Here is a 139,243-nt window from a genome sequence, read left to right as displayed (position 1 = left end):
TTAGTTACCAAAAACCTTTATTCACCAAAGCCTTTTTTTAAAAAAATGAATTTCCTAAATGACTTTTGCAAGGACACTTTTTTTTTTTTTTTTGACAAAGCATTAGAGTAAAACAGCTACTATCTGCAAATAACAAATAACAAAAGACTTAAAAATGGCCAGAATTAAAGATTTTTTGAGAGGTCATTATAATGCAGTTGAAAAGCTAGCTGCTATAGTGGTCTGTATGTTAGAGTCTTCCCCCACCCCACTTGTATTTTCTTCAGTCTCTGTGGGCAGTGTTTTGATAATCTGCTGGGGTGTTTACATTTCAAAGACATGTTAAGATTTACAACTTCAAAGGACCTGGAAAGAAAGAAGTTTTCTCCTAAAGGTTTGGGGGATACTTGTTATTTAAAATTTTCCTTTGTATTAGAGATTCTGTTTCTTCATCAATTACCACAACATCCTCTTCTTTACTTTCATCACTTCTTTATAGAGATTCCACCTTTTAGTGTCCTACTCAGACCTTGTCATTAGTGCTTAGATCTTTAGTCCATGGCAGATTGCATTGCAAAATGGCATGCTAGTCTCCTACTATCATCCTGCTCTACCATTTTGTCTGCCAGCCCCAAATCTGTCATGGTGGTGGGCACTCTCATGTCCTTTTCTGATCTTAGCTCATCTTTTAACTTCCTGACATGACTTTAGCCTCCAGTTGGACATCGTGGCTGGCCAAAGTATCCACAGTAGAGGCCAGCCCACTGGGGCTACTGTGAGCTTCCTTTCTCTGACACACTGCACAAGGTGTAGTTCCTTTAACAAGCACATTAGACCCAGTGGTGTTCTTAGGCCATCCCATCTTTGTGTGGCCATCTACAAGTATCTGACATAGGGTCCTCCCTCCCCACAGACAGGTCAATGGCCCACTTGGGATTTCCCCTCCAGATGTCTTTTTCTCAAGGCCCATTCTTCGGTCTCCTGCCTAACTTACCAATTGTTGGTTCATAACCCTCCGAGAAGTTTCCAGGTATCACCTGACACTGGTCTTCATATACAGAAGACAGAGAGAAACCAAAGGAAGAGGCAGGCCACTTCATGTTGGTAGGTGGCAGTTTTAATAAGCAAAAGGAACTTACATTTGAGATTTCTCTTAGGTGGTAGCAAGGCAGATGGATCCCTGCACCCACTCACTAAACCCTACAAGTTTCTAAAGAAATGGAACTGGGCCCAGTCACATGTACCACGTAGGCGTTTTCAACACCAGATCACCATCTCACGGCTATGTCCTTGGAGTAGCATCTGGGAATGGGAAAGGCCGTTAGAATACACACCACAAGGAGAGGAGAAAAGTGCGAAACCTCTGAGGGCCTGAAGTCTGGCTCACAGGTCAACTGAAAACCACATCTTTTTGATGACATTTCACAACAATTACCTGTGCATTTACTTTTATTAATATTTCATTCCACCATGTGGCTTTAAGCTGCTGTCTGTTTCTTTCATTTCACCTTAATTGACTATATTGAGCATTTCTCTTTTTTATTGAAATGTATTTGACATAAAAAGCTGTGCACATGTAAGGTGTACAATGTGTTGATTTGAGACATTTATATACAGTAATTTAATTGCCATTGTAATGATAGCACATCTGTCTCATCATATAACTTTAATTTCTTTTTGGGATGGAAATACCGAAGATCTGGTCTTTGGCAAGCTTGGTTATTATAGGGCAATATTGTTGTTTCACTATCCTATGAATTAGATCTCCTGGACTTATTTGTCTATTGGTGTCAAATCTGTACATTTAAACAACATCTGCCCTATTCTCCCAACCTCAGCTTCTGATAACCTCCATTTACTCTGTTTTTATGAATGTGATTTTTTTTGGATTCCACATATATGTTATATTATACTCTATTTGTCTTTCTCTGTCTGCTTTACCTTACTTAGCATAATTTCCTCTAGGCCTATCCATACTATTACAAATGTCAGGGTATCGTTCTTTCTCATGGCTAAATAATATTCCATTATACCCCTATACCACATCTTCTTTCCCCATTCATTCATCGACAGGCACTTAGATGATTTCCATATCTTGGTTATTGTGAATAATGTTACAACAAACATGAGTGTACATATTTTCTTTGATATCCTGTTTTTATATCCTTTGGGTGGGTATACACCCTGAAGTGTCAATATTAAGTCATATTTTAATTCTATTTTTTATTTTTTTGAGGAGGGTCCATTCTTCTTCTATAGTGGCTGAACACATTTACCTTCCTGCAGACATGTCCAAGGATTTCCTTTTCCCCACATCTTAGCCAATGTGTGTTACCTGTTGCCTTCTTGATGATAGCCATCTTAACATGTGTGAGGTGAGGTGATTATGTACTGTAACTTTGATTTGCGTATCCCTGATGACTTGTGATGTTAAGCGTCCTTTCATGTATGTGTTAATCATTTGGATGTCTTTTTTGGATAATGTTTGTTAGGTTCCTCGGCTCATTTTTTTTCATTGAGTTGTCATAGTTATTTTTGTTGTAGTAGTTACTGTTATGGTTGTTACTGTATCATGTAAGTTCTCTGTATGTTTTGTATATTAAAACCTTACATAATATATAGTTTGCAAATATTTTCTTCCATCCTGCAGGTTGCCTTTTCATATTGGTGATTGTTCTTTTGGCTGTGTAAAAGCTTTTCATTTTGATGTAGTCCCACTTGTTGATTTTACTGATAGCTACTTACCTTCATTTTTCTAGTAAAAGCTTCACACTTTTCTTCTTTCCCTTTAATATTTTTGATGCCACAATTTACCTCTTCTTATGCTATATATTCAATTCCAAATTATAGTAGCTATAGCTATTTTGAAACCTCTATTTGCTTAACCTTTATACTATACTTAAGTGGTTTCTCCATCATCCTTACAGAATTAGAATTTTCCGAATCTGACTGTATATTTTTCACTTTACCAGTGTGTGGTACACTCCCATGTGCTTCCCTATTACTAAGTGGCATTTTTCAATTTAATTTGGGCTCCTTTCAGCATTGCTTGCAAGGTAGGTCTACTGGTGATAAATCCCCTCAGGTTTTTAGTCTATACATGTCTTTCTTTCTCCTTCATATATTCAGGATAACTGCCAGATACTGTATTCTCAGTCTGCAATTTTTCTCTTTCAGCACTTTGAATATATCATTCTAGTCTTTCCTGGCCTCCAGGCTTTCTGCTGAGAAATATGCTGGCAGTCTAGTGGGAGTTCCTTTGTGGGTTAAACTGTTTTTGCTCCTGGCTGCCTTTAGTATTTATTCTTTTCTTACCTTTGATTTTTTTATAGTTTCATTATAATGTGCCTTCCAGAATGTCATTTGGTATGGAGATAATACAGTGATCTATTATCTTCTTGAAATTCGATGTCCAAGTTTTCTAGGCTTGAGAACTTTTTACCTATTATTTCTTTAACTTAATTTTCTGTCTTCTCTCTCTCTTCTCCTCCTGGAATCCTGATTATTTGGAGATGACATTTTGATTGAATTACCTACACTACTCAGGGTTTCTTCACTCACTCATTCTTGGCTCTTCATTGTCTTATATCGGTGTGATTTCAAATGTTACATACTTTAACTCATCTTTTTCCCTTTCTTCTCTCTTCTTACTCTACCTTAGATGTTCCCTATTGTATTCTTCACTTCATCCAACTCATCGAATTCTTTACCTCCAGAATTTGTTTCTTTTTAATCATTTCTGTGCTTTGATAAAGGTCTCATTTTGTTCCTGTACCCTCTTGTGAATTTTGTTTAACTGTTTATCTGAGTTTACTTGTAGCTTGTCAAGTTTCTTCAATAGAGCTATTTTACATTTTTTATCAGCTAGATTACAGATTTGTCTTTTTTCCTGTTGTTGGGGAAATATTGATAGCTTTTGGCAATGCCATGTTTTCTTGGTTTTGACATTACTATATTGCTATATACTATACTATACTATACTATACTATACTATACTATAGCATTACTATATTGCTGTTTTCACATTTGAAGTATCTTTACTAGTTATCAACACATGAGGAACTGTTTATTGATGCTGCCTCTTTGGAGATCACAAATTTGTAATAGATAGAACTCCTCTACTCAATGGCAGAAAATATTCATACATTATACACATAATAAGGGATTAATATCCAGAATATATAGAGAAATCCTAAGACTCAAAAGAAACAAACTAATTTAAAAGCTGGACAAAGCACTTGAATAGATGCTTTCCCTAGGAAGATATACAAATGCCTAATAAGCACAATAGAAGATGCTCATTTTTAGGGAAATGTAAATCAAAACAACAGTGAGGTATCACCTCACACCCATTACAATGAACATGACTAAGATAAAATAGACAATGACAAACGTGGTTATTGGCAAGACAGTGGAGACAATGGAATCTTTGTGCCCTGTTTTTGGTAATGTAAAATGGCACAGCTTCTTTGAAAATCAATATAACATTTTCTCAAAAAATTAAACACAAAATTAACATAAAATCCGGGAATTCCACTTCTGGGTATATACCTAAAAGAACTGAAAGCAGGTTCTCAACAAGATATCTGTACGCTTATGTTTATAACAGCCTTCCTTACCATATCTGTAATGTGGAAGCAAGCCAAGGGTCCACTGACAAACAGATAAACAAAATATGTTATACAACTACACTGGAATATGGTTTACCCTTGAAAAGGTAGGAATTTTTTTACATATATTATAATGTGTATAAACCTTGCGGGCATTATGCTAAGTGCAATAAGTTAGTCACAAAAAGATAATTACTTTATGGTTCCGTTTCTATGAAGTAACTAAAATAGTTACATTCATAGAGATAAAAAGTAGAATAGCAGTTGCCAGGTGTTGGGAGGAGAAGGGAATGGGGAATTATTATTTAATGGATACAGCTTCAGTTTTGAATGATGAAAAGTGTTCTGGATTTGGATGTTGATGATGGTTGTACAATATGAATATACATAACACTACCAGACTGTTCACTTAAAATGATTTAGATGGTAAAGTTTAGATTATGTGTATTTTACCAGGCTAAAAATGTATTTTTAATATATTTTTTAAGGAAATTTAAATTTCCTTAAATCTCCTTTAAATTTTTTAAGGAAATTTATTTAAGGAAATAAAAAGCAATGGGAAGAAATTGGGGAGATTAAAAAAAATTTTTTTAAGTTTATTTTTGACAGAGAGAGAGGCAGAGAATGAGCAGGGGAGAGGCAGAGAGAGATGGAGACACAGACTCAGAAGCCGGCTCCAGGCTCTGAGTTGTCAGCACAGAGCCTGACGCAGGGCTCGAACTCACAAACTGCGAGATCATGACCTGAGCTGAAGTCAGCCGCTCAACCAACTGAGCCACCCAGGCGCCCCAAAATTGGGGAGTTTTTAAACAAAGAAGGAGTTGATTTTATTCCTGTATTTTATGAAGATTATTTTCTCAGCAGCATGGAGAACAGATTGTAAGGAAGTAACATGGAAAATATTACTGAAGTAGGACATAAATAAGAATTTCTTTTCTTTCTTTTTTCTTTTCTTTTCTTCCTTTCTTTCTTTGTAAGAGGAAAGAACACACTCAAGAGACTCATGTAATAAAATTAATAAGCTACTTGAGAGGTAAGAGACAGAGAAATAGGTGGAAAGAAACTTTTCAAGGTGGAGAAAACAGGAAAAGGAGCTGATAAAGAAGATAGAAAGTTAACGGTTTTACATGAGCTTGAAGACATATTACCCAAATGAGATTCTCCAGTAGGATACTGGATATGGCTATGTTAGTGTCAAGCTCAGAAATACTTCAGGTTGAGATGTACATTTGAGGATAATGAGCATATCAATGGTAAAGATCTGAATCTGAGAGAAATAATACACGGAGGCTCAATAAATTACCCTCAATATTCTGCAGAAGCCAACAGAGTAATCATCTGTCCAGAATACAAGTGCCTTACTAAAATATCTGTTTTATTAATGTGAATTAAATCTCTGATTAGATGTGAAATAATGACTAATATGTTCCTGGAAATGATTATTTTTCATACTATAAATCTGCAAGTGACTATAGTTGTTTTTTTTTTTTTTTTTCAACGTTTATTTATTTTTGGGACAGAGAGAGACAGAGCATGAACGGGGGAGGGGCAGAGAGAGAGGGAGACACAGAATCGGAAACAGGCTCCAGGCTCTGAGCCATCAGCCCAGAGCCCGACGTGGGGCTGGAACTCCCGGACCGCGAGATCGTGACCTGGCTGAAGTCAGACGCCTAACCGACTGTGCCACCCAGGCGCCCCGTGACTATAGTTTTTAACAAGAAAATAAATCTTCTGAGAGGGCAAGAATTATAACCTTAATTTTAAAAAATATTCTGGAAACCTCTATGGATACGCATGTTTGCAAGTAGTGTGATAATGTCATAGTATACATTCTTACAAAATATAGACTTGTAATTTTCCTACATAATCCAGATTTTAATAGCTGTAACATTCAATTACTAGAAACATCTTGTTCTATGAAAATGGTAGGAACTGGTAAAATATTAGCTGTATCTGTGATGAAGAATTTAGCCAGCTATTGTAGGATAAATTTTCTATCCTAACAAAACTTTTGATTCCTGGATTTCAGAGCCAAACTTTAGTGTTTTTTTTTTTAATTTTATTTTTGTTTTTGCAGAAACTATTACATAGTACGTGGTCAACCATTGTTCATAGAGGATGTTAATATTGGGAAATGTTTAATGTTGAATACCATGAGAAGGTAGTGATTTTCTTGATTGCATAGGAGTTAACCATTGAGTAGCAAATATTCTTAGAGTCAAATCTGTAGAAGGAAAGTAAGACACACCCCTAGCACTCTGATCAGTTTAAGCATCCATGTTTTAGAGAAGGCTATGACAGTGGGAGAGAGAATTATCTCTGAGCCTTGGGATTTAGAAAGTGGCAGTTCATATCAGCAAATACTGTGAGAGGACTCATCTCTGTAGTTAGCCAAGTTTTCATTCAGGGATAAATACCACACTGCCCACATTGAGTGGAGTTTTCCAGAGAGATCAGTGTGTCTGGAGTGTCAAGAGGAAAAACTTGATGGAACTTTGGAGGCCTAAAGTGGAATAAAATATTTTAAGGGTCTTTATGCATCTAAATGCTGTCATGTGAAAGTCAGGATAAAGGCACATTGTCATTACCCTAAAGGAGAGTTTAAACACTCTGCAGGTGAGGAACTACCTTCCAGAGGACTGATTGACTTTTGTTAGTGTAGCAGGAGCCCACACAATTGTGGTTTTCTTTTTTGTAATGCAAGTGTCTGACTTAAGCTTTGATTGCGAGGACATACATCTCAAAGAGGCATCCATTTCAAAGAAAGCTATCTCCAATAAACACATCCCTAGCCACAGGGGTAGACAAATAGGACACCTCCCCCCACTGAAGCTCCATTGATTGGTAAGGCTTGGTTGATTTCAATAACTCAGCATTTGGGACACTTGTCTTTTTTATTCTCTGTACTTTTCCCACTCTTATGTTTTAATTTACCAATAAAGACTAATGCCATGACACCCAAGACCCCCATTTATACCATAACAAAAACACAACCCCACCCTGTGTGTACTATCTTCTCTCTCTCTCCCCTCTCTCTGTCTCCCTGACCCAACAAAAATCTTGCTGACACCAAGTATAATTTCCATGTCTTTTAAGTAATAAAACTATCTTTTTTTCACTTTCCTGAACTTGTTGTTGAAGGGTGTCTTGCCATCTTACTAAAAACAACAAAGGTTGGGTCATTGGTTAGTTATAAGCTAAGACCCACACAAAACAGTTTGTGTGATCAGCAGGATTGCATGATTGCCCTAGCACTTAATCAACAGGAATGTCCTTTACCTGTGACTTGCTAACTAACCATCTAACTCAGGTGGGTAATACCACCTGGGAAAGAAGCACCACTTGCTAGAAGTTTTCTTGCTACTATGTGCTTTTCCATATTTCCTCTGTCACGTTTTGCCTGTGGTATGCAACCCAAAAGGCTATCGCTTCCATAATAATCCAATGATCCCCAGAGAAGCATGATCAGTATCATATGTTCTAACAAGATGATTAGACCACTAATTATAAAAGCCTTACTTGACTATTAAAGTGTGAAAGGGTCGTCTCTGAATCAAGGCCAAGGAAAGCTGAGGAGGTTGGACTGGATCAGATCGGATTGCAGACTTACTGTCACTTCCTGAGGAGAGGCTCTGGACTAAAGGCATGAGGAAAGGATTCCTGTAGGTGAGTGGGATGAGAGACGCCTGCCTGCAACCAATGACTTAATGGTTCTTCCCTGCACTGTATGTCCTAACCCAGAAAAGTGAAATAGCCTTGCAAGCAGAAACCAAAGGCAACACAAAATGAAAACTACAACAGAGGCCTACAGTCTCTGTGTCACCAGTTCACTCACAAGCGTCACTGCCTTCCCTGACCTGATGGGATATGATGGGTCTAAATCCTGGCATGATGTTGCTAAAAAAAATAATGGACAAATAAAAATGTCCTGAACTTTTGGGATTAGCACCTCCTTAGAGCCTTGAGAAGGTAGACTAGCCCTTTGATAAATGCAAAACCCCATGGATGCTTCCTGGACATTATTTAATACCATGCATACCAATAGGCCAAGACTCTGGCATTACACTCCAGGAGCCTAGGGGCTTTTCCCATTGTTATCATGCTGGTAGTGACAGACCCAATTCTGGAGAAGTCTTTTGGGACTCCCTGGAAAAGAAATCAGCCATCTACGAAGAGGGCTCATAGTGACATCATTGAAATTTTTTCAGTAATAACACGTAAGATTAAGGTAACACACAAAAAAATCAAGAAGTAGCAATTGAGATAAAAAAAAAAAAAAACACACACAACTATGCCTTAACTGAAATTTAAACCTTTCTTAAGTATTTTATGTAGAAAGAAGGAGAGGAGGCTATTGTGGGTTTTCTTATTTGCTTAAAAGAGCTCTGAATTTTTACTCATGGCTGCTAAAATGTGTCCACTGGCCAGTATCTCTAAAACCCCTAAAATCCATAACTTTCTTAAAGGTCCATCTGGGCTATATGCTTATTCCCTCTGAGACACCACAAATCCTGCATCCCTTGGCTTTTCCCTGAACAGGTGAGAATGAAGAAATGTACCTGATGAGGCATTCTTCCTGCAAAGGGAAAAGCTAATAGGGTTATTGAGTCCTCTGGTGAGGAGAAAGGGGGAAAAGAAAAGGCAAAGTCCCCCAGAACCACTAATGTCTGTACCAGGACCTTCTTCTCCTCACTTGGATATTTATTGCTTGGCACCGTCTCCTCACAGTGAATGAAAAACAATAAGATAAAGCCCAGGTCCTGTGGTACAAAACTGGCATAATTGAATGGGTTTACCATTTCCATAACTATAGTAACTCAAAGGACCCAATCTTCATGTCCAACCCTGAAAAGGTCCCATTTGACCATAAGTCCAGAGAATTATATTTTACAGATGCTCCCCCTAGTTACAGGATCAAAATGATGGGAGAAAAAGAAACAAAGGGAGAGGGGCCAACATGGAGGAGAAGTAGGGGGATCCATATGTCCCGTGTCTCTCAAACAAAGAAGTGTAGAAGCCAAGGGACTTTGAACACCAGAGCCTGGGAGGAAAAGAAACTGAATCTATTAGGAAGAAAATGGGAAAGCTGGAAAAAAGATAGGTGGGTAACTGAGAACTGGGGGAGATTAAAAAAGGCCACGTGGGCACGGAGGGGTGGCACCCCCTTCTGCGGAAAGGCAAAGGGAGGAGAAAGAGTGGCTGGGGAAGTGCAGGACCTATCTGGACAGGAGAAAGACCTCGGACTGAGACTGAGAGGGATCCGATCTCTAACTGCGGGGCTTTCTTTGGACTGGGGCTGGCTCCCTGTTCCGAAGTCCACCTGGAGAGGAGGGGAGCCAGCCCTGGGTGCGGTGGTAGGTCAGGGGCTCAGTCCGCAGCTGGAGAAAGTGGTTTCCTCCTGGGAGGGCTGCACAATAGTACAGAACCTGCCTGCCTCTGCCACCCTGGGCACAGTGGCTGGGCTGAGGGCGCAGTCTGCAGGGGGACAAGGCCGCTGTCTCCCTGGAGTGCTGTGGGAAAAGACAAAGCCGGCCTGTGTCCGCCACCCCGGGGGCTTGCGGTGGCGAGGGTGGCGTCTCAGTCCGCAGGAGGAGAAGTCGGTCCTCCCTGAAGTGCGGCGACACAGACAAAGCCAGCGGGACCACATATCGGCCACACTGAGAGGCGCTTCTCCAGGGCCAGAGCACGCAGAGCAGGACTTTGAATCCTAGTCAAGCACAGGATCAGGGGAGTCGGTGGAGAGAGGGAAGACCGCCCCCTCTGCACCCGCGGCACAGTGAGGACAACTCAAACTGTCCACTGGGTCTGGCTCTGTGGAAAAGAGACTGGGGGATCACCATTCCCCCCCCCCCCCCCGCCACACCACCACCAAGGCGGGGCCTCAGGGATCACTACCAGGCCCATAGTGGAGGTGGGTCCAGACCACACCAAACCACGTTCCTTTGCACTGGGTAACTGCTATCGACTGGAGCAGCACAGACCCTGCGGACAGCTCGTCCCGACAAGCTATGCAGCATTGCCTGGATTAACTCTAGGTCAATTCTGGATATACAGATATATTCCCCCACCCCACCACCCCATTTGTCCTCCTTATCTCTTCCTTCCCTTGGCTGGTCACTCTGGTTATCGGTCTGTCTAATCAGACATTTAACCCATTATCTTCATACATGTTCTACACCTCCTTCTTTACACTCCTTTCTCTCTCTCTGGAATAACCAAGCCACACAGTTTCTCTGTCTGGGTAACTGTATCCTCGTTTCGTTTTCCCCACCTCCTTCCTTATTTTCCTTTCTCTCTCTCTGGATTAAGCCTTTTAGTCTCTCTGCCTAATCAATGTTTATTTTTTCTCCCCCCTCTCCAGCATTTCTCTCGTGGTATGTGCTCATCCATTAGCACTGCCTCCACTCTCTTCTTTACTTGTAGTTGGTGTTTTTGTTTTTGTTTTTTAGTCTTTAGGTTTTTGTTTTTGTTTATTTGTTTGTTTATTTGTTTGTGTGTTTGTGTGTTTTTGTCTCCTGTTTGTCTATCTGTTTTCCTTTCCAGGGCTACTCCAAGGAACAAATCAAGACACATCTGGTGGAGGGTCCAAAAAATCACTACGAGTAGGGTAATAAAATAATCAAAGTCACAACAACAGAGAGCAAGTAACAATCCCTGAAAAAACACCTCCTGAAAGGCCAGGCCCTGGACAGTGTATGACCCTCCTTTACTATAGCAATGCTCACAGGTGCAGAGCACATAACAAGATTTGAACACTCATAAGGGATAGAAAACTAGCCAAAATGACGAAATGGAAGAATTCTCCTCAAAAGAAATTCCAGGAAGTAGCTACAGCTAACGAATTTACCAAAACTGATTTAAGCAATATAACAGAAAAAGAATTTAGAAAAATAGTCATAAAATTAATCGCTGGGCTTGATAAAAGCATAGAGGACAGCAGAGAATCTATTGCTACAGAGATCAAGGGACTAAGGAATAGTCAGGAGGCGCTGAAAACCGCTTTAAACGAGATGCAAAATAAAATGGAAATGACCATGGCTCGGATTGAAGAGGCAGAGGAGAGAATAGGTGAACTAGAAGATAAAATTGTGGGAAAAGAGGAAGCTGAGAAAAAGAGAGATAAAAAAAAATCCAGGAGTACGTGGGAAAAATTAGAGAACTAAGTGATACAATCAAACGGAACAATATACGTATCATAGGAATTCCAGAAGAAGAAGACAGAGAAAAAGAGGCTGAGGGTGTATTTGAATGAATCATAGCTGAGAACTTCCCTGATCTGGGGAAGGAAACACGCATTGAAATCCAAGAGGTACAGAAAACTCCCTTCAGACATAACTTGAATCGATCTTCTGCACGACATATCATAGTGAAACTGGAAAAAGAAGGATAAAGAGAGAATTCTGAGAGCAGCTAGGGATAAATGGGCCCTAACATACAAAGGTAGACACATAAGGGTAGTAGCAGACCTATCTACTGAAACTTGGCAGGCCAGAAAGAATGGCAGAGAGTCTTCAATGTATTGAACAGAAAAAATATGCAGCCGAGAATCCTTTAACCAGCAAGCCTGTCATTCAGAATAGAAGGAGAGATAAAGGTCTTCCCAAACAAAAACTGAAGGAATTCATCACCACTAAACCAGCCCTACAAGAGATCCTAAGGGAGATTCTGTGAGGGAAATGTTGCAAGGACCACAAAGTACCAGAGACACCACTACAAGCATGAAAACGACAGATGTCACAATGACTCTAAACCCATATCTTTCAATAATAACGCTGAATGTAAATGGACTAAATGCTCCAACCAAAAGACATAGGGTATCAGAATGGATAAAAGAAAACAAGACCCATCTATTTGCTGTCTACAAGAGACTCATTTTAGACCTTCAGATTGAAAGTGAGGGGATGGAGAACTATCTATCATGCCACTGGAAGTCAAAAGAAAGCTGGAATAGCCATACTTATATCAGACAAACTAGACTTTATATTAAAGGCTGTAACAAGAGATGAAGAAGGGCATTATATAATAACCACAGGATCTATCCATCAGGAAGAGCTAACAATTATAAATGTCTATGCACCGAATACAAGAGCCCACAAATATATAAAACAATTACTCACAAACATAAGCAACCTTATTGATAAGAATGTGATAATTGAAGGGGACTTTGATACTCCACTGACAACATTGATTAGATCATCTAGACACAGGATCAATAAAGAAACAAGGGCCCTGAATGATACATTGGATCAGATGGACTTGACAGATATACTTAGAACTCTGCATCCCAAAGCAGCAGAATATACTTTCTTCTCGAGTGCACATGGAACATTCCCCAAGATAGATCACATACTGGGTCACAAAACAGCCCTTCATAAGTATAAAAGAACTGAGATCATACCATGCACACTTTCAGACCAAAATGCTATGAAACTTGAAATCAACCACAGGAAAAAGTCTGGAAAACCTCCAAAAGCATGGAAGTTAAAGAACACCCTACTAAAGAATGAATGGGTTAACCAGGCAATTAGAGAAGAAATTAAAAAATATATGGAAACAAATGAAGATGAAAATACAACAATCCAAATGCTTTGGGATGCAGCAAAGGCAGTTCTGAGAGAAAAATACATCGCAATCCAGGCCTATCTCAAGAAACAAGGAAAATCCCAAATACAAATACTAACAGCACACCTAAAGGAAATAGAAGCAGAACAGCAAAGGCACTCCAAACCCAGCAGAAGAAGAGAAATAATACAGATCAGAGCAGATACAAACAATAGAGAATCAAAAAAAAAAAAAAACAAAAACAAAAAACAAAAACAAAACAAAACTGTAGATCAGATCAATGAAATCAACAGTTGTGTTTTTTTTTGAAAAAATAAACAAAACTGATAAACTTCCAGCCAGGCTTCTCAAAAAGAAGAGGGAGGTGACCCAAATAAAATAATGAATGAAAATGGAATTATTACAACCAATGCCTCAGAAATACAATTATCAGGGAATACTATGAAAAATTATATGCCAACAAACTGGACAACCTGGAAGAAAGGGACAAATTCCTAAGCACCCACACACTTCCAAAACTCAAACAGGAAGAAATAGAAAACTTGAATAGACCCATAACCAGTGAAGAAATTGAATCAGTCATCAAAAATCTCCCAACAAAAAAGAGTCCAGGATCAGATGGATTCCCAGGGGAATTCTACCAGGCATTTAAAGCAGAGATAATACCTATCCTTCTCAAGCTGTTCCAAAAAATAGAAAGGCAAGGAAAACTTCCAGACTCATTCTATGAAGCCAGCATTACTTTGATTCCTAAACCAGACAGAGACCTAGCAAAAAAAGACAACTACAGACCAATATCCCTGATGAATATGGATGCAAAAATTCTCAACAAGATACTAGCAAATCGAATTCAACAGCATGTAAAAGGAATTATTCACCATGATCAAGTGGGATTCATTCCTGGGCTGCAGGGCTGGTTCCATATTCACGAATCAATCAATGTGATGCATCACATTAACAAAAGAAAAGATAAGAACCATATGATCCTGTCAATCGATGTAGAAAAAGCATTTGACAAAATTCAGCATCCTTTCTTAATAAAAACCGTCGAGAAAGTCGGGATAGAAGGAACATACTTAAAGATCATAAAAGCCATTTATGAAAAGCCCACAGCTAACATCATCCTCAATGGGGAAAAACTGAGGGCTTTCCCCCTGAGATCAGGAACATGACAGGGATGTCCACTCTCACCGCTGTTGTTTAACACAGGGTTGGAAGTTCTAGCATCAGCAATCAGACAACAAAAGGAAGTCAAAGGCATCAAAATTGGCAAAGATGAAGTCAAACTTTGACTTTTTGCACATGACATGATGTTATACATGGAAAACCTAATAGACCCCATCAAAAATCTGCTAGAACTGATACATGAATTCAGTAAAGTCGCAGGATACAAAATTAATGTACAGAAATAAGTGGCATTCTTATACACTAATAATGAAGCAACAGAAAGACAAATAAAGAAATTGATCCCATTCCCAATTGCAACAAGAATCTCTTACAGGCAGCAAATGGATAAGTCTTATTTGTTTATCCATTCCATCACTCTATTTCCTTTGCTTGGAGTGTTAAGTCATTTAGTCCATTTACATTCAAAGTCATTCTTGATAGGTATGTAATTATTGCCATTTTATTACTTCTTTTATGGTTCTTTTTGTAGTTCTTTGTTCCTTTATTCTCTTGCCTTCGCCTTTATTCTCTTCTCCTTCTTCTCTTGTTGGCTTTCTTTAGTGATATACTTGGATTCCTTTCTTTATTTTTTGTATACCTATTACTGGTTTTTGATTTAAAGTTACCATTAGGTTTGTGTCTAGCAGTCTGCATATGGCAGTCTATATTAAGTTGATGGTCACTTAAACTTGAACCCTTTCTTCACTTCCCCCAGCCTTCCAGGTATATGATATCATACTTTAATCCTTTTATTTTGTGAACCCCTTAATTTCTTTTTGTGTACGTACTTCATTTTACTGCTTTTGTGCTTTCCACGTTCCTTACTCCTGCTCATGTTTTTTCCTTTCCACTCAGAGAATCCCCTTTAACATTTATTGTAAGGTTGGCTTAATGGTTATGAATTCCTTTAGCTTGTGTTTATCTGGGAAACTCTTTATGTCTCCTTCTATTCTGAATTATAGACTTCCTGGATACAGTATTCTTGGTTGCAGCTTTTTTTTATCCTTTCAGAGCTTTGATTATATGATGACTCTCCTCTGACCTGCTATGTTTCTGCTGGAAAATCAGCTGATAGCTCTGTGGGGTTTCCCTCATATGTAACTGTCTTGCTTTCTTTTACTGCTTTTAAAGTCTCTCTTTATCACTACAGTTTGCCCTTTTAATTACCATGTGTCTTGGTGTTGGAGCCTCTTTTTGTCCTAGACCTGGATTTCTGTTTCCTTCCCCAAATTTAGGCAGCTTTCAGCTTTGTTTTCTTCAATAAATTTTCCGACCCCTTTCATCTCTCTTTTCCTCCTGGGACCCCTATCATGCAAATTTCATTACACTCTATGGTGTCACGGAGTGCCATTATTTATTTTCATTTTTTAGTATTCTTGTTGCTCCTCTCGTTTTGCTTCTTTGTTTTCCATTACTCTGTGCTCCAGATCGCTTACCTGTTCTGAAAACTGAAACTGTGTCCTTATGAAGGAGAAGTCCTGTGGTCCCCTGTAGTGCAATGTCCCCTCATCACCTGACCATGGTGCTTCAGGGTGTCTCATGTGTGTGGTGCATGCATCCTGCTGTTGTGGCTGAGCTGTTTTTGCCTTCAGTCCAGTCATCTGCAATGGCTCTCTTTGCCTGCTGTGGATAGGGTTTGGGCCCTGTGTTGTTGATGGGCCAGTGGGCTTGTGTTGAGTCTGACCTGGCATTTGTCAGAACCACAGTCACTCTGAATTCCAAAGTACTCTCTCCCTGTGTTGTCCTCTGAGAAGCCTTCATTGGTGGACAGGGCCTGAAGTCAGACAAAATGTCTGCCCCCACTCCAGCAGTTGACTCCACTGCTGGGGCCACAGTGGAACATGTGTTGATGGTTATCTTGCCCTCTTCCCCAGGTGGGAGTCACTTTGGAGCTGTGTTGGACTTCGTGCAAGCTGCATGCACACTGCTATGCTTGTGGCACCACTTTGGATGGACTCCTCCTGAGGGTGTGTTGGATGGGGCAGGTCTGCAGGAAAACACAGAGTGTGGCATGCAGGGTTAGCCAGGCTTGCACAAGTACGCTGTGGGAGCAGATCTCCAGCTGCTTTGTAGAACTACCAGGGGTATCTCAGCAAGGGAATGCTGGTGTGGAGTGCTCTTTTAGCAAGCTCGGTGGAGAGTGCTTTGAATGTCACTGGTTTCCACAGGTGTTCGTGTGTTTAGCTGTGGGCGTGGGGTGGGCAGCGAGAAGGAATGGCATCCACCAGCTCTTCTGTTCCTGGGTAAGTGTTCTATCCTCTGCGCCTCCAGCACATGTCCTGAGATTACTTAATAAATCTCTTTCCCATACACCCCAGGAATTTTTCAAACTTCTTCTTCTCCTCCTCCTCCTCCTTCTCCTCCTCCTACTGCTCCTTCTCCTCCTCCTCCTCCTCCTTCTCCTTCTCCTTCTTTTTAATTTGAGATGGGGAAGACTGGAGGGGGAGAGAGAATCTTAAAATTCTCAGATCATGACCTGCGCCTAAATCAAGAGTCTGACACTCAACCGACTGAGCCACCCAAGTACCCTCAAATGCTACTTCTATGCTTTATCTCAGCAGTCTTGTTTGTTGTACTGTCTCTTCTTCAAGTACAAGGACTCAATTTTCCATCACCCTTCAGTTCTCCCAGAGCCAAGATCACTGATTTTAAAGTTTCAGGTGTTCAGCCTCACTGATTGTAAAAAACTTGTGGAGTTAAGCCTCTCTGGGTTTCACAGCCAAATGTTACAGGGATTTATCGTCCCAGTATGGGTCCCTGTGACTCAGGTGCCTGGTGTGGGATCTGTTCTTTTCCCATTTTTCTGCCTGTGGGGTCCCTCCCTCCCATAGACAAATAGCATACGATCTCACTCCTATGTGGAATTTAAGAAACAAAACAAAGGAACAAAGCAAAAAAAATTAAAAATAAAAAAGAGAGAGAGAGAGAGAGACAAACCAAGAAACAGACTCTTAACTACAGAGAATAAACTAATGGCTACCAGAGGGCAGGTGGGTGGGGCATGAGTGAAATAGGTAATGCACAATAAAGACTATACTTCTCATGATGAGCATATAGAATTGTTAAATCTCTATATTGTACACCTGAAACTAATATAGAACTGTATGTTAACTATACTGGAATTAAAATAAAAAACTCAAAACAATAAAAATATAAAAATAAGGAGAAAAGGTATATACTATATGGAATAGTGACACTTTCACGAGTAGTAGGAAATGCATTTTTTTTTTTTTTAAAGACCTAGTAGGGTTGGGTCGCCTGGGTGGCTCAGTTGGTTAAGACTCAGAGTTTGCCTCAGGTCATGATCTCACAGCTTGTGAGTTTGAGCCCTGTGCGTGGCTCTGTGCTGACAGCTCAGAGCCTGGAGCCTACTTTGGATTCTGTGTCTCTCTCTCTGCTCCTCCCCTGCTCTCTCTCTCTCTCTCTCAAATATAAATAAACATAAAAAAATTAAAATAAAAAAAAGACCAAGTAGGGTTATCCTTGCAAAACCAATCTATGGAGTGTCAAAGCTACCACCATTGTTCTGCTTTTTTAAATCTGATTATAAAAATCTATGCTTATGGCCTAAGTCCTTAACTCCGAACTTTCTCATTTCTCACCCAATCTTTTACCCAATGAATCTCACCCAATCTTTCACCCAATGAATCTCACCCAATTCATTCACTAATTCTCTTGCATCAGCCATGTTGGGGGGGGGGGGGAAGCTGTTTCTCTACGGTCTTAGGCTAATTCATTGAGGACTTGCAAATTAAACTGAAATGGTAGGTTAACAGGAGAAAAAAAGATTTATTCCTATGTAGAGAAGAACTTACAAAAAAGAGTAGCTAGCTTACTACATGATTACCGTTAGAGGCTTACATATCTTAGTAGGAGAAAGGGAGTGGGGGAAAGAGCTTCTGTGGGTAGAACAAATAGGTTTGTTTATAAAAAGACAATGGATGGGGCACCTGGGTGGCTCAGTCAGTTAAGCATCCAACTTCAGCTCAGGTCATGATCTCACAGTTCGTGAGCCTGAGCCTGGAGCCTGCTTTGGATTCTGTGTCTCCATCTCTCTCTGCCCTCCCCACTTTACGCTCTGTCTCTCTCACTCTCAAAAATAAACAAACATTTAAAAAAATAACAGGGCAGTGGAATTTTAGCAGAACACATGGGAGATAAGAAAGTTTTTTCTTTTCATCATGATAAGTGTATTCTGTAATCTCCATCACCTATTCCAAACATACCCCCTCCCACACACACTTCCCCTCTGGTAAACATTAGTTCATTCTCTATTGTTAAGGGTCTGTTCTTGGTTGGTTTGTTTCTTTCTCTTTTTTCCCTTTGTTTATTTGTTTTTCCTTAAATTCCACAGAAGTGAGATGATACGGTATTTGTCTTTCTCTGACTGACTTATTTTGGTCAGCATTGTACTCTCTATCTCTATCCATGTTGTTGCAAATGGCAGTATTTCCTTCTTTTTATGGCTAAAATATTCCATTTTACATATACCACTTCTTCTTTATCCATTCACCTGTCTGTGGATACTTGGACTGCTTCCGTATCTTAGCTCTTATAAATAACACTGCAATAAACATAGGGGTGCATGTATCCCTTTGAATTAGTGCTTTTGTATTTTTAGGGTAAATACCCAGTGGTGTGATTCCTGCATTGTAGGGTAATTCTATTTCAATTTCTTGAAGGACCTCCATATTCTTTTCCACAGTGGCTCCACCCATTTGCATTCCCATCGACAGTGCACGAGGGTTCCTTTTTCTCTGTATCCTCACAAACACTTGTTGTTTCTGGTGTTTTGGTTGAGGTAGGAAGAGTTTTGTTTCTGTGGGTGTGAGTGGTCTTTTCATACTTTTTCATGGCCATGAAACGTTCCCAGAGAGGGGATTTATGATAGATTTATTCTCAATCTTCTTCCCATGAGTGGACGCACTCAGAAAATTTATGGCCTTTCCCAGCAGTTGCTGCTTTGAGTCACATCAGAGAAGCTCTGAGAAGATTCTTCTGTTGAATCTCCTATGTCTTTAGATCACAATAATCTCCACACCCACTCTGGGGTTCTGAGTGGTTTTCTGAGTCAGCCCCTCCCCTTTCCTTTACTCCAACATCCTCACCTCAGTAACAGACTAGCCTCCTTACAAAGTCGACAAGTAAGGACCTTTAGGTGGTCACCCCAGCATAGACCTTAGATTCTCGTGTTGCCGTCTGTTTGCTCAAAAGTGGAAATTAGACATCTGAAAATAGGGAAGGTGTGGCAAGGCCAGGAGTAATTCCACTCTTATTTCTATAAGGAATGACTCCTCCAGTCTGCAAGGGAAATCCACAAAGACTAAGCACATGAGAACAGGCAAAGGCTATGGACTCGGTGCTTGGGACAGCAAGGGAGTCTGCCACGATCTCTCGTATTTGGCAGAGACTCCAAGTCAGGCAGAGGAATAGGAAAGCTTCAAGGTAGAAAAAAAGGGAAGGCTTCTAGGATGCCCCGACTTAAGTGGAGGCTGTTGTCATGGAGCAACTGTAGGTGAGGTAACTAGAGGTGGGCCATACTATGGGATGGATTAGGGGAGTATAAGTGGCTTTCTCCAGTTGATTCTAAATTGAAAGTGGGGACACAATGTATACAAGCTTCTGCCAGTCTGACTTCGAGATAGTGGCCTGGCCATTGTAGATAACAGGTTGGTTTCCTGAGCAAATAATTGCCACAGATTGCGGGTCCTATTTTGTCTTTGAATTCAAGTTCTACCACATGTAGAGAGGAGCACAGGGCCTCACTGCACTGATCCTATTTGAAAGTTCCCAGGGCCCTGGCTGCTGGTAACTTAGGGCCTTCACTTAATAGTGCCATTCAGTTGTCCTGCCTCCCTTTAGGTCTCTGCTGCTGACAATTTGCCATAGAGGCCTGGCCTGCCTCTCCTATTCCCAGTGACACCTGCCATACCTCCTAAATGTGTCATGCAATTTATTTTTCTTCCTGGCCACGTACAACTTCACATACCTTTCTTTCTTTATTCTAATTATCCATTACCCCTTCCTCACTGGATTGAAGTCTACACTTCAAACTAGAGGGTAAGCTACTATGTCTGTTTTGTTCACTGCTATTATCCCCAAGGACCACAAGAATACTCAACTGAAAGAAGGTGTAGACACATATTGGTGGAATAAATGAAATCCATGTCCATCATTCAGGCAGACTCCATGTGAGGAGAGATGAGCTTTGCACGGGGGACTCCAGGTCGAGCCCAGTCGCTCGTGTATTTGCTTCCTGTGACAACCCAAAAGCCCAGGTTCTGGGATCTTCCCTCATCAGGGGTAGCTGAGTAGGCCTGGGGCATGTCTAGTCCTGTCCCAAACAACAGATCAGAGAATTTCTTGCAACTGCCAGTCACATCCTCCTTGAGAGTTTTGTACTAGAGTTGTCTTCACCTTGTTACTTTTTCAGAAATTTGTGTGCTCTCATGGTCTTTCCTTGGGGAAACAGCCTGGCCAGCCAGCCCTTACCCTATTACCAATTCCTGGAAGCATCCAGCCATCATCCAGAACCAGGTAGAGGACACACAGGAGAGATACCAGCCTAGGAGGAAAGCATCGCAAAGTTTCACCTTTTTTGTTTTTAATTTTTCTTAATGTTTATTTATTTTTGAGAGACACAGAAGGCGAATGGGGGAGGGGCAGAGAGAGAGGGAGACACAGAACCTGATGCAGTCTCCAGGCTAAAGCTGTGTCTCCTGCCTGTGCTTGGATCCCTGTGCCTACGAGTGCGTGCCAAAGAGGGCGTGCCAGGAGCGTGCTTGCGCGCGCGCGCGCGCGCGCGCACGCGGGCTCGGTTGCTTCCAGGCTGGGGGCGGAGCGCAGAGAGCGCTGAGCTGTAAGTGCTCCGCGTACTGGCTCTGCGACCTCAAGCCGCACGGAGACCCCACCTCCCTCCACCCCGGGCCTGCTGGGAGCTAAAGCCCTCCCTGCCCTCTTGACCGTCTCACGGGGGACGTGCTGCTGACTGGCGCCTGCGACCTGGTAGCGGGACACACCCAGAGAGGACTCGGAGCCATGAGCCGCCAGCCCCGGAGGGTGGCGGCCCTGCTGCTCGGGCTGCTCCTGGAGGTAGGGGCTGAGGTGGGGGCCGCGCTACACGGGGGCACCTCTTGGATAGGCTCGTGGAACGCAACCACTGCCGGGGCTGAGCGCGGTGCGATGCCCAGATGCCCCAGAAGACCATCTGTGAGAACCCTAAAGGTCCAGGGGCTGAGAACCACAGCCTCCCTCCAGTACCTTCATAAGTCCCAGGGCTGAGTATGTAAGGATCCTGGTAACAAGGTCCCATCAGGGTTTCCGCCTGCCCCTCTCTGTCTTCCCCTTCCATTCCCACCCGACCCCGCCTGCCCTTCCCCACCTCCCCTCCCTCGTGCTCAGGGGTTCTTTTTGCTCTTCTTTCTCTGGTGGTCTGGAGGACTCAGGAGTGACCTTTATGCATTGTAGCCATTCCACCCTGCCCTTTCCCTCCAGGAGGAGGGCCCCAGATCCAGTGGGGGGTTAGGCTCCAGTGGTGGTGGGGGGGGGGGGGCGGTGGTCCAGGAGCTGCGCAGGCGCAGAGTCAGGCCCGCTGTGTGCAGTGGGTTGGAGGGTGGAGGTGCCAACACGCAGACCTGCGGTTGTGGGACATCGTCAAGGCAGGGCCAGGGACGTCGCAGCCAAGAGCAGAAGGAAACATTCCTGCCTGTGAAAATGAAGCACAGGGACCTCAGATTCCAGAGAAACATTCCAGGGAGAGTCAGGGTGGTGGGCCTGAGTTGCTGGAGGCTAGCCAGGGACTGTGTTGAAGGGGTTGAGAGTGGAAGCAGCAGGTGAACACAGGCCTCCTGCCTCCCCCCTCCACACCCGCTGCCCTGCCCCGCCCAGCCCCGCCCCGCCCCTGGTGGCAGAGTTGCACCCTCTGATGGGGAGGGGGAGATCCCACCCCGCTTTTGGCTAAAGGAGGTCCTCTATCTTGGGAGTCAATGGGACTCTGGGGTAGGAGTCTGGATTAGGGGAAGTGCAACTCCCTGTTGAGCTCTTCATTTCTGAAGGCAATTTGCATTCAATCAATGAACTCTGAGCAAATGGGCCAGGAATAAGTGGCGCTTCTGTGTTTTAGAGGGTGGTCCAGACTCTTTCCTACTTGGAGATGTGTGCTGAAGAGAACTGGGTGTTGTGGATGGAGTTCAAAGTCATCTATTTGGGCCATGTTGGGTGGGAACGTCTTCTTCGCATTCTGGCAAGGAAGGTGGATGGAAAAGCTCCTTGTTCCAGGCAGACTTGTGGGTTTTGTTCTTCATATCCGTGGGGCGTGGTGCTTCATGTTTCCGTAGAGCACCTCCTGTCTTGCATTCGTTCCGTGTTTCAAGAGTTTCAGACCTTAGGAATCACATCTCCTCCGGGACTCACCAGGCAGCAAGAGGGAGAAGTGACTCAGAGCCCACCAGGTCCCTAGAAGCCAGTGCATGTGTACTTGAGCAGGCAGTGCTCGTCTCTCAGCCTTCTTTGGAAATAAGGTCTTGAGCAAACGCTCTTTCATTGCATGGGTTCTACCTGTCAGGTTGTTGGGGTTTGTGTTTGTGCATGTGTGTAAGTGTCTGCGGTGCCATGTCCTGTATGGAGTCCTGACCGCGTTAGGGACCCAGTTCTTTCCAAAGACACTGTTTTCTTGCATTGGAATTTCTCATTTCAACAGAGTTTTCCAATCCTGTCTCAAAGGCTGAAAACATCCTGAAGGCAGCACCGTGACCTTACCGAAAGCAAAAGTCTAAGAACTGAGGCTTTCCCAAACTTACATATCAATCTGACTGGTACTTTATGTTTTCAGTAAGATGGTGTGGTATAGGCTACTTTCAGCAGCTGAGGCTCCTAAGCGTCTATTTTGTCCCCGGGGGGTAAGTTGTCTCTGTCAGGAATTAAGGAGATTATTATTATCTTTAATATCATTATTTTCATTATTACCATTATTATTATATTTTGCACAACCCATCGCATGGAATTTGATACATGAGCTAGATATCTGAGACATTTTCTTCTTAAATTAGTTGCCCTGAATTTCATCTAAAATTGGTTGTTGTCAGAGTACCTTTGATGCTTTTCAAGTCTTGAACTGCCTCCATAAACGTGCTGTCCCGGTTGCCATATATGTGAGGAGGCAGAGTCTCTTGACCTGAAGCACATCAAAGTATCCAGGGAGATCTTTGGCGGCCTCTCACAGTCCACTGCACCCTGGCCTGGTTCGTGGCCTTTGTTTCTTTGTTCTGCTTGCACTGGTTTCATGGTACTTGTGGAGCAGTGGATCCTGCACCCCCTGGGATAAGGTGGTTCTTCCATTGTGGCCCTCCCTGCAGCACTCTGTTCTGGCACTCTGTTCCTAGCCGGCACCACCCGGAATCAGGCAGGGAGGTTTTCTTTTTGCCAGCGGGAAGTCCTGAGTAGGGAGGGGGAGCTGGACACTGTCTGGGGAAGGACGGCATACCTCCCCTGCCTCACCATCCCCAGCAGTTCCCTTAGGTGCTGGCCACGAGAGGACTGCCTATGCGTTTTTTTTTTCCGTTGGTCTTATCCCACCTTGGTAGAGCGCTTAGCCTGTTCCAGGCACTGTTCTGAGCACTTTAGAGATCTATGCTGACGACACAGAGTACCTCGGCAAGGACTCTCGTCCCCATTAGTATTTCCAATGGAAGATGTGAAAGAATGTGTGCGGGGGGTCACTGCTGTGAAGCGGGAGGACTCGAGGCATGAAGCCAGGCAGTCGGGCTCCACATGAGCGTGCTGCACCGCTGGCTTTCCCACTGCTGCCTGTCGAGAGGCAGGGAAAGCATTTGCATGTAGCGTGCATGTCCTGAGAGCAGAGGTGGGCTTGGAGACGTGCGTGTCCCCTGAAGCGAGGAATCCAGCAAAATAGGCTCTAGGGACTGAGTCACACTTTCTGTGGGGAACCCTATGATTTCACATCCAGCCTGAGAGACTTTGGAGAGTGACATGTGGGGCTCTTAGTGAGTGTGGCGGCACAGCGGGGGGCATGGGTCAGTGGGACCTTCCTAGGACACCTCCCCCCCCGCCCGCCCCCCCTCCCCCCTCCCCCCCCCCCCCCGTGCTGTGCTCCCCCTGAAACCCAGGCAGGGCTGGAAGGAGGAACAGGCTATTGATGGCACCATTCCTTCCGCACGGAGGCTTCTTGGGAGCTGGTGACTGAAGTAACCTTTGCTTTGGGGTGAACTCAGAGTTCCCCCTCTGAATTGCACAAGAAGCGGCTGAGGGCCCTCATTTCACGCGGTCCACACTCCCCGTCGCCCCGTGTGCCAGTCGCCAACGTCGCAGGCGCCCAGGTCGTGAACGTGGTCCCCCAGTAGGGGAACCCCAAAGCCGTTTCTGTGTCCTCAAATGCTAACGTTCTCTGCTTGTGTCCTGCGCCCTGGCTTGTCTGAGACCCTGAGCACAGTGCCTGCAGGAAGGGTGAAGGGTGCGAAGCTGTCTCCTGGTAGGTAGCTGTGGTGAGGTCGTTCCCGGTGGCCTGCACTCAGCTGCAGGGCACCTTGGAACCCAAAGCCACGACGTTTCCAATGGGACAAAGTGTGCTACAAGTGGAACCTGGGGAGTCATCAGGCCCTAAGAGTAGGCAGGCATGACCTTTATCCGTGGGCCTTTTGATCAGAGCGCCCTCTTTGCTAGATATCGTCAGGGCAGCCTCTTTGGAAGACAGAGGACAGGTTGTGGACACTTGTATAGCATCCTTCCCGTTGGTATGTGTTGTAAGTGCTCTGGCCTTGTGGAAATGGGCGTGGATGGATGGAGTGGACTCCTGAATGGAAACTTCCCGGGGCACCTGGGTGGCTCAGTGGGCTCACCTTCCGACTTGGGCTCAGGTCATGATCTTGTGGTTCCTGATTTCTAGCCCTGCGCTGGGCTCTGTGCCGACAGCTCAGAACCTGGAGTCTGCTTTCAGATTCTGTGTGTGTCTCTCTCCCTCTCTGCCCCTCCTCCACTGGGTTTCTCTCCCTCTCTCTCTCTCTCTCTCTCTCAAAAATTAATAAACATTTAAGAAAATTAAAAAGAAAAATTAATATAACTTTCCCCAGGGTAGGTGCTAGGCATTCTGTCACATCCATTCATTCACTGGATGAGTAATGAACTCTACTGGGTTATATAATTATTATTATTATTATTTTAGGCTTTTTTATTTGTTTTGAGAGAGAGAGAGAGAGAGAGGGCATGTGTGTGCCTGTGAGCAGGGTTAGTGCAGAGAGAGAGGGAGATAGAGAATCCCAAGCAGGCTGTGCCCTGTTAGCTGTTTTTTTAATGTTCATTTTTGGGAGAGAGAGTGAGAGACAGGAAGAGAGAGAAAGCCAGTGGGGGAGGGCCAGAGATGAAGAGATAGACACACAGCATCTGAAGCAGGCTTCAGGCTCTGAGCTGTTAGCACAGAGCCTGACAGGGGGCTTGAACCCACGAACCATGAGGTCATGACCTGAGCTGAAGTCAGAGGCTGGCTTAACCAACAGAGCCATCCAGGCGCCCCAACTACTGGGTTACTTTCCTGAAGGGAGTGGCATTAGTATATTTCTAATTCTGCCCTGGATCCCAAACTGGAAACTTTTAAGTGAGGCTCCCATGTGTTTGAAAGTTGTTCCCACAAAAGGACAACCCTTCTTAGGCTTGAAACTTCCAGAGAGTGTTGGAAAGTGAATGTTGTTTTTTGAAACTAAGGAAAATAAGAGGATTACTAAGTAGTTTCCTAAAGTTCTGTGTATTTTGATATCTGGGAGTCTAGAAATTAGAACGAAGTCATGTTTAAGTGTGTTTTTGTTTTTTTGCAAAATACTTCTTGTGCCCTGGGAGGCCAACAATTGTGGCAGCCCTTGGATGCCAATTCTCTGAAATAAACCTTTTCAGCCCTCCCACTCTGTAGAGTGGCAACTGGCCACTCTGTAGAGTGGCAATCTGGGATTGAAACATGGGATTTCAATGAAAAAGAGGACTGTAGGGAGTTTGTTATCGCTGGAAGCTCCATAGGTGGCTGGGAGCTGGTGGATGGCAGTTGAACCTAGTGGTAAGGCCTTGTTCTGAAGCAGGGAAAACCTGTCTCCAGGTAAGTGAGGAGGGCCAGGGGCCTTGGGACCAGACTTGGGGCTCTAACTGGCCCTTGCTTTCTTTTGGCTCGTGCACAGCTATAAGGCCAGCTGGGGGGAAGTGACTCTAGAAGTCTATTGATTGGGCTAGTGGTCACTTGATTATCTAGCCATGGGATGACAAGTAATGTTTCTAGAATTCACGTTAATCATCTCCTGTTGATGAGGCCTCTCAAATGCCACCCTTCAGGAAGCCTATCTTGATCACCCTATGTAAAATTCCAACCCATTCTCCTCCCAGACCCCTTGCTCAGACCAATTCCCTCCTTCCTGTGTATCTGTTACTTTCAAAATCTGATGCAATTAACTTTAGAGAGGCGAAGGTTTTCTCCATTTTGTTGACTGAAATATCTCTAGCTCCTAGAATAGTACCTGCCACAGAGTAGGACTCAGTAAATATTTGAATGAGTTAATAGATCCTTGAGTAATGACCTTGGGTGAAGGAACTGAATAGGTGTAAGGTAGGAGAGCGGAAGGTCATTGATTAGCTGTGGACTCTGAAGCGTGGAGTGCTGTACTAACCTGTACTTCCTTAGCTGTAACCTATTTGGACACCTGCAGTAATGGAAACAATGCATCCACTTTTTGGGCAACTTAATTGTTAAAGTTTTCTGTTATATTGAGGAGAAATGTCTACATTATTTTTAACCTGGCTCTAGTTCTGCATTCTTGGGCTTTTCAGAAGAAATAGAATCATATTGTCAGCCCCTCAGCATTTGAACACAGCTTATTATAGTCCCCAGTGTGTTCTTCTCAAGGTTCATTTCCTTCTGTCATTTCTCCCAGGATGTGCTTTTGAGTCCTCTCATGGTCCTCACAGCTGCCCTTTGAAAAGTCTGTCAAACTGTGAAAATAGTTGGTCCTAGGAAAAGTCCACTCAAAGTAAATCCAGTGTTTTTTTAAAAAAATAACAATGTTTATTTTTGAGAGAGAGACAGAGATGGAGCATGAGCAGGGGAGGAGCAGAGAGAAGAGAGAGACAGGAATCCAAAGAAGGCTGCAGGCTCCGAGCTGTCAGCACAGAGCCTGATGCAGGGCGCGAACTCAACGGACCGTGAGATCATGACCTGAACCGAAGTCCGATACTTAACTGACTGATACAGCCAGGTGCCCCCAAAGTAAATCCACTTAAGGACCAGAATTTTGTAGTTAATAGTGGGGGAAAAACAAAGTCCAAATTATAAAAATAAGTTAGGGGCGCTTGGGTGACTCAGTCAGTTGAGCATCTGACTCTTGATTTTGGCTCAGGTCAGGATCCCAGGGTCCTGAGATCGAGCCCTGCCTCAGGCTCCACATGGAGCCTGCTTAAGATTCTCTCTGTCTTTCCCTTTTCCCCTCTCCCTTGCTTGTGCAATCTCTTTTTCTCTAAAATGAAAAAAAATTAAAATAAGTGAATTTTATCTATTCATTTTTAGAATTTTAGAATTTTTTAGAATTTTAGAATTTTAGGGGTGGGGGAAGAGATTAATTTTTGTGACAAAAATATGTGATGAATAATATTCAAGTCTTCACTTGACACTGAAAGTCAGAGGAATGATCATAGTAAATTTTTTTCTTTTTTTCTTTTTTTTCCAAAATTATTTGCTCTAGTAACCAACCCTCCATCCACAACGTACACTTCTAGCTTCTCTTGGTGTTTTTTATTCCTACCATTCTCCTTTGAGCATCTGTTGGGTCATTATTGTGGCTAAACTGCCAGATTCTTTGTCCCTTTCATAGGCTTCATTAGGTACTGCATCTTTGTGAGATCTGCGAGATCATTTTGCTGTCCATTTGTGTGGTATTTGTGTTGTACTTTCCTATGATCCTGTCATCAAAGATTGATTCCAGAGCTGCTTTAGTTAAGTGGGCTGGGTTGTTGGTGCACTGCTAAGAAAGAACGAGTTCAGTGGTAAGTATATTTTGCCATGAAGCCTTTGGCTTGCCTCCTATGTCTTCCCATTATGTCTTATTTGAACATTCAGGACACTCTGTTCTATAGGCGTGATCTGACTGGCTCTACCAGAACCCTCCTGTGGAAGTTGTCATATGCAGATAAGATAAGCCAAGAGATTCACATTGAGTTTTCAGTGACATTGAAATCTTTTTGACAAGGGCTCCTGATAACCCACAAGTCCTCACAACAGTTGCGGAGATGTATACTATAATTTATATTTTTTAAGACTGAAATTGAGGTCTATATATTTATTGTAATTCAACTCACATTAACATTCTTTATCTCATCTTGTTAAACTTGTCAACATCTGTTTGGGTGGTGTCTCAGTCCATTTGGCCTGCTCTAACAAAATCGAACACAGAAATTTCTTTCTTATGGCTCTGAAGGCTGGGAAGTCTAAGATCAAGGCCCCAGCATGGTTGAGTCCTATGAGGGCCATCTTCCTGATTCATAGCCAGACACCTTCTGGCTGTGTCCTCACTTGGTAGAAGGAGCAAGGGGTCTCTGTGGTGTCTCTTTTATAAGAGCACTAATCCCATTCATGAGGGCCTCGTGATCTCATCACCTTCCAGAGGCCCCACCCGCTAATACCATCACATCAGGCATTAGGATTCCAATCTATGGATTTTGAGGGGACATGAACATATGGATGTTAGCAGATGATGACATGACCATGTGTTATAGACTCTCCACTTTGTGTGCCTTGGCTGGGAGTCTTTGAGGAAATAACTGAAGCTCTCCTTGACTCAGTTGATTGACTTGTAAAAGGAGAAGTGCCTTAGTGTTGTGGGAGGCCATGGAAAAGTCCCCCACTTCAACCTTAACTCTTTGTGTAGGCTGGATCAACAGATTGTGAACTTGTCTCTAGGCAGGCCCTCTGGCATCTTTATTTCTTAACAGATGCACGGTGGCTCTGAGGGGATGAAGACTTGGCATTCTTTAGTCAGTGACTAACCTGGATGCTGCAGGTCCCTGAAAGTACCACATGATCTCTGCTTGTTTCCCTCCTCTCTTCCTTTGCCATTTAAACTCCCACCATACTTGTAGATGCTCAGGTGACTGATGTCTGGGAAGAGGATGCTGACTGTTCCCTCAGGTATGAGTTAAGTGCCAGACCTGGGCAAACCACATTGAGGCCCTCCTAGCTCAGGTATTTTAATGGCCTCTTTGTGGAGTGTGAACCTCTTAGACCTTAACCTAGAGGACCTTGGTGCAGAAAAGCCTAGCAGATGGAGGGGGGAATGGAAACAGGAGTTGGATATAGAGGTTAGCCTCAGGGGAGAGAATGTGGTTTGAGTTGGGAAATGAGGAGGTGGGTAGGAGGGAAGGTGCAGATATATTTTAGGTTTAGTGGAAATAGGTTGGGGCAACTGTGGCGAGATACCTTTTTTTTTCTTTGTATTGTTTTGGTTTTTATTAAAGTAAGCCATGGGGGTGAGTTGGAAAGGGTCTGAACTTGAAGCAATGGCAAAGGTCTAAGAGAGCTGTTGTGGGAAGGACCACTTGGAAGCTGTATACCTGTGCATCACTGAGCATCCATGGTTGAGATTTAGAACGAACGTTTCTTTCTTTAAACTCTTCGAAGTTTATTCATTTTTTTGAGAGAGATAGAGAGAAAGAGAGGGAATAAGTGGGGGAGGGGCAGAGAGGGGGGCATAGGATCTAAAGCAGGCCCTAGCTGATAGCACACACAAAACAATCTGACTCTTGATCTTAGCTTAGCTCTTGATCTCAGGGTGGTGAGTTTTAGCTCCATGTTGGGTTTCATGGTGGGTGTGGAGCCTATTTAAAAACAAAACAAAACAAAACAAAACAAAACAAAACAAAACAAAACAAACTACATTTAGGTATCACCACATACCTGTCAGAATGGCTCAAATTAACAGCACAGGTAACAACAGATATTGGTGAGGATGCAAAGAAAGGGAAACTCACTTACCCTGTTGGTGGGAATGCAAACTGGTACAGCCACTCTGAAAAACATTATGGCGGTTCCTCAAAAAGTTAAAAATAGACTTACCCTATGATGTACCAATTGCACTACTAGGTATTTATCCAAAGGACACAAAATACTGATTTGAAGGGATACATGCACCCCAATGTTAATAGCAGCATTATGAATAATAGCTAAATTACGGAAAGAGCCCACAAGTCCGTCGACTCACGAATGGGTAAAGAAGATACGGATGTATATCTATGTACATACACACAAACACATACACATACGCACAGACAGATACAATGGAATATTACTCAGCCATCAAGAAAAGTGAAATCTTGCCATTTGCAATGAAGTGGATGGAATTAGAATGTATTATGCTAAGCAAAATAAGTCAAAGACAAATCCCATATGATTTCACTCATGTGGAATTTAAGAAACAAAACAGATGAACATATGGAAGAAAGAGGGCAAACCATGGAACAGCCTCCGTACTTATAGAGAACAAAGTGAGGGCTGCTGGAGGGGAGTTGAATGGGAGCATGGGTTAGATGGGTGATGGGCATTAAGGAGGGCACTTGTTTTGATGAGCATTAGGTGTTATATGTAAGTGATGAATCACTGAAGTGTACTCTTGCAACTAAGATTACACTGTATGTTAACCAACTGGAATTTAAATAAAAACTTGAAAATAAAAATAAATAGACAAATAGATAAGATGCTGGTGATGATGTGATAACTAGCAGTTACTAGTTTGCTTAGTATGTGTCAAAAACTGGTTCTTAAAACTGGTACTTGTAAGTTTTATCTTTATTCTCTTTTCTTTATCTCTCTTTTCTTTATTCCCTTTTGTTTCCAGCTTTACTAAGGTACACTTGCCAAATAAGTTTCATGTGTTTAAGGTGTATGATGTGATATTTCGATATATGTATGCATTGTGACAACATTACTTCTGTCAAGCTAATTAATGTATCTGTCACCTCACATAATTATCCTTTGTGTATGTGTGGTGAGAACACTTCAGATCAACTCTCTCAGCAAGTTTCATGTCTACAATACGGTTTCATTAACTGTAGTCACCATGCTGTACCATGGCCGTCCAGACCTTATTCATCCTGCCCTGAATATTTGTACCCTTTGAATAATATTTCCTCATGTTCCTCTTCTCCCATCTTGATGACTACTATTCTATTCTCTGCTTTCATGAGTTTGATTTTTTAAGATTCCATATATAAATGGAATACTGTCATATTTTTTCACGTGTCTGGCTTATTTCAATTAGTATACTGTCTTCCAGGTTCATTCATGTTGTGAAAATGGCTGAATCCCTTTCTTTTTAAAGCAGGGATAATGTTATATTTTTTCCATATAACTTTGCAAATATACATTCATGCATTGACACTTTGGTTGTTTCCTTAGCTATTGTCAGTAATGCTGCAATGAACATGAGGGTTCAGACATCTTTCCAAAACAGTGATTTTATTTCTTTTGGATATATACCCAGAAGCTAGATCATTGGATCACATAGCAGTTCTCTTTTTTAAAGTTTTGAGGAAGCTCCCTAGCATTTTCCCTAATGGGTGTACCAATTTATATTCCCACCAAGAGTGTACAGCCGTTCTCTTTTTTTTTAAGTTTTTTGTTTTTGTTTTTTTGTCTTTTTTTTTTGTTTGTTTGTTTTTTGTTGTTGAGAGAGAGACAGAGAGAGCGAGACAGAGCGTGAGCTGGGAAGGGTCAGAGAGAGAGAGACACAGAATCCGAAGCAAGCTCCAGGCTCCGAGCTGTCAGCACAGAGCCCAACATGGGGCTCAAACCCACAGGACTGTGAGATCATGACCTGAGCCGAAGTCAGACGCCTAACCGACTGAACCATGCAGGCACCCCGCAGCTCCCTTTACTTCACATACTTGCCAACAGTTGTTATCTATTGTGTTTTTTGATACTAGCCATCCTAACAGGTTTAAGATGACATCTCATTGTGGTTTTGATTTGCCTTTCCCTGAAGATTAGTGATGTTGAGCCTTTTTTCATTTACCTGTTGGCCATTAGTATGTCTTCTTTGGAAAAATATCTATTCAGGTACTTTGCCTATGTTTCAATTGGGTTACTTGCTTCTTTGCTATTGAATTGTATGATTTCCTTGTGTATTTTACCTATTAACCTCTTATCAGATAATATGGTTTGCAACTATTTTCTGCCATCCCATAGGTTGCCTTTTCAGGTTATTGTTTCCTTTGCTGCACAGAAGTTTTGTTTTTGTTTTTGTTTTTTTTTTTAGTTAGACATAGTCCCCCTTGTTTACTTTTGCTTTTGTTGCCTGTGCTCTTCTCTTGGTGTCATATTAAAAAAAATCTTTGCTGGGGTGCCTGGGTGGCTCAGTCGGTTGAGTGGCCGACTTCAGCTCAGGTCATGATCTCACGGTCCGTGAATTCAAGCCCCGCGTCGGGCTCTTTGCTGACAGCTCGGAGCCTGGAGCCTGTTTTAGATTCTGTGTCTCCCTCTCTCTGACCCTCCCCCGTTCATGTTCTGTCTCTCTCTGTCTCAAAAATAAATAAACGTTAAAAAAAATTAAAAAAAAAAAATCTTTGCCAAGACCAGTAAAAAGAAGCTTTCCCCCTATGTTTTCTAGGAATTTTGCAGTTTCAGGTCTTCCATTTAAGTCTAACCCTGGAATTATTTTTATTTGCTTGAATTTCTTGAAGCTTGTGTCGTGAACTAACATGAATCTATCTTGCAAAATGTTCCATGTGCACTTGAGAAGAATGTCTATTCTGCTGCTGGTGGGAACTTCTATGTATGCCTGTTAGGTCCATTTGGTCTATAGTGTTGTTCACTTCTGCTGTCTCTTTATGGATACCCTCTGTGTGATCTATATATTATGGAGTGGAGTCGCCTAGTATTATTGTATGCCATATATTTTTCTCCTTCAGATATGTCAATGTTTTCTTTATACATTTACATGTTTTGATGTTGAGTGCTAGTATATTTATAACCGTTATACATTGAATTGACCCTTTTATCATTATTTGACGACCTTCTTTCTCTTTTGAGAAAGTGTAGTATAGAAAGTATAGTATAGTGTAGAAAGAAAGTATAATTTGTCTGATATAAGCATATATATATATATATATTTGAGCATAGCCAGCCCTGCTCTCTTTTGGTTACCATTTGCATGGAATATCTTTTTCCATCCCTTTACTTTGAACCTATGTGTGCCTTCAAAGCTGAAGTGAGTCTCTTGTATGAAGCATATAGTTGGGTCTTTTCTTTTTTTTTTTTTTAATATATTCAGCCACTCTGTGCTTTTTTTTTTATTTGGAGAATTTAGTCCATTCACATTTAAAGTTGTTACTGACAGGTAAGAACTTTCTCTTGCCATCTTGTTCATTGTTTTCTAAATTTTTTCATAGTTCCTTCATTCCTTTCTTCCTTTCTTGTGGTCTTCCTTTGTGATTTTTTGATTTTTTTTTTTTTTTTTTTTACATTTCCAAACCACTTTTTTTTTTTTTTTGGTATTTTATTTTATTTTATTTTTCAATATATGAAGTTTATTGTCAAATTGGTTTCCATACAACACCCAGTGCTCATCCCAAAAGGTGCCCTCCTCAATACCCATCACCCACCCTCCCCTCCCTCCCACCCCCTATCAACCCCTATCAACTCAGTTTTTAAGAGTCTCTTATGCTTTGGCTCGCTTCCACTCTAACCTCTTTTTTTTTTCCTTCCCCTCCCCCATGGGTTTCTGTTAAGTTTCTCAGGATCCACAGAAGAGTGAAACCATATGGTATCTGTGTTTCTTTGTATGGCTTATTTCACTTAGCATCACACTCTCCAGTTCCATCCATGTTGCTACAAAGGGCCGTATTTCATTCTTTCTCATTGCCACATAGTACTCCATTGTGTATATAAACCACAATTTCTTTATCCATTCATTAGTTGATGGACATTTAGGCTCTTTCCATGATTTGGCTATTGTTGAGAGTGCTGCTGTAAACATTGGGGTACAAGTGCCACTATGCATCAGTACTCCTGTATCCCTTGGGTAAATTCCTAGCAGTGCTGTTGCTGGGTCATAAGGTAGGTCTATTTTTAATTTTTTGAGGAACCTCCACACTGTTTTCCAGAGTGGCTGCAGCAGTTTGCATTCCCACCAACAGTGCAAGAAGGTTCCCGTTTCTCCACATCCTTTCCAGCATCTATAGTCTCCTGATTTGTTCATTTTGGCCACTCTGTCTGGTGTGAGGTGATATCTGAGTGTGGTTTTGATTTGTATTTCCCTGATGAGGAGCGACGTTGAGCATCTTTTCATGTGCCTGTTGGCCATCCTGATGTCTTCTTTAGAGAAGTGTCTATTCATGTTTTTTGCCCATTTCTTCACTGGGTTATTTGTTTTTCAGGTGTGGAGTTTGGTGAGCTCTTTATAGATTTTGGATACTAGCCCTTTGTCCGATATGTCATTTGCAAATATCTTTTCCCATTCTGTTGGTTGCCTTTCAGTTTTGTTGGTTGTTTCCTTTGCTGTGCAGAAGCTTTTTATCTTCATAAGGTCCCAGTAGTTCATTTTTGCTTTTAATTCCCTTGCCTTTGAGGATGTGTCAAGTAAGAAATTGCTACGGCTGAGGTCAGAGAGGTCGTTTCCTGCTTTCTCCTCTAGGGTTTTGATGGTTTCCTGTCTCACATTCAGGTCCTTTATCCATTTTGAGTTTATTTTTGTGATTGGTGTGAGAAAGTGGTCTAGTTTCAAACTTCTGCATGTTGCTGTCCAGTTCTCCCAGCACCATTTGTTAAAGAGACTGTCTTTTTTCCAGGATATTCTTTCCTGCTTTGTCAAAGATTAGTTGTCCATACGTTGTGGGTCTAGTTCTGGGGTTTCTATTTTATTCCATTGGTCTATGTGTCTGTTTTTGTGCCAATACCATGCTGTCTTGATGATTACAGCTTTGTAGTAGAGGCTAAAGTCTGGGATTGTGATGCCTCCTGCTTTGGTCTTCTTCTTCAAGATTTCTTTGGCTATGCGGGGTCTTTTCTGGTTCCAGACAAATTTTAGGATTGCTTGTTCTAGTTTCGAGAAGAATGCTGGTGCAATTTTGATTGGGATTGCAGTGAATGTGTAGATAGCTTTGGGTAGTATTGACATTTTGACAATATTAATTCTTCCAATCCATGAGCACAGAATATTTTTCCATTTCTTTATATCTTCTTCAATTTCCTTCATGAGCTCTGTAGTTTTCAGCATACAGATCTTTTGCATCTTTGGTTAGATTTATTCCTAGGTATTTTATGCTTCTTGGTGCAATTGTGAATGGGATCAGTTTCTTTATTTGTCTTTCTGTTGCTTCATTATTAGTGTATAAGAATGCAACTGATTTCTGTACATTGATTTTGTATCCTGCAACTTTGCTGAATTCATGTATCAGTTCTAGCAGACTTTTGGTGGAATCTATCGGATTTTCCATGTATAATATCATGTCATCTGCAAAAAGTGAAAGCTTAACTTCATCTTTGCCAATTTTGATGCCTTTGATTTCCTTTTGTTGTCTGATTGCTGATGCTAGAACTTCCAACCCTGTGTTAAACAACAGCGGTGAGAGTGGACATCCCTGTCGTGTTCCTGATCTCAGGGAAAAAGCTCTCCGTTTTTCCCCATTGAAGATGATGTTAGCTGTGGGCTTTTCATAAATGGCTTTTATGATCTTTAAGTATGTTCCTTCTATCCCGACTTTCTCAAGGGTTTTTATTAAGAAAGGGTGCTGAATTTTGTCAAAGGCCTTTTCTACATCGATTGACAGGATCATATGGTTCTTATCTTTTCTTTTATTAATGTGATGTATCACATTGATTGATTTGCGAATGTTGAACCAGCCCTGCATCCCAGGAATGAATCCCACTTGATCATGGTGAATAATTCTTTTTACATGCTGTTGAATTCGATTTGCTAGTATCTTATTGAGAATTTTTGCATCCGTATTCATCAGGGATATTGGCCTGTAGTTCTCTTTTTTTACTGGGTCTCTGTCTGGTTTAGGAATCAAAGTAATACTGGCTTCATAGAATGAGTCTGGAAGTTTTCCTTCCCTTTCTATTTCTTGGAATAGCTTGAGAAGGATAGGTATTATCTCTGCTTTAAACGTCTGGTAGAACTCCCCTGGGAAGCCATCTGGTCCTGGACTCTTATTTGTTGGGAGATTTTTGATGACTGATTCAATTTCTTCACTGGTTATGGGTCTGCTCAAGCTTTCTATTTCCTCCTGATTGAATTTTGGAAGCGTGTGGGTGTTTAGGAATTTGTCCCTTTCTTCCAGGTTGTCCAGTGTGTTGGCATATAATTTTTCATAGTATTCCCTGATAATTGCTTGTATCTCTGAGGGATTGGTTGTCATAATTCCATTTTCATTCATAATTTTATCTATTTGGGTCATGTCCCTTTTCTTTTTGAGAAGCCTGGCTAGAGGTTTATCAATTTTGTTTATTTTTTCAAAAAACCAACTCTTGGTTTTGTTGATCTGCTCTACAGTTTTTTTAGATTCTCTATTGTTTATTTCTGCTCTGATTTTTATTATTTCTCTTCTTCTGCTGGGTTTAGGCTGTCTTTGCTGTTCTGCTTCTATTTCCTTTAGGTGTGCTGTTAGATTTTGTATTTGGGATTTTTCTTGTTTCTTGAGATGGGCCTGGATTGCAATGTATTTTCCTCTCAGGACTGCCTTCACTGCATCCCAAAGCATTTGGATTGTTGTATTTTCATTTTCATTTGTTTCCATATATTTTTAAATTTCTTCTCTAATTGCCTGGTTGACCCATTCATTCTTTAGTAGGGTGTTCTTTAACCTCCGTGCTTTTGGAGGTTTTCCAGACTTTTTCCTGTGGTTGATTTCAAGCTTCATAGCATTGTGGTCTGAAAGTATGCATGGTATGATTTCAGTTCTTGTATACTTATGAAGGGCTGTTTTGTGACCCAGTGTGTGATCTATCTTGGAGAATGTTCCATGTGCACTCGAGAAGAAAGTATATTCTGTTGCTTTGGGATGCAGAGTTCTAAATAGATCTGTCAAGTCCATCTGATCCAATGTATCATTCAGGGCCCTTGTTTCTTTATTGACTGTGTGTCTAGATGATCTATCCATTTCTGTAAGTGGAGTGTTAAAGTCCCCTGCAATTACCACATTCTTATCAATAAGGTTGCTTATGTTTGTGAGTAATTGTTTTATATATTTGGGGGCTCCTGTATTCGGCACATAGACATTTATAATTGTTAGCTCTTCCTGATGGATAGACCCTGTGATTATTATATAATGACCTTCTTCATCTCTTGTTACAGCCTTTAATTTAAAGTCTAGTTTGTCTGATATAAGTATGGCTACTCCAGCTTTCTTTTGACTTCCAGTGGCATGATAAATAGTTCTCCATCCCCTCACTTTCAATCTGAAGGTGTCCTCAGGTCTAAAATGAGTCTCTTGTAGACAGCAGATAGATGGGTCTTGTTTTTTTATCCATTCTGATACCCTATGTCTTTTGGTTGGCGCATTTAGTCCATTTACATTCAGTGTTATTATTGAAAGATATGGGTTCAGAGTCATTTTGATGTATGTCGGTTTCATGCTTATAGCGATGTCTCTGGTACTTTGTCTCACAGGATCCCCCTTAGGATCTCTTGTAGGGCTGGTTTAGTAGTGACAAATTCCTTTAGTTTTTGTTTGTTTGGGAAGACCTTTATCTCTCTTCTATTCTAAATGAGAGACTTGCTGGATAAAGGATTCTTGGCTGCATATTTTTTCTGTTCAACACATTGAAGATCTTCTGCCTTCCTTTCTGGCCTGCCAAGTTTCAGTAGAGAGATTGGTCACGAGTCTTATAGGTCTCCCTTTATATGTTAGAGCACGTTTATCTCTAGCTGCCTTCAGAATTTTCTCTTTATCCTTGTATTTTGCCAGTTTCACTATGATATGTCGTGGAGAAGATCGATTCAAGTTACGTCTGAAGGGAGTTCTCTGTGCCTCTTGGATTTCAATGCCTTTTTCCTTCCCCAGATCCGGGAAGTTTTCAGCTATTATTTCTTCAAGTACACCTTCAGCACCTTTCCCTCTCTCTTCCTCCTCTGGAATACCAATTATGCGTATATTATTTCTCTTTAGTGCATCACGTAGTTCTCTAATTTTCCCCTCATACTCCTGGATTTTTTTATCTCTCTTTTTCTCAGCTTCTTCTTTTTCCATAATTGTATCTTCTAGTTCACCTATTCTCTCCTCTGCCTCTTCAGTCCGAGCCGTAGTTGTCTCCATTTTATTTTGCAACTCGTTGATAGCCTTTTTTAGCTCCTCCTGACTGTTCCTTAGTCCCTTGATCTCTGTAGCAAGAGATTCTCTGCTGTCCTTTATACTGTTTTCAAGCCCAGTGTGTTTTTCTGTTACTAATTAGTATTCACTCATTACAACTTGAGAAGCTCCCTTTAGTATTTCTTGCAAAACACGTCAGTGGTGGTAATCTCCTTTAGCTTCTGTTTGTTTCAGAAAGTCTTTATTTCACCTTGATTTCTGGAGGACGGCTTTGCTGGTTAATATATTCTTGATTAGCGTTTCTTTTCTTTCAGCACTTTGAATATATTATCCCACTCTTTTCGGGCTTACACAGTTTCTGCTGAGAAACCTGCTTATAGTCTTATGGAGGTTCTTTTGTATGTGACGAGTCTTTTCTCTTGCTGACTTAAGAATTTTCTTTTTGGCTTTGGCTTTTGATAATTTAATTACAATGTGTCTTGATGTAATCTTTGGGTTGATCCTGTTGGGGAAACTTTGAGCTTAAGGAGCCTGGATAGCTATATCCCTCCCAAGATCTGGGAAATTTTCAACCATTATTTCTTAAACAAACTCTCTATCCCTTTCTTTTTTACTTTTTTCCTTCTCAAGGTCCCATAATGCATATATTGATTCACTTGATAGAGTTCTATAAATCCTATAGGCTTTCTTCACTTTAATTCACTCTTTTTTCTTCTGACTGAAATATTTCAAATGACTGGTCTTTGAGTTCACAGATCCTTTCTTCTTGATCGAGTAGTGTTGGAGGTCTCTAATGAATTCTTCTTTTCATTCATTAATTATGTTATTTTCCTCTCTGTTTAAAATTTTATTTATTCATTCATTTGTTCCAAGATTTTATTTAAAGTCTAGTTAGTTAACCTATACTGTAATATTGGTTTCAGGAGTAGAATTTAATAATTTGTTACTTATATATAACACCCAGTGCTCATCCCCACAAGTGTCCTCCTTAATGCCCATCACCAATTTAGCCTATCTCCCCATCCACGTCCTCTCCAGAAGTACTCAGTTTGCTCTCTGTAGTTGAGAATCTCTTATGTTTTGCCTCCCTCCCTGTTTTTACCTTATTTTATTTTTCTTCCTTTTCCCTATATTCTTCTGTTTTGTTTCTTGAACTTCACATATGAGTGAAATCATATGGTATTTGTCTTCCTCTGACTTACTACCCTTAGCATAATACACTCTAGTTCCATCCATATCATTGCAAATGGCAAGATTTCATTCTTTTTCATGGCTGAGCAATATTCCATTGTATATATACACCACATCTTCTTCTTTTTTCTTAGTTTCTCTATTTATGAGAGAGACAAAGACACAATGTGAATGAGTTAGGGGCAGAGAGAGAGGGAGACACAGAAGCAGAAGCAGACTCCAGGCTCTGAGCTGTCAGCACAGAGCCTGACGCGGGGCTTGAATTCACGAGCTGTGAGATCATGACCTGAGCCTAAGTCGGACTCTCAACCGACTGAGCCACCCAGGCGTCCCATACATCTTCTTTATCCATTTATCAGTCCATGGATATTTGGGCTCTTTCCATAATTTGGCTATTATTGATAGTGGTGCTATAAACTTTGGGGTGCATGCACCCCTTCAAATCAGTATTTTTGTATCCTTTGGGTAAATACCCAGTAGTGTAATTGCTGGGTTGTAGGGTAGTTCTATCTTTAACTGTTTGAGGAAACTCCCACTGTTTTCCAGAGTAGCTGAAGCAGTTTGCATTACCATCTATAGTGTAAGATGGTTCTCCTTTCTTTGCAGCCTTGCCAATATCTGTTGTTTCCTGAGTTGTTCATTTTCACCATTCTGACAGGGATGAGGTGGTATCTCATTGTGGTTTTGATTAGTATTTCTCTAATGACGAGTGAGTTTGAGCATTTTTTATGTATTTGTTAGCCATTTGTAAGTCTTCTGTTGAGAAGTGTCTCTTCATGTCTTCTGTCCATTTCTTAAGTGGATTAATTTTTTTTTAATTTTTTAATGTTTATTTATTTATTTATTTTTTTTTGAGAGAGAGAGAGACAGAGAGACAGACTGTGAGTGGGGGAGGAGCCGAGAGAGACGGAGACACAGAATCTGAAGCAGCCTCCAGGCTCTGAGCTGTCAGCACAGAGCCCGATGAAGGGCTCGAAATCACAGGCAGTAAGATCATGACCTGAGCTGAAGTCGGGCACTCAACAGACTGAGCCACCTGGTTGCCCCTTAACTGGATTATTTTTTTTTTTTGTTGTGGTTTCATGTTCAATTTGATAAGTTCTTTATAGAATTTGGATACTAGCTTTTTATCCAATATGTTACTTGTAAATATCATCTCCCATTCCATTGGTTGCCTTTTAGTTTTGCTGATTATTTCCCTCAGTGTGCAGAAGATTTTTATCTTGATGAAGTCCCAGTAATTCATTTTTGTTTTTGTATCCCATACCTTCAGCAACATGTTTAGTAAGATGTTGCTCTAGCTGAGGTAAGATAGGTTGCTGCCTGTTTTCTCATGTAGGATTTTGATGGTTTCCCATCTTACAATTAAGTCTTTTATCTATCTTGAATTTGTTTTTGTGTACGTTGTAAGAAAGTGGTCCAGTTTCTTCCTTCTGCATGTAACAGTCCAGTTTTCCCAGCAGCAATTGTTGAAGAGACGATCTTATTTCCAGGGGATATTCTTTCCTGCTTTGTGGATGATTGGTTGACCATACATTTATGGGTCCATTTCTGGGTCCTTTATTCTGTTCCACTGATCTATGTGTCTGTTTTTGTGCCAGTTCCATACTGTCTTGATTAAAGCTTTGTGATACAGCTTGATGTCCAGAATTGTGATGACTCCCACTGTGCTTTTCTTTTTCAACATGACTTTGGCTATTCGGGGTCTTTTCTGGTCCCATACAAACTTTAGAATTGTTTGTTCTAGCTCTGTGATAAATGCTGGTGTTCTTGTAACAGGGATTGCATTTAATGTGCAGTTTGCTTTGTGTGATGTAGACATTTTAGTGATGTATGTTCTTCCAATCCATGAGCATGGGATGTTTTTGCATTTTTTATTTTTACTCTTCTTCAATTTCTTTCATAAGCGTTCTATAGTTGTTAGAGTATAATCTTTTACCTCTTTGGTTAGGTTTATTCCTAGGTATCTCATGGTTTTGGTGCAATTGAAAATGGGATTGATTCCTTGATTTCTCTTCCTGCTTCTCTTCCTGCTCTTCTTGCATTATTGGTGTATGAAATGCAACTTATTTCTCTACTTTTTAAGTGTTATTTGAGAGAGAGAGAGAGAGTGCAAGCAGGAAAGAGGGGCAGAGGAACAGAGAGAGAGAGAGAGAGAGAGAGAGAGAGAATCTCAAGCAGACCCCATGCTCAGCATGGGGCCTGACATGGGGCTCCTTCTCACGACCATGAGATATCACCTGAGCTTAAATCAAGCGTCAGTCGCTTAACTGACTGAGCCACCCAGGTGCCCTCTGATTTCTATTCTTTGATTTTATATGCTGTGACTTTGTTGAATTTATGTATCAAGTCTAGCAATTTTTTGGCAGAGTCATTTGGGATTTCCACATAGAGTATCTTATCTCTGTAAAGAGTAAAGGTTTGATTTCTTCCTTGCCAATTTGGATGCATTTTATTTCTTCTTGTTGTCTGATTGTTGAGGCTAAGACTTCCAGTACTGTGTTGAACAACAGTGGTGAGAGTGGACATCCCGGTAGTGTTCCTGAAAAACTGAGAGCTTTTCCCCCATTGAGGATGATACTAGTTGTTGGCCTTTTGTATCTGGTCCTTATGATATTGAGGTACGTTCCTTCTATCCCCACTTGCCTGAAGGTTTTTTGTATCAAGAAAAGATGCTTGTATTTTGTCAAATGCTTTTTCTGTATCTATTGAGATGGCCATATTGTTCTTATCCTTTCTTTTATTAATGTGTGTAGCACCTTGATTGACTTGCAGGTACCAAAGCAGCCCTGCGGTCCAGTAGTAAATCCCTCTTGATAGTGGTGAATGATTCTTCTCATGTACTGTTAGATTTGATTTGCCAGTATCTTGTTGAGAATTTTTGCATCAAAGTTTACCAGCGATACTGGCCTGTAATTCTCCTTTTTAGTGGGGTCTTTGGTTTGGGGATCAAGGTAATGTTGGCCTCATAGAATGAGTTCGGAAGATTCCCTTCCTTTTCTATTTTTTGGAACAGTTTCAGAAGATTTGGTATCACCTCTTCTTTAAATGTCTGCCAGAATTCCCCCTGGGACGCCATTCGGCCCTGGACTCTTGTTTGTTGGAATATTTTTGATTACTGATTTATTTCTTCAGTGATTATAGGTCTGTTCGAATTTTTTATTTCTTCCTGTTTCAGTTTTGGTAGTTGATATTGTTTGTAGGAATTTCTCCTGTTGTTTCAGATTGCCCAATTCGGTGGCATAGAAGTGCTCATATTATTCTCTTATAATTGTTTGCATGTTTCATTCAATGTATTCTTCTGCTAGAGAATTTCTGTTTGATATTTTTATTTTCCTTTTTGTTGAAATGTCTGTTTGTTCATGCACTTCCCCCCGATTTTGTTGAATTGTCTATTTGCATTTCCTTGTACCTCCCTGAGCTTTCTTAAGGTAATAATTTTGAATTCGTTGTCAGAAACTGCATATATTTCCATTTCTTGGGGCTTTATTCGTTTCCTCTAGTGATGTCATAGTTGCCTGATTCTTCGTGATCCATGTCACCCTGCACTGATGTCTGTGTACTTGAAGCAGTTAAGCACTTCTTCCTGTCTTTACAGGCTGGTGTTAACAGGTACAGGCCTTCTGCTGCTGTGTCCCCAGACTGATGGCACTATCTTAGGATTGCAGTCGAGCAGGGCTAAGCCTGGTTACCTGACTGTTGCCGGGTCACCGTTGGGTCCAACATTGGCAGGCCTGTTACCATGGGCATGGGTTGCTGTGGATCCTGCCTGTACCTTGGGTGGACAGGACTGCTCTGGGACTGTGGTTGAGCAGGTCTTGAGTCTGGTCACATGGCCATTTTCAGGCCTACAGTTGATGAGCCTCTTACCAGGGAGGATATGGATGGCTGTGGCTCCAGCTGTATCCCTGAGCATGCTTCCACCAGGTCCCTAGATGGGTAGCACTGCCTTCTGGACCAGGGTAGAGCAGGGTGGGAACAGGATCACAAGGCTCTACAGGATCTACAGTTGGGACTGAGGTTGGTAGACCCCCCAGTGGGGACTCATACAGACATGTGTCCTCCAGTTCCCTGAGTGTACATCATTGCCCTCAGACCCCCATAGATCAGTCCTGGAACTGAGTCTGAAGGAATCCACAGCTAGGAGTCAGGTCAACAGACCTGCTGCCAGGGGAAAACGTGTGTTTCTAGGTCCCTGGGCCAGCAGGAGTGACTCTTTACCTCCTTATAGTGGGGTTGGGGTTAGGTCTCAGGGCCACCTCTGGTGCACTGAGGTCTGAGGTCAGCAGGTATGATAAAGGGGTCACGGATGGATTGTGGCTCCCCGGGATCCTTTGGCAAATGTGGTTGTTTCAGGAGCATTGTGAAGCTGGGTTGGAGCCACATCCATAGGGACAGGGCTACTTCCAGTCTGTAGCTGGGACCATGAGCATACCACTAGGGCACTGGCCTGCCTTCACCAGGTGATATTTCATGGTCTTAGGCTTCATTGGGGTTTTGCAACTTTCTACTTGGATCCCAAAGTTCCCACAAGCAGACTTTGTCCGTGGCTGGCTGCCAGGTGATTGTGTTGGGGGATGAGCTGGGCACCTCCTATTCTACCATCTTGCTGACGTCCTGCAGGCACTGTTGTAAGCACTTGACGTTTCATCTCTACAACCTTCCTCTGAGTTCAGTGCAGCATTACATCCATGTTGCAAATAAGCCGAATGAAGCACAAGAGATTAAGAAGCTTGACCGAGATTTTCTAGCCAGAGCCAGGATTCTAACCCCATCAGACTGACATCATAGTCTGTTCTTAAATGCTGTGCTTCACCTCTGCCTCCAGTATATAAATTTATATCATGATAGAATTTTCTTCTGTTTCAGGTTCCTTGTGGCCTGGCTTGGAATAGGTTCCTGCTGGCTGCCTCATGTTCTGGGTTTTTGGTTTTTTGAAATTCAGTCTTCTTTTCCTAAGTCATGTGTCTTTATTGTAAATAGGATGTGGAAATCTAGAAGACGGTAATTTTGGTTCGTGGTATCTAGAAACAGATAAGCTTAAGAACTGAAACGTGGCTCCAAAAACAGCATGGCTGATTGGCTTGTCTTTGTGGCCTTTTGAGTCCTGTGCAAATTATCATCATCCATTTTGTTGCAGTCAGGGGCTCTGTGCCATGACCGGGGGTCCGGAGGGGTTTGGCAGACTGTGTGGGAGCTGATGACTCCACAGACACATCCTGCAGAGGTGTTTGGGGAGTGCAGTGGCTTTCTGCCTCCTACGTGAATGTCTGGTCCCTGCATAGGTAAAATGGGAGGTTCCTGGTACACAAATTCATCGTCTCATCACCATGTACAAAGAGCTAGGAAAGGAAAATCTACCAGGAAACATTTTAGAATACATATAAAAGAAAACAAAAAGTCAGTTTTGGTTCATGAGCTATTTTGAGTATTTTCCAATTTATATTTATTTGCTCTATTTTATTTTCATTAGTAGAGCTCATTGAAAAAATTCTGGTGTAAGGATTGATTATTTCCTTAGGATTAGTTCTTGAAAGGTCCTTGTAAGAAATTATGTGAATGAAGTTTGAGTTTCTTTTTAAAACTTACCATAAGGAATTCTGCTCTTAGCCAAGGGCATGCTGTTCATAGGAAAATAATTGAGCACCACAACTATAATTAATAATGAAGTATAGGGCAGGGAAACCAGGAGAAGCCTGTACCTAAATAGCATTTGGTACTTTGAAAAAGGGCCATGGGGGTGCCTGGGTGGCTGAGTCAGTTAAGCATCTGACTTCAGCTCAGGTCATGATCTCAAAGTTTGTGAGTTCAAACCCCACGTTGGGTTCTGTGCTGACAGCTCAGAGCCTGGAGTCTGCTTCAGATTCTGTGTCTCCCTCTCTCTCTCTGCCTCTGTCTCTCTTTGTCAAAAATAAATAAACATTAAAAAAATAATAATAAAAAAAAGAAAAAAAAAGAAAAAGGTCCATGTATCTAGAACAATGCACTGAAACAAAATGGACCACCACCAATTAGAGCTGGATTTTACCTGGTGCCAGAAACGTGCTGGGTGTTGTTCTCGTTGGACACCTGACCTGCATTCCCCATAGTAACCCTGTGGGTATCATTCCTGTACTTTCCAGATGTGCAAAGTGAAGTTGAGAAGGTACGTGATTTATCAGAGATCACGCATGTGGTAAACGGAGGTAGTAGGAGTTGCGTTTACCAGTTTTTATGTGTGCAGAAACTGAAACACTAACGGTTAGTGATTGCCGCAAGTCCGCATCTTAATGTCTGTGCAGTTTTAGCCTTCAGGGGCTGGGTGTTTGAGTTGGGAAGAAGGAGGGAGCAGCAGGTGTGACGGGGGGGTGTGGAGGCATCGCAGAAGCTGGGGGTGTCCACACAGTCCCTGCCTTCTTGCCCCTCCCGCCTTGCCTTCCCAGCTCCCAGGTTTTACTGCTTTCCTTCTTCCTTTTTTTTCTAGTACTTTTGCAAAGTCTGCAGACAGACTGATAGTTTTTTAAGAGACTTTTAAAAAGCACATTTCTCTGTGTAACTTTTTTTATTTTTAATTTTTTTAACGTTTTTATTTATTTTTGAGACAGAGAGAGACAGAGCATGAATGGGGCAGGGTCAGAGAGAGAGAGAGCCACAGAATCCAAAACAGGCTCTGGGCTCCTAGCTGTTAGCACAGAGCCTGACGCGGGGCTTGAACTCACAGACCGTGAGATCACGACCTGAGCTGAAGTCGGATGCTCAGCCGACTGAGCCACCCAGGTGCCCCTAAATCACTCTTTTTTTAAAATTTATTTAAAAAAAATTTTTTTTCTGTGTAACTTTAAGTTTCAGATGGATTTTTCTTTTGTCTTAGATTCATGTTTGATTTTGTTTGTTTGTTTGTTTGTTTTAAGTAGGCTCTGTGCCCAGTGTGGAGCCCAGCGCTGGGCTTGAACTCAAAACTGTGAGATCAGGACCTGAGCTGAGATCAAGAATCCGAGGCTTAAAACCTAAGAGACTGTTAAAATTAAGAACAAACAGGGTTGATGGGGGGTGGGAGGGGGGGTGGGTGGGTGATGGGTATGGAGGAGGGCGCCTGTTGGGATGAGCATTGGGTGTTGTATGGAAACCAGTTTGACAATAAATTTCATATTAAAAAAATAAAAGAATCCGAGGCTTAAATGACTGAGCCACCCAGGTGCCCCTAGAAGTATGTTTTAATGTCATGGTTTAACTTGGAAATAGCATCTCTGTAGGAAAATAACTTCGCAGCAGCTTTTCTCTTTTCCAGCACCTAGCAGAGCATCTGCTCCCCTGGGGCTCTTCCCTCTCCGTTACCTTCCCAGATGGCTCGCTTGTACCTTTGATGTGGATGTCTCCTAGGTTTGGTTGAGGACCTTCTATTCTTATTCTCTGAAAGGTCTTTGGGAGTCTCATCCACAGCTAAATTTTCCGCGGTCGTGTTTATGCTAAGTTTCCAAAATTTCTATCTCTAACCCCAGAATTCCCTGCTGAACTCCAGCCTGTATTTATCCAGTTGTCTAATTGAAATCTCTGCCATGGTAGCCGAGAGGTCTCCCAGACCCTGGTTCTGAAACAGCTCACTCTTTCTTCAGATGTCATCTGTTGTCTCCATCTCGGTGGCCATACTGTTCACCCGGGATGCTACTCCCGAAACCCGGGGCTGTTCCAGCCCCACTTTCTTTGCATCCTGTACTGTCTCCAAGTCCTATTGATTCTTCCTCCTTCTAATTTCTAGAATGCTCCTCCCCCATGCCTCTATTTTCTCTAAACCTCGGTCGAGGCTCTTCAGTCTGTGTGCCATCGTCCTCCATCTACCTGCGTAATCTCTTGAAACTGTAATCCAGCCTGTCACTTCCCTACTTGAAATCCATGAATGCAACTAAAATTCCAACTAATCTTAATCACGGTGCCTTTCAGGGCCCTGTCAGTTCTCTAGATGGTATGTGGTTGAGCTGTCCCATCCCAAGCCTTTCTGACCCCATGCAGTTGCCCTAACCAGGTGCTGTTGTCCAATAGTGAGATAGCGGGCATTGCACATTTTTATGTTTCATCTTTTGAGAATCAACTGATAACTGGGTAGGTTTTGGAACCTGTCTTATCAGCAGTAAATACGCGAGGAGGAATGCCTTTGTATGGGTAGTTCTCTCTGCCTCTCCTTTTTACCAGTGATCACATTTTTTTGGACGCTTTTCATTTTGGAAGTGGCAGAAGATAGGAGGGAAAGAGACCCAAGATGATAAATTTTGAACAGGGTGAGTAGCAGCCAGGGTTGCCAAGATGCATCCCTCCAGGACGTGCCCGTCACAGCATAGTCTTTCTGAGTGGTGTTCCCTGAGTTGTGCAGTGCACAGCCTGTGATGCTGAAGAGGACAGACCTGGTAACAACCCTGCTGTGAGGCGCAGGGTCTGGAAGGAAATGATGCCTGGCTGAGAGGCCTAGGAAGAATGTGATGAAGGTATGGGTGCACAGGAACATGTGCACAGAGGAGTGTGTGTGTGTATGTGTGTGTGTGTGTGTGTGTGCATGCGTGTGCGTGTGTGTTGAGGGTAGAAAAGGAAGCTCAGTGTTAGCAGTGAAGTCTAAGACTGAGGATGGGGCTTCTAATATGATCATATATGACTTAACATGGTGTGTCTATTGCTGGGGGCAGGGATGGTAGGGTTGAGAACAGGGGGTGGAAACTTGGGTACACTTGAGGGAAGTAATCCACTTCTGACCCCCAGTTTTTCATTGGTTTCTTTAAGAAACATATTTAAACAAAAACCAAAATTGTTAGGCTTAGATCTATAAATATTATAGCCTTCACCAAGTACAAAAAGATTGAGATGGAGGGAGGTGGGTGGGGGATGGGCTAAATGGGTGATGGGCATTAAGGAGGGCACTTGTTATGATGAGCCCTGGGTTTTATATGCAAGTGATGAATTATTAAATCTACTTCCTGGGGCGCCTGGGTGGCGCAGTCGGTTAGGCGTCCGACTTCAGCCAGGTCACGATCTCGCGGTCCATGAGTTCGAGCCCTGCGTCGGGCTGTGGGCTGATGGCTCGGAGCCTGGAGCCTGTTTCTGATTCTGTGTCTCCCTCTCTCTCTGCCCCTCCCCCGTTCATGCTCTGTCTTTCTCTGTCCCAAAAATAAATAAACGTTGAAAAAAAAAATTAAAAAAAAAAAATCTACTTCCAGAACCAATGTTACACCATATGTTAACTAACTAGAATTTAAATAAAAATTTGGAAAAAATATTATTTCTTTTTGTAGTAGATGAATTGGAGCTTACAACCTGTAGTTGTAACCTAGTAATCCTGGCTTAGGGTCTGTATCATAGGTAAATGTCCTCTGTGTCCCTTGCTAGTCTTTTGTTTTCCTCATTTCAGAAGGAGCCCCCTTACAGAGGTTTGTGTTTGTGCAGATTCCATTAGCACACCCTGGCTCCTCCTCCCAGGTGGTGCAAAAGTAGAAATGAAAATACGTCCTCATTAAATTCTGCAACATAGTGGAACTAATTGTTAGGAATTACATTTAAAACTGTCCCCCAGGGGCACCTGGGTGGCTCAGTCGTTTGAGTGTCCAACTTTGGTTCAGGTCATGATCTCCAGGTTTGTGGGTTCGAGCCCCGTGTCGGGCTCTGTGCTGACAGCTCAGAGCTTGGAGCCTGCTTTGGATTCTGTGGCTCCTTCTCTCTCTGCCCCCCCCCCCCCATGCTCATGCTCTGTCTCTCTGTGTCTCTCAATAATAAATAAACATTAAATAAATAATTTGTAAAACTGTCCCCCAAACCCCTCCTTGGAAAAAAAAAATTCTTGAATCCAAAATGTAAAAACTAGGCAGTATAACAGATGAACTTTAGGTCTTTTCTAACAGTGCCTCCTGTTCAGGTGACACAAATATTAGGAATGAGGTTATGAGATGTAATTAACTCTGTGCCTATACTGTGACTCCCTGAATCCTTCCAAGTTGACTTTAGGAAGATTGGCAGTGGAAACGATGTTGTCAAGCATTTGTCATTTTGCTGTAGCTACAACAAATAAAATAGGAGGACACTAACTAGGAGGAAATTTTCAGAAGGGTGTGCTTACTGTAAACGTTGGTTTCTGCTGTTTCGTATCCTAATTTCACTTTGATTCGGTGAAAACTTGCATTGACTTGAGAAGTGATCCCACTGCAGGAAGCATGGCAGATAGTTGTCACAGCTCCTGTAAACTCCTACTAATCTCCCTGGTAACCACAGCCTGGAGTGCCTCGCTGACAAGAGGTCCGAAGGAATGCTGGGACGAAGCAAGGCCTGTGTGCTCTCTGTTGGTAATTTGCCAGTCAGGCCAGAGTGCCATGTTTTCCGACTAGAACCTGCCCACTTGCTTCTGCTTCTGCTCTTTCCTCCTCTGGGAATACCCTTTCTGTCTTGCGGTTCACGTTCCAAATACAGCCTTCTCCAAGAAGCTTGTCCTGATGCTCAAGCCAAAGCAGTCTCTGATTTTCCAAATTCATAGTTGAAACATTGCTTTATGCATTATGAAAGTCAAAACAGTGCATTCTGGTTGTGAAATAATTGGAAAACAGAAAAATACACAAGGAAACAGGAGCAAGGTTCTCCTTATTCACCTTTCTTAGAGAGCAGCTGTTAGCATCACATAATGTGTTCCATCTGGCCATTTTCTCTGCATTTTTTATACAGTAGTTGCAACATGTATGCCGTCCTGCATTGTCCTCTCCTGAGCACTGCCCTTCCATTAACAAATACTCATACACATTTTAGTGGCTATATAATCTTTATTATATGGCTATTGATGGAGTCATCAGTTCTCATGTTGAATGTTTAGCTTGTTGCCTGTTTTCCTATTTTTAAAAGATTTTTAAAAATATTTATATTTGAGATAGAGAAAGAAAGACAGTATGCTTGAGCAGGGGAGGCACAGAGGGAGAGGGAGACACAGAATCTGAGCTGTCAGCATGGAGCCTGACACGGGGTTTGAACTCACAGGCTGGGAGATCATGACCTGAGTCAAAGTCGGGCGCTCAACTGACTGAGCCACCCAGGTGCCCCTGTTTTTCTATTTTTTAAGAATCCTAAAATAAGATTCTTTGTGCATTTGGGATTTTTTTGAAGGATACATTTCTAGAAATGGAATAACCAGACCAGAGTTTATTGACAGATTTAAAGACATCGGATTTGTCTTGCTAGACTGATTTTCAGAAAGTTTTTTTTTTTTTTTTTTTTTTTTAAGCAAACTCATACTTCTTCTAGCAGTGTATGTGACCATAGGGTCAAATGTATCTTTGCTTATTTGACCAAAAAAAAAATTACCTTTTCCCTATGTTATGAGATAAGAGTTTTAAAATATTAGCACTTCCTGGCATTCATTGAGTATTGGCAGATTTTCTCTCTCAGAGAGAGGCTGGCAGGTCCACCCCCGTGCTCGTGCTTGGTAGATTAGCTGTCTCGGCTGATGCTGGACCTTCAGTTCTGGTGACGGACTTCTGCAGTGCAGGAAATGAAGTTCCTTAAGGAGTTACTGGGTTGCCTTACAAATGAAATGCTGTGCCCTCTCCCAAGCATCAGAATTCCCTGGTAATACCTGCTACTCATTTGTCAGGCTGCTTGACCCTGACCATGTGGCTCTCAGGCACCTGTGCTCTTGGGAGTTGCCTGGTCTTCATGTAGATTGTCCAGGGACTATATTCCTGGTCAGGGCAGTCAGTCCCTGTAGTGACCATGATGGGAATGGGCTAGGAATAGGCCCTTCCTCATTTGAGAGCAGCATTTTTTTTTTTTTTTCAGAAAGGAGTGGCATAGAGGATTTTTAATGTATAGGCCTTTTTAAAGTTCATTGATTTATTTTGAGAGAGACCAAGTGGAGGAAGGGACAGAGAGAAGGAGAGAGAGAATCCCGAGCCAATTCTGTGCCATCTGTGCAGAGCCTGATGCAGGGCTTGAACTCACAAACTGTGAAATCATGACCTGAACCATGATCAAGACTTGGACGCTCAACTGTGCCACCCAGGAGCCTCTAAGATTTTTTTTAAAAGAGGGATTTTGTATAGAAAACTTCCACATTCTCTTGTCTGGGAAGAAGGTGAAGGGAAAGTGTCTTTCATAGAGTTGGATCCCTGTCTGTTTAGAAGGTAGTGTCTGGGGTAAAGGAAGTAGATAAAACAATACTCAACAGCAGCCACTTCCTTCTTTTGCTTTTGCTCCCAGGGTGAGTTGATTCTGCACAAAGTGTCAGCAAGCATGGACCTCACCTAATAGTCACCCTGGGGTGAAGATGGAGAACATACCAGCAGACCCTATTTCCAAGGGTAGAAAAAAGGGCAAAGGTCTCTAAGAACATGGCGCCTTGCTCTAGTCCCAGTGGCAAAAGTGATGTTGGAGGGTCATTTCCTTCCTTAGCTTTTGTCCAGATGAACCACAGACCTGGGCATTTTAGTAGAAATTAAACGATTAAATGATTAGGGGACTTGGGCCGCTTGCTAGCCTTCTTGTCCTGTGACTATATGAATGGGCCTTTGTTTAGCAGCCTGGGTGTTTCTAGTACTTGGGAATTGTTTATGATGAACTGATTCCATCTTCCTCATCAGAGCTTTAGGTAATTGGAGGCTTATTTGGAACACCTGCCTAGACTCTCTATTATCTACCGGAAGATCTCTTGGATGTGGCATTCTCCCTGCCAGGCAGGACTTCACGTGACGTTCCCTAGTCCCTGCACCTCCCATCTCTCAGTCCTCACAAGTGCACCTGTCCCCCAGGCCCTGTGTCTCCAGGTAATCACCCCAGGCTGTTCATACCCCAAAATGGTGATAAAACAAGATCCCTCCTCCTGCTAATAAGACTGTGGATTTTGTGAGGTATTAGGAGATGCTGGGATTTGATTATCATGAAGTACCTATTGCAGAACCCATAATGTTCCCCCATCTTTCATATCATCTATCTAATCTGTCCTTGTAAGGATGCTGAGAATTATGGACTATGTTTCCCAGATTTCTATATGCAGTCTTGGGCCAGGAGGAATACGGGAAATTCCAGCTCAAGGATGATAAAATTAAAGGTGATTAAAGTCCATTAGACGGAGTACACATAAAAGAGAGCTTTATAATTACCAACAGCCAACTTGGTCACCCACATACTGTATATTATTCGCTGGCCAACACAGAGAAGTCAGCCTGTTCAGGAGAGTATGTGTCATCTGGGTGTTAAATATTAAGTTTTCTGCTAATGGAACAAAGGTAGGTCACTGTGAGGGATGACAAATATACATTTTCACCTGTAATGTGAGAAAATGAGCAGGGAAGCTTGCTAGGCACCCTCCTGGATATCCTGAAGTCCTGAGGGACAGACTGAGCCTTTGAGGTCAAGTCAGTTGGCAACCGATCTTCTCAAACTGAGGACACTGATGTGCTAGGAGAAAAGGAAGACACAGCATCAACTTAGCATATCTGCCTGGAGCCTCCATTTAACTTCAAGTTTTTAGGGAGGAAGAAAGGTTGTCCTGGAATTTATAAATAACTGAAAACATTATGCATGAAATGTTATACTGCTATATCATGGAACAGAACGCAGTAGGTGTGAGTATTGAAGAGAAAGCCGGAGATGTCAAAAGAATTTGCATTCCATTGGAGACCACATCTTCATTCACCTGCTTGCATTCCCAGAGTCTGGTGTCCATGCTGTTGGGCACGATCATGGGTATTTTGGTAAAAAGGTTGAAGTGTATTGACAAGGGAAGAAGCTGTGATGTGAAACTGCTGGTGGGATTTTATGGGAAGTTGGTAGAAAGGGATTCTGTGCGCAGAAGACAGTGATTGCAAATGCCTGCAGGGCCCAGGAGGTAAATGAACATGTGTGGCTGACTCGATCCATCTCCTAGGGAGTGGCAGGAAGTGTAGACAGCTAACAAAGGCCTCATCCTGTAAAAGGTGTGCAGGGAAGTAGGCAGTGCTCAGTACCATCTGACAGGTCTTTGGATTTTTTCCAAGTTGGAAGTCTAGATTTTTCTGTAAAGTTTCTTTACGTTAAAACTGTTGTGGGCCAAACAAAACATATCCTTGAGTGGCTAGGGGAGATGACCATTCTCAACTCAATTTCTAGTAAGGGCTTGAATGATTGGCATATTTAGTTCTGCGTGTACAGAGGTCTCTGTAAAGCTGTTTTCTTGCTGTTACTGGAATTTGCATGATTCTGTAACTCCCAAGAAGCTGGCAAGATTTTTTGGTATAGAGGGGCTTAAGTTGAAATAATAGGTTCCTATACCTACGTGTCAGAAAAGAACAGTATTGCACTATAAAATCAGCCCAAATGTCCTGCCTAACATCAGTGACTTCTGTGGCATCATAGTTTGAAAGAGACTCAGAAGTCACCTGGCTCCTGCCCAAGGGGGAGGCAATCTTGGTCCTGCTGGGATTCTGTTATCTGTGCAATCCCTTGAGTCTCTTTTGTCTTTCTCCACAGCCTCAGAGATGTGATGGAGTTTGACCTGGATGTTACTAGGCATTAGACGAGAGCCATGGAATAATGCCCAACCCAGTACTAATTCCTGGAGTTGTGCGGGCTCCTCCCACATCCTTACAGCTGACCTGGGGCTGCTAAATCCAGGGATTATGAACTGCCTGGCCTTCTGCCACATTGGGCAGTTGGCATAATGTAGGTCAAGAGAGCTGAGTCTCTTCTCTCACTTTGCTGCTCACATGCTGAGTTGTCTCAGCTGTTCCATTCATCCCCACTGAAGGCTGCCCATCTCCCCAGGACCTGGAGGCATGCTGAGGAGAGTGCCCAATATTAGCTTCCCTCAGCCTCTGGAAAAAGACCATAAGTCCTACAAGGTGGCCTGCAAGGCCCTTCGCTCCTGCTGCAGACTCTTCACCACTCCTCTTTGCTCTCTGTATTTCAAAGCCAGGAGCCCTAATTCAGGTTTTTGTTCTTGTATATCTGTTTTGAGTATAATGTGTTTGCATATTTTTAAATCAGTTTTTTTAATATAATTTATTGTCAAATTGGTTTCCAGACAACATCCAGTGCTCCTCCCAACAGGTGCCCTCCTCCATGCCCATCACCCACTTTCCTCTCTCCGCCACCCCCGCATCAACCGTCAGTTTATTCTCAGTTCTTAAGAGTCTCTTATGGTTTGCCTCCTTCCCTCTCTGTAACTTTTTTTCCCCCTTCCCCTCCCCCCTGGTCTTCTGTTGAGTTTCTCAGGATCCGCATATGAGTGAAAACATGGTATCTGTCTTTCTCTGCCTGACTTATTTCACTAAGCATAATACCTTCCAGTTCCATCCACGTTGCTACAAAAGGTCATATTCCATTCTTTCTCATTGCCACGTAGCATTCCATTGTATATATAAACCACATTTTCTTTATCCATTCGCCAGTTGATGGACATTTGGGCTCTTTCCATAATTTGGCTATTGTTGAGAGTGCTGTTATAAACATGGGGGTACAAGTGCCCCTATGCATCAGCACTCTTGTATCCCTTGGGTAAATTCCTAGCAGTGCTATTGCTGGGTCATAAGGTAGTTCTATTTTTAATTTTTTAAGGAACCCCCACACTGTTTTCCAGAGTGGATGCACCAGTTTGCATTCCCACCAATAGTGCAAGAGGGTTCCCGTTTCTCCACATCCTCGCCAGCATCTGTAGTCTCCTGATTTGTTCATTTTAGCCACTCTGACTGGCCTGAGGTGGTAGCTCAGTCATCATCAGGGAAAGAAAATTAAGTCAGCTTTTAATTTTGGAATAATTTTGGATTCACAGAAAACTTGCAAAGCTAATACAGAGTTCCTGTGTGTTCTCTTACCCAGTTTCCACTAATTTAACGTCTTAGTTAAATTAACGTCTTACACTGCCGTGCTACATTTGCTAAAATAAGACACGTACATATATTACTATTAGTTGATCTTCAGGCTTTATTTGAATTTCACCATTTTCCTTACTAATTTCCTTTTTTTTTTTCTACTCCAGGATCTAATCTGGGACGCCATACTGAATTTAGGCATAATTCAGTTTTGCCAAAACTTCCTGCTTCCTGTCATCACCTTTCCCTTTTCATTAGGTGTTTGCTTTGTACAACCATTCTCAGCTTGGGGAACACCCTGGGGACAATCACATATTCATTTGCATGGGTTAATGATTAAACCCAAGAGCCTCAACCCCCCTGCCAAATGATAGCTCGATTGACTTGGAAGGCATTGCTCCCAAAACGCTTGTGACTGGTGGCTTCTCAAGAGCCTTGTGGATCAGAATAGGAGCAGGTGGTGCCCAAGCAGCATTTATCCATCCCTGAGCTTTGTGGGACGTGTAACCAATGTGTGTCACAAGCTGGGCCTCCAGTTGCAGTCGCGTCTGTTTTATTTTTTCAGTCACACCAGAGTGTAATCATACCTGTGTTTATCTCTGGGTGAATCCAATTATGCTCGCTGGCCAGAAGGGGTTGGGGGTGGGGCAGGAAAGAGTACAGGTCTCCTGCCCCAGCTGGTGCACCTTTGCGCCCACATGGGACCTGTGTTGGTTGTGTGCTGCTTTGTGTTGGGGGCGGTGGGACACCAGGAGAGCATCCAGGGACAGGTGCTGGCCGGGAACCACGAGTTCTTCCACATCGCAGCAGCAGGGGCTACAATGGTCCAGAAGGATGCTCTTCCTGATGAGACTATTTCTCTCCTAACCTGGTCTTGCCTCAGACCTTCTTCTTCAATAGAAGTGGTGATCATTGGTAATATTGACTCTAAGTGGCTTTTGCTGTTGAATTAACAAGTTGATTCTACTTTTCTAAATTATTTTTTTTAAAGTAATAATAATATAAATTGGAAAGGTTAATAGAGCCAGAGTTTAAAACTAACAACTCCTTCATACTTCTGCTGTTGTGGTCTGCTTCTCAGAGGCATCTATTTTCAACCTTTTTAGCTGATTCTTTTAATATTTGCCTTCAAAGTTTAAAACATACACATAGACTTCTAGCTCTTGATTCAGTGGTGTCAGACATCTTTTCCATCTCTCTTCCTCTCTCCTGTGAGTATGTTTGGTTATATCAACATACATATACTACTGTATTATATGTGTGTATACATACACACACACAGACACACACACACATACATACCTACACATATATATAGTATTTGGTTAAATCCATACACAATATCCTCATTTTTATGACTTTAAATTTTGCTGACTGGTGCCAGGTAGAATACTAATATTTCACTTGTTTTATTGCACAACCTTTTTGTTTTTCCTTGAGTTCAAACTGGCCTCTTGTTTTCATTAGCTTAGTTTATTTCACATGTTTGGCTGAGCTCCCAAGGGGTCCACCAGCTCTACAGAACTCCTCGACAAAAATTTCCAGAGTTAAATATCAGATTGTATCTGTCAGTCCCACTTGCCCTCTGGGAGATTCTCCTGGAAGTCTCCACTCCTCTATGCCAATCACTACTGTTCTCCTTGGGAAGACCCAACGGAAAATTTTCATCACATTCCAATATCAGAAAGACTGTCTCTTCTCTGAAAAATTTTTTTTCCATCCGATGGATCCTGCAGTGTTGTAGCTGATCATGTTTCTGTCTGTGTAGACGGCGGCCGTCTCTTCTCCCCACGCTGACCTGAACTGACAACACCATGCCATTTTGTGTACTTATCTTATTCTAGTTTCATATTTTCCTCTCCTGATTTCCCTTTCACTCAGCTGTTACGTTTTTTAAAATGTATTTTAGAACTCAACACAAATTCATACATGCAAGTTTTTCTTATAATTTTTAAAATTTAGAATATTGTTCATGTCCTAACGGAAACCCCATACCCATTAGCAGTCACTCCCCATTCTGCCCTTCCCCTCACCCAGCCCTAAGCAACACTAATCTGCTTTCTGCTTCCTAAATTTACTCATTCTGCACATGTTATATAAATTGAATCATAAACGTGTGGTCGTCTTTGATTGGCTTCTTCCCTGTTACAGCACGTATCAGTAGGTTGTTCCTGTACATTTGAGTTGATTCCACTTTTGGCTGTTATGAGCAATGCTTCTACAAATATTTGTGTACACGTTTTTATGTGGACATATAAGTTCTCTTGAGTGTATACCTAGGAACGAAATTGCTGAGTCTTATGGTAATTCTGTTTAGCCTTCTCAGGAACATTCCAACATTTTTTTTTTTTTTGTAAATAGCTGTACTATTTTATATTCTCACCAGCAGTGTATGAGGGTTCTCATTTCTCACATCCTTGCCAACCCTTGTTATTATCTGTCTTCTTTATCATAGCCATCCCAGTGAGGGTGGGGTATCTCACTATGGTTTTCACTTACTTTTCCCTGATGACTCATGATGTTGAGTATCTTTTCATGTGCTTCTTGGCCATTTGTATATCTTCTTTGGAGAAATGTCTATTCAAATCCTTTCCCTACTTAAAAAATAATATCTTTATTGACATATAATTCACCTACATATCATTCACCTATTTAAAGTATACAATTTAGTGGTTTTTGATATTCACAGAGTTGTGCAAGTATCACTACAATCAGTTTAAGAACATTTTCATCACCGCCCCCCCCCCAAAAAAAATCCTGTAGTCATTAGGAGTCTTTCCTTTGTGTGTTTTTTAAAAAAAAAATTATTAAAATGTTTTTAATGTTTATTTATTTTTCAGAGATAGAGCATGAGTGGGGGACGGGCAGAGAGAGGGAGACACAGAATCTGAAGCAGGCTCTAGGCTCTGAGCTGTCGGCACAGAGCCGGATGCAGGGCTGGAAGTCAGAAACTGCAAGATCATGACCTGAGCTGAAATTGGACCCTTAACCCACTGAGCCACCCAGGCGCCCCTCTTTTTTTTTTTAACCTCCGCTTCAGATAGGCAGCAGGTAGAACACAGAATAAAGGTAATCCTTGAGGCTGACAGAAGCAAAGTGATGCTGATGGTTGCTCCTGAACAGTCCAGTGGTCTAGCCAGTCATCACCTCGGACACGTGGTCATTCCCCTCCTGCTCCGGGTGGGCTGAGGCAGCGTGAAGACGCAGAATGTCATCGGCAAACAATTCTGGGCCAAACACAAGGACAGAATGAAGGTTCATTTACTTTATGAGCTTCATAGAAATTTATTGGGTAGCCCGGGAATGTAGCCAACTCTTATACCATTACTGCTGTATGAAAATGGATCCTAAATTTTAAATCACCTATTTGGAAATAGACTTTTGAAATATGATCTGTTTCTAAATTAGGATGTACCTGTGTTAATTCATTAGTGTTCTTTTCAGTAGCTTTCCCATCACATGGGGGACTGTGTGTGTGCAGTTATGTGTGATATATGTATATGTATGTGTGTGATACATGTATGTGTGTGTATAATCATGCTTATCCATTTATCCTAGCTATTGTCCATTTAGTTGGCTCCTCAACCATTTATTGAGCCTGCCAATGGCTATTGTTGTCCCCAGACCATGGCAGGAAGGCAGAATACCTTGGGACCTCTGTCCTTCAAAACTTCACAGTCTGTTGGGGGAGAGCATGAACTCCACACAGGCAGGGTCTGCTGTAAGCACTGGTTCTCAGCCAAGAGGAAGGGGCTGATTTTTCAGATGTGAATTACTCAGAGCCTCTGTTTCTCTTCCTTTTGGCCTCACACTTGGCCATTTCACAGCTCATTAGTTTTGTTTTAAGGACAAGTAGAGAGAGAGGAATAGGGAGAAACTGAATTCACTTTGTTTGAAGACTTGTGGTAAAGGAGTAAATACCAATTGAACTGTCATTCTTAAATTACCCGGGGATTTCATCTATGTTGATCTTGATTTCTATTTTATTTTACTTTATTTTTAAAGTTTATGTATTTACTTAGCACGCAAGCTGGGGAGGGGCAGAAAGAGGGAGAGGGAGAGAATCCCAAGCAGGCTCCACACTGCCAGTGCGGAGCCCGATGTGGGGCTTAAACTCACGCACTGTGAGATCATATCCTGAGCTGAAATCTAGAGTTGGATGCTGAACGGACGGAGCCACCCAGGAACTCCTCTTCCTTTCTATTTTTTATAGATAGTTGATTTTAATGGTTTCAATTTTTTGAGCAAAATTAATGCGTGTATATGGTTTAAAAAGGTATGAAGCAGAATGTGAGGCCTTCTCTTCACCCTATTACCTCCCAACCCTAGACCTTCTCTGCAGAGGGAGTTATCTTTAGTTTCTCTTGTAGCCCTATGAATTTTTATTTTCTAATTTATATACTCAGATACTTTGTTAAAAGTACACGGATCATATTATACATGCTGTTCTGCAATTCGTTTCTTCTTTTTTTCTTAAGAGAGATTTCTTAGAGATATTTCTATATCAACGTGTATAAACCCACTGCATTTCCCTTAAAATTAAAGAGTGCTCCTTAATGATTGTGACTTGTTTAATCAGCTCCTTTTGAAGGACATTTAGGTACTTTCTAGCTTTTTGCTGTTACACACAGTGCCCCGTGAAACTCTTGGACGAGTGTCTGTCTCATGCTCTTTTGCAGGCTTGCATCGACAGGTTATTACATTTGTCATTAAACCATGCAAGGTCATAGTTTACAGTGATTCTCAGCTGGGCTGTGGAATTGGATTTGGATTGTAGTGTGAGTGATCGTATGTGGTTTGGGTACAGCTTTGTAGGAAAAGCTTATACTCAAATTTTGAGAAAATACTTGAGGATTAAGTTAGAGAAGGACCGAAATATATTTTCCATTTCAGAGTGTTGAACTTACTCTTTGCATCTTTACATTACTTTGGAGGCTGGATGGATGGAGACTAGATTTTTCTTGGGCTTGGAGGTGGATGGGAGGACCAGGGTAGTGGGGTTTAAGAAGATACTTCCAAGTGGGAGACAGGTCGCTATGCAAAGTGCAGACCGCACAAGAGATAGCGTTTGTGAATAGCACCTACCCATTCTGGTTTGTAGAAATAGACTTTTCCACGGTTCATGTTCTAGAAGCACTCGTACAGTAAGAGAATCCTGGGAGACACAATCCCTAGGTTAGCAGTGAAAGTTCTTCACTGCATCAGCTGGAGAAGAGAGGTGTCTCGAAGTCCAGGAGGTCTGAGGGTAGCTGACGGGGAAGGGGATGTGACAGAGTTAGGCTGGAGCTGGAGGTCCCGCTGTATGTTCTGCCAGGCTCACCATGAGCTGCAGTTTCCCAGGTGGGGCCCTCTCGGCCTCCTCACTGGCTTGTGGAGAGGAGCTAAGGAGAGCAGTGAAGGGTGTGGGCAGATTACTGCCCTGATGGATCCAAGCCTCCACCCAGCACTTGGCATAGCTTTTCGCCCATTGTTGGTGAGTGGATTTTGGGAGAGTGAATTTCTGTGGGGGGTTTGAGGATTGGATTTTCGTTTAAGCACCCTATACATGCCACATAATGTACATGTGGTAGCATTAGGGAAGCAAGCCTGAGTTACACTGATAGGTGCCTGCCTTTGTGTTTAGGAGAATAAGAGACACTGAGCCCCAGGTAACACTGAACTACTGAACCACTGTAATTACAAAGAAGAAGCCCAGGACGTGTAAATGGTAGAGTCAGACTGTTTTGGGGGTGGCCCGCAGAGTCCCTTCTGCAGAAAGCCTGCAGACTGCCCTTCTGCATTCAGACTTAGGAAGAAATTCATCTTTTTTTCTTAATTTTTTTTTTTTTTGAGAGAGAGAGACAGAGTGCAAGTGGGGGAGGGGCAGAGAGAGGGAGACAGAATCCAAAGCAGGCTCCAGGCTCCGAGCCGCCAGCACAGAGCCCGACATGGGGCTCGAACCCACGAACTGCGAGATCGTGACCTGAGCTGAAGTTGGATGCTCAACTGACTGAGCCACCCAGGCGCCCAGGAAGAAATTCATCTTTGAGTGGAGACCTGATGGAGAGTAGCAGTTAGCTGATGTTGGGGTGGGTGCTAGGGAGTCGTTGTGGGCCTGCACTGGTCAATTGTGAAGACCCAGGGAACTGTTAACAGTATGCACCTTTCTGGGGACAAAGGTGCTTGGCATGAGAGGAGGCATATGTCGTACCACCTTCTGAATGTGGATGATCCCAACATTGTTCAGCCTCTCGTTGTGTTTAGCCAAATCTCAGCTCTTTTTAAGAGCTTCTTCCTTACAGTCCAAATCCAGACTTAGAGCAATCTATATGTCAGCAGACAATCCAACGCACTTTCCCTCTAAAATATAAGCCAAATAGGGAGACTAGTACACAGCCCAACTTAGGAAGTCCTTATTTACTTTTTGGCATTTTGTTCTTGAAGTGCTGTGCTTATGAATCTTTGCAGGCATTTCTGTCGACAACAGAGAAGAAGTTGGTATTTTCTCACCAGTCTGGTGGTTAGCTTTTGGATCTGTTGGCAAACAAAGATTTAGTTCTGACGTAATGTAACAGTAAATGTCTGTTATCCATTTGGGCGGCGCTGTGGGATATAGTCACTTCCTGTGATATGTATCATACAAGCAGGGTGCACCAGTGATAGATCAGGTGGTTGCTGAGCTGATCTGCTGACTTTTTCATAAGGTCGTTCTTGTACTCTGCAGGCACATTGTTGAAAGGGGTGACTTCCCTGGATTAGGCCCTTGGGGCCCTTGGGGAGAGTATCTAAAGGCTTCATGTCTATTCAGTGCTTCCTTTTTTAGCCTTTGGCCCATAACAAATGTTGATTATTAATTTGTTGCCGGCAAGTAACAGTAGCTCTACTATTTCCACCTGTTATCACTGCTTTCAGATCATTCTAATGAAATCTCCCAGTCATCAGTTTTTGAATGAATGATGTTTGGTGGCATTTGCAAAATTTGTCACATAAACTTTTTTGGCTGGCACCTGTGAATTCACTTTGTGCTGTTCTGTGCTACAAAGTTGCAGCTCTGAGTGTTTTTAACAGCTAAGAACACTTTCTGAGCGGAAAAGAGATTGGTTTGCCTGCAGGTAGGCTTTGGGCTCCTTCAGTTTGGGATTGTCTGCGGCAGGTTGGCCAAGTCTTGGCAAAGCTGCTAAGCACCCTTGTCTTTTTTGCTCTTGGAGATGCAGTAAATGATAGTGCTGAGAGCGGAGGGGTGCTCCAAGGTATGATTTCTAGTAAGGTTTATTTTGGGAGGATGGAATGAGGTCTTTCATGCGGTTTCAGGCATCATTTTCGTTTCTCCTAGGCAATGAGATGATGCCTAAAATAAATCTCATTCTGGCTCCCTGTGGGAGACGCGACAGACAGAGCAAAGAATGGGATTATGAATTATCGTGACACAGGAAAGTGCGACATCTGTCCACTGTCAGGGAAAACACACAGATTTTAGAAACCCACCGGCTTTATTCAGACCGCAACTCTCCGCTTGTTTCCTGTGTTGCCTTGGCCAAGTTAATTCACCTCTCAGAGACCTTCATTTACTTGCTTCTAAGTACCTCTACTGCCTAACTCTCAGGGTTGTTATGCTGTTAAGTGAGGTTTTACCTGCAGAGTACCTGGAGGATAAGAGGCATTGCATCAATGGCAGCTACTATTTTCACCTTAGAATTGAGCTAGCGTGAAGAGATGCTCTGTCTCATTAGTTGCTAGGGAAATTCCAGTTAAAACCACAGCGGGATACCAGTACAGTGTCAGAGGGCTGAGATCAGAAATAGTAGTCACGTTGGTGAGGATGTGGAGAAACTGGAGCCCTCACACTGCACGCAGGAATGTAAGATAGTGCAGCTGCTTTGGAAGACAGTGTGGAGATTCTTTAAGAAATTAAACATTGAGTCACCATATAGCCCAGCAATTCCCCTCCTAAGTATCTACCCAGGAAATGAAGACATATGTCCGCACGAAGATCTTCATGCGAACGTTCATAGCAGGCTTGTTCATAATAGCCCGAACAAGGAAACAACACAGATAAATAGATAAACAAAGTGTGGTGTGTCCATTCAATGGAATAGTATTCAGCACTAAAAATGAGTGAGCTGCTGACAGCAACAAACACAGATGGACAGAATCCAGACATAAAAGACTGTAAGTTTTATCGTTTCATGTAACTAACTGAACCTTGTAGAAAAGGCAAGAGAAAGCTAGAAGGCTGATCAGCGTTGCCCAGGGCTGGGGCAGGAGCTAGAACTGACTGCAAAAGGACAAGAGAGAACATTCTGGGGTGATGGAAAGGTTCTAAAACTGGATTGTGCTATTGAATGCACAAAGTATAAAAATTTCTAAAATCTCACCAAACTGTGCATTGAAAATGGGTGACTTTTATGTTTGCAGTACTGTGATTTATATTAAGAAATACATACTTGGTTTTCATCCCAGTAAAGGTGTCTGTTGTTATATTAATACTTGATGTTTGGGAGGCACCTAAGCATGGGGGTCTGGTTACCCACAGAACCAACCATGTGGTTAAAGGGTTGGAACTTTCAGTCCCTCCTCTGATCCTCAGCGAGGGGAGAGAGGTTGGAGGCTAAATGATTTGCTAATGGCCAATGATTTAATCAATAATGCGTATGTGATGAAGACTCCATAAAACCCCGAAAGGACTGGGTTCAGAGAACTTGAGGTGGGTGGACACATAGAGATTTGAGGGAGAGCGATGCATTTAGAGAGGGCGTAGAAGCTTCATACCCCGTCCTTTTATCCTGCCCTATGCATCTTGTCCATCTGGCTGTTCCTGAGTTCTATCTTTTTATACTAACAGTGATCTAGTGAGTCAGGTGTTTCTCCGACTTCTATGGGCCATCGTAGCAGATTAATGGAACCTCAGCAGGCGGTCGTGGGAACCTCTGATCCAGAGCCGGTAGATCAGAAGCCTAAGTGACAACTGGTGCTTGAAGGGGGTCAGGGCACTCTTGCAGGACTGAGCCCTTAACCTGTGGGATCTAATGCTATCTCCTGGTACATAGGGTCAGAGCTGAGTTACTATTGTAGGACACCCAGGTGGTGTCACCAAATTACCGGGTGGTGTGGGGAAAACCCCCACACTTCTGGTATCAGAAGTGGCGTGAGTATGCTGGTCGTGTGAGAGTAATGGAGAAACACAAGAGGGTAGGTTTTCCAAATGGCATATGAATTAAACCTCATATTGAGCTAGAACCTGGATCACATGACTGTCTCATAAATTATACTTTATGTTGATAATTGTTTTAAAAAATAGCATGGTCGTGCAGCCTGGATGGTTCAGTCAGTTAAGCATCCTACTCTTGGTTTCAGCTCAGGTTATGATCTCACGGTTCATGAGTTTGAGCCCTGCGTCAGGCTCTGTGCTGACAGTGTGGAGCCTGCTTAGGATTCTTTCTCTTCCCTGCTCTCTCTCTCTTTCTCTCTCTCTCAAAATAAATACATAAACTTAAAAAAAAAAAAAAGCATGTTTCTCAGAACTCTCATGTTCAAATGGCACGAGTAGGAATGCCTGTGTACCCAAGTGTTGTGAGTCTTTCAGCGGATCCCACCTTTTAAGCTAATTTAGGACTCATGTGCCACCTGCATCTTGCTACAACAGCTTCTGATAATATTGTTACAAGAATTTCAGGCTCAGTTAGAGGGAGATTTGCAAAGCAGCCCAAAGGAAATCACACTTCCCAAAATACACTATAGAGTTAGGCTTATATTGTCCCATTTTTCCTATAAACACAGATTTGTTTTTACATTGTTAAAATTATGTAATGTATTTTAAAATGACTGCATAAAATGAGAATTTTTTTCATGATGTTAAACTTCTTAGAAATACAGTTTTAATTGCTGTTTCAGTACACTCTTTCTAGCCTTGTATATTATTTTTCACAAACTTTGTTCATCTCTTACATCTTATTTAATTTATGGTAGGATGATGTTCACTTTTGTTAGCCAATTATATTTCCTCATTTTAAATATCTCTTTCTGTCTACTCTGCACTTCTTTATTGGACAGTAAGTGATCTGCTTTTTCAAGTACAATTTAACAAATTTAAAAACAGAATGTTCCATACGGAAAGCTTAGAAACTTGATTACCAAGATGAACAATGGAAAAAAAAATCATCTCTAATGCCACCAGAAAGGTAATTTATTGTCATTATTTTGGCATATATCTTTACATATTGTTTTCTCTGTCCTATAATGTGCAGCAAGTATATGCTGTCCTAGATATGCTCTTTATTGGCTTTATTTTTCTTAGCAAAATGCTCCCATACAATTGTATATTTTTCTGGTATCTGATAGTATATGCCTACTAATATATCTTTTGGATGTATTATAATTTTGTTAACCAAACGTACATTTCAAAGGGTTTTTTGATATATATTGAAAATTGTTGGGGCGCCTGGGTGGCGCAGTCGGTTAAGCATCCGACTTCAGCCAGGTCACGATCTCGCGGTCTGTGAGTTCGAGCCCCGCGTCGGGCTCTGGGCTGATGGCACAGAGCCTGGAGCCTGTTTCCGATTCTGTGTCTCCCCCTCTCTCTGCCCCTCCCCCGTTCATGCTCTGTCTCTCTCTGTCCCAAAAACAAATAAACGTTGAAAAAAAAAAATTAAAAAAAAAAAAAAAAAGAAAGAAAATTGTCGTGTGAGACATTATATTCCCAACACTATTATGTGATATGTCTTTACCCTCTTGTCCTCATCAGTAGTTGATACTGTTTTTTTTTTTATTAAACAATTTGGTAGCTAAAACCACATCATTATAATTTATACTTATTTGATTACTAATGAATTTTGTCTCAGAAAATAGCTTTATTGACCGTTTTTGCTTCTTCTTTGAAGAATTTCCATATCTATTACTTTTATTTATTTTTCCTATTGGAATTTTTATCTTTTATTATGTAAGCTTTTTATTTAAAGATACTAAGTTTATTATATTTTCATACCTTATTGTTTGCCTTTTAATTTTGGTTATTGATTAATTTTCATTTCCTGGACATGAGGATTTTTACCTACTTGAATTAAGGACCTTGACTGAGTTCCCCTACCATTCCTTCATGAAAAACTAAGGCAGATAAAGCTAACAAGGAAGCTTTCTTCAGAATAAGTTATGAGAGTCCACAGAATTTTCCAAGGGATATGTAGCTGGGCCTAATTTGTGTCTTATAGTCTACATGTCCCCAGAATCTTCAAGATAGTAATAGACAGTGTTATGTATCTAATAGTTATTTGCTGGCTGATTGGTTTCTTCTGTAAGACATCAGACGATCTTTTATTTCTGTTATTTAAAGAGTTTCTCTGCTTTCTTTCCTGTAATAAATGTTGCTTGTGAGAAGCCTCATACTTTTATTTAAAAAAAAAAAAAAAAATCAAGGTTCCTTGGAGGCAAGATGTTCCTGAAAAAGAGAATATCCATAAGCCCAAGGATTAAGTAATTAGCACTTAGGAAGTTGATTAAAATTCCAGTACAAGAATTTGAGGCATGCTGACTCCTATTTATTGTTTGAAATTCAGAGACCTTGATATAATTAGCTGTTACTCCCTCCATAAATTCTTGCTCTGACTTCCACAAGGCCTCCTGCTGCCCTCTCTCTCTGTCCCTGGTCCTGAGCATCAGCCCTGCCAGCATCCAAGAGGCTCTCTTTGTTCCGAGTCTGTGCTGAGTGTAAATGCCCACTCTAATTGGGCTGGAACAGAATGCAGCCTACATCCGGTGGTGTGTGTTTCAAGTTCAGCTTTTGACAAATGTGAAAGGAGCACCGAGGTGCAGCCGGGCATCTTTCCCCTTTGACAGAGAGTCCTCAAACTGATTTTCCCAGGGCCTTCCCACCATGTTGAAGAAAGTTGAGGACTTACTGGTCCAGGACAGACTGGTGAAATAAGTTTAAAAAAAAAAATCCTTGCTTTCCAGGTGTCAGTGGGATCAGTTCTGTTAGTGAAGCACTACTTTTCCAGTTGGCTATTCATTTAAAGATCCAACTCCATCCCCCTTTGAGCAAAAGGAGAAAGGGTGGGATTTAGATAAAATCCAGTGTTCTGAATCCTTTAGGCACTCGAGTCCTCACTCCTGTGTGTCCCAAAGTCACAGGCAGCTTCATTCTGTCAGAGTCGACTGTGTGCTGTTGTGGTGCAACACTTCTGTTAAGTTGGAGTAGGAGAAGGTTGTACCATTTTATTAAACGGTGGCATCTGGGACCTCCTATTTTCAGCACAGATAGATTCAGAATAATTTATGTCAGTGTGAGGATTGCTGTTGGAGATTAGCAAAGGATATGTTCTTTGGGCTTATTTAGATCCTGGCTAAATATGGATGACTATATTTAGGAGGGCTCAACTACATTTACAGACATCCTAGTCCTTGAATAATAGAGCACTGGGGTTCTTCCCTGACTGCAGATGTCTTACAAACCTTTCCAGTTTAAACCTTAGATTACCCTTCACTTGCTCCTTATGGTAGATGTTTTCTCACAATCCTGCATATTCTGCTTTGTGAATGTTGCTATTATTTATGATATCTTTGAAAAAGAGATGACTATGCTTATTACTTTCATTATACACATGGGAGGAGTATTATATTATGAGTGCATTGAGGGCCTACCGTTTGCCCAGAACCTGGTAGAGAACCCTGGCTGTTGAAGATGCCCAGACGGTAGCAGAGAGCAGCTGACAAGACCTCTCCTAACAAATATAGTTTCTGTTTCAGTAGATGGTCAATCCCTAAGAAGCCATGATAGTACCTTTGTAGAATGAGTAGGCCTACATTTTGGGTGGACAGTGGTTTTTTTCCCCTAGTTTATATAGTTAAAACTTGTTTTAGGGCGGGGTTTGTTTGCTTTAGAGAGATTTTGGAAAACTAAATAGTGTGCAAATGTCAGATATTACATACTTAGAATCTTTGTTCTCAGAAGGTTTGAAAGCATTGCTTCTACTTGGATGATCATAGTAAAGTGAGTCATGTGTTGCAGAGAAGTAGGAAAGCTTGTTTCAGGGCACACATTTAGAGATGGAATTCCTGGCTGGGTGTGAGATTCAGTGGACTATATGCTGATCTGGTCAGGCATTTTGATGCATTCAATCTCAGTGACTTCATAAAGCCATCTTATAAATTCAGCAGGGAAGACAGACGATCCTGTTTTAGAAATAAGACAGCTGAGGTGCAGACTGACTGACACCATGGCTGATAAGTGGCAGTCAGCTTGAGAACCCAGCTATGTTCTGATTCATCTTTCTTCAGTGGGATGAATACACCCTTACCCCTTGATGTGGGTGTGTTTTCCTAGTGGACCCTAGCACAAAGCCTTCCTTCTGCCTCTCCCCATACCACCCGTCCATTTGCTCACGAAGTCACTTCTGAGAGCCCACCATTATTGGGAATGATCTGGAAACCCTCCTTACTCATCCCTCACAACCTCCCATTTGGCCACATGTCCAGAGCTCCAGCTGTCTGGGTCTGCCCTGAATCCTGGTGCTTATGCTAGATTTCGGGTTTGGAATTGATAGGCGAATCATGGTTTTGTTGGTAGACTTTCACTTGGCGGAACTGGCTCTCAATCCTGGGTGGTTTCTAGCAGGGATCTTCCTTTCCACCTCTGGCCCTACGGTACCTGATCTTCAGTCCTACCATGAAGCTCTTGAATTGGTGTGCAAGCTGACTTTGACACCTGGGATTCAGTTAACAAGCATTTAGTGAAGGAAAGACTCGATGATGAAAATTCCCAGAACTTCTTAGTCCTCATTCAGTGTTTTCAGCTGACTCATGAAATATGTCATTCTGTGTTCTTCCAATTATCCAGCTGTAAAAAGGAATAATACCCCATTCTAACTTTAGGGAAGTATTATCTGTGTGTATTATTATATAACATTTCTTATACAAGAAAGCTGTTGTAAAAGTCCAGCTACCAAAAATAATGAAGAAGTTACCTGGATATTTGCAAATGTCAAAAACTTAAACAAACTTCAAGTAGCGCGGTAAATGAAACTATATTTTAATGGTAAATAGCTCAGCTTCAAAAGTGTTTATCTCTTCTGCTTCAGGAAATGTGGCCACAAAATGTTCTGTTTGGTAAAGATTATTTTTATTTATTTTGAGAGAGAGAGAGAGAGAGAGAGAGAGGGAGAGAGGGAGAGAGAGAGAGAGAGAGAGAGAGAGAGAGAGAGAGAGAGAATGAATGTGCACAAGCAAGGGAGGGCAGAAAGAGAGAGAGAGAGAATCCCAAGCAGGCCCCACACTGTCAGCACGGAGCCCCCAACACGGGACTCAGTTTCAGGAACTGTGAGATGATGACGTGTGCTGAAATCAAGAGTCGGTTGCTTAACCGACTGAGCCACCCAGGTGCCCCCACAATAACATTTTCTGAAGAGAATCTTTTCTAAAGGAACAAATGGAGGTTGATACTTTTCAAACTAGGTTTTATTTGACTAGCTTAATGAAAAATGGTAAAAAGGTGATTAGCAAATAACTGTGAACAAAAGTAATGACCAAGGAGGCCCCAGTGAGGTTACTGAAGATCCCAGCAAAAACACCAGAAATAACATTTTGAGATCAGAGGGAGAATGGGATGGAAATAGTGTCCTAACATCTGAGGGCATTGGGAGGGTGTGAAGAGGAGTGTGTTCTCCTCACAAGTTTCTTGTGAAGCTCTTCTAACTTCCCAGCTGTTTGCTGTGTCTGCTTCCTTCCGGCAAAAAGTGATGTGTGTGTGCAGTGCCCTGATAGTCCTTAGTCGATTTTTGTGGTCTGAGAAGAGTAGATTCTTTACAAATTCCTTTTAACTTAACTTTATTTTTCTCAACATGAAAGAATTTTACAGGATTCCAAAGTCAAACTGTGAATAAAAAAGTATACATAGAGAAATGTGTCATCACTCTCTCTCCCATCTCCTAACCCAGCCCCCATGGGGTAAGCGTTCTCATTAGTTTTTACTATACCTTTCCTGTAATTCGTTTAGTAAGAAATTAACCAAATGTAGAATCTTCCTTTTCCGTAACAAGGAGCATAGTGGATGCACACTTTTGCCTATTGTCTTTTGAGTAACACTGCATCTTAGAAATCATTTCATACTGTTTCCGAGAGACCTCGGAACAAGAGACCTCTTGTTGGCCACATTGTGTACATTTCTCGTCGTGTATTTTACCAGCCTGCTGTGAGTATCTGTGTCATTTCCAAGATTTTGCTATTAGAAATAATGCCATGATCAATAAACCATTGCATATTATGTTTCATATTTGTGGAGAGATAGTCAGTGGTTAAAGAGAAATACATTCATCGTTTCCCAGACACTGCTAGATTTCCTTCCCAATCCTCATGTCTGATAGTGCCTGGGAGTTGTTCTGTATTAACAGTTTGGTGCTTTTCTATACCCTGTCGTAGTTCTGAAGTTCACACATACCACCATAGATCCCATACACACATCTGTGCATGTCACATGCCCCACCACATGGGCAGCTGAGTGTCGAGGGCAGAGAGAGCCTCCTTTCAGAGTCTGTCAGGCTGTTAGTGACAGATCTGGGAGCAGGATCCTGATGTCTTGGTCTGGATCTCTCTCTGCCACCCTGTAGTCATAGGGCGGTATGGGGAGAGGTGAGTGTCAAGTTCTAAGAAAGTGTGCCTGTCTCCAATAGTGATGGAGAATAAAGAAGGAACATTTAACATGCCACCTGGAAGAATGACCTGGTTGCTCAGCTTATAATAGAGGACTCTAGTGAAATAAATTGTAGTTTAGGGCAGACACTTGAAATTTCTCTTTCTTGCCAAAATAAATTAATTTCTTTAGCTGTCTGAATTTCCTTTCCTGAACTGGACAGGAACTAACAGAGTCTAAATTAAACTCATTTTCCATTCATACAGCTGGGTCACTTTGGGCTGCCTGAGTGTGCTTCTGGGTGTCCTAAAGCACATTTAAACCACCCCCCCTCACCCCCAGTGTTTCACGCTGTTTTCATAACCCATCTGATTTAGCCAGTGTAACACATAATATTTGCTTTCGCCTCTCCACTCTAGAGTCAGGGTCTATTTCTGAAACGTCTTGAGAGCTATTCGGGAAGACTGTTGCGGGAAGGCATCGCCATACACCTGCTAGCACTGGGCAAGGCAGAGGGCAGATGGCGGGGGGTCAGGCTGGGGAGTTGGGTGAGACAGACCCTGCCTTGCCCAAAGAAAGCTTTGTTTTCGTGACGCCTTTCCTTGTGTTCCCACTGGTAGCTTTACACTACTATTTGGGAGGTATTGTTTGTACATAGGGTCCAATGAACTGGATCATGAATGTAGGAAGTTGTGAATTTGAAAAAAAATGGTAGAACAAGCCGAAGAATTTTAGAAATATCTCGTTTAGGTCCAGGACACTGTTTCTGCTTGGAGCTCTCACTGAGCACTTGGTGCCGTCGGCTTGCTCTCACTTGTTGGAGGCGTGTGAGGCAGTCTGTCCACCAGGGCAGCATTTGCACCTGCTGTGCCCCCCATAACGTCAAGTGTGACACTTCCTTGGAAAGCACTCGGGAAGCTCTTAGTGTCTTTCCTCATCACCCTCCCTGTTTCTCATCCCTGGGAATGAGGGCAGGGGGCAGTACTGATGCTGGCAAGTGAATTCTGCTTTACACAGTCTGCCAGATGTGGATCCCCATGGGAGGAGCCATGATTTGAATATGCCTTTTGGAATATCCTGAAATAGAAAGATCTGGAAAGGTCAAAACTGTGGGAAATACCTTTCAAACACGAAAGTTGGGGGGAAATGGAAATAATTGTAATATTTTATTTTTAGCATATTTTAGATATTTGGAGTATCATAATATGTGAATTTTTTAATTTTGTTAAGTTTATTTATTTATTTTGAGAGAGACAGACAGTGAAGGGGAGAGCAGAGAGAGAGAGGGAGAGAGAGACTCTCAAGCAGGCTCTGTGCTGATGTGGGGCTTGAAACCACAAAACCGTGAGATCGTGACCTGAGCCAAAACCAGGAGTTGGGCACTTAACCAACTGAGCCACCCAGGTGCCCCTGTACTGTGTGAATTTTTAAAAACAGATTGTCGGGGCGCCTGGGTGGCTCAGTCGGTTGGGCGGCCGACTTCGGCTCAGGTCACGATCTTGCGGTCTGTGAGTTCGAGCCCCGCGTCGGGCTCTGGGCTGATGGCTCAGAGCCTGGAGCCTGCTTCCAACTCTGTGTCTCCCTCTCTCTCTGCCCCTCCCCCGTTCATGCTCTGTCTCTCTCTGTCTCAAAAATGAATAAAACGTTAAAAAAAAAATTAAAAAAAAAAAAACAGATTGTCTTTAGTTTACTTTTTAATGAATTGGTCATGCCCATGTATGTAGGGAAATAGAAAGCTAGAAAAATTACAGGCAAAGAGATGTTTTCCTATGTTTTCTTCTTCCCTTTAAAGAAATATAAAGAAATAAAAAGTCATTGTGGAGGGTGGATCTCCCTCTGATGCAGGGTCTCCCCCAACCCTCTGCTTTCTACACTTCAAGATGTATCAACTTACCTTTCCTTGTGTCTTTTTGTCCGGTCGTCTTAACAATATGCAGATGACTTTCCACTGACAAAGGTTTTCTTCCTTCTATTTCCAGTGTACAGAGGCCAAAAAACATTGCTGGTATTTTGAAGGACTCTATCCAACATATTATATGTAAGTATTTGCATTTTTCTGTTGGTTTGATCTTGTGGTCACATCTTTCTCTGGGAATTATTTCTTTAATAGGTAATAGGACAGCTTATAGGATGGGGAACAGTCAGTTTGGGGAGGTCTTCACCCTTGGTTTCACATGCCTCTGCTCATGATTGTGCAGGTGACTTCCCTAAGGACATTCGGCCTGCTCCAACCACTTACTTTGAAGACAGCATGAAATACCATGTGCTTTGTTCTGTGATGCATGTGGGCTCATACACGATTGGACAAGAGGGGCAAGGTGTCTGAGCAGGGCCAGAGTAATGTTGGTTTAGACAAATTTTCCGAGGTAAAGGGAGCAGTGGGAGTAGAATTTTGAACTTGAGCTGGATAGGGAAAAAGTCCTTAGCTCAGCTGCTGGACTATGTGTGCGTGTACATGTGTGTGTGTGTGTGTGTGTGTGTGTGTGTGTGTGTGTGTGTGTGTGTGTGTATGTGTGTTGACAATGAATACAAAGATCACCTGGTCTGTCCCCCCCCCCCCCCCCCCCAGACAGGTACAGTCAGCCTTTCATGGCTCTTGGCTTCAAGCAGGATATGTTTCTTCCTATGCCCTGGGTGCCTGCTGGTGTTATTCTAATTAAAGCATTGTTGTCTTTTACCCTGTTGTTTTTAAGGGTTTTCTTAAATGTCTGCTGAGTTAGCCATGTACTATGCTGAGCTACCTGCCTACATGGTCAGACTAACTCTCAAGGTTATCAGTTATTATTTTTATTGTATTTTGCAGTTCCATAGGTTTTGAGAGGAATGCCCCAAACCATTTTTTCCCCAAACTCTGTTATTTTTGGTATTGAATTTTATAAAACATGATAATTTTCAGTAACATATGTAATCATAGCAGAAACACTATATATTTTAGTGTATCAGGAGATTGGACAGGAAATAATAATAGTAGCAAAGAGTGTTATTTGTTAATTGGCCAATAGGTACCTTTTTATTACCTGCCATTTTGGGGTGAGTTTCTGATCTTGAAGAGACAAATATAGGAGGAGGAAGGTTGCCCACCTGTGAATGGGGACATGTTGACAAGCAGGAGTCCTCAATGCCCAACATTGCAGGGCTTCTGGCAGAAAGCCTCTGCAGCTGCAAAAAGACAAAGCCCACTTGGAAAAATCAAGCAGCAGCCTAAGGACTTTAATTACAGAGTTGTCAGCTTGAATAAAAATGGTTATGGGATGGCATGGAGGTAAAATATTTAGATTCTTAGAACAGTGGATATTCCTTGGGAAGCCCAGTTCCTTGATTCTGCTCCGTATGCAAGATATGGGACGTCTTCCTATGTGTTCTTCCTTGAAAACGAATCTTTCTCAAAGTGTTCTGTAGATCAGCTGAGGAGCCATTTCTTGTTTTTTTACAGGTTGGGAGTTGGAGGTCATTGCTGTTCTTGTATTTACTTGTTTGTTTGTTTGTTCCTTTATTCATTTCTTTATTCACTCCATATTTGGAAGGTGTTTTGTATTGACAGAGAATACAGAGATAAGCCTTGTTCTTGTCTTTAGTGTGGTGGGTCTGCTGGTTTGGATCCTCTCATGTGTGGGGGCTCTAAAAATTGGAAAGTAAAGTCACTCAATTATTAGAACACTGAGGCTCAATATAAAACATAGTAATAGTAACACTGAGAACTTACTATAGTCTAGACATTGTCCTCTGCCCTTTCCATAAATTAATGTCACTTAATCCCACAGCCACTTGAAAACTCCAGCCATACCCACTAGTCTTGCCTGTGATCTCTGTTCCCACTGCCTTCATGTGAATCCATACCTGCGTTAATGCTCTTCTGAACCATTGCATATACTTTCTTTTTTAGCCAGCTTTAGTGAGATGTAATTGACATATAACATGGTATAAACGTAAGGTGTACAACGTGATTTGATATACTTACATATTGCAAAATAATTACCACCATAGCTTTCGTGAACACCTCCGTTTTGTCTCATAATCGCTATTTCTTTTTCGTGGTGAGAACACTTAAATTGACTCTCTTAGCAACTTTCAAGCATATAATGTAGTATTGTTAACTACAATCACTGTGCTGTTCATGACATCCCCAGAACTTATTCATATGATGACTGGAAATTTTTACTCTTTGACTCATACCTCATTTCCCCCATCCCCAGACTTTGGCAGCCACCATTCTACTCTCTTGTGATGAATTTGGCTTTCTGGGTTCCACAAATAAGAGATCATATGCTATTTGTCTTTCTCTGACTTATTTCACTTACCATAATGCCCTCAAGGTACATCCATGTTGTTGAAAATGGCAGAACTTCCCTCTTTCTTTGGGATGAGCTATATTTCACTTTATGTATAGACTGCATCTTCTTTATGTATTAATCTGTTGATGGTCATTTAGATTGCTTCTAGATCTTAGCTATTATGAATAATGCTGCAGTGAACATGGGAGTGCAGATGCCACTTCGAGATCCTGTTTAATTTCCTTTGCATACTTAACCAGAAGCAGGATTCCTGGATCATGTGTTGTAATTTTATTTTTAATTTTCTGAGGATTCTTCATACTGTTTTCCATAATGGCTGGACCGATGTCTAATCCCAGCAATGCACAGGGTTCTGTGTCCTCACTGACACTTGTTGTCTCTTATCTTTTTGCTGGTAGCCATTTTAACAGGTGTGAGGTGATACCTGTGTATGGTTTTGATTTGCATTTCCTTGATGATGAGTAACGTTGAGCACCTTTTCATGTACTTGTTGGCCATTTGTTTATCTTCTTTGGGAAACTATTCATTTCTGCCCATTTTTATTTTATTTTATTTTATTTTAATTTAATTTTATTTTATTTAGTTAATGTTTATTTTTGAGAGCGAGAGAGACAGAGCGTGAACAGGGGAGGGGCAGAGAGAGAGAGAGAGGGAGACACAGAATCCGAAGCAGGCTCCAGGCTCTAAGCTGTCAGCACAGAGCACGATGCGGGGCTCAAACCCATGAATCATGAGGTCATGACCTGAGCCGAAGTTGGACTCTTAACCAACTGAACCACTCAGACGCCCCTGCCCGTTTTTAATTGGATTATTATTATTGTTATTTTCCCCCATCGAGTTGTACAAGTTCCTTGTATATTTTGGACATTCACCCCTCATCTGATAAGTGGTTTACACATATTTTCTCCCATTCCATAGATTGCCTTTCATTTTGTTGATTGTTTCTTTTACTGCGTGTAGCTTTTTAGTTTGATGCAGTATAGAGCCCTTTTACTGATGTTTGCTTTTATTATTTGTGCTTTTGGTGTCATATCCAAAAAAATCTTTGTCAAGACCAGTGTCGAGGTGCTTCTTCCCTATATTTTCTTCTAGGATTTTTGGCATATCAGGTGTTATAAGTGTTTGATCCATTCCAAGTTAATTTTTGTGAGTGGTGTGAGACAGAGGTCTGGTTTTATTGTCTTGTATGCATTTTTCTAGTTTTCCCAGCACCATTTGTTGAAGAGACTGTTCTTTCCCCATTGAGTGTTGGCCTCCTTGTCGAATGTTCACTGATGATATATGGAAGGGTTTACGTCTGGGCTCTCTATTCTGTTCTGTTGGTCAATGTATATATTTTTATGCTCATACCATTTTAGGATTTGTTTTTTCTATTTCTGGGGAAAATGCCCTTGGAATTTTGATAGGGATTGCATTGAATATGTAGATAGATTTCTATCTTTTTTCAGTCTCTTCTCTCATCAAGTTCTCACGTCTTTCTAAATTACTGAGATTTTCTTTCACTTCCCTGCCTAAAAACATCAGGAACAAAGCCCAAATTCTTAGCCACCTTTAAACCATAGCTTTCTAAGATACTTGCCTGGTTTTATCTCCTTTATTAAGAGTCCCGGGGCACCTGCGTGGCTCAGTCAGTTAAGCGTCCCACTTCGGCTCAGGTCATGATCTCACGGTCCGTGAGTTCGAGCCCCGCGTCGGGCTCTGTGCTGACAGCTCAGAGCCTGGAGCCTGTTTCAGATTCTGTGTCTCCCTCTCTCTCTGACCTTCCCCCGTTCATGCTCTGTCTCTCTCTGTCTCAAAAATAAAATAAACATTAAAAAAAATTAAAAAAAAAAAAGAGTCCCATGAGGGCAAGGACCAGGAGTTTTGAATATTTGAACAACCAGTGCCTAAGATAGTGCCTGGCACACAGCAGACACCCCCAAATGTTGAGTGGGTGCATTTCCTTCCAGTCCCCACCATCAGGCCAGCACTGACTTCTGCAAGCCAGTTCTCTGGCTGGCAGGCTCTTCGCTGTCTGGAAAGCCTTCCTTCAGAATTCCTTCCTTCTTTCTCATTTTGGCTCTGATATAAAATCTTTGAGAGTCTTCACACAGTCTTGTGTCCCCTGTGAGTGCTCCCAGGATGGGCCACAACCTGTACATTTATTTAACCCCACTGGTTGCCACAGTGCATGATACTGGCTGTTTACTTTCATCTTGGCACAGTTTATTTCCTGCCTGTTGATTCTCCCCTGTTTTTATTTCCCCTGTTGTGGCACCTTTTCCTTAATCATAGACTTTAAGTGCTCCAGGGTCCAGAAGATCAGGGTGCAAATATTTGTTCTATAGCTTTCTTTTAAATTGAGGTGAAATTCACATAGCAAAATGAACCATTTTGAAATGAACAATTCAGCAGCCTGTGGTATATTCACAATATTGTGAAGTCATTGCCTTTCTCCAGATCCACACATTACAATCACTCCACTATTATATAGTGGCCCTTTGACCTTCTCAGTTAGCTTCTTCTTGAAATGCGGACATGAGTGTTGGCCTGTCTGTATAGCATGGGCCTGTGTATGGTCAGCACTGAAATCATACACAAATATGTACACACCCAAGGCCAGCTTGCATCTCCTCTGTGTGTGTATACAAGGTTGTTTCTTCTACCAACTGAGCTTGCCACTTCATTGCACAAGCAAGGTATTTGACACAGGTAAGATTTCTTCCCTACTTTCCATCAAGTTGGGGTGATGGTGCATTTTTATCCAAGAGGAGTGAGGAGAAGTGGCTTGGATAAATTCTACTCCATCCACGTTTATGCTGCTTAAGGATAGATTTGCTACAGGCCAGATGCTAGGCACTGAAAGAGCACAACCCCAATTAGAAGCACTTGGACCTATGGGAGACATGGGGAGCATGGTGTTCCCCAGAGCCAACTGGATCCATCATGGTTTCCATGGTGTTGGCACAGATGGTGGTGCAGGTTAAGGTGGCTTATGGCCAGCTTGAGCTCGCCTTCACAGGGAGCCTGAATGTCAAGAGCCAACATCAAGGCTGTGCCGTGCGGTCTCTCCACTGGATAACCAGACCTGCCTCTCGTTTAGTGTGCAAGGTACGGCTCGAGGGGCTGAGATGGCTGCATTCCGTTCATTCCATCCACAGACATGTGTGGAGCGTCTGCCAGCATGTCTGTTGCTGGGATACAGCGGTGTAGGGCTGGGATGGTGCCTGTGCCCCAGGGAGCCGCAGTATAATCATGTGTGGCTGAGCAGTTCTTTTTGAAGCACCTTTAACATTCAATCTAAAACCCATGAATTGTAACAGATCTCACTTAAAAAAATACATTCCTGGTACCTTTACCTTTCATTTCTTCTGGGTAGAGTGCTTTGTATGAAATTCTTCAAAGTACGTAATTCCTTGACAATATGTAGACTCAAGATGGCGTCCTCTTATTCTGTGACAGGACTTTTTCCCCCTGCAGAAAATATATTCCAAACAACACCTCTGTTTTGTGCTTACAATTTATTATGGACTGCATTAGGGAGAGGACATTTAGTTTGCGAACTTGTTTTAGAGATTTTACTTTTGCATTTGAAATCTGATTGTGTTTATCTCACCAGAAATCCTATGTGGCATCCCTACTTTCCCTGCCTCTCTGTGTGCTTCTGAATTTTATTCCAGCACTACAGTTACCAAGCTAACAGAGGCTATTTTTTTAAGTTAATTAGGTTTCCACTGTAGCTACCTAGACATACATCTGTCTCTCTCTGCCTCTCCCTTCAGTCAGTTTTTTAATTTCTTGCACTTGTGTTTTTCTTAGTGCCTGTTGAGCTAGAAGTCTGCATACATAAACGTACAAATAAAACATTACCCTTGTTTTTGAAGAACAAGTCCTTTGGAAATCCGAACAGAGAAGCCACGCGTTTCAGACTTCCTATTTTTTTTTTCTTTCCCCCTGCCCTTCACTCTACTACCTTTCTTTCTTGTCTACAGGCTGCCCTTCCAAAAGCCTTTAATTAAAATGTGCCTCTTTTCCTACTTTGGTTCAGGGCTTCCTTGTCGGTCCTCCTGGCAACAGGAGCTATTTTGAGCCACTCAAAATAGCTGGGTGGTCATGTGGACTCACCGAATCCAGTTCCTTTGCTTTCAGTCTCCACTTGAATTGTTCTTCTGTCAGGGGCTTGCTCACACAACCCTCCCCCCACCCCCACCCTCCCGCTATGTCTACACAGCATAAAACACCATGAGAGCTGCAGGAGGCACGAGGTGGGAAGATAAGGGAAGGTCCTTGCCAAGAAGCATGTCCCGGGGTAGAGGCAGGCACAGGGCCACACACATCCAAAGGAGCACTCTTGTCCTCCCTATTTGTTTAGAGTCCAGAATGTATGCAGTCAGAGGTGGCATTTGTCACCGAAGAGTCTAAATGCAGTGTCACATTCTGGAGCTTGCTTTGATGCCCAGGTAGCGGTAGGAGGCACTGAATTCCTTGTCGGGTGCCTGGGAGCTGCTGTCCTGTCTCAGGTAGTGTACCCTCTGCTCCTGAGGGTGCGGAAGGACAGTCATGCCGCACAGGAGAGCTAGTTCTGGGCCCTCCTGCTCTCACCAGCTGAGCAACCTGGCCGATCACTTGGCTTTAGGCCTTCTTTCTCCCGTTAGAAAGTAGCTGTGGTAATGGTAGCTACCACATTCAGTTGCAGTGAGGGTTGACACTGCTGTGCATGTTCATAATGTGTGTATCATCACTGATACGGCTTGGGGAGGGTCGGGGGTCTGTGTCCATAGATGACATCATGGGATCCCTGACTTCATATACAAGGATTGCTGCCCCGGAGAGACAGGAAGACTGGATGAGCTTGTCTCACTGTGAGACATGCTCTTGATGACTCTCAGAAGGGCCCTTCCCAGCCTGGGTCCCATATCCAGAGGTTGGCACAGGGTGCCCTTGGTGCTGGATTGAATAGCATCATGGCCATAACCAGCCCCTTCCCGGGCAGTTGCGGGGGAGGACCTCGCAGATCAGGAGCAGTGTCTCTCCTCTGTTCAAGCTCTTTCTGCTGAGATTTGCAGTCTGAGGCTTGTCCCGGAGACTCTCTTGTCCTCAGTCGCCATCCATGGACGGACATGTATCTTCAAAACCAGAGGTGGGAGACAGCTTGCAAAGCAGAAGGAAGTGCAACATGTTCCATGGGCATGTAGATGGGTAGGTTTCCTAGGGTGGGGCCAGGGACCTCAAGGCCTCCTCCAAAGTGGACAGTGGTGTACGAGCCTCACATGGAAGGCTGGCAGTGCCTTATAGCCCCAGCTCACTGTATAATGGTCACCAGGATCTACCCATATTTCCATGTCTTCTTCAGGCCAAGACAGAGTACAGCGTGTCCCCGTGTTTTCCCACACTGTAGCTGACACAGGGTCCTCTACAATGTCAGGGGAACTGTGAGGGAATTAATGACAATACAAAGACTGAAAATAACAATAGCTGACATGTACTGAGCGCTTACTATGTGCAGTGACCTTTCTGAGCTTGGCATATGTGTGATCTCCTTCAGAAAGCTTTTGATAGTGGCCTCTCTTCCTTTATCTCTGTTTCAGCTGAGGGATGTGTATCCTTCTCTGGTCCTTTGCTACCATGTTCCATCATCAGACTTACTGTTGCCAAAGTAAAACATTGGTTGTCTCCTTCCTCCCTAGCCTGGGAATCTTTTGAGGGTATGAGTTCTGTCTTGCTGATTTCCATATCTCTGTGCTAACACAGGGCCTGACACAGAAGGTGTTTGAGGCACATTTAGTAACTGAAACAAATGGTGGGGGGTGGAGAAGGCAAGAGTGAATCACCGTCAGTCTTTGGTGATGGAAAATGTTTTAGGGACTGGAAGACAAGACCTTCTCTAGTCCTACTCTGCCATTAGGTTGCAGTGTTATTGTGGGCAAATCTGACTTTCCTGAGTCCCAGTTTCCTATGCTAGGTAATCTCGAAGGTCTCATCCTGCTTATTCTATGACACCTACTTATTCTATGGCTGTCTGTGCAGAGTAATGTACAGCATAGAGAATAAAAGGTGAATGACCAAGGAGGGTTATGTATTGTAGCAGAAACAGCATACCAGTGTGGGATGGATTTCAGCTCAATAAGGGTCTACCCTTCCTGCCAAATACAAAACAGCCACTTAATATTTTCTTTCAAAGCAACGAGTCATTTTTCTTCTGCAGGTCTTAGTATTGACACAACAGTAGGAAAAAGAGGTTAATCACACAGTCAGCCAGCGGGATGGATCTAGGTGCCTGTGACCACTTACTGTTTCAGATTCTGAGGTTCCTAAGATATCTTCCTAGGAGGTGCTGAGCTGGAGCTTTGCGACAGTCATGTGTGTGAATGCTTATTCAGACAATGACTTTTTTTTCATATGATTTTAAACAGGCCAGAGGAAGCTGGTCATTTACATGTGCATGTTTCCTGGTCTTTATGAATAGAAATGAATCTAGTAATCCCTTCTGGAAAATTGAGGGTAGGTTAAAAGTGAGTTGGGTAATCTTCAGTAGACAACAATGATTTTGAAGCAAGATAACCTAGTGGCCCTCTGGATAGCTGGCAAGTGGGAAAGGTTTGACCCAAAGGTGGTCCTTGATTTATCTGTATTTTCATAGAATACTAAGAAAACCTCAAGACCATACCTATCAGTTTTACAAATGAAATAACTAGCAACAGGAGAGGTTAAGCCATTAACCTGGGTTTATGGCTTCTTTAGGGATCTTTTGCCGAGTGGTCACATCTGTGGCTGGAACAGAGGTGTAGAGTATTTGAATTCTAGATGTTTCTTTTACTCACTTAGTTTAGTTTATTTAAGTTTATTTATTTATTTATTCTGAGAGAGACAGAGAGAGTGATCGGGGGAGGGGCAGAGAGACAGAGGGAGACAGAGTCCCAAGCAGGCTCCACACCTGTCGGGCTCACGAACCTCAAGATCATGACCTGAGCCAAAACCACGAGCCGGATGCTTAACTGGCTGAGCCACCCAAGGCGCCGCTTACTCACTGATTTTCATTGTGGGTTCAGGTCAAAGAGAATCTGGGGAAATTTCTCAGAAGTCACCTCCACTGAGACTCGAGGGAATCCACACCGCACCTAGTTCAAAGGAGAAAAGGAAAGGGAACAGTGTTTTGGTCAAATACATGGAAAGTGTTTTGGTCAAATACAAAAGATAGAATACATGAAAGAGAATTAATGAGTACATCATCAGGGTCATGCATTAATTCCTCTAACATGTATCGAGTCCCTGCTATTTCCGCACTACCACTAAAGGGGCTGGAGAGTGAGTGGGAGGGACCATGGGACATAAAGATGAGGGAGCCAGGATGTGCCATCCCGGAATTCATGGTCCATAGCTTATCCAGCAGCAGCATGTGCCCAGCACTGGGGAGCACTGGGTAGAAGTCATTCTTTCCAGTACTGCTCTTCCCTTGTGACCAGGCCTTTTCAGGCCCTGTTCCCAAGTCTCCCATTGGAGTGTCGAAACTTCTTTTAAAGTACTCACATTACCCTGGTTTATTGTGTCTCTCTAGGTTTATTTCTCTGCTGTCAGTAATTAATGGTCTGAGTGCATGAAGTGTTATTTGCAGATGTCACATCTATATCCTAGAAACAGGATGTGGAGAGTCAGAACCAGGCCAGGCAGGGCCACCTTAGCTGCCTGCTAGACTTTTAGGTGCCAAGGTCATTTCCAGGGGCACTGAGACATTCCAGGGCCACCTCCGATCATTACTAGGCACTGGTGTGCACCACCCTCCCTATTGTGTTGTCAGACCCTGAGCCTGATGGAGTTTCCTCTCTGTGAGGTCAGCTGGACTCCATGTGCCCTGCTCTCCTCCCAGCAGCATTGGGAACTTGAGGGATGTGCAGAGTGGAAAGAAGTGTGGGGTGAGGGAGCAGGCGTGCCTCCTTCACCATGCAGTCCTCACCCGCCCCTTGCTGTTCTGCCATGATGAGGCAGCTGAACACAGCCTTTACTTAGCAGCCTTGGGAGGGGGAGGTGTCTGGTCTAGTCTGGGGACAGATACTCTAAAGAAGAATTTTTCTTCTTCCTCAGTTCTTATTGTTGGGCTTAGCAAGGAAGATTCTTGGTGGAAGTTGGCATTTTCTTGTGCTTAGAACAGGGGGAAAGATTTCCCTGATTATTCACCCTTCACATCTCTAGACTCCTGCTGTGGTCTGAATGTTTGTGTTATCCCAAAATTCATATGTTGAATCCTAAGCCCCCAAGGTGATGGTACTAGGAAGTCAAGCTTTTGGGAGGTGGTTAGGTCATGAAGGCTGAGCCCTCAGAATGCTTTTTATAAAAGAGGCTCTGAAGAGATCCCTTGTTCCTTCCACCGTTGAGGGAAGACACAGCAAGGAGGCACCAGCTATGAACCAGAAAGAGGGCCCTCACGGGGCGCCTGGGTGGCTTAGTCGGTTAAGCGTCTGACTTCGGCTCAGGTCATGATCTCACAGTTTGTGAGTTCGAGCCCCGCGTCGGGCTCTGTGCTGACAGCTCAGAGCCTGGAGCCTGCTTCACATTCTGTGTCTCCCTTTCTCTCTGCCCCTTCCCTGCTCATGCTCTGTCTCTCTCTGTCTCAAAAATAAAGAAACATTAAAAAAAAAATTAAAAAAAAAAAAAAAAGAAAGAGGGCCCTCATGAGAACATGATCGTGATCATTGATCTTGGACTTGCCAGACTCCAGAACAGTGAGAATTAACTTTATGTTGTTTATTAGCCAGTGGTATTTTGTTATAGCAACCCAAATGAACACAGACAACCCTAAAATGCCTTATTTCTGTATATATTGGGTAACTTGATTTTTTGAGTTTACATATTGTATATAGTCCTCTGAATCCATATACAAAACAACCTCATTATTTTTTATAATAGAGTATTCCCTGGGGAGTCACCGTAACCCACACATTTCCCTGTAATCATTGTATGTTCAGGTAGTGTCCATTCTGTTTTGTTTTGTTTTGTTTTGTTTTGTTTTTACTACTGAAGGTCCAAATTCCATTTCTAATTTTCTAAAATTTAACATGGTATTCATAAATAATTTAAAAAATTTTTTTAATGTTTATTTATTCTTGAGAGAGAGAGAAAGTCAGAGCATGAGTGGGGGAGGGGCAGAGAGAGAGGGAGACACAGAATCTGAAGCAGGCTCTAGGCTCCGAGGTGTCAGCACAGAGCCTAATTTGGGGCTTAAACCGATGAACTGTGAGATCATGAGCTAAGCTGAAGTTGGATGCTTTACCAGCTGAACCACCCAGGAGCCCCTTTTCAACCTTCTTTGTTGAGAGATTTTATCATGAACAGATTTTGCATTTTGTCAAATGCTTTTTCTACATGTATTGAGATGATCATATGATTTTTATCTTTCATTTTGGTAATGTGGTATATCACATAGATTTGTTTGTGAATGTTGAGTCATCCTTGCATTCCTGGAATAAATCGCACTTGGTCATGGTGAATAATCCTTTTAACGTATTGTTGAGTGTGGTTTGCTCATATTTTGTTGAGAATTTTTCCATCTAAGTTCATCAGAAATATTGGCCTGTAGTTTTCTTATTTTGTAGTGCCCTTTGGTCTGGTTTTGGTGTTAGGTTAATGCTGGCCTCATAGAATATATTTGGAAGCTTTCCTTCCTCTTAATTTTTTTGGACTAGCTTGAAGAGAAGAGGTATTAACTTTCCTTTAAATGTTTCATAGAATTTACCTGTGAATCCATCTGGTCCTGGACTAGTGTTTGTTGGGAGTTTTTTGATTACTGATTCAATTTCATTGCCAGTATTGGTCTATTCACATTTTCTCTTTCTTAGTAATTTCAGTTTTGGAAGATTGTATTTTTCTAGGAGTTCATCCATTTCTTCTAGGTTGTCCAATATGTTGACATGTAATTTTTCATAGTAGTCTTTTACAATCCTTTGCATTTCTGTGGTATCAGTTGTTACTTCATTTCTGATTTTATTTATTTGGGTGCTATTTTATTTCTTGAAGAATCTTGCTAAAGCTTTATCAGTTTTGTTTACCTTTTCAAAGAGCTAGTTTTTGGTTTCATTGATCTTTTCTATTCTTCTAGTTCTTTTATTTCTGCTCTGTTCTTTATTATTTCTTTCCTTCTACCGACTGGGCTTTGTTCTTCTTTTTCTAGTGTCTTTAGATATAAGGTTAGATTATTTACCTGAGATTTTCCTTATTTCTAAATGGAGTCCTATAATTTCTCTCTTAGAACTGATTTCACTGCATCCCAAACATTTTGGATCATTGTGTTTTCATTTTTATTTGTCTTCATGTATTTTTTTATTTCCTCTTTGATTTCTTCATTGACCCATTGGTTGTTTAATAGTATGCTGTTGATTCTCCACGTTTGTGTTTTTTCCATATTTTTTCTTATAATGGATTTCTAGTTTATACCATTGTGATCAGAAGAGATGCACTACATGATTTCATTATTCTTCCATTTATAGAGATTTGTTTTGTTGCCTAACATGTGAGCTATCCCAGAGAATGTTCATGTGAGCAAATTTTTAAGTAATTCACTTGGTAGCAGAAATGGATTTGCACAGACACAGGGCTATTCTTTGTAAAATTCCATCTAGCATGATGTGTTAAAAGATAAACTGGGGCATATTAGAAAATGTTAAGAGTTTATTTGTGTAAACATCCATCCAAATTGGGCAATCCCATAATGGAAGTTGTTAGGAGCACTCTACCAACAGGAACTTGGGGCAAGGATTTTATAGAGAAGCAAATCAAGGAAATTATTTAATGGGCTGTAATGTAAGTGGTTGCATTATTTGGGAGACCCTAGCTGTCTATTTGTGAGTGGTTCTTTTTTTTTTTTTTAATTTTTTTTTCAACGTTTATTTATTTTTGGGACAGAGAGAGACTGAGCATGAACGGGGGAGGGGCAGAGAGAGGGAGACACAGAATCGGAAACAGGCTCCAGGCTCTGAGCCATCAGCCCAGAGCCTGACGCGGGGCTCGAACTCACGGACCGCGAGATCGAGACCTGGCTGAAGTCGGACGCTTAACTGACTGCGCCACCCAGGCGCCCCAATTTGTGAGTGGTTCTTAACCTTGAGGCATTTACAGGAATTGACTCTGGCTTAGGTTTTGGTTTGCTTATATAGGCTGTGATGCCACCTCAGCTGATGGCCTCTTGTTTGATTATCTTAACAGGTGTTTTGTGAATTTCAGTGCAGATTGTGCTCAGTGGTATTATGCAATCTTATCATCCACGAATCCAAATGGTTCTGAGTTCTCCACATATCTGGTCCCAGGAGTTTGTAGAAAGGATTTCAGTGTGCCCCACTACTTGATAAACATGTCTGTACATACTATATCTTGATATGCTTGAACTTATTTTTGTCATGGGATGATTTTGCAGAAATGTAATTGTGTTAGCAAAGGTTATGCTTATGTTACATTTTAGTAAATACTGCCAGACTAGCCTCCCCAAAGCTCTCATGATATAATCAGCCAAGAATGTATGAGAGCACCTGTTTCCAGCCATCCTCACCAGCACTGGGTGTCATATTGTCATCAAAGTACCCTTTGTACTCTGAGTTCATGGTAGTTAATGTGCTATTTCATCTTCAGGAGTCTCCTTTCTACTGCACTGTCACTTTTGCTTAAGGCCAGGCACTTATGATGTGCCCAGAGCCATGGTAGGCACCCGGGCAGTACCTAAAGGAATGACATAGGACTGCTCTTAAGCTCGGGGTCCCATATGGAAGACAGATGCTGTTAACGATGAACAATAATACAGTACGTGATGAGAACTGTATCAGTGGAGATCTAGCAAAGGGGGAATCATGCTGTATGGGGGAGAATTAGGGGTGGTGTTAGGGAAGACTTCACAAAGCTGACCTTTGAAGGGTGAGGAGCAGTTTCAGAGGCTTTAGTGAAGTGTAAGGCATGGAAGTATGAAGATGCACCATATATTTGGGGAACCACAAGGCTAGAGTTCAGGGTGCCTGGCAGGTGGCAGGGGATGAGGTGGAAAAAGGAGTGTGAGGCTCATTGAGAAGGGTCTAGTGGAGACTTCCTTCTGCACAGTGCATCAGCTTGGTCTGTCAGAAAGCTGTCAGGACAGTACACGGCTGAGAGCCATGTAAATGAGGCGGTTGTTGTCTCAAAATGAGGAGGTTATTGCTGTAGTCAGGGCAAAATATGGAAGGTCTGACCCTATGAAGACAGAGCTAAAGAACACAGTGGTGGGCTGGAATGGTATTTCACAGAAGAACCAGTGTGGGAATAAAGGGACTCAGTTACTCAGAGGTCTCCATTTGGGCAGATAGTGAGAGAGATCATGCAAAGGACAGGTTTTAAGGAGGGATTTAGCAGAAGAGGGAGTAGAGGATGTCAGCTATGTCCATGTTGAGTTTGAAGTTCTTGCAGAAGCATGGATCGTGGGAGCTTTGTTTTTGTAGCTCAGGAGGGAATCCAGGGATAGAGTGTAGATTTAAGAGTTCTGAGCATGTAAATAGGAGTTCATCACCCAGGTAAAAGTAAAGCTGAGAAAGTAAGCCAGGTGTCATCTTGACTCTAATTTTTAAGATTTTTGAGCTAATTGGCACTAGAGTCTGTCTGCTTTAAAGATTGTAATGGCAAATTCTTATCATTCCATTTGTATTGTTATGGTAGTTCTATTTAAATAAAATGACATGTATTAACAGATTTAAATTCTGTAAGATCATAGGACTTCACTTCTGTTTTTCATATTCCATGTTAATTCACTCTTCTTGCCAGAATTTAGTTTTCCAGTCTGAGAGTTAACCCAGAGCTAGAGGAATAAGTCCTTTGGTTTTCAGGACAGAGTTGAATGAAACAGATTTTAAGTGATCAGATCCTTTCTGTCTGAAAGGAGAAAAGAGGAGAAACCTCTCCCAGAAACACAAGGTTAGAGTCTCCGAACTTGGAGTTAGCAAAAGTCAGCTGTGGTTTCAAGCCTCCTGGTCCATTTTACCTCATCTCCTCACCTCAACAGTGGGCGCAAGTGCTCTGAGGCATCAGTGATTCAAGGGCTACATGGCAAGGGAATGAGCCCTTTGTAAGCCATTTGGTCTGTTACTTTTAGGACTTATCATAAGCATTCATAGTATTTTCTTCCGTGGCAAAAGTAAAAATTCCCTAGGTAATCCCCATATGCCACCCTAAGGACAACCAGTCCTGGTTTATTCGAGATGTTTTCTAGTAAAAGATGTGCCTCTGGAGAAACAACTCATGGGGCAGCTGTCCTTCCCACCTTCTTCAGAGCCCAGAGATGGTTGACTTTGCCATGGGGTATGTCAACCAGATCAGAGTTAAAATATCATCAAAGTAGGACCTTGTCTCAACAGATAGGCACAGCCCTGCCTGTCAGGGACACAAAGTCACACCGGGAAAGAAATGATACTGAATATCAACAGTCAACTGACATTGACAGAAAGAATGAACCATCAGCTCATCTTCAAATCTGTGAAGTTTTTGTCTTGACAGCCAGACAGATGAAAGGCTTAAAATGTGTGATTGGAGAGATGAAAGTCCTTTAAAAAAAAGTCTTTCTCTCACAGATATTCACTATCGCAACTGATCCGAATATGTGTATTACTTTGATTGTGATGATTGTATCACAGGTGTTTTCGTATGTCCAAACATCTAACTGCGTGCATTAAATATGTGAAGTTTTTTTGCATAACAATTATGCCTCAGTAAAAGTGATTTTTTAATTGGCAGAAAAATAAAAACAATAAACCCCACCACATGCACGCACTCACATGCACAAGCACAAACTCGCACCTTACCCCTGCTCTCTTGACTGGGTGCCGAGAAAGGAGGAAGAGACAAGAGCTCTCCAAATTTAGATCCTTTGGCTCTCAGTCCTGGCTGTGTACTAGACTCACCTGAGAGGAGTGATTCACAACCAAAAGGCATGGGTGTTTTTTAAAGCTACCTGATGGTTCTGGAGAACCATTTTCCTGAGTGCTCAACACAGAGTGTGAGCACTTGGAGAGCTAGGTGCTCCCCCTGGACCTCGTCCTTCCCTGTTTGCAGGGGAGACTTATTGCTGTTTCATTCAAATGGATAACTTTCCCATAGTAGGTTGGGATCTGCCATGTTATGCCATCCTAAGGCTGAAAATGCAAAATTATATTAAATAGTATAATATCATAAAAAAGCTTGTATAGGAAGGTAGAATTGATGGTGACTAATAGATTTTAGGATGACAGACTCAATTTTGGGCAAGAGATGGCTGTGACTCATTGATATGCATCTGGAAGTGATGCTTCAGGGAGTTGGTGGGACATTTCAGGAAGATACCTTGTTTAGGAGAGAAGAGGCGGGACTACTCAGGATGTCGATATGCTTAGGAAGCAAGCAGCCCACCAGGCTGAGGTTTTAAAAGGGCATGTGCAAAAGATGAAAAGTGAGCTCATCACCCAGGGCATTTGCTCGAGAAGGGGGCTCCTAGGTGGAGGCTTCAGGAGAATCATCTAGAAGAGATTATTAAAGGGATATTCTGTGATCATCTGGAACTAATTTGGGTTTACCCCTCTAATGTCCTGTGAGGTTGGGCTCATTCTTTTCAAAGGGACCATAAGACTGGGAGATCTGCAACTTGACAGTGTGCCTCAGTTTCATGGGGACATTTAATAGCCTCTCACACGATAGCTCAGCGATGAGGCAGGGAATTCTGCTCTAAATGGGCCAGGTGGGTGGATCTGTAACTGGTATAAGAGCTGTCCCTATAAATTAAGGTTAATAAAATACCAACATGGAAGGAAGCTCTAATGGAGCTCACCATTGGCTCTGTCCTCAATACTTTGTCACTGATTTGAGTGACAATATGGAAGGCATACTGTAGCAGTCACACTCACAAGCTGTAGGGAGAGGAGGTCTTGGATCCTTTCTTCCTTCCAACTTCCTCTTTATTATAAGTGAATATATAATTCACATACTGCTTTCTTTTCATCCAGGCACTGAACGCTCTGAGTGGTCAGCATATAGGACAGTTGGTTAGTGTCCTAGAACCCACTTAGTGCTGGGTCTGGGTGCTCAGGTAGCCACTCCTCCTGCATGGTGTGCAATTTCAGTCCACACCCCTGCCCCCCACCCCCACATCCCACGCAGCTAGGCCAGGACTCATTTAGCAGGGTGGGTTTCTTTCTTTCTCTTCCTTTGATTTTCTTTTTTTATTTAACTGTAAAATACTTGGGGTTTATTATTTCCTCTTTATTTATTTAATTTTATTTTTAATTTTTTTAAATTTACATCCAAATTAGCATATAGTGCAACAATGCTTTCAGGAGTAGATTCCCTAGTGCCCCTTACCCATTTAGCCCATCCCCCCTCCCACAACCCCTCCAGGAACCCTCAGTTTGTTCTCCATATTTATGAGTCTCTTCTGTTTTGTCCACCTCCCTGTTTTTATATTATGTTTGTTTCCCTTCCCTTATGTTCATCTGTTTTGTCTCTTAAAGTCCTCATTGAGTAAAGTCCTATGATTTTTCTCTTTCTCTGACTGACTCATTTCACTTAGCATAATACCCTCCAGTTCCATCCACATAGTTGCAAATGGCAAGATTTCATCCTTTTTGATTGCCGAGTAATACTCTACTTTGTGTGTGTGTGTGTGTGTGTGTGTGTGTGTGTGTGTGTGTGTGTATGCACCACATCTTCTTTATCCATTCATCCATCGATGGACATTTGGGTTCTTTCCATACTTTGGCTATTGTGGAGAGTGCTGCTATAAACATGGGGGTGCACGTGCTTCTTCGAAACAGCACACCTGTATCCCATGGATAAATGCCTAGTAGGGCAATTGCTGGGTCGTAGGGTAGTTCTAGTTTTAGTTTCTTGAGGAACCTCCATACTGTTTTCCACAGTGGCTGCAGCAGCTTGCATTCCCATTCCTTTGATTTTCTTATTCTAGGCAGCCTGTCAGGCTTTCAGAAGATCTCTGGTTCTAGATTTCAGCATTAAGGTGTGGCAAGAGTTCATTTGATGTTGAGGCCCGGGCCTCATTGTCCACCTGACCTTACTGGGCTGTTATTGGACACTGCCGTGCCCCGTCATCTGCTATGGGAGCACTGTAGACAGGAGGAACACAATGGGCTGGGTGAGGTTGCACATTCCCAGGTCCCAAGAAAACATGACTCCCATTCTTCATTTAAATGACAGAAGACTCAAAGGCACAGTGAATGCTTAGAGTGACAGAATGAGGTTCTGGAAGCTCCTGACTGACTAAATAATAGACCAGATTTCAAACATGAAGTTTGATTAGAGCTAAGTATTAGATCCTATATTTAGGTCCTGTAGCCCCTACTGTACAGGATGGGAAGATACAACTTACTGAGTGAAAAAACTGGAATGTCGCTATGATTCAGCTGGCTTAAAATATTGGTACTAAGGCTGCAGTAAGTGTACAAATGAGAGTGAATGGACATTCTTCCTGAGGATAGGAAACTGAGATTGTACCAAAACTATACTCGATATGTTCCTGGAGAGGAGAAGACTGCGGAAACCATGAGGATTCTTTCAGACGTTGATGGGGCTGCTTATTGTGTGATGGCCCTGGGAGGTGGGAATAGGACCAATGAGGGCCAGACGTGGACTCTGCCTGAGGAAGAATGCCCCAGAATCGTGAGAGGCTCGCACCTCAGGAGATCCTGCAGTCGTGAGTGGACAGTCTCTGTGGGAGGGGGTGGAAGGGGAAAGCCCGTCCCATACTACGGTCAGAGGGGGAAGTCCTCCATATAAGGAAGGCACAGAGTTCTTCAAGCTCTTGCAAGATGTGTCAAGGAGATTTCCCAAGGGCACTGGGTGGGCCAAGGATTAAGCTGACCTCTGCTTTGTCCCTCACCCCAGAGTTTCACTTGCCTTTTGGAGTTTTCTCCAAACCTTGTAGGCATGTGCTTAGTTTTTCTTTTTTTTTTTTTTTTTTTTTTTTTTAATTTTTTTTTCAACATTTATTTATTTTTGGGACAGAGAGAGACAGAGCATGAACGGGGGAGGGTCAGAGAGAGAGGGAGACACAGAATCGGAAACAAGCTCCAGGCTCTGAGCCATCAGCCCAGAGCCTGACGCGGGGCTCGAACTCTCGGACCGCGAGATCGTGACCTGGCTGAAGTCGGATGCTTATCCGACTGCGCCACCCGGGCGCCCCTGTGCTTAGTTTTTCTAAGGAGTCCTGTTTCTCACAGGTTAATTGAGGGTCTTTGATAATGTTGAATGTATTTCCTGATTTGAACTCCGTAAGGCTTCAAGCATCTGCCATGTGCTTTGCTCTGTGGGAGCAAACAAATGATAATAAAAGGAGTGTAAGAGGAAGGCTAGCTATCAGGATACGTATAGCATACAACTGAGGAGAGCAGACCACCTGTCAAAGTAAGACAGTCAGGATTGGACAGGGGACATGCGTTGTACTGGCAGAAACGTAGAAGGAAGGGGGTGGTTTGCTGAGACTTAATATAGCAGGTGATGGAATAGATTGGAATTTTAAATGAAACAGTGTTGACAGGAAATTACTTAAAACTCCAAAGTTTTCATTTGTTAGCAATGCCCTGTTCTTTATTTAACACCAAAAATAAATTAGCAAACCCCACAAACTCCATTTCTAGACCCCCACTCTGAACGCTTATTTTTGTTGTTCCTCCAGATGCTGAGATGATTTTCCATGAGTCAGCTTAAAATTATTTTTTAATATTTATTTAGTTTTGAGAGAGAGAGAGAGCACAAGTGGAGGAGGGTCAGAGAGAGAGGGAGACACAGAATTGAAAGCAGGCTCCAGGCTGTCAGCACAGAGCCCAGTGTGGGGCTCAAACTCACGAATCGCGAGATCATGACCTGAGCTGAAGTCGGAAGCTTAATTGACTGAGCCAGCCAGGTGCCCCACCATGAATCATTTTCAGTATATATTACCATTTTACACCACATGAAAGGGTTAACGTATGAATATCTGGCCTGTTTTCTTTACTACAAAGATTTTGTGAGTTGATTAGTGTTGAACATTCCCTGCCCCGGTATGTTATCCTTTTCTGCCCTTGAGATTTATGTGACTCAACAGCAAAGAAAAAATATGTCTAGTGGCCGGACCCCTTCCCTCCTGGGCAGTGCCGAGCGTGACATGTGCTTACTTCTTAGACTCCTGAAACTCCCAGAGGAGCCATTCTGTTCTATTTGCATTTAATCGCTACTATGACACATTTCTAACTTTTGGCAGATGCGTTTCCAGACATATGCTTCCTTTTACATTATGTATCCTCAGGACCTCACTACCGATCCTTTACTGGAGGATAGGCTAGACGGTCTCCTTTTATCTCTGCAATGTACTTAATAACAAATTAACATCCATGTCTCTGATCTCATGAGAAATGTATGTTTGGCTCATGGATACATTGAAGAAGGCCTGGCTGACAGGAAGCTCGGCCAGGGACCCACTGCAGCTGGTGGACGTGCTGTTTCCACACCTCTGCGGCAGCAGTGTGTGTCTCCAAGTCTAAGCTTGAAAGGTAGATACGTTGAGGAGTGAATTTAGTTAAAAGTCCCATTTGTTCTTTTCTATTGCAAGTCTGAGGGGAGGCACACAGAGTGGAACAAGAAGGAAAATTCTCTTGTCTCTGTCCGGACTTCCTCTGTGGCCCGCACAGTGAAGGTAATGAGCATAGTTAGTCTTGAGCGGGCTTTTGGAACACCAGTGCCATTTGAGACTTAGGCACTAGACCTGATGTGTCAGACGATGGCTTATTTAGTATGCTGGACTGCCTGCTAGTGTTTCCTACTTTTTTATTCAGCTCAGCGTTACATTTAACATTCCTTTTGTAATCACAGCCATTTGCAATGCCAATAGGTGTGTTCTTGGGGCCCTACTTTACCAGCAGGTCCACTGGGGAAAAAAAGTAGCAGAGAGAAATGGGTAAGAGTGTCACCCCATGGGTAATTGCGTGCTCCTTCAAGAGTCTGGCACTCGCCAGTATCCACACTGGGAGCCAGTCCAGGACTGCAGAATGAGCAAGAGTATGTTTGGACTGAATGGGTCTTCAGCTAAGCAAGGGAGCATAAAGGATGCTCTGTTTTGAGCAAAGAAAGCAGATAATTAGTTGACCACACATATTTGCTGCTAGTGTTCCAAATTTGGATCCTGAAAAGTAAGAGCACTTAGACGTTGAATCTTGATAACAGAGAGTAATTTGAATTAGGAACTCAAAATCATTATGCTTCTGCCTTCATTCTTGGGCTGAGGGGAGTGTGTGTGTGTGAGTGTGTATGTGTGTGTGTGTGTGTGTGTGTGTGTGTGTGTGTGTGTGTGTGTAGAATTTGAGACAAAGGCTTGTAGGGGTTCTTGTCTTACATGTTTTCTCTAACCTGGGAAATAGGACGCTGCAGGGCTTAGGTTTCAAAGTAGCAAACGCTTGCTCATAAGTACAGCTCTGGAGGGCAAGCATTTTATCAAATTCAGCTCTTGAAAGACGATCATTCACCAAATGTTTATCCCTATACCTACCTTCCTTCTTTATACCAAGTTCGTGTTTACCTGAGTTTAGCTGAGTGCCTTCAGCTCTGACTGTGCCTGAGGCAGCTCTGGTTATCATTAGGGGTAAAACCCGGAGAGAGATACACAGGAAATTTCATGGCGGCAAAGGCGGCAGAGCCATGGAGAGCAAGTATTCTGAGCCGGGAAGAGAACAGTCTCATTTCTCCCAATCCACAAACATCTGCCATCTCTGTTCTCTACCACTCGTCAGCCACCTCCTCCCTTCGTGGGGTGCTCATGAGCAGGCAGGTGAGCAGGGGCCATTCCTGCTGGAGGGGGCCTTCCTGAGAGTTGCATCTTCCAGAATTGGATCGTTGCAGGGCAACTTTTAGTAGAGTTGGGAGCAAAAATGCAACAGCCATTTGACCAGTATCACCCAGGCAGAAGTCACGGGGGACCTGAAAGGACCTCAGCCCAGCACCGCTGCCAGCAGGAAGTGACCTTCTGGTTGGACCTGATGCTGCCCACAGCCTACCAGGAGGGTAAAGAAGCTGATACAGACACAACACAACTTGAGCTTGTCCACTTTTGGGGCTTACACAACAGAGCTTTGAGGAAACAGCCTTCGTGGTGCAGCCTAGTACACACATGTCTGTAAGGATATATATGTGGTCAAAAGAGAAATTTCGCAAAACACTTCTTACGTGTGATGTCTTAGGATTTCTTTAAAATCGATCTTTGCCTCTGTAAAATGGATATCACAACCTAATAACCTGATTTCACAATCCATTAGTCGGTCACAGTAGCTAAACAACACTGTTCTGATGTATAATTTATTACGGCAGCATGGAGAGTCCTTTCCAAACGAACATCATACTTTTACCTAATCTCACATCTTACTGTATTATTTCTATCTGTAATGATTAAACTATCTGCTAATTGTGGAGAGTTATTGACACAGAGTGGTACAGGCATTTGGGGGAATCAATATGCTGTCCCTAGTTAAAGCATACTACAAGAGTGGTCGCTGAATTTCCATCTGTCGCCTCTGCCCCAGGGACTTCCTGCTATTTACCCAGGGATTCTATGCTGGTCTCTGTTTCTGTGGTCTTGCTGAGTTTCCCTCTTTTCCCTGTCACTTCCTTGGGGCTTGATTTGCCCTTTGGGAATGGCTCCTGCCACGTTAAACTTGCCCTTCACCTCCTACATTTTCTCAACCTCTTTTGCTTTCTTAGACATCTCTTCACTGCTCTGCTTCTCTCTGCCTCTTCAGCTGGTTTGTTCGTATGAGCTACATGATTGTGGACTCACTGTTAGTACAGTCACCACACATCATCACTGGGATGGCTCGGCCCATAGCTGCTTGTAAAAGCAGGGCCCAGGAAGAATGGGCAAACCAAGTAGGGATAAAGAAGTTACCCTTCGGTAATGGAAGACTCCGTATTACCTACGAGGCAGTGTCTGTGCTAAACACTTTCCTGGAATGCTGGTCAAGTCCATTCTTGGCTTTAGCAGATAGTGCCCTGGACTTAAAAGACACACAATATCCCTAGTGCCTTATTTCCCGAGATTATTTCAAACATGAGGCTAATAATACTTACCTTGTATATAGAAGCTTTGGGTATTAAGACAGTGGTAAAGCACCTCGAAGTTCTCATAACCTGTGACCTTTGTCCTTACTTGTCTTAGTATTCTGTTGCTACATAATAAATTACTACAAACTTATTACAGTAAAACCTTGGATTGCAAGTAACTCGTCCTGCAGGTGTTCTGCAAGACAAGCAAACATTCCTAACAGATCTTAACTTGATAAACAAGTGATGTCTTGCAATAGAAGTTGTACATGATGCTGAATGTCATGTGATCACAACTGAGCCAGTGGTTCTTTTTGCTTTGATTGTACGAGTGCTTTGGATTACAAGTAGGTTTCAGGAATGAAGTATGCTCACAAACCAAGGTTTTACTGTATATTTATTTTCTTACAATTTTTATAGATCACAAGTCTGGCCATAGCATCTATGAGTCCTTTGCTCTGGGTCCCACAAAGCTGAAATCAGGAAGTTGGCTGGGCTGTGTCCTCATCTGTAGCTTGGGGTTCTGCAAGTTTGTGCAGGTTGGTGGAGTTCAGTTCCCTGTGCTTGTCAGACTGAGGTGCCAGTTTCCTCATTGACCGGTTGGTGGTTGCAGTCAGCTCCTGGAGACCACCCTCAGTCCGAGCCATGTGTCCCTCTGGCAACACAGTAGCTACTTCTTGAAGCTAGCAGGAGAGCCTTAAATGACATACAACCTTACATAATATTCTCTAATCATGGGGGTGACCATTTCATCATATTCGTAGGACCCTCCTCACTCTAGGGGAGGGGATCGTGCACACCACATACACAAAGGGGTGAGAATCTTGGGGCCATCTTTGAAACCTGCCTATCACATTATCTCATTGATCATGAATCCAACATAATTGCTGAGGATTCTCTTTACAGATGCATGATAGAAAGGAGTTTCATCTCTTTTCATTTACAATTAATTGTTTGGACTCCACCTACCCTAAAAGAAAGAAGTCCTTTTTCTCCCTTGAATGCTCCCCTCTTTCTCCACACAGATGCGCGTGCACACGCGCGCGCACACACACACACACACACACACACACACACACACATGAGCACACACATATTGGTTACCCAGGACCATTGAGATTCTTGAGGAGGAGGGCACCACGGAGTCACTGTGGATGATGCTGTGCATCACATTAGCAGAGGGTGCTGTTTGTGCAGTGCTGGCCCAGATTCCCTGCCCCACCCCCAACCCCCTGAACAGGGCCATTCATCTCCTCTCACGCTCGATGCTTAACCACTCTTCTCCACAGTGCAACCACAGTCCCTGTGCAACTGGGACTAGAGGCGCAGCAGGTCCAGCCACCCCAGAGCCACACTCCTCCACCACTGAGGCCCTTGTGCTGGCCCAGGTCATTGCCAGGCTGCATTTCTGTGTGGTCTCTGCTCAGATGTCACCTTCTCAGTGAGTCATCCCTGAACTCCTTGTTTAAACTTGTGTTATTATCTACTGCCCCCTCTCCCTTGCTCTCAGCCTACCAGCTCTTACTTTATTTTTCACCATAGTGGGACTTACTGTGAACACAGTTCATGTGTTTTTTTAAATTTATTGTTTGCCTCCCTTTTCTAGAAAGAAAGCTCCTCCTCGGCAGGGACTTCTGTCTGGCTTTTCATTGTTCCATCCCTCACGCCCCATCCCAGGATCCAGTGCAAAGCTCAGCTCCTTAGTAGCACCTTGGTGTGGCTTTTTAATGGATGCGTAGATTATAAGAACCCACGGCATTTTTAAAATTTATTTTTGTTTAATTTTTTACATATTTATTTATTTTTGAGAGAGAGAGAGAAAGAGCGTGAGTGGGGGAGGGGCAGAGAGAGAGGGAGACACAGAATTGGAAGCAGGCTCCAGGCTCTGAGCTGTCAGCACAGAGCCCGACCCAGGGCTCAAACCCACGAACTGTCAGATCATGACCTGAGCCAAAGTCGGGCGCTTAACCGACAGAGCCACCCAGGCACCCCTAAATTTTTTTTTTAATTTAAGTATAATTCATATACAGTGTCACATTAGCTTCAGATGTACAATATGATGATTCAGCAATTCTATACGTTACTCAGTGCTCATGAGAGTAAGTGCACTCTTAATCCTCTTCACCTATTTCACCCTGCCCGCCTACCTCCCCTCTGGGAACCACCAGTTTATTGTTTGTATTTAAGAGTCTGTGAATTTATTTGCCTCTTTTTTCCTTTGTTTGACCAGCAGCATTTTTAGACACACACTTCAGTGTTCTACTATGTGTTGATTGATTAAGGCAAGTTAAACAGATAACCTTACGTCACCGATGGACGGAAGCATCTCATGGAAATCACAACAAGTTCTACCTAGTACGTAGAAGTCTGTGTTTGTGGATTATGGGAGAACTGGATGTGAAAACATCTGTATCATATGGAGAATGTGGTACTGGTGGTGGAGGTGACTGGACAGGAGTCTCTCGGATAAGTTTTGTCCTTGAAGTGATGGATGTAGCAGCAGTTGGGTGCTGGGTATTTAAAAAGATAGACACAACAGGGCTCCTAGGTAGCTCACTCAGTTAAGTGTCCGACTCTGGGTTTTGGCTCAGGTCATGATCTCTCCGTTCAGGAGTCTGAGCCCTACATCGGGCTCTGTGCTGACGGCATGGAGCCTACTTGGGATTCTCTGTTGCCTTCTCTCTCTGCCCCTCCCCTGCTCACAGTCTCTCTCTCTCTCTCTCTTTCAGAAATAAATAAACATTTCAAAAATAATAATAATAAAATAAAAACATGGACTCAAGCCCTGGGAGCCAACCAAGGAGAAACGGCATAGGAACTCAGGTCTGCTGAGTTTCACTATAACTCCTAACTCTCCGTCTTAACTAATCTTTGCTAATATTTCCCAGGGAGCTATTTTCTACACAATTATTCATAAAGCAAACCAATTTGTACCAGAATTATCTACAGATTCAGTGTCTAAGATCCTGGATCAAATTGTGTATTTCTCCCGGCTATTTTTTAAAAGAAGAAAGTCGGCAGGAACCTAGATGACAAATATATGATCATCCAACATTACTGAGAAACAGTCCACCTTCTCCCTTTTCCCCACCTACTGCCACATGGACTCGAGTCACTGCAGTGACAGTTTCTCTGTAAATACCAAGGTGCAGAATCAAGGGGCTTCAGCTTTCATAGTCGTCTCTCTTTTCCAAAAAAAGGGGGTGGCAGGCATCTTAAAGGAAGCTGGGTTGACTCCTTGGAGCCTGCACTGAGTCCTAAGGGCCTGGACTGGGCAGCTATTCTAGGGGAGGAATAGCCCCTGAGCCCCACCCACACCCCGCAGGGCCCCAAGCCTCAGGCACCGTGGAGGGGAGGGGGCAGCGAGACAAGGACAGCCCTGTCAGCAGAGTGTATAAGGATGCAGCACTATAAAGGGATCCTGCCCTCCCACCACTTTCACTGGGAAACTACAAAAACTCAGATATGGGGAAACTGAGGCTTGCAGAGGTCCAGTGACTTGCCAGAGTCCCATAGCCATTAAGTGGCAAGACCGGAACTAAACTTGCTAATCTGTCTGACTTCATAAGCTCTGCTTTGAACCTCAGGGGACTTGCCAGTGCCGTGCACCCAGCTTTGGACCATCATCAGGGATCGAGCGCCGAGCAGGGTCTACAGCATGTGGACACGGGTCTGTTGTTGAACTTCCTTCCCATTGCAGCGCTGGCGTGACTCATGCTGGCCTTGGTTCACAGGCCCCACCAGAAGGGAACCATTGTGATTCAGCATCTGGAGTTGGGTAGTGAACCCGGCGCTTTGAATCACACTGACCTGCACTGGCCAGATCCATCTCTGCACCTTCTGTTTGGGCCACCAGACAGCACTCAGTTCTGGTTGGTGACATGCAGTGGTGGCGTTTCTGCCCGTTGCCCTGAGTCGGCCTGGACCTCATGAATGGTTCGGCTTTCCTTCTGACCCAGGACACTGACCGGCCTCTGCCCCTCTCTCCTACAGATGCCGCCCTTACGAGGACTGCTGTGGCTCCAGGTGCTGTGTGCGGGCCCTGTCCATACAGAGGCTGTGGTATTTTTGGTAGGTCGCAACCCCTCCTGGTCTCGAATGCCTTGGTCTACCACCCACCCCCCAACGGCTCTGCCAGCCTCAGTATTGTCACGTCACCTTCACCTGAGGTCTTGGTCTCGGGGACAGCCTCTGTCAAGCACACAGGTATGTTCAGGTTGCCTCACCGAGTTTACAGAAAGCTTGTTCCCGTTTTCACAGAGGGTGGCTGGAAAGAAGAGTTCGTCTTTGGGAGGTAGGCTGGAGGACTGTTGTTCTCCAGAAGCTGCTGTGCCAGTTTCTGAGATGGAGCTGAGGATGACTGTCCGAAAGATTCAGAATTAGCCGACTTGTGATCAAGTCTGTGCTGCCTAGAAGTCATTCCCACTCATGGTGTCAGCTGAGTAGATAACTTTCAGGACAGACAGCCTGCATCCTTGTCCCTCTTCCAGCTCTCCTGGGGAAGTCTGTAAAATTCTACCTTGAGAGGGGATGAGGGAGTGACGCCGACGGAGCATCCTGGAAGGGGAGAGGTGCGGTTTCCATTAATAACAGGATTCCCCAGGGGATTGCCCTCTTTAAAGGATGCCTGCTCAGGGGTGTGTCTAAAAACGTATTTGAGTCTATAGTTGAGACACTGCTTCACATCTCAGGGACGGCAGGGCATGAGTGGGAGGGGATGTGCCTAAAACCAAAAGAGCATTTCCTGCACCCACACACCCTCTCCTCTGCTCCACTGCAATGGTAGTGTCATCCAGGCAAGCTCCACAAAGGGTTAAGCCTTAAGCTTCTTTGTGACTTTTTAGATTCTGACATCACTGACTTCCAAAGACATTAAGACTTTTACTAATAAGCATGTTACAGCAGCCACTTGAAATTTTTTTGTGAGGTTTTGTCTTTCCCTTCTGACAACTGTTCCCAAGTTTGATTAGGGAAAATGCCAGTCAGTGGCATTCCACATGTCACGTTGTCTTTGATAGGAGAGCCTGCTTCCATATCACCATCACCACCTCCTTGATGGGGCATTGGCCATTTGGGGGCTCGACTCACCTGTCACATCGGGCCCTGGCCCGGCCCCCCTTCGGGTTGGCTTGGACATCCCCTGTCTTGATGTCACTACCTCTGGCAAGCCCTCCTGAACCAAGTGCCATGTTGGTGCCTAAAACTCTATAATAGAAGGTAAATTTTTTTTATCCTAAGATCTTCTGAATACATCTAAACATCTCTGAGTACACTTCAAGTGAAGTGGGCCAGTACCAAAGTACGGACCGGGAGGATCAGGATAGGTGGTATTTCAGAGCTTTGCCTAGCTTCATGCATGCTTTCCCTCAGAACTTTCCTCCATGGGGCCTTGTGGTAGAAGGAGACAGGACTGTCCGGGGCAAGAGTCCTGAAATGCTTAGGAACTTATGCCAGGTTAGCCTGAAGCACCAGATGTTCCTAAAAATGAAATGTTCCTAAAAATGAAAAAAACTTGTCAAGGTTTAAGTAACAGGTGATTAAAAAAAATTTTTTTTTATGTTTATTCATTTTTGAGAGACAGAGACAGAATGAGAGTGGAAGAGGGGCAGAGAGAGGGAGACAGGATCTGAAGCTCCAAGCTGTCAGCACAGAGCCCAATGTGGGGCTTGAACCCACAAACTGTGAGATCATGAACTGAGCCGAAGTCAGACACTCAACCAACTGAGCCACTCAGGCGCCCATCAGGTGATTTTTTTTTAAAAAATTGAGAGTGCAGGAGAAACATAAGGGCCTAGAAGCTAGAGCATCTTCTGTTGGCTTTCCCAGGAAACTTTACCTGAGCCAGCAGTCAGGTGCCTTTTAGAGGCCAGCCAGGGTCACTTATCAGAGTTGGGACACGTTGGTAAGACAGCATGCAGTGAGTGAGCGGAATCCCTGCACAGAGACATCTTGAGTGCCATCAAACAGGGAGTGCCAGATGACAGAAGAGGAGATTCTGACAACAGGTTCTAAAGTGGGGGTACATCCAGAGAACAGCTGGAGATGTGAGTCTGAGGTGCCCCAGCTGAAGTCAAAGGATGCTTGGGTCTGGCTCCTATGCATTCCTTCTCTCAGTAAACATGAAGGGTCTTGTACACACCAGGCTCCCATGGAGAGGCACTTAGCATAGCCAGGCTCCTAAAAGAAGCAGGTGTCTAAATAGGTAATTCTATGTGGAGGGTTTTAAACTGGTGTTCTGGAAACACAGGATGGAGCCTCTGATCCCAGAAAAGTTGGGAAAAGCTACAAAGATTCTGACTGGGTGTCAGAGAGGGTGTTCTGTTAAAAGGGACCAGCATGTTGATGGGACAAGGAGGTAAGAAGAGCCAACATAGTGAGAGAGTGGCAGAAGAGTCATGTGGGAGGCAGGTGTTTGTGGGGGAAGCATAGGGGATAGGAATATGGAGCTGGACATAAAGGGAAGGAAGGGCTACTCTCCAACCTTGGTCCCACCTCGTTTTTAAGGACCTCTGTCTCCTTACCATAGAACAAAGGTTTTGGAGGAGAATGCTTCCAAAAGTCCCCCCGGTTCTAAAATCTTGAGTAATCTTTGACCAACACAGTCTGAATGAAGTCTTCATGGTTTGAAGAACTAGACCAGTAGCACCCTTGAGTAGAGCTGAAAAGTACATTATGAAGGAGTAAAAACCAGCAGGGTTATTGTGTGCGTGAGCCCTGCCCCGGGGGCTCCCACCCACCTGGGTCTGCATCATGGTTCACCTGATGCCTGGGACATGCATCCAGGGAGAGAGCTGCTGTGCTGAGTGCTGGGGGGAGGGGAAGAAGGGATTGAAAAAACACATTGAACTGAAGAAACCAGATTACTTTGGATAATGGAAAAGGCATGAACTTCCTCTCTTAATCCCCGTAAAGCTTCCAAAACCCGCTCAGCAATGAAAGGGAACATCTAGAGGACAGTCAAGCTTTAGTGCTTCAAAGAACAGCTTTTCTTTACTATATTCCTCTTTCTCCCCTTCCTCTCTTTCCTTGTTCTATAAGCTAATTTTCCTGACCCCTTGTCAGTTTCTCTCTTAAAATAAGTTCTCTCAGACCAATATTTCAATGAGGAATGAATCTGATGATTGATACCTAAGCTGGTAGTCAGTCTCCTACCTTTTGACTTGTTCTGTCCCTGCCTGGTACTTACTTGGTCTCTGTTAGTCTAAGGTGCAGTATCAGATGAGGTGCCACAGTATCATTCATATCTGGCTAGGAGAAGAATAATCCCATGTGATAGTGGAACCAACACTGTGGCCTGTCCCATGGAAGAGACCCCTATCTCAGATTTCTTGTGCATTTTCCAAAACCAGGGAGCCCATCTCTTGGGAGTGAGTGGTAGCACTGTTTGAAAAGCACTATATACCCTGTACATAAACCCTTACGCACAGTCTCTCTATGCTCAGATACTTACAGTTCAGCCCACTGTTGAATGTAAGATCACCATTGAGTCCACCCCAGGGAAATTAGTCTTAAGAGCCGAAACACTTCCCTTTGTGATTCCAGCATCTCAGTGCCAAGATGCCAGGCCCCTGCACAGTGGGATTCTTAGCTATCCCAAGACAGCAGCCCCCTTGGCCTCTCCCCCATCTGCGGCCCACAGCCATCCTCTGGGGCCTCTTGCTGACCCAGCTGGCACACATGTGCTGTCCTTTCCACCCAGAATGTGCCTTCCCTCCCCTTCAATTGGCCTCTTTCTTTCCATCCTTCAGAACTAAGCTCAGATACTGCTTTGAAGGAAAAGAAGTTTTTTGGGTCACCTCGCTATAACACATGCCCTTGTTTAAAACCTCTTGTTGCACTGAGTTGTACACGTAAAAATGGTGAAAATGGTCACTTTTACACTATGTATATTTAACTGTATACACACACGTGCACTTGCGCGCGCGCACACACACACGCGCACTTATGACGGCACCTTTGGTTTTCCTTCTTAGCACTTACCAAAGTTGTAAATCAGTGATTTTGTAAATTTGTTGTTTGCCGTCCCCCTCCTCTATCACAATTCGGGTTTAGTGAGTGGGAAGGGACTTTACCTTACTCTCTATAATGTGCAACATGGTTCTAGGACCAGAGCAGGTGCTTCAACATTATTGAATGAATAATGAACTAGAAGACAGGTCCGAGAGCCACAATTTCAGCCCTTTCCCAAATCATTTCCTGACTGACTGATCGACTTACACTTAACATCGTATTCATATTCTTAAAGACTTTATTGCCTCCTTTTTTCTTAAATTTCGTTTTTGTGTGGTCACATGCCTTTGACCACAACGCAGCGGGCTCTCCTGCTCATTCATCTTTCACAAGGCAGTAGGCTGCCCACACAGTGTGGGCATGAGTGAGGTTCTGGAAGGTTCCACGAGTCCCATCACAGTTTCCCAGCCGTGTCTGTGCAGGACAGACAACTTGGCCCTTCTCAGAATGACTTCCCATGTTTCTAGAAATACAAGGTATAGTGGTGAGGTGGGAAGAACCATTTATCCATTTCTCAGTCATTTATTGAATGCCAGTGATGTGACAATATCAGAGAATTTTCAGATGAATTAGACAAAGGTCCTGTCCTTAAAGCAGTCAGCTCTACTCTACATTAGACTTTAAGGTCACATAGGAGGTCAGCCATACTTAGAACATAGAGATTTTATATCTGCAGCTCTTTTATGGAGTATGAGTACTTTCTCTAGTCCTGTAGTTTTTCTATAATTAAGGTGTGCTCTCGGAAGGTCACCATGTAAAATTTCTTTCTGAATATTCATGTAATAATGGAGAGAAAATGGCTAGAAAGGATAAATGTCCTTATCCGTGTTGCTTTCCCAGTGAAGAATGGAAAATGGGGGACATGGGCAGCGAGGCAAAAGCTGGGTCAGCCATGGCATTCAAGCAAGGTTGAGAAAGCATCTCCTGTTTTGACTAAAATTGAATTGAGGTAGAGCCATGGACAGGAAAGAGATGGCACCAACCCTTGGAAGGCAGCTAAGCATTTGGAGCTATTGGAGACAGAAAGCTCACTGAGAGACCTTCTCAGTGTGAATGGGCTGCATTCAGGGGCATCCCAGAAGCCTGCAGGCCAGTGATCTCCCTGGTGTCACCCATCCAAGAAGGTCCTGAGGGAAAAGTCAGAGGAAGGCCAGCCTGAGGAGCCGGGCACCTAGCCCCGCCTTCTGACCCTAGCACGTGGGAGTCAGTGCCCACGGATCTCCAAGTCCATGGGCCCAGGCCAGCCACTGTGTGCCCTGAGCCCCACTATTGTGCCCTGAGCCCCACCTCGCTGCTGCACCCTGAGCCCCAGCTCCCCGCTGTGCCCTGAACCCCGGCTCCCTGCTGTGCCCTGAACCCCACCTCGCCGCTGCGCCCTGGACCCCAGCTCCCCGCTGCACCCTGAGCCCCACCGCTGCGCCCTGAGCCCCGCCGCTGCACCTGAACCCCAGCTCCCCGCTGCGCCCTGAGCCCGACTGCTGTGCCCTGAACCCCAGCTCCCTGCTGCGCCCTGAGCCCCAGCTCACCGCTGTGCTCTCGCTCAGGTTCCTTTTGATGATGGGCGTGCTCTTCTGCTGCGGAGCTGGCTTCTTCATCCGGAGGCGCATGTATCCCCCACCGCTGATCGAGGAGCCCGCCTTCAACGTGTCCTACACCAGGCAGCCCCCCAACGCCACTCCAGGTCAGCCCACCCCTCGTCCTTGTCTCTGCTCTGTGCACTTTATGTGTCTTCTGCAAGCATTTGTGAAAGTCACTGCTATGGAATATGCTAGAAGAGAAAATTCAGGCCGTGTTTATTCATTTAGTTCTGATGATCACCCTCACTGTGCATTTGTGTGGATATAAAGTGCAGCGTCTATTGGGCTGTATGTCTGTTACCTCATATTCTTACCTAATTAGTGGTGCACCTTTTATGCATGTTTTTGCAGTTCCTATAACCATATTGTTTGCTCCCTGTCATCACCCTTAAAAATTATTTCGTGTATACATTTCTATACAAGCAGTAGGGTCCCTGCCATCATAATGCATCAGGACTAAATATTAATTATGCTACTAAATGGTGATTTGCTTAGATATTCTGTCATTGCTGACCATTTCTTTTCTCTTGGTTTGCTTTTTATTCATTCATTCAACAAGTATTTACTATGTATTCACTTGTATTCTGGTACTTATAAATAGAACACATTTTTGCACAAGTTACATTTGGCCTAATTAGGGAACATTACCCAAAGTGATGCCACAGACTCAAAAAAAATTAGTGGTTTCTTAATTCTTACAAAACTGCTTTCCCTATCTAAAATTCTCAGGTACTATGGAGGGTGATTTCAGGCCTCCCTTGGGACACAGGCTGGTTCCCTATTGTTCACATTATATGTGAGATGTTTTCCTTCCCTTTGAGGGCACCTTCTGAGAAGGAAGGGATAGCAGGGTGGCTGGGCATTGCTCAGTAGAGCTCCTGTCTTTCGGCCACTATGTGCTGAGGTGAGGCGACGGGCGTCCTTCCTGTGTTTGCTGCCTTGCTGGACACAGTCTCCACCTAGGCAGTGGAAGGCGGGGGCTCTCACTTTTCATTGCACACACCAGGTAGGCACAATTTTAGGAGCAGTTCTTGCCTTGGTTTTTATGAAGTTTCAGTCATGCAGGATGAATATGTCCTAGAGATGTGCTCTACAGTGTAGAGCTTATGGTTAACAGCACTGTATTGTCCACTTCAAACTTTATGCAGACGGTACCTCTTACATTAAGGGTTCTTAGCACCATAATAACAGTAATAAATTTGGAGGTGATGAATAGATCTATGGCATATATAGTGGTGCCGACTTCACAGTGTGTATTTATCTCCAAACTCACCAAGTTGTATCCATTAAATAGGTCCAGCTTTTTGTATATCAATCATAGATTAAAAAAAAAAAAAAAGCATTGGGGGGATTGAGTGTAAGTTTTCTCACTCCTGTTCTCCTGAGGACATGCTGTTCTCAAGATGCAAGGGGAGTGGAGACATTTATTTTTTAGGTCTTTTACAGTTTTCTTCCACCAGATACTCCCCAGGTATTTTTTTTTTTAATGTTTGTTTATTATTTTTGAAAGAGAGACAGAGTGAGAGCAGGGAGGGGCAGAAAGAGGGAGACACAGAATCTGAAGCAGGCTCCAGGCTCTGAGCTGTCAGCACTGAGCCTGATATGGGGCTTGAACTCACAAACCGTGAGATCATGACCTGAGCCAAAGTCAGACACTTAACCGACTGAGCCAGGCGCCCCTCCCCAGTTTTTTTTTTTTTTTTTTAAGGAATCACCTTTATTATTTTTTTAACGTTACTAAAAGATCTGAATATGTATTTTCCATAACAGTTCAGAGGCTGCTCTGCGTTAAAAGCTTTCAACCAGGGTTAATACCACTTTTCACGTGTAAGTGGATTTTTATTCTTTCATATTCCAGCATCAGGTGAAGTGCAAATTTTCAGTTAAAGTTGGGGGGGGGTGCAAAAATCAGATTTCATCTGGATTAGTCTGACCCCATCTCCCATCTTCCCCCCCCCCCCCCCCCCCCCCCCCGCTCAAAAAAGGAACAGATCAGAGAAATTGGGTCAAAGGCTTCTAAATTTCTTTTTTTTTCTGTCATCACTTCCTGCTTTTCTCTCCCAGGTGCTTTGCCAAGTGCATTAACAGCATTGACTGTGCTGAATTTTAATCCCTTCTGTATACTTTGGGCCCCCCCCAGTGAGCCCGTGCTTCAGTATGATTCACATCTCAGGCACCAGGCAGTCTCATGTCTGCCAGCTGAGGGAACTGGTCAGCCTACGGTCGGGATTCAGAGTGGCCATGCTTGGAGCCCGGAGTCCCGGCCTGCCGGAACTGCTCACTCAGTCCATATGTACTGTACAGCTGCTGAGGTACAGCAGGTGCATGGGACACTGCAGTGCGGCCTGGGTTCCAGCCCTCACCCACTTGTGTGTTGCACAGTTTGCACAACTGTGTGTGAAAGCCTGCGCAGTTGCACAAATGGTCACCAACCATGGTGAGAGCTATGGAGGAAAACTTCAGGATGCAGGGAAGCCATGTGTGTGAGAGACTCAGTCTGGTATACAGGTGGATGGGACTGAAGAGTATGAATGAATGTTTAAGTGGCAGTGAGTGGGGAAGGAGTGAGTGGGGAAGGGACCAAGAAGAGAGGCCCTGTGGTCTTCCTTTCCTGCCAGCCTTTACTATGCCCGCCAAGTCTCTGGAGCTGCTGAGCTCCAAACAGCTGCTGTCCGTCCTGTGGCCACAGCACCGACTGCAGGACACTAGAAGATGGCATAAAATGTAGGGCAGGAGAGTCCCAAGTAAAAAATATCAAGTCCCTTTGTAGACAGTGGAGAAAGACCAGAATTGCCAGTGAGCAGCTGTTCAGGGCAAAGCCCAGCCTGTCAAACATCTCGGGCACTGTGGTTTGATCCCATTCTACCTTGTAGTTGGAGGCATTTGGAGAAATGGGAGGCATTCATTTTCTTCCAAGGCCTGCCATGATATAGTTACCATTGGAGCTGATGAAAGGGCCCATTCACCACCTGCTGGGAGACATTGATTTGGGTGCCCCCACCGCTCTAGAGTGAGTCGTCACCCTCTTTCTTCCATTTGTACATTTCATGCAGACCCATAGCAGTATGAAATAGCCAATCCCCAGATATACCTATCAGAGTATCTTAAGAAAATAAGACTTGCTTTGTGCCATAGGAGTGTGTGGTTTCCATAATTTCACTACCAAATCAGGGTCTGTGTCCTCTGTCACAGCACTAAGCTTGGAAGCAATGTAAGCGCTTTGATATGATTGGTTAGAACTAGTCATAAAAAAATAGAGCCTGTTGGGTTTTCAGTGATTCCAGTGTAGATACCCCCTTCATCCTGTCAGTGGGATTCACGCCCTCTGCAGATGTTTGTTGAGATCCTGTAATGCTCAGGGCACCGTGCCCTTGGGAGATATTCAGGGTAAGAAGGCCATGCAGGGCGTGGCAGTCTAGGAAGATAAACTCCGTGCACTGACATCATATGATAGGTTCACAGGATAAATATTATGCAGAATAGACCGCTCAGGAATATGGTATCTTTGTGAGACACAAGCCAGTATTTGTGGACTTGCTGGGGTGGCTCCCTTTCTCCTCTGTTGATCTGGGTGGGGGGAGTGGATTTGGTGAGCTTTGCTTATGCATGAAGAAGAAAAGGCAGAAGGTTTTAGAGAACCTACTAGCTCACTGGAGGACGGGGGAGAGTGGCAGCTCACATCCTGGAACCAGCTCCCCAGGCCAGCGTGGCTGAGTGGAGGAAAGCAGATCTACACCATTGCAGACCTGCTCCTACCTGGGACAAGGGGAGGACTGTGACCTCATCATTGTGGTTCTAGGGGGCTGATGCAGGTTGGAGCAAGACCCAGGGGAAGATACTGACAAACGAGGTGTGTAACTGAAGTTCAGAAGTAGGGCTCCAAGTCCGCCCAGGAACCAGAAGAAACCAAGGCTGAAGCTTAGGGCCTACCATTAGCTCATTTGTGCCTTGAGCTAGGTGAGGGATGTGCAGAGAAGCCGTGGTTTGGGAAACAAAAAGAGGCACCTAGACAGGGCTTAGGAGGCCTAAGGTCTGTGAGATCAGAGTGGGCCACGTCCCTTCTGAGCCTCAGCACTTTATCTGCAAATTGGAATCATATAAAAAGAGGTTAGAGTGGAAGAGAGCCAAAGCATAAGAGACTCTTAAAAACTGAGAACAAACTGAGGGTTGATGGGGGGGTGGGAGGGAGGGGGAGGGTGGGTGATGGGTATTGAGGAGGATACCTGTTGGGATGAGCACTGGGTGTTGTATGGAAACCAATTTGACAATAAACTTCATATATTGGGAAAAAAAAAAACAAAACAAAAAACACTCCTCATTTTAGTTAGTCTTTCTATATAGAGGTGGCCAAAATGTCACTGAAGAAAGCCAGAGCTCCCTAAATGCTGTCTCCCCCCTGGCTCCAATCTTTCCACATCAGGCTGCTGACAGGGCCCATTGGACATGTCCTCCTGGGTAGGGAGGAAAAATAGACTTCACTCATTCATTCAGACATTAGCTAACTTGGCAGCAGCCGCTGTGTTCACACAGGAGGAAGGGTGTGACGAAGACGTCCACACTGCTGCCCTTTCACAGCTTGTGGCACGAGGGGTGGGATGGGGAAGAGGGTCAGAGGTACAAGCTTCCAGTAATAAGGTAAGTAAGTTCATGGTGACTATAGTTAACAATACTTTACTGCATATTTGGAAGCTGCTAAGAGGGTAGATCTTAAAAGTTCTCATCACAAAGGAAAAAATATATATGTAACGACGCAAAGTGATGGATGTTAGATAACTTTGTGGTGATTCTTTTACAATGCATACGTATATATCAAATCATGATGTTTATATCTTCAACTTGCACAATGCTCTGTGTCAGTTATACCTCAGTACAACTGGAAGAAAAAAGGAACTTTGAGAACAATCAGAAAAAAACATAAAAGCCGTGGTAAAGCAGAGTTGTGGGTCTGAAGGAGAGCAAGCAGGGCCTGGATTTCAGGAAGGTCTGAGTGGTGGCCTGAACTGAACGTGGTGCCCACAAGATGAATGTGGGGACGGGGGAGGAATGGGGGCTGCCAAGAAAAGGATGATTCAATGATGGCCTCTCTTCTTTATGGGATATTATGTGGTCACCAAAGTTAATGGTCAAAATCAAGGCCATGTAACTAGCCAGACAACTGTAAAGCCATGTTCAGGGAAGAGGGCAGTGGGTGACGTGTTATTTTGAGTAGTTGATTCCGACTGTGTAATCGCACAAACGCATAGAGAGGGATCAAAGAGAACAGTCAGTAATGACATCGGGGGTGTTAACACGATCTGAGGTTTCTTGAAAGATGGTTTGCTTTAATACTGGTTAATGTGACTAATACTGATTTAAAAAGATAGAAGATGCAGCATTCCATCCAGTATTCCACTGGGAGATACATTTTTCTTCCTTTCCAGCAGTGCATTTATGGTGAATTTGTTGATGGTGTCCTGACTGTTCTAATGTCTCAATCTTGTACCAAATCTGTCAACCTGCAGTGACTCTAGTGGTCTGACTGAATGACCCCAACTGCAGGAAAATGGAAATAGTGGGGAGTGTGTTTTGACAGTTTAATAACCTTCCAAACCAGGGCTGAGACACAAACAGAGCTGCTTCAGTTCTGGGGCAGCCTGTTTTAGAGCCAGGGGAATAAGCATAAGTGTTCAATGTGACGGTGCTTCAGGTATGTGGAGACGGTGATGAGACAGCCTTGCAGTCACCTGTCGCCATCTCTGACCTCTGCAGAGGTCACTGTGTTGCTCTCGGGCACCCCCTTCAGGATGAAATTAGTTTAGAATTTATGTTTTTGGTGAAAGAAAGTAACTGGAAATCTTTAAGTTATTTGTTTTAAAAGTCACAAATGCTTGTGTACTGATACTGATATACTTTTCACAGCTACCAGGGTTCTCCTTACCAGTTCATCCCAATGGCAGAAGGTGACTAGCTGACCAGATATTTAGGGTTGGTGGAGAGGGGTGGTTTGAGATCGGTTTCATCTAGTGAAGCCCAAGAATTATTGCCTCACAGCATTGAGTTCCTCCTTGATACTTTTTTCCCAGAAAGTTCCATGTGTCTGTCTGATTTTCTGCCTGTGTGTCTCACTCTTTCTGCCATTGTTACTCTGATAATTCTTTCGAACTCTGATGCCACCTTTTTTTTCTATGACAACTCAATTGCTATTGCTTACCATTTGCATTACTCAGTTCATGTAAAGTAGATACATCTAGAGTGTTCTCCCATATAAAAATGGGAGTTTAATTTTTTTCCTGCCATTTGAAAATGTGAGGTTTTTGTTCCCTCCATAAAAGCATTTACTATCTTTAGCTACTAGAGATAGATAACACACTTCACACAGAGTGCAATTCAAAAGGAAAGGCATTTTTTATAGCCTGTCCCGTTGGTAGGCAGCTCATGTTGTTACTTTAATAATGACAGCATTCCCATCTATAATCTTTGATCACCCGGGACAGAAACTTCTAGCACAGTTAAGTCTCCTGCTTCTTATTCTGCACTCTGGCAATGACAGACAGAAGACAGAGTCTGAGCACCCAGTCCACGTTCGTAAAAACTGCTCCTACCTCCGGGAGGACGACACAAGTCTGAAGTGTGTTCCTTACATGGTTCCAGCATGCAGAGCTGGTCAGACAGACTGTCCCCACCCCCTTTGCTTGCAGTTAAGGTCCTTAGCTTACCTTTCAGGTCTGCTTCTTCACCTGTCCAGGCCACCTCCCCGGTCTGTCATCGTGAACTTTTCTCCCTGAATTCTTTGAAGTGACTTTAGTCATTTCAGAGTTGAAGGACACACTTGGGTCAAACTAGACAGAGGGCAGAGAGGTGGCAGAGAGGTCCCCAAATGACGGTGTGTACCCACACAGTTTCTTTCTGTCACCTGCCAAATGTGTTTTTAGCACAGGTGCCGTGTGTTAAGTGCTGTGCTTAGCCTCAGTGCCATACAGTGGATATTAAACAGATGACCCCTGCCTCTGGGCTCCTGAAGGACAGCGAGATGGTGTGATGGCAGCAGGAACTCCTGACCTCTGCTCTAGTGGAAAAACATGGAAGCTATAGATCCCACAGTTAAAAATGATGAGGTTTGAAATTCTTTCTCTCTTATTTTACACATTTGGGTCGTCTGTGGAACTTCAGCCAAAATCCAACGTGCATTTTCCATTTGACCTGCCTTTTACCTTTTCAGTTGACCTTTTATAAACTTTTAGTGTCCTCTAATACATTTTCTATTTTTTTTTAGACTTTTAATGTCTCAGGGAGGTACTTTCAAATGATGTGAGATATAGTTTTTCTGTCTGCTGTTTGTTGTATATTGATATTTTAACCCTTACATCTCTGTGGAGGAAAAGCTGTCTGGTGGGAAGGTAGGCTGGCTACTCATTTGAGACCCTTGAAGGTAATCGTTATTCCTGAAAACAAAATGAGCTTAGCACTGGGTTTGTGGCCGACAGGGATGTTTTATTAGCTCCAAAAAGGAGGAGAGAAAATCCTATGAAGTGACTGACAGAATCCTACTGGTCATTGGGTTCGAGCCCGCCTTCCAGCTGATGAGCCAGTTCTCTGTGCTCTGTTCCCCACCCCCAAACTGGCCTCTCATTTGTCACCAGACGCTGCAGTGAAAGAAAGTCAGCTCCAGTGTTACTTTTGCCGTCCGTGGGTGACTCTGCCCAGCATTTTTGTTTGTGAGGCTTCTCCAAACCGGGGCAGCACATGATAAGGTGGGAAGAGGAAACAGCATGTCTGTCCCAGGTTCGGTTGATAACGACTGGCAGAGGGGTAGACAGCAGGGACAAAAGGAATGCCACTATTGAGTTTGACGGTTTATTATACATGTTTGTAGTGTTTACTCTTGGGATTAAGAGTAACATGTCTGCATTCTACATCCGCATCAAAGATGGTAATAAACTTTTTTCAAAGACAAGAGAAACATGGAGGAGTTATAAAAGCAAACTATGATGGCAGTAGAAGACTACCTACAATATATGTTACAGTGACTCTAAATGTGTTAAAGTATCATCAGGTTGTGTTAGAAACCCAACTTCTTACTGCTTTAAAGAGAGATGAAGAACGTAACAGAAAAGGAATAGGAATTCCTTAGGGGGTGTTTAGCAGAGAAGTAGAATGATCAAAGGTGATTTGACAGCAGCGGTGGCCTGGGCGAGGTGGTGGCAACAGAGCGGCGTGGGGTCCTTCTGGGCTTAGAGCTCACAGGACCTACGGAAGAGTTCAGGTGAAGGGAGGGACCTAATCTCTTTATGACTCCGATTTCTCTTCAGAGACGGAGAATAATAATATGTTATGAAGATCAACAGGTACTTCTAAAGTGTCTAGTTCTTGCTACTCAAAGCTGGGGCTGGTGGCATAAGTGCCTCCCTAGGAGCTTGTTAAGAGTGCGGACTCTCTCGTGGTCCCCCAGACGACCTGCTGCGTCAGCATCTGCATTTTAACAAGATCCCCAGTGAGTAGAATCGGACCGCACAGGGGAGTACTAGGTGTTGGATAAGGAACAAAATGCGGGGGCCAGTGATGGCAATAAGTAATCTCATAGAAGCTAAGCGTCAAAACCTGTGGACGAACCATTGAGATCCACAGGACCGGAGTAGAATTTAGTCCATGTGTCTGCTGGGCTGATGTGATGGCCGTTGTTCTTTTTCTGCCTTGTGTTCTAGGATTTGCTCTGTGGAATACCACTTACCACTGAATTCTTAGCAGTTACTTTGGCTTCTGTTTCAAAACACTGTCAGAAGTGAGCAAAACTACTTTCTTCCCTCAACTTCTGATTTATACAACCAGGAAAGAAAAAGTCAAGACTTTTGGTGGAAGGGGTTTTTTTTTTGTTTTTTTTTTTTCCTACTTAACCTTGCTCACAAAGCTTGGTGACACACTGGGGCCCCAGCGTTCACGTGTGTCTCAGCTGTGTTTCAACTGCATCATCTCTATAAAACCCTGACCGGTCAAGATGAAATTATTAGGTACCTAATACAGATATTCCTTTTAACTCCTTCCCCCTCCTCCCAAAGAAGCAGATCAAGCCCCCCCTGTTTTCTTTGTGATAGGTAATACATCCAAGTCAGTTCTTCTTCTGGTTCCCTTCTTTCAGCTTACCGATATTTTTTACCAGCTATTTATCTTTGAAGACATAATCTATGATTTTCTGAATATATACACATATATAAAGGAAGACTTTTTCACACTATTAAGAGAATTGTGTATTGTGAAGACATAACTTGAGTTATATGTATTGAATAACTTCAAGTGTGTGAAACAAACACTTAGAAATGAGAGGAAAGAATGTGGAGTGCCCTTGCATTACTATTGACTTGACCGAAGTATAAAAGTTAATGGAGCACTTAAAAGAATTTATTGAATTGTACACCACAAAGAAAATCAGGGTAGGTTTACAAAAGCAGAAGTCACATACCTCAGGGTCTGGGCTAGGATGCTCTCGGGTTCATTTCTGTCTTCATGCCTCTCTATCAGATCTTGGGAATGTGACTCAGTTTCCCTAAGCTTCAAGCTCCTGACTGTGAGGCTAAGATCGTAAGAGACCTTCTTAGGGTGATTGTGTATGAGTTGATCCGCAGACTCTGCTTAGCTCCGGGCCTGAGGCAACGCTCCCTAAGTGACAGTAATTGCTTCTCCTACTGTTTCTAAACCTTGTAGTTTTAAGAAATCTATAAATGAGCAAATAAGTCATCTGCTCCCACTTGGGAATAAAAGAATACCCCCTACGTCATTAGCTGAGCAAATGAAGGAGAGAAGTGAGGGAGGACCCCGAGGGCCTGGTCTTCACCCCACCACATCCCAAGCCTCCCCACCCAATCTTCCCAACTCAGCAAGGGGCTAGTCTGTTCTGCCAGTTGCTCAGGCTAAAAGCCATCATGACAGTTTCTCCTGTCTGCCCCTCTCCTGCTGCCCCCTTTTATCCAGATTACCATAGGAGCCTCCTCACTAGCCTTCTTGCTTCCCCCTTCCCCAGCTTTGGTCTGTTTCCAACAAAGCAAACGGTCAAAGAGAGGTCCCGGCTTCTACTCACAACTCTCCAGAGGCCACCCCCCCCCTCCCCTGTTCACAGTCAGAGGCCCTTACGGTAGCCAATGAGGCTCCTCTCTGTCTCTTATGTCTCCCCCTCCTGCTACTCTTCCGTTCCCACATACCTCTCCTGCTCCTGTCCTCCCAGCTCATTCCACTCCCACCACACACTGGCCTTTGCTTTACCTCAAACCTACCGGGCTGTGATGTTGGTGGCTTTTGCACTGTGATTTCTTCTGCCTGAAAGACTCTGTGTCCATCTAAACCCACCCCACCATGTATACATGGTGTGCTTCCCATCACCCTCCCCCACTGCACTCATGGTATGCTCCTTCATAACCCTCACCCCAGGTTCACATGGTGTGCTTCCCCATCCTCCTCCTTCTAGGTACACATGGCTGCTCCCCAATCACCTGCCCCCCCCGGCACGTACCTGTGGTGTACTCCTCATCACCTACTGCCCCAGCTACACATGGCTGCTCCCTCATCACCCTCCCCCACCATTTACACATCGTATACTCCCCCACATACATCTCCTCCATCACCCTCACCCCAGGTGCAAGTGGCCCCATGTGGCTCCACTTAGGTACAGATTTTTCTTCGATATATAAAGTACAGTACTATAAACGTATTTTCTTTTCCTTATGACATTCTTCTAACCTTTTCTCCAGCTTACTTTATTGTAAGAATGCAGTATACAATACATATAACATACAAAATATGTGTTAATTGATGGGCTTTGTTGTCATTGAAGCTTCTAGTCAACAGTAGGCTATTACTAGTTAAGTTCCGAGGGAGTCAAAAGTTATGCACGGATTTTAACTGCACAGGCAGTCGGTGCTCGTCACCTTGGTGTTGTTCTAGGGTCAACTGTATTTTGGCATTTTTAAGTCTCTTGAAGGCTTGTCACTTACAGGGAAGAGTTGGAGGGTAAATTACAGTTCACCTGGTCAGTTTCAGCTCTCAGTTCAGTGGCAGCTACCGGTCCTCAACTCAGGCCCCTTGAAAGGCCGCTGGGCACATATTCCTTGGGGAGCTTGCACATAGCAAGCAGGAGCAGGGTGGGCAAAGGGACCCTGTCCTCCAAATATAGGTACTGTGCACTCTGATGGTGTTTGCTGCTACTGACTAAAGAGGCAGGCAGCCCCTGTCACACCTCCCCACGCTGTTGCAAGTGTCTCCCTGCTCTGGCTGAGGTGGCCTCCAGGGCACTTATGTGGCCAGTGCCCTTCTCCCCATCCCTTCCTTTTTCACTTTTTCCCCTTTAAGAGCTAGACAGTAAAGACCAGGATGTTCCAAACCAACTGCATACACCAGAAAAGTTAGAAAGAGAGCGTGCATCCCAGGGAAAAGCTCAGAAATGACCTGAGAAGTCCATAAGTTTATACTTCAGGCTTATTCTCAGCACAGAGACAGCCTACAACAATTAACTTTATAAAATAAAAATAAAAATATTAGCAAAACAACAGTAAACTGTCGGGAAGGAGAGGAGGATGTTATTTCCATAGTTACCACATTATTAGATTCAAATGTCTGATGTTCAACAACAACAAAAATCACAAATCATACAAAGAAACAGGAAAGTATGGTCCATTCAAGGCAAAAATTAAATAAAGAGACTGTTCCTGAAAAATACCTAATGGTACATCTGCTAGACAAGTCTTTAAAATACGTGTCTTAAAGGTGCTCAACAAAAACAAATAGCTCAAAGAACTACAGGAATATGTGGAGAAGGTCAAGAAAACAATGTATAAAAAAATGGAAATATCATTAAAGCAATAACCTAAAAAGATAACAACAAGGAATTCTGGAGTGAAAAAGTACAATAAGTGAAATGAGAAATTTACCACATGGATTCAAATACAGATCTGAACAAGCAGAAGGAACAATCAGGGAACTGAAGACAGGACAATGGAATTGATCAAGTCTGAGGGACAGAAAGAACAAAGATTGAAGAAAAGTGGACAGAGCCTAAGAGTCTTGTAGGGCACCATCAACCAGACCAACATATGCATTGTAGAAGTGTCAGAAATAGAAGAGAGACAAAAAGGAGCACAGAGAATATTTGAAGAAATAATGTTTGAAAACTTCCAAACTTTTATGAAAAACATGAATATAAACATCCAAGAAGCTGAACAAACTCCAAGTAAGAGGAACTTAGAGAGCCACACCAAGGCACATTATGATCAACCTTTCAAAAGCCAGAGACCAAGAGAGAATATTGAAAGCAACAAGAGAGAAGTGAATCATCACATACAGTGGATCCTCAATAAGACTGTAAGCATATTTCTATTTTTTTTAATGTGAGTTTTTTTTTTTTAATTTACATCCAAGTTAGCATATAGCGCAACAATGATTTCAGGAGTTGATTCCTTAATGCCCCTTATCTATTTATCCCATCCCCTCTCCCACAACCCCTCCAGTAACCCTCTGTTTTCCATATTTAAGAGTCTCTTATATTTTGTCCCCCTCCCTGTTTTTATATTATTTTTGGTTCTCTTCCCTTATGTTCATCTGTTCTGTGTCTTAATATCCTCATGTGAGTGAAAGCATATGATATTTGTCTTTCTCTGACTAATTTCACTTAGCTTACTACCCTCTAGTTCCATCCATATAATTGCAAATGGCAAGATTTCATTCTTTTTGATTGCCGAGTAATACTCCATTGTGTGTGTGTGTGTGTGTGTGTGTGTGTGCGCGCGCGCGCGCACGCATGTGTATACCATATCTTCTTTATCCATTCATCCATCGATGGACATTTGGGCTCTTTCTATACTTTGGCTATTGTTGATAGTGCTCATAAGCAGATTTCTTATCAGAAACTATAGAGGCCAGAAGGCAATGAACTAATATATTCCAAGTGCTAAAAGAAAAAAATCTGTCAACCAAGAACCCTGTATCTGGGCAAAACTTTCCTTCAGAAGTGAGGAAGAAACTGGGGTTCCTGGGTGGCTCAGTCAGGTAAGCGTCCGACTTCAGCTCAGGTCATGATCTCACGGCTCGTGAGTTTGAGCCCCACGTCAGGCTCTGTGCTGACAGCTCAGAGCCTGGAGCCCACTTCGGATTCTGTGTCTCCCCCTCTCTGCCCCTCCCTCACTCACCTCTGTCTCTGTATCCTTCAAAAATAAACAAACATTAAAAAATTAAAATTAAAAAAAAAGTGAGGAAGAAACTAAGACGTTGCCAAATAAACAAAAGCTGAAGGTGTTTGCAGCCAGTAGACTTGCCCTGCCAGAAATGCTCAAGGGAATCTTGCGAGGTGAAATGAAAACACACTAGAGAGTAACTTGAAGCCATATGGAGAAATAAACATCTCAGAAAAGGTAAATGCCTTGGCAATTGTAAAAAGTATTATTGTAACTATTGTTTGTAATGCACTTTTTGTTTTCTACACTGTTTAAGAGACTAATAAATTTAAAGAAAAAATGATTATTAGTGTAAAAACTAACATTAATGTAACGTCAGTTTGTAACTTAAAATCTTGTTTTCTATATAATTTAAGAGATGAATGCAATTATGGAAAGAGCCTAAATGTCCATCAACTGATGAATGTATAAAGAAATTGTCTATATACACAATGGAATACTACGTGGCAATGAGAAAGAATGAAATGTGGCCTTTTGTAGCAATGTGGATGGAACTGGAGAGTGTTATGCTAAGTGAAATAAGTCACATAGAGAAAGACAGATACTATATGTTTTCACTCCTATGTGGATCCTGAGAAACTTAACAGAAGTCTATGGGGGAGGGGAAGAAAAAAAAGAGGTTAGAGAGGGAGGGAGTCAAAGCATAAGAGAATCTTAAAAACTGAGAACAAACTGAGAGTTGATGGGGGGTGGGAGGGAGGGGAGGGTGGGTGATGGGTATTGAGGAGGGCAGCTTTTGAGATGAGCACTGGGTGTTGTATGGAAACCAATTTGACAATAAATTTCATATTTAAAAAAAAGAGATGAATGCATTTAAAATAAATAATTATTTATGTTTTAGGGTACATCACATATGAAGATGTAATTTTGTGACATCAGCCATTGAAAGGGAAGGGACAGAATTGTAAAGGAGCAGAATTTGTGTATGTTATTGAAATTAAGCTGGTATAAATTCAAATCACAGTGTTTGAAATTTTTTAAAGTTTTTTTTTTTTTTTTTTTTTTTTGTGAGAGAGGGACAGAGTGAGAGCAGGAGAGGGGTAGAAAGAGAGGGAGACACAGAATCTGAAGCGGGCTCCAGGCTCTGAGCTGTCAGCACAGAGCCTCATGCGGGGCTTGAGCTCATAAACCATGAGATCATGACCTGAGCTGAAGTCAGATGCTCAGTTGACTGAGCCACCCTGGCGCCCCCAAATTACAGTGTTTTAACATTAGAGTGTTTCATATAATCTCCATAGTAACCACAAAGAAATAGCTATACAATATACACAAAAGGAAATGAGAAAGGAATTAAGCATTTCACTACAAAAAATCAACTGAAAACAAAAAAAGATGGTAATGTAAGAAATGAGGGACAGAAAAACTATAAGGCATATAGGAAACAAATAGCATGAACAGAAGTCTTTTCTTATCAGTGAATACTTTAAATACAAATGAATTAAACCCTTCAATCGAAAGAGATTGGAAGAATGGATAAAAACACATGATCCAACTATATGCTGTCTACCAGAGACTTTTTCAGGTCCAATGACACAAACAGGTTGAAAATGAAAGGAAGAAAATGTATTCCATGCAAACAGTACCTAAAAGAGAGCAGGGGTGGCTATATTAATATCATGCAAAATAAAGTTAAATAAAAAAGTCCTAAGAGACAAAGGATATTCTATATCAAGAAAAAATTCAATACAGCAAAAACTGACAGAATTGAAGGGAGAAATAGCCAGTTGTACTATAATAGTTGGAGAATAACGGATAGAAAAATCAGACAGAAGATAAGGAAATAGAGGACTTGAACAAAATAAATGAACTAGATCTAGCAGACATACAGAATACTCTACCCAACAACAGAATACACAGTCATACATACGAAACATTTTCCAGGGTGGACTGCATGTTAGGCAGCAAATGAAGTCTCAATAGATTAACAAAATATATATCATACAAAGTATTTTTTCTGACCACAACATGATGAAGTTAGAAACTGCTAACCAAAGGAAAAATGGAATATTCACAAAATTGTGAAATTAAACAACACACTTTTAAACAACCAGTGGATCAAAGAAGAAATCACAAGGGAAGTTATAAAATACTTAGAGACAAATGAAAATAAAAACAAAACATAGCAAAACTTATGAGTCAGCAAAAGTGATGCTAAAGGGAAGAGAAACTTTATAGCTATACACAGATTAAAAAGCGAGAAAGACTTCAGCAACCTAAATTTATAACTTACAGAACTAGACAAAGAAGAACAGACTAAACACAAAACTAGCAGAAAAAAAGGAAATGATAAAAATAACAGCTAAATGAAATAAGGAAGAAAAATAAAAGGACAAATAAATAAAAAATTGGTTCTTCAAAAAGATCAATAGAATTGACAAACCTTTAGCTAGATGGACTAAGAAAAAAGAGAAGGCATAAATTACTAAAATCAGATCAAAGTGTAGGAGTGCCTGTGTGGCTTGGCCAATTAAGTGTGCAACTCTTGATCTCAGATCTTAATCTCAGGTCCTGAGTTCAAGGCCCTCACTGGGCTCCGTGCTGAGCATGAAGACTACTTAAAGGAAGGGAGGGAGGGAGGAAAGAAATGAAAGTAGGGACATTTCTACCTTCTATAGACATTAAAGGATTATAAGAGAGTGCCATGAACAGTTGTACACCAAAAAAAAAAAAAAAAAAAAAAAGGATTAGCTTGGTAAAAAGAACATATTTCCAGAAACACACAACCTACCAAGACTAAATCACAAACAAATAGAAAATTTGAATAGGCCTATAATTACGAAGGAAATTGAGTCAGTAATCAGAAAATTCCCAACAAAGTAAAGCCCTGAACCTGGTGATTTCACTTGTGATTTTTACCAAAAATTTAAGGAAAAACCAGTAACAGTCTCTCTCAAACTTTCCCAAAAATTGGAGAGGAAGCAACTCTTCCTAACTCATTCTGTGAGGCCAGCATTAATAACCCTGATACCAAAGCCAGACAAAGACACTACAAGAAAAAATTACAGGTGATTATTGTCCCCAGTAGACATTGATGAAAAAACCCACGACAAAATACAAGCAGACAGAATTCAGCAGTATTTTTAAATGACCAAATGGGACTTACTCCTGGACTGCAAAGATTGTTCAACAAATAAAAAATCAGTCAGTATAATACACCACATCAACAGAATGAAGGGAAAAAAAAATACATGATTATCTCAACTGATGCAGAAAAAGCATTTGATGAAATTCACCATTTTATGATAAAATACACTCAACAAACGGGGAATAGAAAGAAATAACCTCAGGGTGCCTGGGTGGCTCAGTCAGTTAAGCATCTGACTTCGGCTTAAGTCATCATCTCACAGTTCGTGAGTTTGAGCCCTGTGTCAGGCTCTGTGCTGACAGCTCAGAGCCTGGAGCCCGCTTCGGATTCTGTGTCTCCCTATGTCTCTGCCCCTCTCCCCCTCTCAAAAATAAATAAACATTAAAAAAAAAATTTTAAAGAAGGAAACTACCTCATCAAAACAATAGAAAAAAAATCAAGGAAACCAAGAGCCAGTTTTTTGAAAAGATAAAATTGGTAGACCCTCAGCCAGATTCATCAAGAAAAAAAGAGAAAGGACCCAAATAAATAAAATCAGAAACAAAGGAGAAGTAACAACTGACATTACAGAAATACAAAGGGTTATAAGAGAATACTACAAAAAATCATATACCAACAAATTGGACAACCTGGAAGAAATGAATAAATTCCTGGAAACATATAATCTTCCAAAACTGAGTCACAAAGAAATAGAAAATCTGAACAGACCAATTACTAATAATGAATTTGAATTATCAATCAAAAAACTCCCAACAAATAAAAGCTTAGGACCCGATGGACTCACAGGTGAATTCTACCAAACATTTAAAGAAGACTTAATACCTATCCTCAAACTATTCCAAAAAATGGAAGAGGAAGGAGAGCTTACAAATACATTCTACAGGGCCAGCATTACCCCAATACCAAAACCAAAGACACCACACACACAAAAGTAATAAAAAAATAATAATAAAGAAAAGAAAACTGCAGATGATATGATCTCATATGCAGAAAATTCAAAAGATTTGGGTCTGGGTGACTCAGTTGGTCAAGCATCTGACTCTTGATTACTGCTCAGCGCATGGGATCGAGCCCCAGGTTGGGCTCCACGCTGAGCGTGGAGCCTGCTGGAGATTCTCTCTCTCTCTCTCTCTCTCTCTCTCTCTCCCCCTCCCTCTCTCTCTCTCTCTCTCTCTCTCTCCCTCCCTCTGCCCCACTTCCCCACTCACACACTCTCTTTCTCTCTAAAATAAAAAAAAAAAAGAAAATTCTAAAGATTTGACAAAAAAAACTTCTAGGTATAATAAATGAATTCATCAAAGTATCAGGAAACAAGTCAACACAAAAATCAGTTAAATTTCTATACATAAGCAATGAATGATCTGACAAGGAAATTAAAAAAAAAAAAACAATTCCATTTACAGTAGCAGTAAAACATAAAATAATTGAAAGTTTAACCAAGGAGGTGAAAGACTTGTACAGTGGAAACTACAAACATTGCTGCAGGAAATTTTAAAACACATACATAAATGGAAACTGATCCCACATGCATGGATTGGAAGACTTAATATTGTTTAAATGTCAGTACTACCCAAAGCATTTTACAGAGTCTGTGCAAACCCTTTCAAAATCCCAATGACGTTTTTTACAGAAATAGAAAAATCCATCAACCTCAGAGGACCCTGATTAGCCAAAATATGCTTTGGGTTCCAGAGTTATGTGCCACAGAATCACGAGTACATTTTGGGGAATGTTTTTGAAATCACCTCTCTCAAGTCTGTGGACACATACCTGTTCTTGCCTGGCCTTCTCTCTCTGGTTTTCACACATGCAGTAAAGTGTTCCTTTTGCCCCTTATGCAGATGAGTCAGAACTGAGTCCGTCTCCTCAGTTTCTCTTCTCCATGGGAGCCTGAATGGTCAACCAAGTCAGTGTCTTGTCAGGACTCACTCTTTTAGCCAAAAGAGCAGAGATCTAGCAAATGTCTGCTGGCGTCGCTACCCAGCCAGGGAGCCTTTAGCGGCTCAGTGAGGGTCTATCCTCTGTTCCTGCTGCCCTTCCACCTCCACCACACTCTTTCCAGCATGTTCCATCCATGTGTTTGTCAAGTGTTTTCACCCAAGGGTTCATATTCCTGACGAATACATAATTTATCCACCGTCTATCTGTTCTATTTCTTTAATATCCCAAGTGCCTCTCCAACTCCAATATTTCAGTCCCGTCCTAATTCCCAGCAATATCCAGGAGCTATTACTGTAAACATAAAAAATGCCAATTAAATTGGACACACTTGGGCGCCTGGGTGACTCAGTCGGTTAAGCATCTGACTTCGGCTTAGGTCACCATCTCACGGTTCGTGGTTCCAGCCTTGTGTTGGGCTCTGTGCTGACTGCTCAGAACCTGGAGCCTGCTTTGAATTCTGTGTCTCCGTCTCTCTCTGCCCCTCCCCCGCTCATGCTCTGACTTTCAAAAGTGAATAAACATTAAAAAATGGTTTTTTTTTTAAATAAATAAATACATAGGACACACTTGCCAGTGCTTCTTATTATCCTCCAGTGTGAGTGGCCCTGATGCACAGATACACAGCCCGATGCAGCCCCATGGCCTGTGACAGGGAATTCAGGTCATCATTGAATGCCTCTGTCCTCAGGAGTGATGGGCAGGGTTGGTGCAGGCTTGAGGAGCTGGGACAGCCTTTTCTTCCTATCATATCAGAAATAAGTGTTTCTTAGGAAACTGCCAAGTGTGCCCAGCACAGCAGAGCGGGGACAAAGTCCAGAGCTACGGCACCAGTCATCCCTCTTCAGCCGTTCATCTCACACATTTACGGAAAATCACATGCCAAGTGCCATTCTGGGCGCTGAGGGTTCGAAGATGAATGAGCCTATCCTCATGTGCAGGAGGCTCAGAAAATTACACTGCTCTGGAGGCAAAGAAGACAGGGTACCTAATCCAGCCAGAAAGGGAGGGGCAGGCGGTGAGATGGAGCTTCCTGGAGTCGGTGATTCTGGTCTGAGACTTGAAAGACAAGTGGGATTTAGCCACACAAGAGGCTAGGATCGGGGTGGTGTGGAGACGGAGGGGTGTTCTGCATGTGGGACAGCCAGGAGATGCTCTCTGGTGAGGGTCAGGGAAGAGGTGAGCAGGATACAAGCAACCAGACTCTTGTTAGGAAGGGAAGAATAAGGCAGGGCGATAAGAAACAAGACTGAGGTAGGTAAGAACCTGATTATGGAGCGTCTGTTATCCCTCATAAGGGAACTTAGCTTATAGTCCCGTGAGTGAACTGGGGAATAGGGTGACCTCGACCAAGAGCGGGAATAAATATAGGAAGTCTGAGTCATAGTGGAAAGGTTGAACTGCGTGCCTGCTCTTTAGGCAGGTTTGAGAGACCTGCCTAAACCTTGAGGAGATGGATGTAGGAAGTCAGGATATGGGCTCTGATTAAACTGAGAATGCTGGCAGGAGCCCTGGAACTCGTGAGGGCTACCTCCAAGTGGGGGTAATTACAAAGACACGTGGAGGCTGTTGGGAATTGGGACAGCCTGGGGCTGGTAAGCTTTCCACGTCTCGTGGGTCACATGGTCTTCCTGAGGCGATCTCCCCCTCTCCCTACATGTTCACTCCAGTCTCTGCTGCCAGCCAGATTCTTCTGCATCTCAAGTAAAGATTGGCCCAGCTCAGTTGACTTGTGACAGGATCACTGTTAAGAAGGCTTGGCCGCCAGACCATCTTTCGGCATAGGTGGGATGGTTCAACTTAGGATGAGCTACTGTCAACTGACATCTTTAAGATGTTCTTACTCACCTTTGCTGAATCTAGAGTCCCTTCTCAAATCGTGCTGAGACTCTCAATGAGGGAAGAGATGATGGCATTAAAGAATGCAGTGACTTCATTTCTCTGGAGACAAGACGATGTGCCAGGGATCAGAGTGCAGCCCAGGTGGGAAGCCTGTGTCATGACAGTTCTTAGTCAAGCCCTTGATTTGGAGGATGGAGATCACAATGTAAGCCCATTAGGTCACTAGTCTTCTCTGGTTTTCCCATCCCTCTCTAGCCTGAACTTCCAACCCCCTGTCCATCACCCTCTTGTGAGAGACACTTGTCCCAGCGGAAAGAGACTAGGCTTTCCAGTACACTCTTGTGTTCAGTCCTGGTGCTTCCAAATATCTGCTGTGGGGCTTTGGCAAGTTACTTCATCTTCCTGAGCCTCTGTGTCCTCAAGAATATGTATAAAATTCTATCGGATCCCGTTTCCGTCCCCTTACTGTCCCCCTACCATACCCATATAACATGTATGCATACCCATGTGTACATACATGTAATACAAATGTAATAGACATTGGCATTGCAGACGCTCAATGCTTGAAACAGAAGGGGCAGCTATGAGGCTGACATTGTCTAACTCACCTCTCTGAATCCTTTCCTCTCTGACTAGTGTAGAAACAGTCTTCCTGTAACTCCAGCTTCTTCACAGAATTCTCTGTATGTTTTCTTTCTCTGCACCATCTGCCACGAGCCTTCAGGCCCGAAGGGCTATTTCTCTTCTCCCGTGTCCCACCTGCATAGGGTGAAGAGATGGTACCTGGCTTCCACCCTTGTTTGTAAAGTCCCTTTCACATTGAACTCCATGCCAGTGGGCTCTGTCACTCCTTGTCACTATTTTGCTACCATCTGTGGCCATCTCTTCTCTGAGGATTTGGGAATCTCTCTGCTCAAATAACCTAGCACCCTGGTTCACTGCATATAGAGGTTTGCTGCTGGGAGCACCCCACTTCTCCTTCCCACGCAACCATGGGTCCCCCTGTGCTCCTTCTCATAGCTGCTGCCTGTACAGGTCTGTTTGCACATTCAACAGAACAAACCCGTGCCCTCTTGTGCACCAGGCTCTTTGCTAGGCAGTGGGCTGCAAATGTTGAACCAGACCTATGAGGTCCCTGCCTTCACTGAGCTTATATTCTTCCTGGAAATCCTTTCTCTTTCCTGTAAATGTGTCCCTACACCCTTCAAACAACCGCAAGCATTTTCCATCCTTAAAAATACGTCTTTCTTCTTCCTGCTTCCCTGTTAGCTACCACCCACCCCCTCCTCTAGTCGTCTCCTTCCGTCCCCTGAACAGCCTTTTCCCCACTGCAGTTCGTGCCTGTCACTGTGCTAAAACTACCTATTGGTGAGAAATCCCAAATACCAACCATATCCACTGAAAATTTGTAGTTCTTATTTTGACCTCTGTGAGGCATTATTGGAAAGTACCAGTCACTTCTTCCTTAAGGATTCTCCTTTCCCTTTGCTGCCATGATCCAACCCCTGCTTCACTGGGTGACGCTTTTTCTCCCAGTCTCCTTTGCGTCCTTCTCCTCCACCTTCCATGCTTTGTGTTCTGTTCTGTCTTGAACGTTGGTCTTTGCTATGGTTCTCTTCTCAGCCATCTTTTCTCTCTCCCTGCACTCTTCCTGGGTGGTGGTAACCAAATCTATGTTTTTATTCCCACTTTTACACAGGAGTCTGGAAGCTACCTCAGCTCCAGCAGGCCCAGCATGAAGCTTTCATTGGCCTTACCCTTCCCCTGCACCCTCTCTTTCCCCTGCACCCTCTCCTTCTCTGCACCCTCTCCCCTGCACCCCTTTCCCCTGCACCCTTCTCTTTCCCATGAATGCTCTTTCCCCTACACCCTCTCCTTGCCCTGAACCCTCTCTCCTACACCCTCTCTTTCCCCTGCACCCTCTCCCCTGTACCCCCTCCTTCTCCTGTACCTCTCATTCCCCTGAGCCCTCTCTTTCTCCTATAGCCTCCCATTCTCTCCTCCTTTCCTGCTCTCATAGTCAAAGACTTTCATCTGGTCTTTTCCAAACCAAAACAGTTGCTTGGCTTTTTAAAATCTTTAAGTAACTTTTTATTTGCATAAAATATACAGGGGTCCAGAGATAAATAAGTCATAATCTCTATCCGTGGGAAACTCTTGGTCATGGCTGGTCACGGGCTTGTAAACAAATGCATCCCAAGCGTGTGGGAGATGTACCGATAGAAGCAGGTGCTGTCTTTTGGGCCATCCAGGTGTGAGATAAGGTGGCAGTTGATGAAGGTGGCATTTGTGACTTATTGCTCTCCTGCTGACACCCTGGGCATCTTCCCAGTAATCTGACTTTTATTCAGTTAAACTGTGGCAAGACAGATTTGTGGGGGATGAGGAAAGGTGGAGGGTGGGGGTTGCCCTACCCAATCAATATGCATACAGGGATGACTTCACTGACACTCCCAGTATCTTTATGGCTTAAATGAGGCCTAACTCAAATAGATCTGAGTCTACCCACAAAATTAGCCTAGCCCAGGACATACCCAAAGCTCACATTTTTTCTCTATTTATATATTCAGTATTCTGTAGTGTTATCAACATGATCAGTGTAAGCATATCTAAAAAATAGACTCTACAACAGCAGATCAAATATTTCTGCCCATTAAAATGAGAGTTCAGCTAGATCTGGGACAGGGTGGCCAGGTTGTTCCCTCTTGTCTCCTTCTTCGCTCTCCACAATACCATGTCCTGCACCTAGGCCTGCATCCCATAGCCTTGCCCTTGGAGAGACGCTTCTCTTCCGACAATGCCAAAGACAAATAGAGATTCCGTAGATGCATCCACCCACCCCTCCGGCTTCTGCTCCCATAGGTTGCCTCCCTGTCCATGAACTTGGGCTCACCCGGATGACAGGTAATCGCCACCCTGATAAAATGTTAACCCAGCAGAAGGGAATGGAGACCACACTTCAGAATGTACCTCAGCAAACCGGGTTCTCAAGGGGCTTGTGGAGCTGCCAGTGATAATTCTGGCCAGGAGTCAGGAGACCAGGGTCCTCCTGCGGTAGATAGTTGCAAGCTGGCCTACTTTACTTGCCTGGCTTTCTTGACTCTAAAGTGTGCACGGGGTGGTCTGCGGGTAAGTTTTCAGCACATGCCTGTCCAGCTCTGTGCAGGGCTTCCTTGGTTTATCACTCAGGCTCTTGTTTAGCGACACTGGAGGCCCACCCACCCCCAACATGCCTGATCCCGTTACCGTCTGTCCCGTCGCATAGCCAGCCTGGTGAGTCTGTGTGTGCCCTTTCATCCGTCTGCACCCGAGGACAGCAGGAGCGCCATGAGGCCAGGGACTCGCGCAGGGCTCATGCTTGTCACCTATCCCCATATCTGGGCATGCTAGCCCTCCATACGTGGCAGCCGAGTGAACTGTTGGCGTGGTGGTTCTCCATGGCCCCTTCAGCCTGGCCATGCCCTGGCCGTGATGGGCAGTAAGTTTTTTTTCTGCTGTCTCACATCCGCTCATCTGTCTTTTCAGGGGCCCAGCAGCCGGGGCTGCCATATTACACGGACCCTGGAGGACCAGGGATGAATCCTGCCGGGAATGCTATGGCGATGGCTTTCCAGGCCCAACCCAACTCACCCCAGGGAAGCACAGCCTACCCACCGCCCCCTTCTTACTGCAATACGCCCCCGCCCCCATATGAACAGGTGGTGAAGGCCAAGTAGCAGGGTCACCTGCCTGTGCGACCTCACAGGGGAACAGGGAGGGGCACTGTCACTCCACCTCTGTCCCCATCAACGTTTGCTTCCAGGAATTGTCTTCTGAGCCACTAAGGGCAAATTCCTCTTTGATACCTTCAAATCAAGCACAGCCCCCTTTCAAGTGTTCCATGGAGGACCGATATTTGAATTCACCCTGTGTCTCCTCTGTTACTTCTGTTTCTGATGTAATCCGAGCTCTGGCAGAGTGTGGACAGTCCCCGAGGGTTGACACCTTAGACCCTCGGGGAAGAGACTAAGGAGGATGAGGCAAGGCAGGGCTGGTGTGTGCAGGAGAATACAAGTGAGCACACGGAAGGGACCGCTGCTAGCCTCGACAGCTTCCTCCCAGGCACGCAGCAGGCAGCTCGTGGAAACGAGGCCCCACAGGCTCCACTCTTTGAGCCCCTGGTCCTGTGGGCCTTCCTCTTCAAGAAGCCGTTAGACTTGTGGTGTAGAAGAAACTTCTTAGCACTTTCTATCTCCATTCACTTCCTAAGAATGAGGGAGGCCGCCCTTCTGCACAGCCAGGGCTGGAAGAGCTCTCTTCCTCAAGATGACAGGATCCAGAATCTGGCCAAGTTGGATGTCTACACTTACCTGAAAATGACTAAGGAAAGTTACTTAAGTTTATGAGGAATTTCTCTCTGCCTCAAACTGGGACATTGCATTTTATGAGCTCTTGGTCTGACTTGGCAGAAATAAAATATTTCCCCGTTTTTTAGTGAGTTTGCGGACACTCCTGTAGAGAGAGTCCTGTCCTTTGAGGTCAGACTCAGAGTGTCTTCTCGGACCGGCAGCCACCCTCTGGCTTTGTCATGACCAGAGGTCTCCACACCCTTCCCCGAGGCAGCACCGGCAGTGGGTGGTGATGGACATTTGCAAAGCAGAGAGGCACATCTGGCTGGGAAGTCACATCAACCCCTGGGAGAGAGGAATCCCGGCAGGGTCTGGCCGGCGGTTTTGAGCCTGGGGCAGCAGGCCCCTGCAGTGGTTTGTTTGATCTCAGCAGGAGTGTGTGTCTGACAAGGGGAAAGCTTGCTGGAAAAAAAAAGAGGAATGCAAAATCCCAGGACTGCAGGAAGATCTCTTCAAAAAGTACAGAATAGATCTCACTGACAACTAAATCAACATTAGAATAGAAGATGTGGTTGGAAATGCAAATCCTGTCTAAGAAACAGATCTCACCCTGGGATCCAACAGTAGCCCTAGTCACCGGGATGCAGGGAGGTCCTGTTCCTCTGCAGTTAGTGATGCTGACAGTGCGTTTAAACCCAGATTGAGATCTGACCCGTTGTGTATAGGAAGGCAGAGCAGCCTAGCCAAGGTGGGTAGATCCCTGTGTGTGTTTAGTAGTGGGATAGGGTGGGGGGCAGGGGCTTATTTTTGTAATGAGCTAATTGGAGCCTCTTGCGAAATTGTTACGCATTGAACTTGAGCAATTTTGTTACTCATTGAACTTGAGCATGGGAACATCCCGCTGCAGTGGATGCTGAGTCCCCCAGACTAGGAGTCCCTTTCCTACTGGGATCTCTGTATCAGGGGAGGGCGTGAAATCGGGATGGGGCCGCAGCGACGGCTCTGACTTACCTTCCCTCTAAAGATGGAGAGTCTGCCAGCCTCCCAGGGAATTCCACAGGAAACGCTTGGAGCCACACGAACACCGTTGGAAACAGTTTATAAACACAGATGCTGCTGCTGGTGTCTTTCAGCCACCCTCCTGTGACCTCCGAACTCCTGTCCCGGACTGCAGTTCCTCCCCACACTGGAGTCCTGGATTCAAGTGAGACAACAAAGCACAACGTTGCTGTTTACAACCAAGGACAACCACAGGGGTCCAGAAGGTTCCTCTTCCTCCAGGTCATTCGTTTTGCACTTTTAGTTTGAATTTCTCCCTTCCCTTTTTTTTTTTTAAATAAACACAGTAAGAGATGCCCCTGGAATTGGATCCGGGTGCAGTTGAATAGGCACCCAAATATCCATGACTTAATTTTGTTTATCTTTTTTGATAGCAAATGATCTCAGAGACTGGATGATCTAGGTAGCGCTCAACCGCTTTGTATTCTGTGTGAAGAAAAATTTCGTTTTCCCTTGAACCTGGATGAGAACCCTGCTACAGTGAACACCCATACTGTGTGTAGAAATTCCACTTGTGGTGACATTTCCTGGCCATTCTCATTTCCTCTGTGCCGTCAGTGGACTGTGTCCCCCTCCCGGAGTGAGTCCAGCTCCTGGCGTGTTGATGTCTTAGAGAGTCAGTGGTTAGGAGTAAACCGGGAGCCAATCTGTGCTTGTGTTCTCTCTGCAACATTTGGCTTCTTTCGCTTTTCTGTTCTCTTTTGATAGGGTCCTGTTTACTATGTATGCAAAATAAAAAATAAATTTGGGCACGTGCTTTGATTGTTTTTCTGGGAAGGGGAAAAGCAGGTGGAGATGATGTTTCTAATGAAGAAGGGCGTACAGAAGGTCCGGCTTCAGCCCGGTGGGGGTGGAGAGTCGTGGGGTGGGTGACCCATTCAACCTCAGGAGCCCCAGAAATTAGATGCTGTCAAAGAACATTTCAGGAAGGTTTGGTGCACCAACATATTTGAAAAATCTATCTAAGGAAAAAATTACCTGAAGTGGAAAGGCAGAAGCATTAATGAGCTAAACTCACAGGTGATACCAAGGTTAGTTATCCAAAGGGCCTGGATCTGCTTTCCATAGGTAGCTGATTTTAACGATGCTGCTCTGTGGGGTCAGAAACTGTATTTCTGTCACAGATCTATGGAAGGATATAGTTGCTACAGGCAGGCTGCATTTTAGATGAACCATTAATTGAGCTGTTGTTTATAAAGAAGCATTTTGTCTGAAAACAGGACAGGAAATAAGCCAAAAGAAGTCACGCAGCTTGCTCATGGTGAAGTCTAGGCTAATTTACACACCTAACCTGGATACCTCATCAGGTCGTCAAACTTCCCCCAGTAAACTGGAAGCAGCCTTATTTCCAAGTCAAAGGTCATGACTTGAGAATTGCAAACTGACTGACTGCTCACTTATAGCTGTTCCTCCCAAATTTCACTGAACCTCAAAAAAACCTGTAGTGGCTTTCACGGTGAAAACGTACAAGAACAGAAATTCTGAGTGATTGCTGAAATAGAAGATGGCAGGGAGGATTGGTTGAGAAAACTTGAAGCTGAAAATGTTCAGAGAAGGTGGCTGGGGAGGTGAGAGCTTTACAGAGACTCCACAGCAAGGCCAGCAGGTGCAGAAGGCAAGCATGGCCAGGGCGTGCACCTGATGGGTGTTCTGGAGAACAGCTATGCCCGGGGTGCTGTGTTTTCTGCCCCTGGCTCCCAGGTGAGGGGAATAGCTAGCTGCAGGAAGTGATGGCCCTGAAGCCTGCTTTCTCACAAAGGGGGCGCTCTGCATCGTAAGGTGTTGGGAGGTGGGCTACCCACCATTAGTTAACTTTTACAAGTGAATTAGGCATTTTCGAATGAATCAGTCAATGAAAACACTTTTAGTCTGGGCTACCATCCCTTTTCCATGGTCCCCAGACCTTGATCCAAGGTCATAGGGAGATCCCTTGCAAAGTGGAGATTCAAGGACGTGGGAGAAATCATGACCCAGGCACCAGCACCCCAGATCCAGAAGTTTTCTCTGGCACCAGAGGAAAGGAGCTCAGCCAAGCTTTCTCCTGTCTTGTCCTACACCAGGCTTTCCACCCACCTGGCCAAGCATCTCAGCCTTAATAGTTTGAGTTCTCAACTTCTAATCTTCTTTGAATGCCAAAGAGGAGAGCACAAAGTAGACGTGAAGGCAACCCACATGGGCATAACTACGCGATGTGGTATCATGTGCTCTGAAGATGCACCCACAGCCTTGCTCAAGTCCTGAGTCTGCTGTTTGTTAGAGGTGTGTCTTCAGACAAATGCCTTCAGTTTCAGTCACTCAAATGATCGCAAGTCTGTTTCCTCAACTATAAAACAAGAATGATACCACCTGTTGCTTACACCAGGCGTGTCCCAGGCACACTGTGGATATTCAACAAATGTTTAAAGTCCTCTGTTCTCCCTCATGCTCCATTTCCTTGAGGAGGAAAAATTGAAGCACAGTGGGAGAGAAAGTGAACTCCCACCCAATCCTTTGTCCATCTGTCAGCAGATGAGACCCAAGGTGTAGGGGAGAAGATCTTTGAATACATTCTCCATGTATTTTCCATCTTTCAGACAGACCTTGATTACGTGACGATAGACGACAAAGGATGTCCCATACACCACCACCCCACATGTCACCGTAGTGTTCTCCTTGTCTTAAAATGGTGAGTGATGCTCAGTAATGGATTTTGAGCCAGTCAGAGCTGGGAAGGAAAAACCTGGGGCAACCATCTTTTTTCCTCACCATTTATTTAAGATGAGATTGGTGAGGACCCCAGAATAAGCCATGAATTATATAAGCAATCAATTATAAGCAATCTCTTATAAGCAATCGTATTACATTGGGTATTTCTTTTGCTGTCTCCTGACCCCCCACAACTTTTTACCATAATGTTTTTGTTTTGGATTGGTTGTCTTGCACTGTCCAGGAAAGATCCTGCTCCATTTCTGGACACAAAGCCCCCTCAAAAATGGTGTGGTGGGTGCAGGGATGATGATCAACATGCCTGCCTCCCCTCCACCACCCCTGAAGAAAGGTGAAGGGAGGGAGTTCTTGTGCAGGTCCCAAGAGTGTAATGAGGGAGAGGAGCGTCACTCCATCCCTTTTCATCAGTAACAGGAATGCTGGAGAGAGCTGTTTTCATCTCTCTCTCTCTGGACTCTGGAAATCACAAACAACACCGAGGCCACCACACCCCTGGTACTTTTAGATGCCTTTAGATCGATATTCTAGCCCAGCATCATCCATCAAAGCATACTGGGAGCCAAATATGTTACATTAAAATTTCAGTAGCTCTTGGGGCGCCTGGGTGGCGCAGTCGGTTAAGCGTCCGACTTCAGCCAGGTCACGATCTCACGGTCCGTGAGTTCGAGCCCCGCGTCGGGCTCTGGGCTGAGGGCTCAGAGCCTGGAGCCTGTTTCCGATTCTGTGTCTCCCTCTCTCTCTGCCCCTCCCCCGTTCATGCTCTGTCTCTCTCTGTCCCAAAAATAAATAAAAACGTGGAAAAAAAAATTAAAAAAAAAAAAAAAATTTCAGTAGCTCCATTACAAAGAAAAAAAGTGAAATTTATTTTCGTATTTAACCCAGTAAATCCAACTACTATCATTTCAACATGTAACAATAGAAAGTTTAGTAAAAAGAAATGTTGCTCCTGGGGCACCGGTTGAGCATCCGACTTCGGCTCAGGTCATGGTCTCCTGGTTCGAGGGTTCGAGCCCTGCGTCGGGCTCTGTGCTGACAGCTCAGAGCCTGGAGCCTGCTTCGGATTCTGTGCCTCCCTCTCTCTGCCCTTCTCCTGCTCGCCCTCTCTCTCTCGCTGTCTCTCTTTCAAAAAAAACATTTTAAAAATAATGCTGACATTTTTTTTCCCACATTACCATCAAAATCCAGCGTGCATTTTATACTCCCTGGCACAATCTCCACTTGGAGAAGCCACATCTCGAGTGTGCGACACCTCCACAGTGCCAGCGGCTACTTTATTAGACAGTGTGGGGCAAGAGTAAGAAAATGCTGAGCGCTGGGGCTCCCAGGTGGCTTAGTTGAGCATCAGACTTCTGATTTTGCTTAGGGGAAGATCTCACAGTTCATGGGTTTAAGCCCTGTGCCCAAGCCCTGTGCCTGGCTCTGCACTGAGGGTGCAGGGAGATCCTGCTTGGGATTGTCTCTCTCTCTCTCTGCCTCTTTCTGTCAAAAATAAATAAACATTAAAAACAAAAAAAGAAAATGCTCCACTCTTAAGGTCTTGCTGGTTATTTACAACATAATTAGGTTATTTATAAAGTTGAAGGTAAAATTCAAGCTCCTGTGACAAGGGTTGATGACTTCTGGTGAACCAACACAATTCTCTACACACAACTCTAACCCAGTTCTCTAATATTGCAGATCCCTGTTACAAAACATCACAACTCAGTCTTGGGAGCTAAAAGGTTGAATTACTTCCTGGCATTCTGTTGGCTGAGCATGAGGGTTGCTGTGCTCCGTTGCAGCTCACTGTTTCATTCTCATCTCCAAAGGTGCTGGTCAGTCCTGAAACAGCATCCAGGTGCTGCTGAGGAATACCCAAGAGAAGAGAGAGCAGTTTCGTGGAACCTCAAGAGTGTTTCCCAAATCATGTGTTCCTAGTCTGGTAGATGATGCCGGACCAGCCCTGAGGCCTCCTGCCCCAGGTGTGTACCCAACCATAAGCCCATCACTCCTTGGGTTCTCACCAGGTTCTCCAAGGAAACTCAGATTTCTCTCGAAGGAGGACAAGGCAATAGTTCCACCACTCCATGCCTGTCATTGTCAGGAAGAACTTTCCAGTGTTGACAGTGTGGATGCACAAGGAGATCCAAGATACAGATTGCAGAAATCCTGCCCTCTAGACAGAGGACTCGTCCCTAAAAACCTGCTGGCCACTTGAGTGTCCTTAGGACAAGTTTCTCCTCTCAGATGTGACAGGGGTGTCCTAAAGGCGTCTAGAACCTCTTCCATCTGACCTCTATGACTGAGCTCTAGAATATAGGTACAGAGAGGGATAGCGATGAAGGCACAGTAAGAGGGGGATGGGATTGGGATCAGCAGAGGGCTCCCCTCTCCTGGGGCCAGGCTGGCTGTCCCCAAAGGCCATGCTGTCCTTTGCTACCCCCTGCCAGGATAGGCCCAGTGGGGAAAAGCCCTCTGTGGGAGCACTTGCCTAAGTACTCTGGCCTCTGCGGGCGCCTTCTCTGTGCTCCCCTGGGGAGCCGCAAAGCCAGGGACCCTCCTTCCAGGTGTCTCCTCTCCCTCACAGAGACTTGGAAGCCGAGCAGGGATGGTGTGTTGGTCTAGTGCTCCGAAGGAGTATCTCAGTTCTGGGAAGTCGTGGGGAGGGCATGTCTCATGTCCACCTTACAGCATTCTGGCTCTTTTTATTCCCTTCTCGGCTAGGTCTCTGCCCGTTGTATTAGCCCCCAAACCTGGTAGGACGCGCTGGGCGCGCTGACCTTGAAATTCAGCTCCCTCTTCCCGCCTTCTGCCTCTGGTCCTGTCACTCTCTCCTCTGAAAGCCAGGCCTCATCGCCCTCCGGCAGGGGCGAAGGCACCGGCTTTGCGCTCTAGGAGACAGGACGCAGGTGGATAGAAGTTCTTGGCGCGCGCCCCGTCCTGGAGAGATCAGGGCCCAGGCGGGACCGAAGTATGACGCTGAGGGGAGGGAGGCAGGTCCAGGCCCTGGCTGCTGCGACCCAGCGTCATCAACCCACGGCTGGGGTCCTAGGAGCTCCCGATGTCTCCGTTTCCTAATCTAAGAAATGGAGCTACGGAGGCACACAGGGGTGAGGGGAGGACTAAACAGAGCACGCTGGGGCGTGGCGGCGCCTAGCGGAGGGGGGTCGCCGGAGGAACCGGGAGGTAGGCCGGCCCCACCCACGCGGCAGAGCTCAGGGCCTGGGGGCTCTCAGAGGCGGCTGCACGGGCGGGGCCGGGGGCGGGGCGGGGCCGAGGGGGCGCCGGCGGGCACCCAGCTTGGCGCATCTTGACAAGGTCCCTGCTAGTAATTTTCATTCAAAAGAAACCAAACCCATGGCTTTATTTTTAAATCTTAAAAAAATACTTTTATTCTTTGAGAGAGGGAGAGAGCATGAGCAGGGGAGGGGCAGAGAGAGGAAGACACAGAATCTGAAAACTACTCCAGGCTCTGAACTGTCAACACAGAGCCTGACAAGAGGCTCAAACCCCCAAAACCTTAAGATCATCACCTGAGCTGAAGAAGGTCGCTTAACCGACTGAGCCACCCCGGCACGCCTATTTTTGAATCTAATTACGAAAGTAATACGTGCTCAGTACAGAAAGTGTAGACCGAAAAGGAAAGCACCAAGAAGAAGGAAAATCTGGCAACTGCCCCAAGGTAACAGTTGGATGTGTCCCCAAGGCTTTCTAGCTGTCTTGCTTCCACGACACACACCCGGGATCAAAATGGGAATCTTTTGTAGCCTGTTTTTCGCCAGTTTTTCATGGCATTAAAACATTCTCCTACTTCTTCGCTTTAATGATTAAATAGTAGCCCTACCATATGGGTGCTATGCATTTTCTTAAGCTCTGTCCTGTGATCTCTCAGGTTGTGCCATGTTTTTCATTGTTAAATAACAAAATCTACACATTCAAAAGAATGAGTGTAACTTAGCATAAGATGTTGTGGAAAAAAAAGAAAAAAGGAAAAAAAAAAGGGAGCCTGAGTGATTCAGTCAGTTAAGCCTCTGATTTCAGCTCAGGTCATGATCTCATGGTTGGTGGGTTTGAGCTCCTTCTTGGACTCGATGCAGACAGCTTGGAGCCTGGAGCTGGCTTCAGATTCTGTGTCTCCCTCTTTCTCTGCCCCTCCCTACCCCCCACTCTCTCTCAAAAACAAATAAACATTATAAAAAACAAACAAACAGTTGTTGTGGAAGATGCTTGGCTAGATGCTTAGAAGAATCCATTCCTCTTCAGCTGCGCCCACCTCTCCCGGGTCCTGGCAGCCAGGTGGGCCATGCTGGTGGTGGAGAGAGGATACAGGGGACCCAGGCCCCGCGGCTCTCCCTCTCTTTCTGGAGCCCAGCTGCAGAGTCTCACACTTGCAAGATGGAAGAATCTGGGCCCCTGGATGATTGTGGAGCTGAGATCGCCTACAAACTGCCCGGAAGTCGGCTCCAGTGAAAATCAGTCTTCGCTGTGATGACTCACAGTTTGTCAGCGTAGCTGGATGATGCAAACCAAGTGTAATAATATGAATACACCACACTGCCTTCTGACTTAAGAAAGCAGAGGGCCTTATGAGTCTCTATCCCATTGCATCACGTACCATCATCCTAAATATTATGTTAAAAATCCCCTTGCTTTTCCTTATACTTTTACCAGACATGTATTTTGATATCATGCTTTATGATATCAATATAGTTCTCCAACTTGCTTTTTTGCACAAGTTTTTGCTAATTTTTCTCTATTGTGAAAATGCTATGCTGAGCGTGCTTGCTACTAATTTTTATGTGAACATTTATTTCCTGAAACTGCTGGGTCAAAGCATATGTACGTTTTTGAGGGCTCTTGATACATATTACCTTTAGAAAGATTATACTGACTTATTCCACCAGCCTTTGCCAACACTCTGTATGATTATTAGTCCACATAATGTTGCCAATTTGATGGGGAGACAAGAAACCCCATTTTTTTTTTTGGTTTGAGTTTGATTATTTTATTAACATGTATCCCTCACCAACTGTGGGAAGTACCTTCTTGAAGGG

General features: G+C 43.5%; 1 protein-coding gene and 1 long non-coding RNA gene across 2 annotated transcripts; one reads left to right on the top strand and one right to left on the bottom strand.

Annotated features, from left to right (window-relative positions):
- Positions 1–21,079: 21,079 nt before the first annotated feature.
- VOPP1 (VOPP1 WW domain binding protein) lies at positions 21,080–132,253 on the top strand. The gene is made up of 5 exons (XM_045494315.1): positions 21,080–21,410; positions 73,142–73,200; positions 100,469–100,546; positions 106,030–106,166; positions 129,643–132,253. The coding sequence occupies exons 1-5, from the start codon at positions 21,357–21,359 to the stop codon at positions 129,831–129,833; spliced, it is 519 nt and encodes a 172-aa protein (XP_045350271.1). The 5' UTR covers positions 21,080–21,356; the 3' UTR covers positions 129,834–132,253.
- On the bottom strand, positions 124,822–126,292 carry LOC123606228. Its single transcript, XR_006716179.1, has 2 exons — positions 126,124–126,292; positions 124,822–125,019 (listed from the first exon to the last, which is right to left on the bottom strand). It is a non-coding gene; the product is annotated as an uncharacterized LOC123606228 (long non-coding RNA).
- Positions 132,254–139,243: the final 6,990 nt, after the last annotated feature.

Source organism: Leopardus geoffroyi, chromosome A2, assembly GCF_018350155.1.
Source record: "Leopardus geoffroyi isolate Oge1 chromosome A2, O.geoffroyi_Oge1_pat1.0, whole genome shotgun sequence".
Taxonomy (NCBI): domain Eukaryota; kingdom Metazoa; phylum Chordata; class Mammalia; order Carnivora; family Felidae; genus Leopardus; species Leopardus geoffroyi.
The sequence above is the reverse complement of the archived record's forward strand: the minus strand, read 5'-3'. Positions and strand labels throughout refer to the sequence as shown.

Coding starts and splice junctions, on each gene's coding strand:
- VOPP1 (XM_045494315.1), top strand. CDS start 21,357: ATGAGCCGCCAGCCCCGGAGGGTGGCGGCCCTGCTGCTCGGGCTGCTC. Junction 21,411..73,141: donor TGCTCGGGCTGCTCCTGGAG/GTAGGGGCTGAG, acceptor TTCTATTTCCAG/TGTACAGAGGCCAAAAAACA. Junction 100,547..106,029: donor CAGAGGCTGTGGTATTTTTG/GTAGGTCGCAAC, acceptor GCTCTCGCTCAG/GTTCCTTTTGATGATGGGCG.